The sequence below is a fragment of the Sorex araneus genome, chromosome 4 (assembly GCF_027595985.1).
Source record: "Sorex araneus isolate mSorAra2 chromosome 4, mSorAra2.pri, whole genome shotgun sequence".
Lineage (NCBI taxonomy): Eukaryota > Metazoa > Chordata > Mammalia > Eulipotyphla > Soricidae > Sorex > Sorex araneus.
In genome coordinates this window covers 192,986,675-193,122,409 of record NC_073305.1, presented here as the reverse complement: position 1 = coordinate 193,122,409, position 135,735 = coordinate 192,986,675, and the positions used below count along the sequence as shown (strand labels likewise).

Here is a 135,735-nt window from a genome sequence, read left to right as displayed (position 1 = left end):
CTCTGAGCCTGCATTCAGCATTTCCCACAAGAAGCCCAGGAAACATGGGGCTCCTTCTTCCTTATAGGGGTCAGGGTCACAGACGTGGGCTCCACAGGCACTTCCCAATGGGCCTCCTCCACTCATTTTTCTGCACTGCCCTACTGAAGCGATCATTTATTTGGCGTATAAACAGGTTCCAGGAAAGGGGGCTAGTCAGGACAAAGAGGAGAGGCCTGGGGTTCTGTGGGTCCAGAGGGGAACTCCGTGTACGGGCTACGTTATGATCCTTCCCTTGTTTAGGCATGACATGTACCTCCTCCGCTGGGTGCTCCCCAAGGATCCTGCACATGCCTGCGACACTGACAACTGAGTCACCATAATACGAGGGGAGGGAACGAGGGCAGGGGGTGGTGGATCCCAAACAAGTCTTGGGTGGAATGTGACCCCCAGATTCTTGTCCACCTGGAACCTTGGAATGCAGTCTTTGGAAGGTTGGGCACGCAGCATTTGCAGGGCTGCGGTCACAGTGACAAAAACTGGGTCCCTGGCCTGCACAAAGGCAAATGCACACACGATGTGTGGGTGCCAACCCCACACATGCGCACTCTCTCTCCCTCCCTTCCACTCTTGTTTTATTTCTGGCCACATCTAGTGATACTCAGGGTCACAACAGGCAGTGCTCAGGAGTTACTCCTGGCTCTACACTCAGGAACTATTCCTGGCAGTGCTCTGGAGATCCAGCATATAGGATGCTGGGAATTGAATCCCTGGTCAGCCACATGCAGGGCAAACACCCTAACCTTGGACTATCCCTCCACCAGCTCCGCCTCCCTCTCTCTATCCCTCCCTTCCTTCCTTCTTCCTGTTTTTGGACCACGCCCAGAAGTGCTCAGGGCTTTTTGAGGCCACTCAATCTCAGTGATTTTTTTTTTTTAACTTTTATCTTTGTTTTGGTGAAGCAAGGTATTAAAATTTATTTAGAAAGCTATGGCGGGGGTGGGGGGGACAGAGAGGGAGAAGTACAACACAGGCTTCTCCAGAGTGGAAATGGGCAAGCAAAGAAACATTGAAACAAGCCAGCGAGACCTTGTTCAAGAGTTTGAAGAGCTGGCGGGTGGGTGCAGTGTGGGGACTGGAACCAGGATTTTCAGGTACTTCCTGAACGCCGCTGACAAGCCGGACCGAGAGGTTCCAAGTGAGGACGGGTCCACATCCACCCAACAAATAGTTCTTGGATGCCTTGAGGTGCCAGGCACTCTTAGGTATGGCGGATCCTATATGTGCCGCGCAAATTATGGAGGGGGTCGGATATGCACAGAGCCATGGCAACAGGGGTGGGCTAAAGTTAGGGCGCGCGCGGGAGCTGCCTGCCCCGCGCTCTGTAGGACTGGGCGGGCTCTTCACGGCTTGGAACGCCGCGGGCGGCCGGGGATGCAAAGGCCCGGAGGCAGGCAGCAGGCGCCCCCAGGCGGTCGGACGGCCCGGAAGGCCGGTTCCGAGCGCAGAGGAGCGGCCGAGTTCGAGGGACCCAGGTGCTGGCGCCACACCCAACATGGCGGCCGCGGGGCACGTCTAGGGACGAGCGGAAGTGCGTATCGCGAGCGCCGGAAGTGGCTACAAACCCCGCCCCCTTTGGGTCTCTGGAGCCGCGGACACGCCGGCTTTGAGCATCCCCAGCCGGCCAGTTGGGAGGCCCCGGGGCTGCGGCTCCGGAGGCCGCGGCTCGCGCCGCCCTCGACATGACGAGCATCGGAGAGGTAGGTCGGCTGCTATGGGTGTCCTCTGCCCCGCGCGGCCCGCCTCCGGCCCGGCCTCGCCCCTCCCGCCCCCGCCGCCGCCCCCGCCCCGCGCTGTTCCCCCGCGCCCCTGGGCGCTCCACAGCCCCTGGGCTCCTCGGCCCAGCGCCCTCCAGCCCCGCCGCGCCCCTTCTGTTCCCCAGCTGGTCTCCGGTCGATCGGTTCAGCCCTGTTTTCTCTGTTCTGGTTGTGTGATTTGGGGCAGCACTGGGGGGCTGTGACTTAACCCTGTTGTGCTACCTCCCCCGCGACCAGGCGCTCGGGTGGGTTAAGCCCGACGGGGCTGCGCGCGTTTCCTCCGTGGGTGCCTTTGTTTGCCCCTGCCCTCCGGGTCCCTCAACTCCTGGGGTTTTCCTGTGGACCTCGGTGGGGGGCCTGGCCTTATGCATTTCAGTGACTGTCTCCTCCAGGTGCAGCCCAGGGTGTGGGACGGGGCCACGAAGCACCTGTTCAGTGTTTACGCTCTGTGGCCGTGGTGTGCGCTCGGGGTGATGGGAGCCTGGTGTTCAGGGGTTTTGGGCCCCTCTGTGCCCTGAGGCACTTTGTTCAACTGGCCAATGAGGCCTCTTGTTTCTTTGTGGGCCCCTCAGAATAAAAAGGAGAGGGGCGCTTCCACCCAGCCCGTGGCGATCAAGACCCCTTATAGAAAGTCTCTCGCTCTTTGGGTTTTGGGTCCCACCCAGTAGTGCTCAGGAACCCACAGCTGGTACCAGGGATCACACCCCGGTCAGCTGCGTGCAAAGAAAATGCCTTGTCCTTGGTACCGTCTCTCCAACCCCCTGTCTCTCTTTTTGACATTTTGGCCCCCGCGGTGCTTGGAGGTTGCAGAACTGTCTCTTAGGGTGTTGGGGAGACTGGGAATCAGAACTGGGATGCTGGTGTGGTGTGCGCCGGTTGCTGAGTCAGTTCCCTCCTCAACTGACAGTTTCTCTTGTTGAATTTCTTTGGTGTTTTGGGCCCCACCCAGCAGTGCTCAGGGAACCACAGAGGGGCAGGGATCTAACCGGTTTGGGGTTTGAGTTGAGCTTGCTGCATGCGAGATGAGCGCCTTCATCCCTGCACTCCTACCCACCAGCCCTGCAGAAATTAAATACATTCCTGGACCTGGGAGATAACTCGGGAGTCACTGAGACTCTGAGCACTGCCAGATGCTGTGGCACTGTCACACTGTCACATCAGGCCCACTGCTGGAGGCAGTCCCTGTTTAAAGATTAAATTGGGCGGTGACTAGGCCCCCACCTGGTGAACTTCCGGATATTCCTGGCACTGCTCAGTGGTACTGGGGATTTGAACAGAAGAGACTGTATGGTGGATGATCCACTCGCCTTCCTTGAAGGCAGCAAAATCGGGTTCAGTCCCTTGCATCCTATATGGCCTTCCCTAGCACCGCCAGGAGTGATCCCTGAGAAGAGGAGCCGGGGGTAAGCCCTGAGCAGCGCCAGGTGTGGTCCCAGACCAAATCAAGAAAGGCAATGGCTGGCCGTGTGGAGAGGAGGCCCCGCAGTGAGGTGGACGGGCTCCGTCCAGCCACACGGAGCAGGAAGGCTGGCCCTGAGAGCCACAGGTTTTCCCAGGCCGGGCTTGAAGGATGCGATCGCCTCTTGCCTGGAGCCTGTGGCTGAGGAAGGGATGGCCTTTCCCAGCCAGAGGCTCCTCCTACTCGGGAGGGTGTCAAGCCGCGGCTCTGGAGGGCTCGAGGGAGGGTGGTGGGCCTTCTCATTGGCGAGAGCAAGACTCTGGGGCAGAGCCTCTCCGCCCCTTTTGTTTGTGGTGCACCTGGTGGTGCTCAGCAGCTCCTCCAGCCACCTGAGGCCCCTTATCCCGGACCATGGCGCAGGGGGTGGGCCCGGTGCCCAGGGTCCTCTCGCGGGTCCTGGGCAATGTGGCGGCCCCCTTTCAGGATGGCGGCGTGGGGGGCGGTGCCCACCTGCTGGGCTTCTCGGATGAAATCCTGCTGCACATCCTGCGGCATGTGCCCAGCACGGACTTGGTGCTGAGCGTGCGGCACGTGTGCCGGCGGCTGGCAGCGCTGAGCCTGGACAAGAGCCTCACGCACACGGTGCTGCTGCAGAAGGACTACGAGGTGAGCCGGGAGGTAGGGTCGCAGCTGGGTGGGCATCCCTGGGCACAGCTTGCAGAGCCTTGCTCCGCAGCTGACACTACCCTCCCCCCCCGCAGGCTGGCACAACCTCTGCCCCATGGGCCAGCTCCTGGCGTACCCCTGCTGCCTCCAGGGGCGGTCCTCGGGGACTTTTGAACTTGGGGGGCACTCCTGAGTATTGGTCTGGGGCCAGGTTGGGTGGGGACTCTCGGGGGCGGGCACATGTGGCTTGGGGTCTGCGCTCAGCGTCTCCTGCCTGCCCACAGGCCAGCGAGGACAAGGTGAAGCGGCTGGTGAAGGCTATCGGCCATGAGATCCAGCAGCTCGACCTGGCCGGCTGCTACTGGCTGTCGGGCGCCACGGTGGAGCACGTGGCCCGCTGCCACAGCCTGGTGAAGGTGAACCTGGCCGGCTGCCACCTCACCTCCCTGCGCCTGTCCAAGGTGCTGTCGGCGCTGCAGCACCTGCGCTCGCTGGCCATCGACGTGAACCCCGGCTTCGATGCCAGCCAGCTGAGCAGTGAGTGCAAGGCCACCCTGAGCCGCGTGCGGGAGCTGAAGCAGACGCTGTACACGCCCTCGTACGGCGTGGTGCCGTGCTGCACCAGCCTCGAGAAGCTGCTGCTCTACTTCGAGATCCTGGACCGCACGCGCGAGGGCGCCGCGCTGTCAGGCCAGCTGCTGGTGGGCCAGAGCAACGTGCCGCACTACCAGAGCCTGCGCGTCTTCTACGCCCGCCTGGCGCCTGGCTACATCAACCAGGAGGTGCTGCGCCTGTACCTGGCCGTGCTCAGTGACCGCACGCCCGAGAACCTGCGCGCCTTCCTCATCTCCGTGCCTGGCAGCTTCGCTGAGAGCGGCGCCACCAAGAACCTGCTGGACTCCATGGCCCGCAACGTGGCGCTGGACGCCCTGCAGCTGCCGCGCTCCTGGCTCAACGGCTCGGCGCTGCTGCAGCACCTGCGCTTCAACAAGCCCTTCTACTTCAGCTTCAGCCGCTGCGCGCTGTCGGGCGGCCACCTGCTGCAGCGCCTGCTGCACGGCGGCCGCGACCTGCGCAGCCTAGCCAGCCTCAACCTCAGCGGCTGCGCGCACTGCCTCTCCCCCGACGCCCTGCCCCGCAAGGCGGAGGACGACATCGACAGCAGCATCCTGGAGGCGCTGGTGGCCGCCTGCTGCCAGCTGCGCCACCTCAACCTCTCGGCCGCCCACCACCACAGCGCCGAGGGCCCGGGCCGGCACCTGTGCCAGCTGCTGGCCCGGCTCCGCCACCTGCGTTCGCTGTCGCTGCCCGTCTGTGCCGTGGCTGACTCGGCACCACGGGCTGACCGCGCCCCCGCCCAGCCCGCCATGCACGCTGCTCCCCGTGGCTTCGGCAAGAAGGTGCGGCTCGGCGTGCCCTCCTACCCCGGCCCCTTCGCCGGCCAGGCCGGCCCGCAGCCCGCCTCTGTGTTCTGGTCGCTGCTGAGGAGCGTCCCCTTCCTGCAGCGCCTGGAGCTCATCGGCTCCAACTTCTCCTCTGCCATGCCGCGCAACGAGCCCGCCATCCGCAACTCCCTGCCGCCCTGCAGCCGCGCCCAGAGCGTTGGCGACGCCGAGGTGGCTGCCATCGGCCAGCTGGCCTTCCTCCGCCACCTGACGCTGGCGCAGCTGCCCAGTGTCCTCACGGGCTCCGGGCTGGTGAGCATCGGCCTGCAGTGCCAGCAGCTGCAGTCCCTGTCTCTGGCCAACCTGGGCATGATGGGCAAGGTTGTGTACATGGCCGCCCTCTCTGACATGCTGCGGCACTGCACGCGCCTGCGCGACCTCAGGTGAGGGCAGGGGGCGCGGGGGTGGGGGCTGGGCGCGGGGCGGAAGCGTGGGTGCTGTTTGTGCTCCCTGCGGCAGAGCCAGTGGCGACCTTGGCTCTGAACCTCCGCTCACCTCCAGCCTCACCCTGAGACCAGTCGGAGTTAGTTGGGGCTCACCCATGAATGCATGCTAGACCCGGCGTGTGGGGCCCGGCCTGGGTCTTCAGCAGACCCGGCGGTGGCCAAGGCACCTGGCTGCCTCATCACGGGCGTCCTTGCGAAGGGCAAGCTCACGTTTTGGGGTTAGAGCCTCTCTTGGTGCGTGCAGGGGTGGCTACCCGGCTTGGACCATGGAGGCACTGCTGGCCGCGAGAGCCCTGGGCCCCGCATGTGCCTGTCCCTGCTCAGCCCCATCAGTCCCCATGACTGGCCCTGCCAGCTCAGGCCTTTCGGATCCACCCGCCTCTCTCTGCGGCTTGTGGCCCTGCTGTGGCTCGCCCCAGCCCTGTGGCCCCAGGGGTCCTGTTGGGGGCCTGTGCGTGGCTGAGCCCAGTCCCCGCAGAAGCTGTGAGACTGTGCTACCCGCATCCCAGAACCTTCCAGAGCTGCTTCCCAGCATGGCAAGGCCTCTGGGACCATGCGGGGGCGGCAGGAGCCCCAGGTGCACTGAGGCCACGCACTGTTTCCCGGCCCCAAGGAGGAGATTGGGGGGCACTCACTGATGGTCCCAGTAGGTCCAGTGACCTCGCCTCCCGCCTCTGCTTGCCTGTGGGGCAGTGGGGGCTCAGCAGGCGCCTCTCCCAGCGGGCCCTCCGCCCTGCCTGGCCCCCGCCCCCGTCCCGGGCTCAGCCCCTTCCTGGCCGAAGCCTTTGGGATCTTCGTCTGCTCTAGGGGGTGCCCATTGCAGCGCCTCACCCGTCCTGCAGGAGCTGGGTGTTCTCAGGCTTCTCGAGGCCTCTGCACGCTCCAGCCCTCACCCACCCCCCCAGCTCCCCAGCCGGGGGCCTTGTGGGCATGGGCTGGCCAGTGCGAGTGGGGCCATCAGCGTGGGGTGTCAGCAGGTCACTGCAGGGGCTCTGTCGTGTTTAACCTGGCCCAAGCACGGTCTTCCTGATCTGCCTGATCCCCAGCAGGGGGTGACAGGCCCCGGGGAAGCGGGGCCGTGGGCAGGGCAGGGGCTGATCCACGTCTCAGGGGAGGAGTCTGTGGACACTGCAGGGTCTAGGACTAGGGCACTGAGCTGGGTAGCGGTGGCACTGGTGCCAACCCAGTGGCTGTGTGCCAGGCAAGCAAGCAGGGCTGCGTCTGCTGGTTCTGAGAACCTGGCCGCTCTGCCAGAGGCCCCTCTGCGCGGCGGCTGCAGTCCGTGCTGGGACGGCACATTCGGAACAGAGACAGGGGCTCCGCGCAGCCAGCTGGCCGCCTTCCCTGGCCACCTGCCTCCCTCCCCCGCCTGCCTGAGCCCCTGCACCCGGGACGAGCACCTGAGACCGCCCGGCCGCCTGCCTGCAGGATTCCCTGCTGGGTGAGCGCTCCCTGGTGGCAGGCCAGGGACCCGCCACCCAGCGTCCCCCACAGAGCACCTCAGTGGCCTGAGGGTGAGGGGTGCTCAGAAACAGCCCCTTGGGGCCCCCCCAGTGCAGCCGCAGCTGCCCCGCATTTTCTTGAGATTCAGTCAGGATGAGATTCCGCCCCGCTCTGGCCTGTGCCCGCGAATGTGCCCCGTCTCAGACCCTTTGCTCTTTCTGTCTGGACCTCAGAGCCCCCCCAAAGGGTCTGGAGGCTTCCTGTCCGCTAACCCTGCCACGGACCTGTCTCCCCCCTCCCCTGGGGCTGGACGCTTTGCATGGACCTGCCCACGCCCTGTCCGGAGGCCTGGCCTGGCCCCAGCACCCGGAAGCACCCGTCAGCCTCAGGCCCCCTCACCCCTCTCCTGTCCTCAGGTCTCTCCTTCAGGGCACTCAGCATGGCCACGGGTGGGACCCGGGGGCAGGACTGATGCACAGTCCGTGTCTGTGGAACCCTGATCTGCGCACAGGCCCATCTCACCCCACCCCTGCCCTGTCGCCCGCTCTGCAGGCTGGAGCAGCCCTACTTCAGTGCCAACGCACAGTTCTTCCAGGCGCTGAGCCAGTGCTCGGCGCTGCAGCGGCTGTGCCTGGTGTCCCGCAGCGGCACGATGCAGCCCGAGGCCGTGCTGGCCTTCATGGCCCGCTGTCTGCGCGTCGTGGTGTGTCACATGTTCACTGGGGAGTCCCTTGCCACCTGCAAGAGCCTGCAGCAGTCACTCCTCCGGAGGTGAGTGGGGGGAGGGGGGAGGGGGGAGGCCCTGGGCAGGCCTGGTAGGTGCCGCTGCTGACCGTGGCTGCCCCTGGCGGGGACCGAGCTCAGCGGGTGGGACACAGGGCTGGAACACGCAGCCCCACACTGGCTGCCCTCAGGCTCCGAGCCCCGTGCTCTTCCTGGGCCGTGGCTTGATGTGTTTGCACTGTCTCCCGGGATCCAGCCCGGATGGCTGTGCAAGGCCAGTGCCCTCCCCACCATACTTTCTCTCTGGCCGCCGTGAGTGATTGTGTATTTTGAAAAGTGCCCCGCGCCCCCATAAAGTCACCCCACGCCCTTGGAGCTGCCCTTGGAGTTTCAGCTCCGTAAGCCCGAGGATCTGCTGTTCTAGGCTGTGGCTCAGCTGCCCGGAACCTTCTTTCCCATGTCTCTGGCTAGGCCACTTGGTGCCACCTGCCCCAACCCCTGCTGTTGTGTTACTGGTGGCCCCTCGCCATCATTGAGCACTTCCCTCCTGCGCCGTCTGCATCAGCCCTGGTCACTCAGTAGGGTCTGGGGTCCCCTGACTTCGGTGGGTGCCCTGGTTCTTTCTTCATCGCGGGGGCAGGGGGAACAGCTACTTCTCCCTCTCACCAGAGCCTGTCCATCCATGCGGCCCCCAGCCTAGGCCTGCTGGGACTGGGGTGGGGCGGGGCGGGGAGCGAAGGAGGCGCATGCACCCTGGTTATCCTAGACCCTCCGTGTGTGGACAAAGAAGCCTCCTGGTTTCCGTGGAGCCTGGCCGCGAGAGCACCCGGGCCCTGGCTTGAGTAGCCCAGTGCGATGTATGTGCAGTTCCCAAACTAAATACTGTAAATGAAATTCGAAACCGGTTTTCCACCCCGCCGCCCTGAGGGCGAGGCCTGGAGCCCTGTGTCCAGTGGCGGGGTGCTAGTGTCCGGTGTGCGGGCCAGTGAGTCTTCTGAGTGGCAGCCACGGACGTCGGGGGGCGGTGCAGGGCGGGGGCGGTGCCTGGGAACACCCCGCCCCCGCGGCCTCGCCTGGCTCAACAGCGCCCTCTGCTGCGCGAGCGCGGGGCCGCAGGCGGTGCCCTGTGGGGCTGCAGAGGCTTTTCCCCGCGGGCTTTCCTGCCTGGCTTGCAGCTTGCCGTCCTGCTGTAGTGGGGGCCCCACCCCCAGATTCCCGGCTCCGCTGCTGGCTCCACTGAACCAGCTGTGTGTGCCCAGGCTCTGCGTGCCCGCCACCTGCTTCCAGGTAAGTAGCCATGACTGCCACCACTGCAAGGAGCCCAGAGCGATAGGGGAGAGACCCAGGCGTAGGGAGAGAGAGAGAGAGTGAGTGAGTGTGTGTGTGTGGGTATATGTGTACATGCATCTGTGTATGTGCGTCCGTGCATTCCCTGCAGTGGGTGTCCGGTGTGTGTGTGTGCGCTCATGTGCACATGTGTGCATTTATTTGCATCTGTACGTGTGTGCCTGTGCATTCCTTGCAGTGGATGTCTGGTGTGTGTTTGCGTGTGCCCGCGTAGGTATGTGTGTGAATGCATTTGTATCTGTGCGTGTGTGTCTGTATTCTCTGCAGTGGAATCTGTGTATACGTGTGTTTATTTGTATACGTGTGTGTGCCTTTGTATATATGACTCTTTGTGTGTGCTCGCCCCCCAGGCCAGCACTGAAGGCCCTTTTCTTTCTTTCCTTTTTGTTTTTAATTGAATTAAGCTTTCATGTTTGAGTTTCGATCATACAGTGATCGAACACCTATCCCTCCACCAGTGCACATTTTCCACCACCAATGTCCCCAGTTATACGTCCCCTTTCCAACCCGTCCCTGCCTCCATGGCAGACAATTCCCCCATACTTTCTCTCAACTTTTGGTAATTATGGTTTGCAATGTAGATACTGAGAGGCTATCACGTTTCATCCTTTATCTACTTTCAGCATACGTCTCCCATCCCGATCGATCCCTCCAACCGTCATTGACGTAGTGATCTCTTCTCTATTCCAGCTGTGAAGGCCCTTTTCTTTAGGGGGCCTCACAAGTGGTGTTTGGGGGTGTAGGCCCCTGCCAGCATTCCTCAGCCGAGCAGGCTGGCAGTTTCATGTTAGAACTGGAAGAATGGCAGTGCGTTCTTTGGGCACATCACTTGGGCTGTACCCTAAGGTACTCATCAGCCTTCAGGGCAGTGCTCAAACTATGGTCCGTCTGTCCAAGCATGTGCCCTGGCAGCGAAGGATTTTTTTTTTTACTTGTTGGGTCATACCCGGCGATGCACGGGAGTTACTCCTGGCTCTGTGCTCAGCAGTTACCCCGGCGGTGCTCAGGGGACCATATAAGGATGCTGGGAATCGAACTGGGTTCGGCCGCATGCAAGACAAACAACGCCCTACCCGCTCTGCTACTGCTTCAGCCCCAAGGGAGATATTCTTGACTTAGACTCAGGCCTAGAAACCCCACAGTGGAAACCTCCCCTGGGGACCCTGCGCCTGAAGGCCGCGTGCCTGGAAGCACATCTGCAGGGCAGCCAGGCCGGCTCTGGGAGGGAGCTGTGCAAGTGCATTGTCAGGGCCCTTCAGCACCTGCCTGAGCCCCCACAGTGAGCAGCACAGGGCTGTGTGTTCAGATCCAGCTTTCTTACGTCACCTCCACCTAGGAGCCTTCCGGGCTGTGGGTCAGAAGCAGTAGCTCTGGCTGGACGGGCACCTTGGCCCTGGGAGGCATCTGTTGATGCCTGGTGGGTCTCTCGGCTGTTTGTCTGCGGGCGCTCCAGCAGGTGGCGCCATGGCTCAGGGCATCTCAGCTGTGGTGTCCGCCTCCCTCCAGGGCCCCCCTCCCCCCAGCCCTGCTGCTCTCCTGGGTTCCTCTGATGGGGGCTCCCCTCTCTGGTAGAAGTGCCACACTTTCAAGGTTGCCGGTTTTGGTCTGCCAGATGACCAGGGGTGGGCGTTGGTGGCCCTTTTTGTGCCCTGGCGCTCTCATGCCAGGTGTGGGGTTGCACAGCCCTTGCCCTGCCCCAGCCGCACCTGCAGTTACTCTCGGGGCTCCTGCCCCTGGAGCCTGTGGGGTGCAGGAGCTGCGGGTGGTCCTGGCATCTGCCTGAGGGCTGGCTCGGGGTGGGGTCTGGCAGCCCTTCCGGTGGCGCTGGCGAGACATGGCTGAGTGGACACACTGGAGTGAGGCTGCCCTGCCTTGTGATGTCCCTCCCAGCACCACGCCCTGTGGCCGGGTCCCCCTTCTTTGTGCCCGCAGGGGGCGCCGGCCAAGCTCACAGGTCTCTGCTTCAGTTTCCAGGCCGAGCGACCCGCGCTGAACGTGGTCATCTTCCCGCTGCTGCACGAGGGGCTGGCGGATGCCATCCGGGACGTCCCCATGATGCACCTGGACGAGATCACCTTGTTTAAGAGCCGAGTGGCCGAGGAACCACCCAACCTGTGGTGGTGACGTCTGCGGTGCCCAGAGCCGCCCGAGGGGCCACAGTACAGCTGGAGAAGGACACTGTCCCCCACCCTCCTGCCTTCACCCGTGTCCCCCTATGCGGGGCTCCCGACACCTCTCCCAGTGTCCACTCACGCCACTGGGCCTCATCCAATTGTGGGGACCCCTGACCCACCTCCCTCAGGCCCCCAGCTCTCCTGGGCGCTGAGATGAGCTGGACGGGTGGGTCTCAGTGCCTGCGGGGCCTGGGCCGACTCATGTCCCCCGCCCTTACTGCCCAGCGTCCTGCTCTGGGGTGATGGTGCGTGAGGGACACCCCTGCAGGGCCAGCTCCGGGCCCCCAGCCCCTGCGGTGAGCTGTGACCTTCTGGCTGCTCACTGGCCTTGGGCTCTCGTGCCCATCGGTGTTACCCTGTCACCAGCTATGCTGTGCCAAGGCTGGCCGAGGGGTTCTGGGTGGCGCAGGGGGGGGGGGACCCCAGGCCCAGGCCACAGCCCCTTGGGAGCTGTGTGTGTATCTGCCTCGGACGTCATGAACTATTAAATGCACACGAGGGATCTTTGGGGCCAGGGCTGCGCATGAGCGACTGTCGCCGTCCGCTCAGGGGCCGCCTGAGCGCCTGCCCACCATGGGGGCCGAGCCTCGGGCCCTCCGGGGTGACCACCGTCCTTTCCGTGTGGCATGTTTGCTCCAGGAGACCCATGGCCCCTGGGGAAGCGTTTCGGCCACTTCAGCCCTCCGAGAGGCAAAGGTGTCCCCAGGCGCTTCACCCCTCCAGGGGCCTCTGCTCAGGCCGCCCTGCCAGGACGAGCCCCCCGTGGAGCAGGGCACGGAGGAGCAGGCCCCCTTGCCTCGGTGTCTCAGATGGTGCCAGAGACCCAGACGGGGCTGCTCCGGTGGGCCTGGCAGCCTGTCCAGGAGCAGCAGCTGTGGCTAGGCCGGGCCCTCCCCTGCGGACACCGGCAGCAGCAGGAGCTCCCGGGTGGTGGTGGGGGGTGAGGGCCGCGTGCCCAGTCCTGCTCCTCCTCACCACAGTGGTGTTTCCGCCAAGCCGTGCCGACACTGCAGGGGACCCGCACAGGGACCACCCCAGTCCCATCAGCCACGTTCAGCTGTTGTTGCACTGTGACTATGTGCGGCCCGCAGAGAGGGGCCTGGTCAGCCAGAGAGAGAGAGAGAGAGAGAGAGAGAGAGAGAGAGAGAGAGTGTGTGTGTGTGTGTGTGTGTGTGTGTGTGTGTACAGGCACACTGCATGGTGCTCTGTGTGTGAGTCCCTCAGAGTGCTCTGTGTGTGTGTTTCTGTGTGTGTGTATAGGCACACCGCATGGTACTGTGTGAGTGCTGCATGGTGCTCTGTGTGTGTGTGTGTGTGTGTGTGTGTGTGTGTGTGTCCTGCATGGTGCTGTGTGTGTATACGTGTGTGCCGCATGGTGCTCTGTGTTTGTGTGTGTGTGTGTGCGCATGGCTGGGTGCTGGCACTCATGTTTGTGCACATGTTCCCCTGTGTGGGAGGTGGGGCAGGACGAGGGTGAACACTCCCTTATTTCAGGGCTACAGAAATGCCCAAGGGCTGGAGTGCACAGCCCAGTCTGATCCCCAGAGTCACAGGGTCCCCAGCCCCTCAGGTGGAGGGGGACCGGGAAGGGAGCCCCGGGCCTGCCCTGGGCCAGTAGGTGCTCCTTTCCTAGCTGGCGTGGCCTGGCTTTTCCCAAAGCCTTGTGGTCTCCAGGAAGGCCTGGTTGCAGCCAGGGAGACTGGGTCCTCCTCGCCCAGAACCCGCTCGGGGCTCAGCCGCCCTCCTGAGACCCCCACCCAGAGCAGGACCATGCCACAGCTCAGGGCAGGACATGTCAGTGCCCAGAGTGGCCTGTCAGGCACCGCCTGGGCCTCTCGATAACACATTTAAGACGAGTGGGCTGGAGGGTCAGTGCCGCTGGGAGGTGTTGGCTCGCCCACGGCTGACCAGGGTTTGACCCCCAGCGCCACAGCCAGGCTGAGCACCACCGGGCCCCACGGAGTGAAACACATTTGCTGAAGGTGGCAGAGGCCGCCCTTCCGCGCCTCTGCTCAGTGCTCAGCCTGCGGGGTGCTGTCCCAGCTCCCTTGCACTTGGCCACTGGACTCGGTCTGAGCTGCTCGCGTTTTCATTGAGGGGACAGCACAGGGAGGGTCTTGCCTTGCATGCAGCCCCCCATCTCTGGCCCCCAGGATCCCGTCATGTCCCCTCCCGGCCGCAGCGGCCCGGGCTCTGCTGCTCCGGCGCGGCCCCATTGGCTGCCCTGGTGTGCAGAGCTGCTGCCTCTCCCCCGACCCCACACCCCGCCCCTGAGTCCCGAGGACCTCACCCCACTTCCTGCCGACTGTGCACCCCTACTCCCCGAGGGACACGGGGTTTGTGTGACCAGGATGCAGCTGCCCGAGTGCTGGCCCCAGCTCCATTCCTGCATCCCTGTTCACTCTTGCCTTGGGGCTCCACGGGCTGGGGCGCCACTGTGGACCTCACCGCCTGCTCTCTGCTCCTGGTGGCTGCACCCGACGCGACAAGCACTGGGCTCAAGTCACCAAAGAGGCCTTTGGGGGGACCCATGGGACAAGCCCCCCCCCCATCAATGGCAGCATCACAGCCAGGGGAGAACCTACTTAGCCCCCAGGGGCACCCCACAAACTGAGGGTCATGTGTTTCTCAGCGGAGTCTGTGATGTGGGGGTCACTCATTCTCAATGGCAGCATGCAGACACCCCACTCCACTCCGCAACAAGCTGCCACCAGGAGGGGGTGTTTTTTTCTGAAGGAGCAGAAAGGAGGCAAGGTGTCCAGAAGCTGCAGTCCAGGGGGTCTTCCTGAAGGAGGTAGTAGGCAGCACTACTTGGAGCTTGAGCTACGGCTGGCTGGGCGATGAGGCGAGAACCTGGTTGCAGTGCACTGCCGCCGTCCCGGCGGGGTGCTGTGGGCAGAAGGAGCAAAGGCAGCTTCCTTGGCGCCCTGGTTCCTGAGCCACGCCCCGCTGTACTCCCGGTGGTGCTGGGTCCTGGACGCGTGGGGGCGCTCTCTCCCTTAGGCCCCTCTTCCAGGCTCTTGGGGGCTCATCTGCCCAGCCTATGCTTCCATATCAGGGCCATCCCCGGTGGAGCTGGGGGGCAGCAGTGCCAGGGCCCCCAGTGTGCCCAGTCCTGGGCCCCTTTGGCCCTCAGACTGTGTCCTTGAACAGGCCCCCCAACACCTGCGCCCGGAATGATGTTCCTCACGGCTGTGCTTACGACCTGGCAACACAGGTGAGGTGGGGGGGTGGGGGGGGCCTGTCCAAGCCTGCAGAGCCACAGCCTTCCTGTCCCCCAGACGTTGGGCTGACGCTTGTCTAGCTTGAGAAAGGTCCCCAGGAGGGTCAAGCAGGAGCCCTTCCATGTGGCCCACCCGGGTTTGACCCCGGCACCCCGTGTGGCACCCCTGCACCTCCAGGATTGATGCCTGAGCACAGAGCCAGGAGTAGCACTGAGCATGGCTGGACGTGGCCCCAAAACCAAGAAAAGAAAAAGTAATGTCTCAGGAAGCCGCGGCGGCTGGGGGCCCTGGAGCCTGGAGCCCGTGGGGCCGCTCAGCACCCTGCTGCTCCCCGCCAGCCCCAGCCAGATCCTGGAGGGCCCCAGCTTTCAGTTGGCGGTTTCGGGTTTTGTTTTTACTTTTCGGAAGTGAAATAAGCAACAGCCTCTCTGGCTGCAGAGATAAGCTCAGCTGTGCTGCCAGCGACCGCTGTGGGAGAATGTAACCCACAGAGCTGGGCTCGGGTCCGTGATGCCCCCAGTGGGCCCTGCCCCTGCCATTGGGCAGTCCTGCCCCGGCTCTGATGCCCGCTTTGGTCCACCCCCATGCTCCCTTCCCTGCTTTTGTTTTGTTTGGGGCTGCACCTGGGCTCCCCCATGGCTCGGCACTCGGGGATCACTCCTGGCTGTGCTTTGGGACCATGGGAGACGCCGGGCATCAGACCTGGCTCGACTGCAGACAAGGCGCGCACCCTCCCTGCTGTACTCCCGCTCCAGCCCCCTCTCCTGCTCTTCATGCCACTTGGAAACAGTTCTGTCTGGCTCGTGAGGTTCACCTCGTAACTGCTCTGGGTCTCTGGGGGATTCACCCCCACCCCCAGTGTTAGAGAAATTTGGTAGCAAATGAGAGAAAACTCAGAACAGCCACACAGTGAAGGAAACTTCTTGTAATGCAGTTTCAGCATCAGGTCGAGCTTGATCCAGCAGCCTGTGATACCTGTCAGGGTTCTGGCGTGGCTTCTGCTCAGCAGGACTGTGGCTGACTCCTGCCCTTGTGGCCGGAGTCAGGGAACGGTCCCGTGTGAGAGAACCAAGCAGGACCCAACCTAGCCACAGCGCTGGTCTCCCCCAATGGCCGGGGGCAGATGGGTGTGAAGGGCACAGAGTCACTGCTGTATGTAAGGGCCTGCAGGGCACAGGTCTCACCTGAGCTGAGCAGGTGCCACCACCTGAGGGGCAGGCTTCTCTTTCACTGACACAGAACTGGGAGAGCCACGGAGACACAGATGCAGAGACATAGGGAGAGAGACAGAGACACAGGGAGAAACACGCAGAGACACGGGGAGAGACAGACATAGACACGAGGAGAGACAGATGCAGAGACATAGGGAGAGAGACAGAGACATGCAGAGGCATGGGGAGAGAGACACAGGGAGAGACAGATGCAGAGCTCGAGACAATACAGAGCCTGATACAGAGAAATGAGGTGCCGGGAATCAGAGCGGGGTGGAGAGCACCGCCTGGCACGTGACTCTCCAAACTACTGCGGGAGTGACCCCTGAGCACAGCCAGGAGGAAGCCCTGAGTACTTCTGGGTGTGGCCCAGACACCCCCAGACAGCGCTGGGGGGAGCTGAGCATATGAGGGCACAGGGTTTGCATGCCTAAGGCCCAGGTTTGATCCCTGGCACCACCTGGTCTGAGCACTGCAGGGAGCACACCCTGAGCACTGAGCCAGGAGTAGTCTTTGAGCATTGCTGGGTGTGTCCCCCGAATACAGGCTTAAAACAGCCAAAACAAACAAAAGAATGAAGCCAAGAGAGATGACTAGCAGATGAGCAGGTAGAAGAGAAGATATTTGGGGGGAGTCAGGGCCACACCTAGCCAGACCCAGGGACCGCTCCTGGCAGCGAGAAGCTGGTGTGCCACACGCTGGACAGGCGCCCCTCCCCCGCAAGGACTTCGTGGTGTGGCCTGACCAGATTCCACCAAGCTCCTGACACCGACTCCCCAAGGAGTGCTCTGGGCTAGACTGGTCTGGACTGGTCTGGGTCTAGTTTGGGCTGGTCTGGACTACTCTGAGCTGGTCTTGGTCAGTCTGGGGCTAGTCTGGACAGGTCTGAGCTGGTCTGGACTGGCCTGCAGCTGTTCTGGGCAGACCTGGAGCCGGGCCGGAGGCAGGAAGCTGAGAGGCAGACCCAGCTGCTCCCACGGGGCTGCCCTGAGGGCCCCTCGAGTTTTGGGGCCCTGGAGCAGGGCCTGGGGCGGGGATGCCCACACTGGGCCTGCCATCCAGCTGCATTCTCCCAGCGCCCCTTGGGTACCGGGAGGGTGTAGTGCAGGGGGATGACCGCCCCTTCCCTGAAGCACCCCCAGGGCTCCTGTAGATGGGGTGGGGAGTGGGGGATGGCTGAGGCCCTGGAGGTGAGGAGGCGGCTCAGACCTGCTCCCACTTGGGGGCTCGAGCCTGTGCCCTTCCCACCCACAGCTGGATGGGACCCTCGTCTGTCACAATCCCATTGGGGCAGGCGGGTTACTCTGCATGGGATGTACCCCCAGAAACCTGGGACAGCTGGTCAGGGGCCTGGTGGCTGGCCCAGTGAGGAGAGGATGGCGGGGAAGCTGTTCCCCACTTTGCTTGTCTCTGACTCAGCACCCCTACCCTATGACCTCTGGGGTCAGGGAGGTCGCCATGGGATTGGGGTAGAGGGTCAGCAGCATGTGAAATCTGGGGGTCCCTGCCAGCACCCACCCAGTCCAGAGGGAACTTCAGTCTGCCCTTCACGGACCCCCCTACCGCCAGGACACACGGCATCCCAATGAGGCCAGAGCCCCTGGCCAGTGGCCTGGGGGCCTGGGGTCTGTTCCTGCGGCTTCTGGGGTATGTGCACAGGCTGTGGCATCCCTTCATGTCCTCAAACATCCAATTCATGCATGCGTGTGTGTGAGCTCATGTGTGTACATGGGTAACTACACACGTGTGCTGTGTCTGAACCCACACATGAAGTGAGCATGTGCTGTGCATGCACACTTATGTTCATGGGTATGGTTAATATGTGTACACAAATGGTGTGCATACGTGTCCATGTTGTAGGTGCAAGGGCACACCCACAGGTGGTGGTCTGGACATGTACATATAGACATGTGTCCATGTGTGGCTGCGTGCACACGTGTGTAGGTGCGCATGCATGAACACACACCACTGAATCAGACCTCTGCTCCAAAGCCCTAACTCCCTTCCTTCTCCAAAGACCCGGTTTCCAAATCGGGCGACCTTTCATTCCGAGGCCCTGTGGCACCTGTGTTTGGGGAACACCACAACCCCACGTGAACCAGCTGCGGGTGGCCTGGTGACCAAGTAGCTGAGAAGACAGACCAGATAGTTTTTGTCTTGTTTTTGTTTTGTTTTGGGGCCACACCCAGCAGTGCTCAGGGCTCAGACAGGCGCTTTATGGGAGCAGAAAAAAAAAAGTGTGGGACAGTATAAGTAACATTTGCTTGATTATATTCCTGATCTTGTTTCCGATTGGCCCATGCACTTTGCCCTTCCAGGCCCTTTGTCGTGGCGAGCCACCCCCACACTCTGCAGTGGGGCCATGCTTGGTACATGTGTGGGATCCAGTCTCACACCCATAGCCTTTAGGTGCATAGGCGCTCAGGGCCGACTCCTGCTCTGCGCCGGGGATCTCTCCCGGCAGTGCTCAGGCCACTGTGTGTGGTGCTAGGGTGGAACGCAGGCAGGCTGTGTGCAGGATGGCGCCTTCCCCGCCGTGCTGGGTAATCTTCCTTATTCCGTGTCACAGATGGGAACAGTGAGGCAGGGGGGAGCAGTGAAGTAGGACCCTGGCCTGTGCCCCCTCCACCTCTGCCACCCCAGGCTGAGACCCAGGGTGGGACTTGGGAATTGAGGCTGGAACGCTGGAAGGCGCCAGAGGCCTCAGCAGGCAGCAGGAAAGGAGGAGGAGGACGAGGGAAAAGGGGAGGAGGAGCAGAGGGGACACACGTGTCCCCACTCCAGCTCCTCCATGTGTTCCCGTCCTCAGCATTCTGGGACTCTCCCCGCGCTCCCCTCCCGGCCACGGATGCTGGGGCCCAGGCTGAAAGCGACCCAGCCGGGAACCTGCATTCTGAGCTGCAGAATTGGGGGCGTGAATGAACCCACTCCAGTCACTCTCTGTGCGCCAGGGACAGTGCAGGGACACAGAGCAGGCCCTGGGCTTCGTTCTGAGCTCTGTTCTGGGCAGCGGGGGATTCAGGGGCAGGCGGGCACCTCGAGAGCTTCCTGTGGGCCATGAGGGCTGGGACCGAATCTGGGCTCCTGTGTGGGAAGCCGGTGTTAGAACTGGCCAGAAACAGTTCCCGAATGGGCCTTTTTTGTCTTTATTATTAATATTTTTTGGTTTGGCGCATGTTTGCCAGTGCTTGGTGGTGGGCGTTGAACCTGGGCCTCTTGCCTGCTTAGTGTTTACTTTGCTCCTTTTTTGTATTTGTTTTGGGTCACACCTGACAGTGCTCAGGGCTTACTCCTGATTCTGCTCAGGGATCACGCCTGGTGGGGTGCCAGTACTGTGATGGCGACCATCTGGGGCACCGATGCTGGCTGCCAGTGCCCTCCCCGCTGTCCGGCCGCCCCGGCCCCTGCGCTCTGCTCCTTGAACTCTCTGTAGTCATCTCTTATGTGTTTATTTTGTTTGTTTTTGTTTTGGGGCCACTCCCACCGTGCTCAGGGCTGACTCCTGGCGGGCCCAGAGGAGGTGGGTGCTGGGGCTGAGCTAGTCAGCTGTGTGCTAGGTACGCGCCCTCCTTGCTGTGATATTGCTCCGGTTCCCAGTCATTCACCAATTTTTGTTTTTGTTTTTGGGTACAACTGGCTGTGCACGGGGCTCACTCCTGGCTCTGTGTTCAGGGATGACTCCTGGCAGTGCTCAGAGAATCATCTCAGATGCTGGGGATCAAACCCAGGGCAGGGCACACCCTGCCTGCCATACTATCACTCTGGCCCCTTAGTTTAATTTTCCATTGTGAGGGTGGTATTTAAACCACACCCAGCAGTGCTTAGGGACTATTCCTGGCTCTGGAAACTGCTTCTGACGGAGGAGTGAGCCCCTGAGGTGCTCGGGGTGCCATATGTGGTGCTGGGGCTGAACTGGGGTCCGCTGCCTGCAAGGCCTCGAGCTCTCTCTCCCAGCTGCCCAACAACTGCATTTAATGTGCCGGGACCGTCTCCACAGATGGAAAATGGCCAATAAGAACGTGAGAAGAGGCTTACGTCACGAGTCAGGGGGCAGCTGCTCTGCCAACCTCTGAAAGCCAGAGCCTCCCTACAGTCTGGAGGGCCCCCTGGAGAGCGAGAAGCAGAGGATGAGTGAGAGCAGGCCAGGTCCCGGCGGGCAGCTGAGTGAACCAGCGGCCCCTGACCAACAGCCTTCCTCTAGCTTGAACCCCTGCCCACAGGCACAAGGCTCAGAGTTGGATCCTGATGTTGCATGGGTCCCTGTAAATAATGCAGCGACAGGCTGGGAGACAGGACAGTGGGCAAGGTGCTTGTCATGCCCCGGCTGACAGGAAATCCTCATGAGAGCCTCATTCAATCCTCTTGAGGCCTCCAGGAATGATCCCTGAGCACAGAGCCGGGAGTAAGCCCTTAGCAATGCCCCATGTACCCCTCTCCCCGCCCCCCCCCAAATACATAGTGATCTCTTACAGAGATGGATGATCTGTGAAATCTCAGCGATGTGTCAGCTGCCCTGAAACTCCCTCAGATGCAGTGTCCAGGGAACATGTTACAGATCATGGGGCCGCCCTGGCCGTGCAGGGGGCGCAATGCAGTGCCCGGCACCAAACCAGCAAGGAGAATCTACTTTTTTTTTTTTGGCTTTTTGGGTCACACCCAGCGATGCTCAGGGGTTACTCCTGGCTCTGCACTGAGAAATTACTCCTGGCGGTGCTGGGGGACCACATGGGATGCTGGGAATTGAACCCGGGTTGGCTGTGTGCAAGGCAAACATCCAGCCCCTAGAGAACCTACTTCTGTGTAGTAGCCCCGACCGGGCCTGTGTGACGGGTGTCTGCTTCTCCTGGCCTGGCCCAGCAGAGCCCTGCAGTGTCCTCACCAGCCTGGATGTGTCCCTTAGGCTCTGGTCCTGTGTCTGGCTTAGTGGGTGCCCTAAGTTTGGAGTATTTTATTTGGGTTCACATGGTGCTCAGGGCTTAACCCTGATTCTGCCTTGGTTTGTTTTTGGGCCACATCTGGCAGTGCTCAGAGGTTACTCCTGGTTCTGTGCTCAGGAATCACTCCCGGCGGTGCTCAGGGGACCATATGGGGTGCTGTGGATCAAACTCGGGTCAGCAGCATGCAAGGTAAATGTCATCGCCACTGTACTGTCGCTCCAGCCCCTGACCCTTGTTCCTGGAGGTGTCTGGGGGATCCTGTGATACTGGGGATCAAACCCAGGTCGGCCTCACACAAGCCCAGGGCTGTCCCCCTAAGCACTCCCTCCTGGCCCTGGGTTGGAGCATTTGTCTGTCAGAGAAAAGGCAAGTGACTGGGCTGGAAAATGTCTGCACCCAGATAGAGGGCTGGGGGCTGCTGGGTCTGAGACAGTGGGGGATGCAGGCGGGCCTCTGCTGATGGCCCAGAAATGGTGCATGTCCAGGCCTGCCCCACGCAGGGGACCCGAAAGCTTGACACTGGAAATGACAGATCCTGTTTTCTGTTCACATCACTCTGCAGGGCCTAGACCAGAACATGGGGACCTTGGGGCCACTCAGCCCACCACAAGGTCTGAGGGTCTGAGGGCCAACAGAGGTAGCCCCTCAGATCTGAAGAGGTCACGGAAGCAGGCTTCTCTGACAGGGGCAGCTCTGAAAGGCTCTTCAGAGACTCCCTGTGGCCAAAAACAGTTTGCTGGTGTGTGTGTGTGTGTGTGTGTACATGAGCAGGGGCCAAAAACAGTTTGCTGGTTCGGGTGTGTGTATGTGTGTGTGTGTGTGTGTGTGTGTGTGTGTGTGTGTACGGGTGCGCGTGCGCAGGGGGTGCTCCTGTTCATCTCTAGAAGACAGATGAAGACACGGAGAGAAAACGTGGGAGGGGGTGCAGGCAGGGGGGCTGTCAGGATTGATCTTCGCAGGCTTGTTTTTGAGTTTCTGCTGACTCTGGAAAGGGATTGATGAGCAAGAGGGCGGTGCGGCAGTGTGGAGAGGGGCCTTTCAGAGCTGCAGCCAGGGGGAATGTTTTTATTTTCTGCTTGAAAGAAAATGCCAAAGTGGGATAAAAAAAAGAGAGAGGGAGGGAAGGAGAGAGAGAGCGAGCATGTGAGTGGGAGAGAGAGAGAGAGAGAGAAAAGGAGGGAGGGAGGGAGTCTGTGTGTGTGTGGTGAGAATGTGTGAGGGGGACAGGATGTGTGTAAGGGGAGAGAGTGTGGGAGGGGTAGAGGAGTGTGAGGAAAAGTGAATGAGAGTGAGGGAGTGTGTATTTGTGAGTGTGTGAAGTGAGTGTGTAGGAGGGAGAACATGTGTGGGAATGTATGAAGGGACCGTGAATATGAGAGAATGCTTGTATATATGTATGATAGTGTATGTGAAAGTGTGAATGTGAGTGCATGTATCTGAGCATGTGAGTGCATGTGTTTATGTATGTGAGTGCATGTGTGTGAATGTATGTACATGAGCATGTGTGAGGGCATGTGTGAGTGTATCTATGTGTGTGAGAGCATGTGTGAGTGCATGTGTGTATGTGTGTGTGAGAGCAATTGTGTGTATATGGGCATGTGAGTGTATGTATATGAGTGTGAGAGCATGTGTGTGAGAGCAGGTAAGTGTATGTACTTGAGCGTGTGCTCCTCTCTGAGCAGTGGGGACCATAGAAGGCTGGGGCAGGGCTTGCAGACTGCCCAGGCTGTGTGATCTTCGGGGTCACTGAGGAGAAAGAGCCCCTACAGGAACCCTGGGGACTGCAGGGGGCAGAACCTGAATGAAGGACAGGAGAGACTGGACAGCCACTGTGGTTGTTTTTTTTTTTTGCTTCTTGGGTCACACCCAGCGGCGCTCAGGGGTTCCTCCTGGCTCTGCACTCAGGAATTACTCCTTCTGGGGGATTATAGGATGCCAGGGGTTGAACCCAGGTCGCCCTCACCCCTGTGCTCCAGCCCGGACAGCCACTTGTCACTTTCTGGGGAAAGGGCCGTGGGGTTCTGGTTCCGATGCCTGGAATGCCGCCGCACAGGATGGGGGAAGCCTGACCTCTCCCCGCCCCACGGGGAGCGGCCGCGCGGACTCCCATTGGCCTCTGACCTGTCACCTCCACCGGGCCGGAGAGGGGAGCCACTCGGAGGCAGGAAGCCCTGGGGTCCCGCCGGCGTTTATCTTAGCTAGTCCTGCTGGGCCGGCCGGGTGCCCCTCGCGGCGCCTGCCCACCTGGGAGCCCATTCCACATTCCTGCCCCGGGCAGGGCGCGGCGGCCGCCGGGAGCCGGTTTGCAGCACCAGGAATGCGGGGCTGCCGGGAGGGAACGGGGCGGCTCCGGGCGGGGGGCTGGGCCCGGGTCAGGGCCGGGGGGCCCGGCGGGCGCAGGAATCTGCCGGGCGGCCGAGCAGGCACAGTCCTGTCCGCAGTCCTGTCGGGAGGGGAGATCCCGGGCGGGCGGCCCCCGCGGCCCCACCCCCCCACACGTGCCGCCAAGCCCTCCATTAGTCACCCCGCTCCCACATACATAAATCCCATTAGTCACACCCGCACAGACTCGCTCCAACACACCCTGGCACTCCCAGACAAAGGAGGCGGCCCGGAGAGGCTGTGTTTGCTCCTGCAGCGCCGGGCACCGCGGCCCGGCCTCCCCGGGAGCCCCCCGGCGGGTCCTGCCCACTCCCGGCCGTGACAGATGCCCACAAATGCCCTTGGCCAGCCCGCTCTGGCCTCTCTCCCCAGGGGGCGCGGCTGGCATCGCCCCTCCCGCGCCGACCGTCCCCCGCGTCCCCAAGGTCAGCCGCGCGCCTCTGCGGGCCGCCCGGAGCGGAGAGTCGCTATCGCTTTTAGGTTCCAGGCGAAGGGGGACAAACCTCTCATACATACACATAAACACACACACACACACACACACACACACACACACACACACACAGAGTGGACTTTCACCTTGGGCAGCGGCCGCAGGCTCCGCAGCGGGCACCGCGGGAATGTGGCCGGGCAGTCCCGGCCAGCCCGGGCCCCTCCATGTGCTTCTAGAAATTCCAGCTGGGAGCCCGGGGCGGGCGGGTGTCCGAGTCAGCGGGTTTCTCAGCTTGGGCTGCGGGCCACCGCGCTGCCCTGCAGCCTCCTGCACGCCCCGTTCCTTCCCCGCGCCCAGACCTTTCGTGGTGAAGGATCCGAGGCCGCGGGACCGGCGCCGCGGTCCCTCCAGCTCCACTGCCCGGGCCAACGTCCCGCCCTTCTGGCAAACTAGTATTGCCGGGGCCATTTCGCCTCACTGGGGCAGGCGCGCCCTCCCTGGATGTGTGCGCACTCCGCCCCCGCTGCTCGGGAGAAGGGCCGTCCCCGCGGCAGCCTTCCCGGGCTGGAGTCCGAGGCCAGACGGGGCAGCGCGCGGCGGAAAGCCCGGAGCGCCCGGAGCGCGGCGCGGGGACCGGGCAGCCCCCGGGTGCCTCCCGCCTCGGCCGGGCGCCCGCAAACACCCAAGTGGCCGCGAGATGCCCGCGCCGCGCCGCCGCCGCTCCCGCTTCCTGCGCCCGCAGAGCCCGGGTCGGCGGCTGGCGGGGAAGTCGGGGAGGGGTGCGGGCTGGGCTTCTGCAGCATCACCCCTGCGTTCCCGGTAGCACGGGAGGCGGGCGCGAGCGCGCGGCTGGATACCCCGCCCGGCCCCAGGACGCCTTTCGGGTCCCTGAGCCCCCCAACCCCCCCTCCCGACGGGCGCCCTTGGGGAAGCTGGGCCGGGGTGGGTGTCAAAGACCTCGGGATCGGGCAAGGCGCGGGGGTTGGGGTGAAGGGGGCACCCCCTGGGCGAGGCTGTTCTCTCTGGCGAACCGGAGAGCTTCTGGCTTGGGTCTCCACGCAGACTCGGCTTCCAGCGGCCCAGGACCGAGGGGTGGCCGAAACTTCCTGGCGGGCAGGACAGGGCCCTGCGTACCCGGGCGAGTCTCACTGCTCTTCCAACCGAACCGTGGAGTGCAGACCCAAGCGGGCCGGAGGAGCCGCGATCCACCGGGGCGGTCAGGCGCTCCGGCCGGCTCTGCCGCTATGTCCAGACCGTCCGGGCAGGAACCTGCAGGGGCCGCCGGCCGCGCGCGGCTTTCGGTCCTGGCGCTCCGGGTTTTTGCGGCACCCGGGCTGTGGGCAGCTCTCCGCAGACCCGGCTCCTGGGGGTGACACCTCGTGAATGTCCCGGTCCTGCTTACCGGAAGGGTGGAACGGGACGCGGGGCCCGCGGGCAGAGCGGTCTGGACCCGCGGAGGTGGCTCGGGTGTGGGTGCAGGGGACGCTTTTCTTTTTGGAGGGGGAGGGGAGGGAGGAGGCTCCAGGCCCGCCGCAGCACCAGGGTTCCCGGAGGGAGGCCCGGCCCCGAACAGGGCAGGGTTGACCGAGGCTGAGAGCTGCGCCCGCCAGACAAAGGCGCGGCCCGGGGAGCCGGGCTCAAGGTTGGCCTGTCCTTTCCTGGGGAGACAAAGGGCAGTCTTGTCCTTCTGGCCGCTTCTGGGCAGCTGGAGCCGGCGGCCCGGGAACACAAAAGTCTCGGCGACCGCGGAGCCCTGGGAACTGGGGCTGGGGGCGGGGGGTCCTCGAAGCCTCTGTCCAGCCGGCCCCAAGCACACACACCGCATCTACACCGCCCGCCGCGGGTCCAGCCGGACTTGGCGGTGGGGGAGGGGACGGCAGCTGACCGAACTCGGGCGGCGGGGAACACGGCAGGGCCTCCAGGCCTGCGTTCTGCGTTTTAATGTGACCCCCCCCAAGGGGAAGGGCGTCTCCCCCGCACCCCAGGCCGGGCGCCGCGGCCGAGGCGCGCGGGGTGTCCGGGCCGCTGCTGGTCCCCCGCCCCAAGATGGCTCCCGACCGCGTTTGCGCAGCGCCTGGGGGCCCCGGGGCGCGGGCACTGACCGCCCACCCTCGGCGGGCAGCCGGCGGGTACGGGGCACTGACCGCCCACCCTCGGCACTGGCCCCGCGGTCCTGCTCGCCCACCCGCGGCCGGAACCCCATGGAGCCGCCACTGCGAAGCCGAAGCCGGCTCCCGCGGGGTGGAGGGGGAAGGGGGAAGGTGCGGAGAGGTCGGCACCGGGGGTCTGGGGTCCACAAAGGCTCCGTGGGGGGGCTGGCGGGGAGGGGCCACCCCACCCCAACTGCGGTCCTAATGAAATGCAGGCCGGGTTCGCTCTGCCGAGGGGGCGCGCACTTGGAAAATGCAAACGCCATTGGCAAACCCAGGGCAAACAGGCAGAATTTTTATTAGCAACTAAATGATTTATGGCACACATACCCCGCCGTCACAATTACGGCGTCCTGGAGCATCCAAGGGTGAAAACATTAAACATTTATAAAAATAGCCACCCCCCCAGCCTTTTGTACTCCCACCCCAAATGTCTCAGGATACATACTTTCCCTTTTTCTTGAGCTATATTAAAATAAAAACATTCCAGATGCAAGGCGGGCGTGAGGGAGGGGGCACCGGGGCCTGGGCTCCCAGGAGCAGAGGGGAGCACAGAGCACTGGGGATCCGAGCGTGGGAGGGTTTACTAGGACCCCACAAAGCTTCTGGAGCAGGCTCAACGGCGCAGGGCGCCCACCCGGCTGCACCCCCACGCGCGGCCCCTTCCGCGGCTCGCCTCCCAGCAGCCCCGCCTGCACTGTTCTGCAGCCCCCCTCCCCAGGGCGCACGCACACAATACCTCCTTTCTCTAACCCCCCTCTCCTCTCTCCGTTTGGGTCCAGGCGGTTCCGCCGCCCCGGCCGCCGCCGAGCCCCGCGCGCCCCGCTCCAAGCGCGCCGCGGCCGCTCTTGGCCCGGGGCTCGGGCTATTTTCGTGCCAGTTCCCGGGTCCCCTCCCCCGCGAAGCGCTAGCTTCCCCGAGCGGGCAGCCTGGAAACCGGCGCGGCCCTGCGAAGGGAAACTTGAAACTGCCCTCAAGAAGCTGAACTTTTTTCCCCTCCTCAAATTCATGCCGGAATTAAGTCAGACACCCCCAGATCACACTCGAAACCCCCTCCCCACCAATTTTGGTGATTGGTGGATGTGCAGGAAACAGGGCAAATGAACGCTTAAAAACGTCCCTCGCTGTAAAAGTCGCCTTAAAACTGCTTTAAAAAATCTTGTTTTTGTTTTTGGCAAAAGGAATCAGGCGAAAGAAAACGTTGCGTCCGCAGTGGCGGGCGAAAGTGCGGGTTTCTCTAGTGTTAATTAAAATCCAATCACCGTGGCTGCTCTCCGAGGCCGGATCCGCAAGGATTTCTGCCTCTCCAGGCTTCCTTTTGGAGGGTACGTAATGCTCAGCCCAGCACGGGTCCCCGCGGGGCGGCGGGGAGAGGGGGCGCCCCCACCTCCTTCCGACCGCGTCGGCGCGTCCTCGCGCCCCGAGCCGCGGAGCTCGCCGCGGGCAGCTCCCGGCGACTCAACCCAGAAAGGATTTTGCTGAAAGAGCAAAAATAAAAAGTACAAAGTCTGGGGGATTGAGGCTGCCCTCCCCCCACCAGGCCGCCGCGGCCAGCCAAGCACTTTTTGGGTTTGGCTGCCGCTTCCTCTGAGCTCAACAGATTTTTTTTTTCCCGGTCTCGCCCTCCCTGGAGGGGGCGCGGCGGATGGAAGGCGAGAGCGGCCCCCAGCCAAGAGGTTTTTAATATTACACTTTAATAGGTTTCAGAAGGCCCCGTGGAGAAATGCTAATAGGCTGAAATGTCAGAATCGAGAGGGAGTCAGTTCGCGCTCAGCCGATCTAATCCTTTTTTCTGCTCTGATTTTTTTAGGGGGAGGGGAGGGGCGCGCCCACGCAGAGCCAAGCCTCGGGGAGGGCGGGGCGCGCGGAGCCGGTCCGGTCGCCGGGCCCGGGCGGGGGGCCGGTCCGCGTTTCTATAGGAACCCCCTTTCAGAAGATTAGACTCACCGCTGCCCGCCGCCGCGGCCTCTCCAAAATATTAATCAGTGACCATCTGACACCGCGTTTCTGGGAGGGACCCGCAGGCCGGGGCTAGGAAAACGGCCTTCGCGCCTGCCCATCCCACCCCACCTCGCTCCTGGGGGAGAGGAATGAATCGCGGCTTTGTTTTAAGGTGGGGGGGAGGGTAAAAGCAGCTCTTGTCTGTTTTGGCGTCTCCGCTGCGCGTTCTCCTTGGCGCGCCCCGGGGGAGGTGGGGGACAGGGGCCGGGCGCGGGGTGTAGGTCGGTGGGCCCCCACGTCCTTCCCGGGTCCCTCGGCTCGTCACCTCCTCCTGCGAGCAGGAAGCTGACAGGAGGCCCATTAAACCGCGCCTAGCAAAGCCCTGGATTGCGGCGACAACCATCTTCCTCTATTTTGATCACTCAGCCCAGACGCTGGGGGAGGGGGAGGAAAAGGGGGGAGGAGGAGAAGAGGAGGAGGAGGAGGAGGAGGAAAGGCGGGAGCAGGGAGGGGGGGTAGGAGCTGGTGGAGGGGGAGGGCTGCCTAGAAACGGCTCGGAAAAATTCTCACCACCAGTTTTGATCATTCAGCCCCGCCGAGGGGAGCCTGGAAACTGCTGGAGCTCCTCGGGCCGTAATTGGTTTTATAGGAATGGCCGAGCGCCAAGGTGTTTACATGCGCGTGATGGACAGCGCGCGCGGCCAATGGTTGGCGGCGGGGGGCCGGCCCGGGGGGAGGCGGGCTCGGGGGAACAATGCGTGTTTCTTCACCGCCGAGCGCTCCCCTCCCCCCGCCGCCCGGCCCCCCTTCCCCACCCCCCCGCTGGCTTTTTTTTTTTTTTTTAGATCCAGCGAGAGGAACTTGAAAGGGGGGTTGTGTAATGTACCTTTTCCAATCCCGGGCTGTATATGGAGATTTGGGATTCTTTAAACCGGCGCTACCTGGATTTTATTAAAAAGCGGGGCGCCCGGCGGGAGGAAAGCTGGCTTTCCCGGGGGCTGCGGGAGCCCGGCCGCGGGAGGGCGGAGGAGTTGGCGCGCCGCGCGCTCGTCCCGGGGAGCGGTTTTCTACCAAAAAAAGGAAAGGCGGGCAAAAAGTGTGAGCTGGCCGCGGGTGGCGAGCGGGAGCAGCGGCCGCGGCATGGCGCGTTGCACGGGCGTCTAGGCGCGCCGGGAGCCCGGGCACCCGCCCGAGTCGTCGTCGCCGGAGCCCGGAGCCGCCGCGCCAGGTACGCCGCGGGCCCGCTCGCCCTGGGCGCGCCACGGTCCCCAAACTTCTCCGGCCTCCGCGCCGGCCCGCCTCCCCCTCGGGGTGCAGCCGGGGGTCCCCGCGGTTCTCCGGCGGCCCTGCGCGCGCTCGGGGAGCGGGGCCGGCGAGACGGGGGTCGTCCTGGGCGGGGTGGGACGGCGCCCCCGGTCCTCACCGGAGCCCGCAGCCCCGCTCCACCCTCCCCAGCCCGGCCCGGGGCCGTCGGTTCCCCTCTTGGTTCCCGGCGGGCGGCAGGGGACCCAGGGACGCCGAGACGTTTTCGATTATAGGCTGTTTTTAATTAAAAGCCGGAATTCAGCCATTTTAACTGCACTTCAGAGGGGGAGCAAAGTGGGGAGAAGGCGGCCGAGCCTGCAGATGGCCGAGGCCGCTGCTTCTCCCGGCGAGCGCGGCCGTGCGGGGGTTTTCACCCCGACCTCCTCCAGCCGGGGCGCCGGGCAGGCTCCGAAGCCCCGGCTTTTACGGGAAAGCGGCACGAAGGGCTGTTTTTTAAAAAATCACGGGAAGCTCCTCGCCGCCTTAGACATGTCTCTTCGGATGTGGCGATCTTAGATTTTTTTTCGTTCCAAAGTAAACGCGGATCTGGTAACCGGAGCGAGGGCGGGCGGGCGGGCGGGCTGGGGTGGCTGGAACCAGACCTGGGTCGGAGAAGCACCCTCGGCAGAGTTGGGGAAGGGACCCCGCAGAAGGAGCGGGGTCTCGGGGAGCTCGGAAGGCCTGCAGCTCGGGGGGCTGCACGCGGGGAGAAGGGCGCGCACTGCCGGCCAGACGCGCCGGGGCCTCCCCGCCGCAGGAATCCGAGCTGCAGCGGGCAGTGGACGGCGAGGGAAGGGGCTGGCTCCGAGACCCCTTCCCGCCCCCGCGGGGATGGCAAACGACAAATCTTTTAAACAAACAGCTTTAAACTGGAACTGCAGGGGGATTTACATCCGAGGCTGGGGGAGGCGCCCCTCCGTCGGCCGGCGCTGTGAAGGTCTCCTTTGTAGGTTATTTTGGGGGTGGGGGGGAATGTCGGGTAGAAGCAGACCCTTGAGCCCTTCGCTTCCCCTCTGACGCCCCCACCCCACCCCCACCTCCTCTGCGCCAGGCCACGTCCCCGGGCCGCAGGATTCGCAGGTCTGGGCTTTGGAAAATGAAACCAAAGCTTGTTTTGAAGGATTCTTTCCAGTCCTCAGGCGAGAATGCCACGTCTGGGGCCTCACGCCCCGGCTCGGCTAGGGGCCGGGGCGAGCGGGGCCGCGGGAGGGGGCGGCGAGGCTCCTTAAAAAGACTCCCCCGGCCCGGCGCCCTCTCCCCCACCCCACGGCGCATTCCGCGGCGCGGGGCGCGCTCTGGAGCCCCGGCTCGGAGCCGGCGGCGGGGGCCTCGGGAGGTTAAATATTAAACTTGGAGGATCAGATAGTGACATAGCGTTTAAGCAGACATTTCGAACCGCTCGTGGAAAGGTTTCAGCCCGGAGCATGTGACGCCCAGGAATAAAACACTCGGGAGGTTTGTATTGACGCCGTCCGGGCGCTGCCCGGGCCCTGCCCGGGACTCGGGAGGACCCGAGCGCCGCTGGGCCGCGCCGGACTCGGTCGGCCCGACGGGGAAGCCCCGAAGGCCTTTTATTTTTTTGCTCCCTCTCCCCACCCACTTTAGAAAAGAAAGCAGGAGGATTTTTCCTCTCCTATGGAAGCGGGGCCCGGGTTCTGCAGCCCGGGAGCGCGAACGCCCTTTCTGAAACTTGTTTCTTTTCTGTTTTTTTTTGTTTTTGTCCTGTCCCCCTCCCCTTTCCCCCTCTCTGTTGCTCCCGCGGCCGCCTCCGGTCCCCGCCAAGACGCCGGGTGCGCCGCCTCCTGTCGCCGCTCCGCCTGGCCGCCCGGAGGGGCCCCGCCGCCGTCCTCCCGCGCGCTCCGCGCCCCGCGCCCCGGCCGGCCGCCGCCATGCCCGCCGCGCCCGCGCCGCCCGAGGACTCCGGGACGCCGCCGAGGCCGCACGTTTAGGTCGCCCTGAGCGAGGCCGGCGGGCCGGGAGGGGGGCTGGCCGCGGCACTCCGGCGGAGGATGGATGGCCGAGACTTCGGGCCCCCGCGGTCCGTGCACGGCCCCCCGCCGCCGCTGCTGTCCGGCCTGGCCATGGACAGCCACCGCGTGGGCGCGGCCGCGGCCGGACGCCTGCCCGCCTCTGGCTTGCCGGGCCCGCTGCCGCCCGGGAAGTACATGGCCGGCCTCAACCTCCACCCGCACCCGGGTAAGTGCCGGGCGCGCGGCCCGCCCTCCGCGTACCCGGGATCCTGGGGAGGGACGCCGGGTGGAAACGCGCGCGTCTCCCGGGGCCGCGGGCGGGGAGCGCAGTCGGCTCGCCGGGCCGCAGCCCGCGTCCTCCGGGTCCTCCGGCTTCCCAGAGCTCCCGCGTCTGCAGAAACCCAGGCGGCCGGGGGTGTTCACGCCCGGACCCATCCCCGCGGCTGCAGCGCGGGTGCGCTTGTCAAAGTCTGGGCGTGGAAAGCAGGGGCTGCTACCCCCAGGCGCTCCCAGAGCGTCCTGGAGTGGGAAGCCTTGATCATTGCCCTTGGCTGCATGAGCGGCCCGGAGCACCCATCTGCCCTCTGTCGGGTCGCCGGCCAGCCCTCGAGCAGGATGCACACGGGAGCCCCCTTTCAGAGGGAGAGAGCTGCGGTCCCAGGACCCCGTCCCTGACCTTGGTTCAGGGAAACCCTCGTGTTGGGCGGTGCAGACCTGGGCTGAAGCTTTGCACCCGCCGGAGGGGAAACTTGAGGCTTGCAGAGGGAGGCGGTGCACGTTGTGGGACTGCTGGCTGTCTCCAGCCCGGGCAGGACCCCCCCCACACTCCCCACATTCACAAAATTTCCAGCACCAGGTCGATGGCCAGGCTGGAGGATCCCTGGCCAGCCACTACCCAGGCGGACTCAGCAGCCCAGGAAGTTCTGATCTCCCTACGCTCTGCTCGGGCTCCACTGGCCGCTGCCCACCTTGGTCAGGAGGGAAGCCCCAGGCCTGCTGGGAGAGCCGGTTTGTCCCCTCCTGGGCTTCCAGACTACTGCCTGGCCTGCCTCACTGGAACTTTGGGAAAAGCCACCTTTGCTGCCGAGCGTGGCAGAGTGGTGTTGAACGTTTGTGTCTCTTGTGAAGCACCCTGTGACCCCCTCCCCAGTGTCCTTGAGGTCTTGGTGAGGAGAAGCACCCCCTTACAAGTAGCCACCTGGATTCAGCCTCCCCGATTCTGCGTGTCCTTCCAGCCTGCTTTGATTTTTCTCCTGGAACTTTTCAGGAACGAGTCCCTACTCTAGGGACAAAGGGCCTTTGTGAGGTGCAGGGCTGGGCGGGGTACACCCCCCAAGCACGGAGATCCCCTGCAGCCTGGGCACCCCACACTCCAGCCACTGCATCTCCAAGGAGTGGGAGCAGGGCTTTTTTAAACTCTCGTCCTGGGGGGGCACAGTGTGGATGGCGGGGGCGGCCCAGGGCTAAGGAAGGGCCTCAGGGCCCATCCCCTTTCTGTTCCCCAAGAGTTCTTACATTTGTTGTTGAGCGTATGAGATCACTCAGTTGGGCCTGGAGCGTCCCTGTCAGAGGCAGGGAGAAGGCGCAACTGGTGTGGCCGTGGTGCCAGCCCTGCACCCGGCGAGCCCGCCTGCCTGCCCAGCGCCTTCGGGAGGGGGAGGCTGGCTGAGAGGCCAGGCCAGGGGATCCGATCCGGCTGGCAGGACGAGGAAGTGCAGTGGGAGGCGGCCCGGGGGCCTGTCTGGGCACCTCCTGTGCAGAGCGGCTGGACTTGTGCATGCTCAGCGGCTGAGGTCATGGAGGAAACGGGACGGGAGCGCGGCCAGGCCAGGGTCGGCCGCGGAGGAGGACGCGCAGGCCAGAGCTGCCTCTCCGGCCCAGCTCTCTGGGAGGGAAGAGGGTGCAGGCCCCCGCAGGGACCCCCAGACCTGGGCGTGCTTATCCCATCTCCCCGGGAGTCGGCGTGCCCGTGGGGTGCTGCTGGCTCTGGCTCTGCTGTTTGGGGTTACAGATTCCTCAGCCCAGAGCCCTGCCCTGCTCTCCTTGTGGGGGTGCAGGTGCTAAATTCTCCCTGCCCCTCCTTTTCCTGGCTGTCAGTTCCTGAGCTTTGGCCAGCGTGCTCTGCCCCCTCTTTATTTGTTTATTTTTGTTCTGGAAAGGACCTGAGAAGTTGAACTGTTTGCCTGAGGTCACACAGTTCGGGAGAGACACCCCCCCACCCCCCCACGGGGCTCCCGGGTCTGGGAGGGGAGTGCATGGCTGGGGACAGGGCCCCTGCAAGGGTTATCTGTGGGGGGCTCCGGGGCTTGTCCAGTGGGAGGCCAGTACTGCTTTCCTTTCCCATCGCCCTGGGGGCTGCTTGGGCCAGGCACTAGTGAGTGACCAGCATCCTGCCCCCTTCTCGGGCTGGGCTCCTGTGCCACTGCCCTCATGTGCCGGTTAGAGCCATCGGGTTGATTTTGTGCCCCCAGGTCTGTTCTCTGGGGGCTTGCTTCTGGGGCTGCATACTGCGGGTGGGGGACACTGGACAGTAGCCCCTGGATGGCCTGCCCCGTGGCTTTATCTCTGGAATTCAGCCTCAGTCGGCTGGATTGATTTAAAAAGATTAATCGGGGCCGGGTGGGGTTGGCGGAGTGCTGCGGGGCTCGGGAGAAGGGGGATTCCCCGAGCGCGCAGCGGGCTGCGGGTGAGCTGGCATCGGGCCCCAGAGCCTCCATGCTTGGGCTCTCGGCCCTGGCCTCTTGCTTCTCTCTCCTCCCGTGTCGTGATCTCGTGCTTCTTCAGCCAGTGAATTCCAGCCTGCCCTGCCGACTAGGCACCCCTCTGGCCCCGAGGACCCAGCAGTGGCTGCACAGACAGAGATCTCTGCTCTCCTGGAGCGCTCTCGTCCTAGTGTGGGAACACACCCTGCGGCCAGGAGGGCCCTTGCCTGGAGAACTGCAGGCTGGGCGGGGAGGAAAGTGTGGAGGGGTGTGCGGGAGCCCAGCCGGGTTGTGAGCCCGTGGAAGGGAGGGGCCGGGAGGGCGAGGACTGTCCCTGAAGGCCAGTAATGAGGTCTTGGAATTTAAGACCTTGAGTGGCGAGGACACTGTGGAGGGATTCAGATGCAGGGGGGTGGGGGTGGGGGACTCGGACTGAAGGACATTGTGCAGAACTGGCCTGAACTCGCGGAGAAAAAAAAATGCTTCTGGTCTGCAAGACAGAGGAAAGCCAAGAATCGTTCCTGATTCAGAGAGCCCAGAGAAACGGGCACCGTGGCAGGCCACGTGTGGCCCTGGAGTGGGTGTGGGCTCAGGGAAGAAGTGGTTCTGAAGGGCTCGTGGGGTCCAGAACATTGCCCACCGCTGCTGGCGTACGTGGCCGATGAGGTGTCCGGTCAATACCAGGTTTCCTGCCACCACTGCCGAGAACTGCACGGTGGTTACGTAAGAGTCTGGCTTTGTGTTTGGAAGGCGGGTCCTGGAAGTGCCTAGGCCAGGGGAGGCAGAGGCCACCACGCAGCCTCTCCGGGAATGAATGGCCCCCTGGCTCGGGAGAGAGTAGACAGCACCTGTGATTCACAAGTACGCTCGCAGGCTCCTTGCAGAAATGACAGAGCATTGCTTAGGGGTGCTCTGCAGTGCCCGGAGCTGGACGGGCCAGACAGTCACTTGGACTGTTGCAGACTTTGGTTTGACTGGGGAATGATTCCAGAACCTGCGTTTACAACCATTTGTCTGGGGGGCTTTCGAGACAGAATAGTGAGGGCGCTTGCCCTGCACGCAGCCACCCTGGGTTTGATCCCTGGCCCTTGTGTGGTTCCCAAAAATAGCCAGGACTGATTCCTGAGCACTGCTGAGTGTCGCCCCCAAACATACAGGGACCAAAAATAAAACCATGGGTCTAGGCAGGTGGGAGATGCCCTGGTTGACAAGGGGCTGGGCCAGGGAGGAGGCTGTGGGCCTGAGGCTGGGAGGGGGTTGTCTGGTTGGCTCCAGGGCACAGTGGAGGGCCAGGGGTGGGGCCAGCAGTTGGGGTTGTGTGGAGGGACAGACTGGGAAGCAGGCAGCGATGGGGCATTCTTGATTTAAAGGTGGACTGCCCTGGGGCTGGAGCGATAGTACAGTGGGGAGGGCGTTTGCCTTGCACGTGGCTGACCCGGGTTCGATTCCCAGCATCCCATAGGGTCCCCTGAGCACCGCCAGGGGTGATTCCTGAGTGCAGAGCCAGGAGCCTGTGCATTGCTGGGTGTGATCCAAAAAGCAAAAAAATAAACAGTAAAACCCAAAACACTAAGGTGGTCTGCCCAGGTTCCCTTGGCTGCTGGCCCAGCCCAGCCCCCTGTGACATCACTACAGGTCCTGCACATGTGAGGGACATCTCCACGACATCCCATTCTCTGTGCCCAGCTTCAGTGGGGACAGGTCTTGGGTCACCCAGGACCTACTGGGGTTGGGGTTGTGGCCAGGGCACCTGTGGAGCCTGGCCCTCCAGAGCACATCTCTGGCTCAGACTCATGGGACCACAAGCTTCTCATACTGGGCTGGAGCAATAGCACAGTGGGTAAGGCATTTGCCTTGCACATGGCTGACCCGAGTTCGATTCCCAGCATCCCATATGGTCCCCCGAGCACCGCCAGGAGTAATTCCTGAGTGCATGAGCCAGGAGTAACCCCTGTGCATTGACGGGTGTGACCCAAAAACCAAAAACAAAAAAAAAAAGCTTCTCATACTAACGGTTCTGCCTCAGCCAGCAGAAAGCCAAGTGTGGCGTGGCTGCTACAGCCTCTGCAGGCAGCAGCTGGGCTCCCTGCTTCAGATCTTGAGCCTCTGCTTACTGGGCTTGAGTGGAATCTCAAGGCCTTGGTGTTTCCATCTGTGAAATGGGACTGTTGCATCCTTTCTCGGTACCGGATTGGTGGGTGGGTGAAGCCTGAGCTCTGAGCGGGCTGCCGGGCTCCGTGTGGCCTGCACAGGCCCAGCCCTGTACTAGAGTATGAGTGATTCGTGCAATTACAAGGATCATTAGCGGTGAGTCAGGATCCCTCACTGTGGGCTGGATCTCTCCCAGGGGACCGGGGAGAAGGTCCAAAGGCCAGCTAGGCCGGCTTTGCACAGGGGAGTCCTAGGTTCTACCTGCAGTGTCCCATGGGCTCCTGAGCACCAAGGGTCAGGACTCCAGGCTGCTCGCCAGGACAGCCCCCAGCAATGCTGGCTGTGGCCCCAAGCCAGAAGCAGAGTGCGCTCTTCCCGCGCCGCTGCGGACTAGTGCCAGAATTCCGACAGGGACCCCTGTTGAGGGTTTGTTTGTGTTTTTCCGGTTATGGGGGCCACACCCAGCAGTGCTCAGGGCTTACTCCTGGCTTTGCAGTCAGGAATCCCTCCTGGTGGGCCCAGAGGACCATATGGGTGCCGGGGACTGGCTACGCGCAAGGCAAGTGCCACCCGCCGTCTGGTTGCTCTGCCCTGATGCTGAGGATCGTCCAGGTCTTGTCTTCCTGTGTCACGTGCAGCCGATGAACTGCGAGCCGCTCTCATCGCGTGTTAATTGATTTTTAATGATATGGACTTGCCCCGTCATCTGCTGGCCTGCTTGGTACCCCTGGAACTCCCACCCCTCGCCCCCCCTTTTGCTGGTGCTTCGACTTGTTTTTCCTGTTTCCAAGCCTTCCATCATCCACGGGCCTGCGCACAGCTGCCTGCTCTCTGCTCACTCCTTTCCTGTTGGCAGGGAGCACTGGTTGCCGATTCCTGGCTGCCCTGGAATATTCCACTCTTCAAGGGGGCAACATGGAGTGTTCTCTGGGCGTGGGTGTTTGGGGATATGCGCTGTTTGTGAGCATCCGGACAGATCCGATTCTGTAGTGCCCAGGAGGGAAGGTTTCTCGTGGGGCAGAGGGTGGGGAGCTCGGTGTGCCTGTGCGTGTTTGTGTGCGTGTGTGCTGCGGCTTCAGTGGGAATAACTTCTGTGTTCTCTCCCGCATTCCAGGAGCTCCACGTCTTTGCTGACACTTGATACCGTCTATTTATTTGGTTTCTCTTTATTCGAGAACATACATGGAGATATTTCGCTGTGTGCTTTTAAAAATCTTTTTACTGATTGTGTGTGTGTGTGTGCGCGCGCTCCATACCTAGTAATGCTCTGGGCTTACTCCTGACTCTGCTCAGGAATCATTCCTGTTGGGACCCGGGGACTATATGCGGAGTTGGGGACTGAATTGTGCCTTATTCTCATTTTTTTTTTCTTTTTGGGTCACACCCGGTGATGCACAGGGGTTACTTCTGGCTTTGCACTCAGAAATTACCCCTGGCAGTGCTCGGGGGACCATATGGGATACTGGGAATCGAACCCGGGACGGCTGCATGCAAGGCAAATGCCCTACCCGCTGTGCTATCGCTCCAGCCCGGCCTAATTCTATGAGCTCTCTCTGGACCCTTGTATGAGCCTTTCCTTTGCTCCCCGACACCTTTTCTTTCTTTCTTTCCTTTTTTTTTTTTTTAAATGTTTTTGGTTTGGGGCCATACCAGGTGGTGATGCTCACTCAGGGCTTTCTCCTGGCGGAGCCCAGGGGGTCATATGGGATGCGGGGGATTGAGCTGCACGCAAGGCAAAACGCCCTGCCCTCCCTCTGTACTCCCGCTCTGTACTCTTGCTCTGGCCCCTCTTTAGTTTTTTGAAGCCATACCCCGTGGGCTCAGCACTCACTCCTGTCAGGGCTCAGGCTGTGTGTGGCGCAGGGGATAGAACCCCGTCGCCCAGATGCACAGCAAGTGCCCTCCCCTTGTGCTATCACTGGCCCCTGAAAGCTGTTTCTCTGCAGGGCTTGGTTTGGCCACACCAGGGAGTGCCGGAGGCAGTTTCCTGGCGCCTGGCCCTGGGCTGGCCCTGCAGGGCTGTGCCTGGGGCTGTGCAGGTCTGCTGTCTGCCCCCGGTCCTGTTCCGTCTACCGGCTCCCTGCCCCCTGGCTGCCCTTGTTTTGATATCCACTTTTAACTTGTTTGCCTGTTTCCTTGGCCTTTTCTCAACCCCTTTCTGTGTCATGCCCTGTGCCAGCCAGCCAGTGACTGCTTTTGAAATTCTGTTGTTTTTTTTTTGTTTGTTTGTTTTGGGGCCACACCTGGCAGTGCTCAGGACTGGGTCCGGGCTGTGTGCTCAGGGATGACTCCTGGCCGTGCTCAGGGGACCCTGTGGGATCAAACCCGGCGGGCCGCGTGCAAGGCAAGTGTCGTCCCTGTTGTCCCATCTCTCTGGCCCCGCTGGTGGTGTCTGTGGAAGTCAGGATTTTGTGGAGACAGTTTGGGTGAATTGTGATGGGAGTAGCAAGCCTGGGAAGGGCCATTTCCTTCTCTGGGTTTTCCCTCAGACGTTTGAGGGTGTGGTAGGGGGGTCAGCCGATTGGTCCCAGCGTGGCGCTGCTGTCTGTTCCGTGTTCTGATCGGTTTGCCAGACAGACGATTGGGTTTAAACCGGTTTATTATCACGGCTTTGTACGTATTATTTACATCTGATCCACAAGGCATAATAAAATTTATTTCTCTTATTTCCTGGAGTTGCTGATTGCTTTTTTCCCTCCCTGTTGGCTGGGATTTGTCCAACTCTGACTCCCACCTCCCAGGTGGTTTTTCTTTCAGGTCGGTTTCCTTGGTAAACGCACTGACTCTTAGAGCTCTCTTTCTTGGATTTCGTTTGTTCTGGGGAGGCTGGAGGAGGGGCTGCGGATTGGGGGTGGGGCTGGCTGGGTGGGTGGGGCGGGGGATGGTGCAGGTTCCGGTTGGTTTGAAGCGTGCTTGCCTGCCCTTTGACCCACCGCGAAGTCCTTCTGGACCGCGTGTGCGGCGCTCAGGGTTACTTGTGGCTCTGTGTTCGGGAATCACTGAACCCAGGTTGGCACATGCAAGAAAGCGGGTTACTAATCCGCCGCCCTATCTCTCTGGCCCGCTCCCTGGAATTCTTTTTTTTTATCTTCTTGTTTCAGCCCGGTCTACTCCCTTGGAGCCGCATCCCAGGCCTCTGTGCTCTTTCTTTTCTTTTCTTTTTTTTTTAACTGCTTTTCGTCCTTGTTTTGCTGAAGCATATCCTGAGGTAGCATTCCATGAAGGATACAGAGAAGGCGCATTCTTCTGAGGCCTGGCGTGCCTGAAACGCCTTTTCTCGCCCTTACACATGATGGGCGTTCAGGGAATGATTTCCCCACTGTGTTGAAGGAATTGCATCATCAGCCCTGTGACTTTTGAGGCTAGAGATGCTATTTTGATTCTGACTTTTGTATGTGCTCTGCCCCGCCCCTCCCCATTCCCACAGCTAATGAGTCTTTCAGAGTCACAGAATAATGAGTAGCTGGGGTTCTGGAAATCTGTTTATTTGTTTTTTGGCCACTCCCACAGTGGTGCTCAGGGCTTACTCCTGGCTCTGTGCTCAGGGGTCCCACCTGGGGGGGCTCGAGAGTCTTTGTAGTTCTGGGGGCCACCTCCAGTTTGCCCTCCCTGCCGTGCCTCTTCCATCCTGAGCTCTGGAGTTCTTGCACGTGCTTAAGGTGGCTGAGACGTGTTGCCCAACCTGTCCTTGCTTCAGTTTTTTTCTTTTGTAACATGAGTAATCATGCCCCCTCTTTAGGTTTAAAGAGGACAGAATGAATTTGTGTACGTACGTATATGGAACATTGTTTGAATAACTAAGTCTCCTGGGGTGTTTTCTTTTGGCCACACCTGGTGGTGCTCAGGGCTGACTCCTAGCTCTGTGCTCAGGGATCACTCCTGGCCCATTCGAGACCATCTGGGGTGCCTGGGATGGAACCCAGGTCAGCTTCAGGCAAGGCGAATGTCCTCCCTGCTGTGCTCTCACCCCGCCTCCCCAGCGATGCTCAGGGCTTGTCCTGGCTCTGGGCTTAGGGATCATTCTTGGTGGGCTCGGGGAACCATACGGGGTGCCTGGGAATGAGTCCACATTTGCCGCTTGCGAGGCAGGCGCCCTCCCTGCTGTCCTGTCACTCCGGCTTCCCTGTTTATTTTTGGGGCCACACCCCGTGTTTCCCAGGGCTTCCTGACTCAGTACTCGGGAGTCATTCCTGGCAGGCTGTATGAGATGCCTGGGATCGAACGTGGTTGGCAGCGTGCTAGGCCAGCATCCTGCCCCCTGCAGTCTCTCTCCAGCCCCCTCTATTTTTGGTCTTGTTTTCGGTGCCCCAGCACCGCTCCTGACTGCCTGGGGACCCCCTGCGAGTCTCCTAACACAGGCCCCCTGCATGCCCTCTTGGCCCAGCCCGTTGAGTACTTGTCCCTGCAGCCCCTCACCTACATAATGTAATTTTTTTGCAGGGTACACCCTTCGTTCTCAGGGCTTACTCCTGACTTTGCACTTAGGGATCACTCCTGACAAACTTGGGGCGCCCTATGGGTTCTGGGGATCAAACCCCAGGTCTGTCACGTGCAAGACAAGTGCCCTCCCTGCTGTCTCCCTGCTGTCCCGTTGAATTTCCCTGTTTTGCCCGCCTTCATTCATTTACTTGGGGGTTGTCCACCTGCCAGGCAGAGTTCTGGGGACGCTCCCCAGAGCGGAGCCTGGGCTTCTTGCCTGCGGAGCACTGCGGCCTGCAGCCCCGGAGCACTCTCTGGCTCTGGTTGGTTTTCTGTCTGAACCTCACCCAGTGGACTCAGGACCACTCCCAGCAGAGCTCGGGGGACCCTGCATGCGAAGCTCCAGCCCTCTGTGCCCCCACTGCACTCCCTCGTTGAACTTTTGTTTCTGTTCCGGGGCCTCTCCTCGTGGTGTTCAGGGCTGACTCCTGGCTCTGCTCTCAGGGGCCCTCTGTGGTGCCCAGGATTGAACCTGGGTCTGCGCGTGCAAGGCCAGCACCCTCTCTGTCCTGTCGCGCCTGGTTTTGATTTTTAAATTCTACTTTTGAGGAGCTGGGTTTGCTGTCGGTCCTGAGGGTGGGACTCGGGTTCATGTACACCAAGGCACCTGCTCTGCCGCTTGAGTGATGGCCCTGGCCCCTCTTCTCCTTTGGGTGATTCTGTACTTGTTTCATGCCTGTTCGCATGTATACCCGCCTTTATCTGTATGTTCTTGCCATATCTCGGCCGTGGTTAGTGCTGGTGATCTCTTGGTGTTAGGCTGAAGCTGAGGGTTCTCAGTGCCGGTGGGGGGGGTTCAGGTGGGAGCTGGGGGGCGTTGTAGCCTATGATGGATGAATGTTTCCAGATCTCTCCCAGCCTCTGCCTGGAGCCTCTCGCTTCCAGCTGGCAGCCCTGCCGTGACCCCCAGGGTTCTGGGTCCCTAGTGAGCAGAGGTCTGCCCCCCCATCTCTGCACCCCAGCCGTCTCAGGGACAAACTGCACTTTAGGTGGTGTACTTGTCGTCCTGGCTGAGGTATCGGCACCCGCAGGCCCACACCTGTCTGCGTGGCTGTCTGCAGGGGGGGAGGGCACGCCCCTCTCCCTGCAGGCCATTGCTGTCACTTCCTTCTTCACGCCTTTGTCCCCACCTCTGGCCTGCTTTCCTGGGAAGACTCCACCCCTTCCTTCCTTTCTGGGGCCATCCCAGTCTGGAGAGGGACCCACCCCTGCTGATGGAGTCTTCAGGAGCCTGGGGCCAGGCCTGCCTCAGGATTTGCATCTCTTTGGTTGGGCCTTGACCCCCTGGGAGCCCCCTGGGGGCTGGGCTGGGCTGGAGTTCTGGTTTGGGGTGGGGGCAGACTGGGAGGAACTGGGAGGGAATGGCCGAGATTCCAGCACTTGACCCTCGGGAGCCTTGTGGGGCAGGCGCAGGGTGGGGGGCTCAGGCTGAGTACTGTGCTGACTGGGGGCAGGGGGTATGCAGACTTGGGGCGCTGCTGGGACTTCTTTGGGCCAGCCCCTATGCCGGGCAGGTCCCTCCCCTCCTGGCATCCTGGCAGGGGCATCTGGCTGGTGTCCATGGCTCATCTTGGATTCCTGCGACCGTTGGCCCTCGGCGGCCCAGTTGCCAGGTCCTTGGGTGCCCTAGAGGGTGACAGGGTCACACAGTCCCTGAACCAGGCAGGGTAAGCCGCCCTCCCCTCCAGTGCAGGATGAGCCTCTGGTTTGGGAGAGGAAACTGGCTCAGAGAAGTTGGGTGCCTTCCCCAAGGCTGCACAGCGGTGGGCAGCTCTCGGAGCCCAGGGGCCAGGGGCTGGGGAGATCAGCGTCTGGACGGGGGATTTCCTCTGCTTCCTCCGTGACTCGGTGTGACCTGGCCTCTGGTGGCAGTTTGGCTGGTTGCGCACGTGTTTACTGACAGCCCCTGGACTTTATTTCTAAGATTCTGTCCCGGGCTGCTGTAGAAGGCCTGGGTCCGGTTCCTGACACCTGGTCACTCTGCGTCATCTGGAATGATCCCCCAGACCTGAGCGGGAAGTAGCCCGAAGCATGGCCAGGTGTGACCGCCCCCAGACCAAGGCAGGACCCTGCTCTCCTGCCCAAAAAGGGTCTTTTATTCTTGGTTTCGGTGGGACCCGGTGGTCGGCCCCGTCTCCGTGGAGTGAGCCTGGGTTCTGTTCCCAGCACTGAAGAACAGAAGCACTTTCTGTTTATTGTCGGGGGCCACGCGCAGGAGTACTCTGGGGCCACTCCTGGTGGTGCTGGTTGCCAGAGGGCTCCGTTCTGGCGCCCAGCACTGGGCCAAGGCCCAGTGGTCACAGCTGGGAGTAGCCCGAGTACTGCTGGGTATGGCGGGGAGGAAAAAAACACAGACCGGCCCCCCCATGGTATCTGTTTTGGGGTTTTAGATCTACAGAGTTGAGTGCAGGGCCTGGAGTGATATTCGATCCCTGGCATTCCTTATGGGCCCCTGATCCCCACCAAGGAATCCGGGAACCCCTGAGCCTTGCTGGGGGTGGCTCCAAAACAACAAAGGATTGAGAGCAGACCTACCTGTGTTGTGGCCCCTGTGCATAGACTAGCACTCCGGCCGCTGGAGCCCCGTCTGCTCGGGGACCCTGGACAAGGGCCTTGTGACTCGCGTGGGGTGAGCTGGGGTGACTGCTCCTGCATCCCAGCCTTTTATTAAAAAAAAATTGGGGGGTTCTTAGTGATGTTCAGGGGTCCTGGGGCCCTTTCCTGTGATGGTCCTGAGCCAGCGAGGTCACTTGGGGCCCAGGCCTGCTGTGACTTGTCACCGTGAGGCCTAGTGAAGCCATCCAGGGTTCTGTGTCCAGCGACCCCTGTCCCAGCCCGGCCCCATCCCCCAGCTTGTCTGAATTGGCTCCACTGTGGCCAGACTCGGGGCTCAGTCCCTGTCCCTCATGCCGACTGCCCCTAGGTGGAACCGGAACCCAAGTTCCCAGTTCAGAGCTGGGAAACCCCAGGGCGGGTACTCGGCCAGCAGTCCCTGTGACTGACTCGTGCTGCCCGGGACCAGGTCTGCAGTTTGAGTGCGCTTTCAGGGGCTGAACACGCAGACATACGGACTTGGGTGCAGACTGACAGGCTACCATGCCCACACATGCACATTCATGTGTGCACCCAGACACATGAGGCACATGCGTGTTTGCAGGCATGGCATGCCCACCCATGCACAGGTGTGCACATGCACACAGGAACACGTGAGCACACATGGGGTAGAGCTGTGCTGTTCAGCTCACGCGCGGCCTTGAGCCCAGAGTTCACCCACACCCCTATGCTCTCCACTCGGCCCCCAGATAGCACTGTGCCGGCGGGTGGCAGGTGATCATGGTACTCCTGGTGGTCCAGGGTCTGCTGTGTGCAAGGAAGTCACAGGGCCCAGAAGATCAACCACCTGCAGCTCCTGGTGGGAACCACGTTTAAGGTGTGTCCACTGAAGGTAGCTGGTGTGGCACTTGTGTTTGGGGGTCACACCCTGCAGTGCTCAGGGCTGAGTCCCGGCTGGCAGACCACAGAGGGCTCCCAGGGACTGAACTGTGCAACACCAGCACTTTTACCCTTGTAGTGTCTCTCAGGCCCTTGATTCACCTTTTGTAAAACAAAATTTCAAATAAAAGAGGAAGTGCCCTGGGGGGCCAGACAGATAGTGCAGTGGGTAGGGCACTTGATTTGCAAGCAAGTTTCATCTCCTGCACCTCCTACAGCCAGTCACCTGGTTTGGTGGGGTCTCAGGGCCAGGAATAAACTCCGAGCACCACCAGGTGCAACCGTCCAGAACAAAACCCTAAGGAAACAAAATGAATAAATCTAGTGGAGGTCCCTGCAGAGCGGGCTTGTTTGGGGTCTGGCCAAGCCTGCTGCAGATTTCGGCAGGGGTGGGGTGGGGCGTCTGTTCTGTGTGCTGGGGCCCCACAGGCCGGTGGGGAGGCTGGGGGGCGGGAGCCGTTTGTGGGGTTCTGTCCCCGGGGGAGGGGCCAGGAAGAGCAGGGCCTTGGAAACCCTTTTGCAACCTCGCCAGCCGCTGCTTCCGGTGGCGCCTTCAGCCAACGACGGGAGGAAGCAGGGCCTGCCTGGTGGGTCCCCGCGCTGGGGTCCAGTTAGGGGCAGTGCTGGTGGGCGGCCGGGGCCTGCAGGGCTTGTCCATCTGCTGCTGCAGCTCTGCGGGGGCGCCGAGGGGAGGCGTGGCCCTCCGGGTCTAGGATGTGGTGGTGACCCCGCCCCCCGCGGTGAGTGCGTGGCAGGGGCCGCGGGGTAGCTGAGCTCCCTTGGCCAGCAGACAGTGCCAGGCTCCTCCTGAGCTGACCCTTTCCCGCCGACACCCCTGCAGTGTCCTGAGCCGCCACTAGTGCCGGGCGGGGAGGGGTGTGTGTGTGTGTGTGTGTGTGTGTTTCCCATGTGCCAAGTGGACACTCACAGCCCCCTCGGGTGCTGGGCTCTGCAGAGAGTGTGCGGGAAGCCGTGCCACCGCTGGGGCTGTGCTCCCTGGGCTGAATCCCCCCTCAGCTTCCCTGGCTGCAGAGTGGGGGACAGCCCACCGGGGCGGGGTGGTCTCAACCCGTGCACTCGGGCTCCGGGGCGGGGCGGGCGGCGTGGCCTGACAGCGCCCCTTCTCTCTGCAGGCGAGGCCTTCTTGGGCAGCTTTGTGGCCAGCGGGATGGGGCCCTCGGCCTCCCCCCACGGGAGCCCCGTGTCCCTGCCCTCTGACCTCTCCTTCCGCTCCCCCACCCCCAGCAACCTGCCCATGGTTCAGCTATGGGCCGCACACGCCCATGAAGGTAAGGAGCGCGGCCGGCCGCTGGGGGTGGGAGGACCGGTCCCCACCCTGCCCTCACCCTGGGCACCCACCTGGCCGGCTGTGCCCGGTCCGCTGACCCCGCCCACCCGGCGCTCCTGCCAGGCCCCGCCCACCGGGCAGTCCCAACAGACCCCGCCCACCAGCCACCTCTGCCAGCCCCACCCACAGGGATTTCCCCCACTAGCCACGCCCACCGGACAACCTTATTGGGCCACGCCCACAAAGGCTACGCCCACCGGCGCCCCACCCATCCCCTCCCTGGGGCTTCTTTGTCAGGCCCACCTCCCCCCCAACCTTACAGGGCTGAATCTGTATGTGGGATCTGTGAGCAGCCAGTGAGCTCTTACTTGAGGAGGTCTGGGGGGCGGGCTTCCCTCCCCTTCCCCATCCCTCCCCCTTCTAACCCCCCTCCCCTGCTCCCTGGTGCCTGTTGCTGTCTGGAGAGGCCTGGGACCCTGGTGCTCACTGTCCCAGGCCAGGGAGATTTGGGTCTTGGGAATGTGCCTTGGGCTTTCCTCGGTGTCTCCCCCACTTCCTGCTCCATTGCCATGCCTGGTCATGTGACCCCCTACTGCGGGGTGGGTGTCAGGGTGCTCACCCCTTCTGCTTACAGCCCCTGCTGGGGTCAGAGGGTTGGGCTGGAATCCCGTGTGGGGGCCCAGCTGCTGCGGAACCCCCACTGGGCCTGTGTCCATGTCCTGGCCCCAAGGTTTTCTGTTGTGGTTCATGTGTTCTGCGAGCCCCGATTCCTGGTTTCTGGGAGGGGGTTGTGGGAGGCTGGAAGACTCTGAGGGACAAACTCTCCTCCCTGGAGACCCCGCAGCACTGTGTGGGGGCAGGGAGCGACCTGCCTGGTGTCACCCAGCAAGGCAGAGCTTCTGTCCCCATCACCCGGGACTCCTCCGCTGGGTGGGGTGGCAGAGACAGCTCAGCTCAGTGGTGGGCTGCTTTGCGGGTTTGAGCCCTAGTACCACCTGCACCCACCCCAGCACTACTGGGTATGGCCCTGGGGTCCCCACACGGGGCAGGGGTGGAGGGGTGCAGCTCTGCATCCTTAGGCCAAGGATACCGCAAATGGGCCTGAGCCCCCAAGCATTGCCTGGGAGACCCTACTCCCCAAATCATGTTTCAGGTGTTATTTTATTTACTATTTTCTGGGCCACACTCAGCTGGTTACTCCTGGCTCTGGCTCAGGGGTCACTCCTGGTGGTCATTGGGGTGCTGGGGATTGAACCCAGGTCAGCTGTGTAAGGTAGATGCCTTACCTGCTATAATAATGCTCTTACACTTAAAATTTTAAAAAAAAAATGTCCTGGCAATACCTGGCATTGTTCAGAGCTTTTTCCTGGCTCTGGTCTCAGGGATCACTCCTGGCAGCATGGCAGACACTTCCTGGGGTTCAGACGGTCAGCCCCAGATAGGGCGGGCACCTGGCCCCCGGGCCCCTCTGGGCCCCGAGTTTGCTTTGGTGTTGGCTGTGTGCACTGGAGCCAGCCCTGTGCTCGGGTCACTCCTGCGGGACCATGAGGTGCCAGGGATCGAAGTTGGGCCTCTTGCAAGCACAGCCTGGGCCCACTGGGCGTCTCTGGCCCTTTGTCTTTAAACGCTTACTTAAGTACACGGTCCCATTGCGGAGACGCTGGAGAGAGGGAAGGAGTAGAATCAGGAATCGGGGGATGTGGCGACTCGGACATTTAAATGAGAATCCAGGAGAGTGGACGCTGGACCCCGGGCCCTGGTCCTCACCCTCCCTTCGCACTACTGCAGAGGGGCCCGAGGGCCTGAGCCCAGGGGTCTTCCTGGGATGGAGGGTGGGTCTGGCGGGGCAGGAGGGGCCCAGCCCGCCTTCCCTCTTTTTCCTTCCAGGCTTTGCCCACCTGCCCAGCGGGCTGTATCCGTCCTACCTCCATCTGAACCACCTGGAGCCCCCCGGCAGCGGGAGCCCCCTCCTCAGCCAGCTGGGCCAGCCCAGCATTTTCGATACCCAGAAAGGTGAGGTGCGGTGGTGGGCCACTGTGCCGAGGCCCCCTTGCCACCATCAGAATTCTAGGCGGCACCCAGCTATTACCCAAGTGCTCGGCCCCCCTCCTGCCAGACTCAGACCCTGTGGAACATTCTAGCATGTTCCCCTGACCTTATGGGTGCCCCTGGGGTAGCTCTCAGGACCCCCTTGTCTTTTCGCAGATCTTTGGAAGGTCAGGGGTGGCTGAGTCGGATGTGAACCCTGTTCCAGGAGGGCCCCCCACTCCCCGACGTACTGTGGGGTGCAGGGCAGTGGTGGCCGGACTCACCGCTGCATTTTCTTCCCTGCAGACGGCTTCTACCTGCCCACCCCCGGGGCTCCCAGCGCCCTGCACACCCTGGGACCCTCGCGGCCCCCCGGCGGCCACTCGTCAGCGGGTTCGGCCAAGAGCTCGTCGTCGCGGGAGCGCTCCAGCCGCGGGGTGGAGGCGCCCCCGCTCTTCAGCAAAAAGGAGGCCCGCGCGCGCGAGGACGCGCCCCGAGGGGTAGTGGACCTGACCCAGGAGGCCCGCGGGCCCCCGCGCCTCGCCGAGCGCCTGTCTCCCGGCCTGGCCGAGCCGGGGCTGCGGGAGGCCAAGGGCAAAGCGACCCCAGGCGGCCCGGGCGCCAAGGAGGCGGCCCGGCGCGCAGACCCGCTGCCGCACGGCGCCCGGCCCTGCCCGTCCCCGCTGCCCCCGCCGCTGCCACCCGGCCCGGGCAAGGGGCCGCCCGGGGCCTTCACGGCACCGCCGCCGCCCGCCAGCGTCTACACCATCTTCCCCACAGCCGGGGCGCGCGAGCCGGGCCGGGAGCACCGCGTGGTGGCGCCCACCTTCGTCCCCTCGGTGGAGGCCTTCGACGAGCGCCCGGGGCCCATCCAGATCGCCGCACGGGCCCGGGAGCGCGAGGCTGGCCGGCCCGGCGTCCTGCAGGCGGCGCCCGGGTCCCCGAGGCCCCCCGACGCGGCCCCCGAGAAGAGCTCAGTGATCCGGTCGCTCAAGCGGCCGCCACCCGCGGAGGCCCCGCCGGCCCGGACCGCGCGCGCCTCCCCCGACCCCCGCGCCTACCTCCCGACCAAGGACCTGCTCAAACCCGAAGCCGAGCCGCGGGCATGCGAGCGTGTCCTCCGCGGCCCGTCCGCCACCTCCCAGCAGCCCGCCAAGCTCTTCAGCCTGGAGCCCGCGCGGCCGCCCGGCGGCCCCGAGCACAAGTGGAAGCCCTTCGAGCTGGGCAACTTCGCCACCACGCAGATGGCCGTGCTGGCCGCGCAGCACCACCATGCCAGCCGCGCCGACGACGAGGCTGCAGCCAAGAAGGCCTATCTGGACCCGGGGGGCGCACTGCCCCGCGCGGCCGCCACCACCTGCGTGCGCCCGGGCGCCCCCGACCTGCACAGCGAAGCCTCGGCCATGCAGAGCCTCATCAAGTACAGCGGCAGCTTCGCCCGTGAGGCCGCCGCCGTGCGCCCCGGGGGCTGCGGCAAGAAGAGCCCGTTCGGGGGACTGGGCACCATGAAGCCCGAGCCCGCGCCCACGGCTGGCGCCGCTCGCTCCCAGGCCCGCCTCCCGCACCCTGGCACCCCGGCCAGCGGCGGAGGCCGGCAGCTGAAGAGGGACCCTGAGAGGCCCGAGAGCACCAAAGCCTTTGGGCGGGACGGCCCCGGGGCCCAGGGCGAGGCCGAGGTGCGGCACCCGCCCGTGGGCATCGCAGTGGCCGTGGCGCGGCAGAGAGACAGCGGCCGCCTGGCACCAGCACCCGCTGACCAGGAGCGCACCCTGCCCCTGAGCAGCGTCAAAGGTGGGTCTGGGTCCCCGCCCCCTCTCTTCCTTCTCTTTTTTTCTTGCTTTTGGGGGCTGAAGCGATAGCACAGCGGGTAGGGCATTTGTCAACCCGGGTTCAATTCCTCCGCCCCTCTCGGAGAGCCTGGCAAGCTACCGAGAGTATCCCGCCCGCACGGCAGAGCCTGGCAAGCTTCCCGTGGCATATTCGATACATCAAAAACAGTAACAAGTCTCACAATGGAGACGTTACTGGTGCCCACTCGAGCAAATCAGCGAGCAACGGGAGGACAGTGCTACAGTGCTTGGGTCACACCTGGCAATGCTCAGGGGTTACCCCTGGCTCTGCACTCAGGGATCACTGCTGGCGGTGCTTGGAGGACCCTATAGGATGTCAGGGTTCGAACCCAGGTTCAAGAGTTGAAGGCAAACGGTGCAAAGCAAGCGCCCTACCTGCTGTGTTACCGCTCCGGCCCCTTTTTCCTTCTTTGGTTTTTGGATCACACCCCGTGATGCCAGGAGCCGGGGCGCAGGGATTGAACCCACATCAGGCATGTGCAAGGCAGGCGCTCTCCCTGCTGTGCTGCCTCTTTGCCCCCCGCCCGTATTTTCTCTCCCTGGTGGGGTGCAGAGGTGATTGCTTTGTCCCTTTCCACCTTCCGTGGGCAGGTTCAGGGCTGTGCCGAGGTGGGCGTGGCAGCAGCTGGGGCCCTGGCCGGGTGCCTCTTCGCAGCGTAGGTTCCTGCAGGAGAGCTCCTGCTGTGCCCAGCAGTGCTCCTGGACACTCCCAGCCGGGCCCTCGGCCAGGGGTCACCCGTGACGGTTCGGAGGCCGTGAGGTGGGGTCCCTTCCGCTGTGGCAGTGTCTGTTTTGTTGCTTAGCGGTTTGGGCCACATCTGGTGGTGCTTGGGGATGACTTCTGAGTCCGTAGGGGACTGTGTGGGTGGCCGGGCGGAGGCTGGACAGTTGCATGCAGAGCCAGGTCCTGCCGCTGTTCTCTCTCGCCCCCGGGGTGTTCCACACCTTCCCTGGGGCCTCTTCCCCCTGTGGACATTTCTGGGTTTTTTGACCACACCCAGCAGTGCTTGGGGCTCTGCGCTCAGAAATTACCCCTGGCCGGGCTCAGGGGTCCTCTGGGTGCTGTGTGCTCTGGCCCTGGGTGTTGCTGTTTTCTTTGCTTGGGGGCTACACCCTGCAGGGCTTGGGGTGTGGTGTGCTGCTGAGGTAGAAGCCGGGCTCCGTGTGCCCCTCTGCGCCATCCCCCATGTGCCCTTTCTTTCTTTCTTTTTTTTTTTTTTCTGGATCACACCTGGCTATGCACAGGGGTTACTCCTGGCTCTGCACTCGGAATCACTCTTGGTGGTGCTCAGGGGACCATGTGGGATGCTGGGAATCGAACCCGGGTCAGCCGCGTGCAAGGCAAATGCCCTCCCCGCTGTGCTATCGCTCCAGCCCCCCGCCCCCCTCCCCGATGTGTGCCCGTCTGCGCTGTCCCAGAACCTTGACTCCCTTCTCCTGGGTTTGGGTGGAGACTACAGTGCTGAGTGTTGCTGGAGCATTGTTTGCGGAACACACCTGGCGATGCTCGGGTTACTCCTGGCTCTGTGCTCAGGGATCACTCCTGGCGATGCTCAGGGTGCCATGTGGGGTGCCTGGGATGGATCCCTGCAAGGCCAGTGCCCTCCCCACTGTCCTGTTGCCCCGGCCCCTATTTGGGGCGTTTGGTGGAAGTCTGGACTTGTTCCCACGAGGTCAAACCCGCTCTGCCACCTGTGTAACCCCCCAGTCTCTTCCCCCACTTCCTGTCCCTGCAGAGCCCCCACTCCCATGTCATGTCCCTGGAGCCAGAGCTCTTCTCAGAGCCCCCCAGCCCCAGTCAGAGCACCCCATTGTGAGTGAACACCTGGGCCACCTGCCTTCACTCCCAGGCTTGTTGGTGGCCTTGGGGTCACGTCCCACGTCCATCATTCCCTGTAACCTGGCTGCTGGCTCAGCCCAGGGCCTGTCCAGGACCCTCAGGGCACCTCCCCGTGGCCCCGGTGCTCAGGGCTTACGGGACCCCTGGATTCCGTGCAAGCCGCGGTCCGGGAAAGGATACCCTGTGTGTCTGTGACCAGCCCAAGGTCTGCAGTGGCCACCAGGGGCGGGCAAGCTCTACCCCGGCACCGTCTCTCCCACATGCTCCTGAGCTGGTGCCCCATTGGGGGCACACGGTTTCAGGCACTCGCCCTGCCGTGACGAGCACTTCCCTAGGGGCACTCAGAGTGGGAGCATGTGGGAGAGTGGGGGAGGGTGTCGGAGGGAGGAGGAAGAGGGAGTCAGGGCGGTGGAAGAGGGTCAGAGGTAGGAGGGAGGGGTTGAGGAGGGGGTTGGGGAGGGGGTCTGAGGGAGGAGGGAAACTGGACTCGCCCTCAGACTCCCAGACACGGGGTCTTCCCGCCCAGGGCAGCGCTGCCTGTTCCTGACCTGGGTCCCCTGGTTTGCGTGTCTGTGCGGCCAGTGTGCGGGTGGCTTCCTGTTGTGCCGAGCCCCCTTCCAGCACTGTCTGTCGGGGGAGCGTGAAGATCAGCGGCGCTTGGGGTCGTTGGGTCGTGGTTGATGCCGTGAGAGGGCGTGTCAGGGAGTGGGATGGTGATGGACAGGAGAGCTTCCTGGAGGTGGTGGCACGTGAGCCACACTCGGATGGGAAGTGTATGGCCAGGGAGCAGAGGCTGGGCAGCTGGGCTGGAGGGGACGGAGGCACAGGGAGTGGGCGCAGCAGGAGGCCAGGGCCTGGGCTTCAGGAGATCCCGGATGGTGGGGCGCCCACAGGCCCCTGCTGTGCTCCTGACCATTTTGGGCATGGCCCTTGGAGCCTCCTCCCAGTTCTCCCTCGGGCGGGGTCCGAGTCCAGCTGTTCTCTAGGGGCCTGCCTGGGGTGGTCCGGGCCACTCCCTGGGAACCGACGGCCTTTCCGGACTCGAAAACAGTCCCCTCCACCCCTGCGACAGCCCGGTGGGCCTCACCCCTTTGCTCTGCAGGGCACGGCCGCGCTGACGGGGACTGTGGGGACGAGCGGGCCCGGCTCCGGGAGGACCGGCTGCTGGCACGGCTGGACCGGGACCAGGAGAAGCTGCTGAGGTCAGTGCTGGGAGGGGCGGTGACCTTTGACCTCTGGGGTTCTGGGGGCGACCCTCTCCTCTCCATGATCCGGGGTCCCTGGAGGGTCCTGACGTGTTTGTCCCCTTTGCAGAGAAAGCAAGGAGTTGGCCGACCTGGGCCGCCTGCACCCCAACGGCTGTGCTGCCAACGGCCTGAACCCCAACCTCATGGTGACGGGGGGCCCTGCGCTGGCCGGCTCGGGGCGCTGGTCGGCCGACCCCGCCGCCCACCTGGCCGCGCACTCCTGGCTGCCGCGCTCCAGCAGCGCGTCCATGTGGCTGGCGGGTCACCCGTACGGTGCGTCTGGGGCCTCTGTCTGCTGGGGGTGCCCCTGCTGCCCCCCGAGGTGGAGTCTGGGCCCATGGGCGGCACAAGGGCCCAGCCCTGACGCGGCCTCGTCTCCCCTAGGCTTGGGGTCCCCTGCCCTGCACCAGGGCATGGCGCCTGCCTTCCCCCCGAGTTTGGGGGGCTCCTTGTCGTCCGCCTACCAGTTCGTCAGGGATCCCCAGTCGGGCCAGCTGGTGGTCATCCCCGGCGACCACCTGCCTCACCTGGGTGAGCGGGGCAGGGCCGGGGAAGCGGCGGGCGGGGGCGGGGGCTCAGCCGGCCGGTGGGCTCACTCACGCCTGGCTCTGCCCGCAGCGGAGCTGATGGAGCGGGCCGCGCCCCCTCTCTGGCCGGCCCTGTACCCGCCGGGCCGCAGCCCCCTGCACCACGCCCAGCAGCTGCAGCTCTTCTCCCAGCAGCACTTCCTGCGCCAGCAGGAGCTCCTGTACCTGCAGCAGCAGGCGGCCCAGGCCCTGGAGCTGCAGCGGAGCGCCCAGCTGGTGGTGAGCTGGGTCTCAGTGGGGGGCTGGTGGTCACAGGGGCTTTCTGGAGGCGGTGAAACTGGGGGGTGGTGCGAGCCAGGGTGAGGGGCGGCTGGAGGCCCGGAGAGGCAGGGGACAGAGTCAGCGAAGTGGCCTGTGGCCTCGGGCCGCGGGATCAGGACGCGCTGATGGGCTGCGAGGGGCCCTGGGTTTGCTGTTTGCCGAGTCCTGCCGGGCTGGGACAGACCCCGGACCCGCACAGCGTCCTGAGACAGGAGAGGAGAGTCGCAGACTGACGCGAGCGCCCCTCGGGCCCTCATGGGTGTCGGGCCATGTCCTGCACCCGGCATCAGCTGCTCGGAATCCTGGGTGCGAGCCTGTGTCCTGCCATCATCCTTGGGGTCCCCTCTGGGAAGGGGAGCAGCCGCCGGCCCTGCTACACCCTGAGGTGACTGCAGGAAGGGGCCGCCTCGAGTGCGCCCCCCACGCACCTGCCGGCTCAGACCCCCTCGGAGCCCAGGCTTGGCTCTATCCCGCTCCTTTACGTCGTTGCCCCGAAGGCAGCGAGGGCGGGGGAGGCGGAGGGAAGGCAGGCGGCGGGCTCAGCAGCTAGCGCCGGGAGGGGCCCCCATGACAAAGCAGCAGCAAAGGGGGTCTCAGGTTGGAGGGCGGGTGGCATGCTGGAGCCCCTCCCCCCATGCCAGTCCCCTGGGCTAGAATGAGCCCCCAGCGGGTTCCTGGCACCTGGCCCCACGCCCTTCCGGGCTTGGAATGCCGCACTTGGTAGCGCTTGTTACACGGGGGACGCCGTGGAACGTCTGTCTCAGCTGCAAGGCTGGTGGCCTTCACCACCGTCCCCTCCCCCGAGCAGGCCCAGGGGACCCCGCAGACGGTGCCGCTGACCCGGCCCGTGGCCCTTTCCCCAGCAGGAGCGGCTGAAGGTGCAGGAGCAGCGGGTGGAGATGGAGGAGAAGGCCAGCAGGCGTGGCCTGGACGCTGCAGGCAAGGCGGCTCTGGCCGCTTCTGGCCCTGGACTGCTGCCCCGGAAACCCACTGGCCTGTCCGCGAGCACGGCCGGCTCCTATGGCAAGGCCGGAAGCCCACCGCCCTCTCCCCGAGGGTCCCCGGTGACTGCCCTGAAGGCCAAGGTCATCCAGAAGCTGGAGGATGTGTCCAAGCCACCCGCCTACACCTATCCCGCCTCGCCCGGAGCCCATCCCGCCTCACCGCCCCCTGCCTCACCGCCCCCCGCACCCAGCATCGCCCGCAAGGAGGAGGCTCCAGAAAACGTGGTGGAGAAGAAGGACCTGGAAGTGGACAAGGAGACCCCCAGCCCCTTCCAGGCCTTGTTCTCGGGTGAGAGACTTGAGCACATACCCATCCGTCCGTCCGTCCATCATTCGAGGGGTAGCTGTGGGGCGCCTTGGGGTCAGGAGTCCATGCCAGGCCGGGACGTGCCTCAGTGGTGGAATCAGGGGAGTGTGTTCAGGGTTGGAGCATGCTGTAAGATTTCACACCGGAGGCTGGAGCGATAGCATAGCAGGGAGGGCGTTTGCCTTGCACGCAGCCGACCTGGGTTCGATTCCTGGCATTCCGTATGTTCCCCGAGCACCCCCAGGAGTAATTCCTGAGTGCAGAGCCAGGAGTGAAAAAGATTTCACACTGGGGAACTGCAGTTAGTGTAGCCTGGAGGCCGCCTGCCTCGCTCGCGTCCAGCTGGGGCTTGGTTCCCAGCACCCCTGAACGCTGCCGGGCGTGGCACCAGAACACAGACATGTTCTCACGCCGGACTTGGTGCTGGCCAGGCCCCAGCCCTGCTGTGCGCACACGTGCTGCTCCCGTGTTGGGCTCCGGTTGCTGCGTGGTCATGGGCCAGGGCTGCCCCTCGCGGGACAGGCTCCAGGCGCCCTCCAGCCGGGCTGGGCCTGGCTGGCTCTGGCCCAGCTCCCCGGCCCTGGTGGGGCCTGGGGGCGCTTTGGGCCGTGTCTAGGCCAGACGTCCCACTGACCTCTGCCCTCCGTGTCCCGCAGAGATCCCACCCGGGTACCCGTTTCCTGCCCTGCCTCCGCACTACGGGCGGCCCTACCCGTTCCTGCTGCAGCCCACCGCAGCCGCCGACGCCGACGGCCGTGCCCCCGACGTGCCGTTGCCCGCTGACGGGCCCGAGCGCCTGGCCCTGTCTCCCGAGGACAAGCCCCTACATGTGTCCCCCTGCTCGCTTCCCGAACGGCTGCGCGAGGACCCGCGGGAGGAGCCGCTGGCCGAGCGGGAGGTGAAGGCAGAGGTGGAGGATGTGGACGAGGGGCCGGCAGAGCTGCCCCCGCTGGCCTCCCCACTGCCCCCCAACAAAACCCTGGCAACCCCGAGCCCTGTGGGCAGCTGCGGAGTCGGCCTCTTGGACACCCAGGCCCTGAGTGTGGGTCCGGGGGCCACGGAGACTTCTGGGGCCCCTGACTTTGCTGATGGGCCGGACGCTCAGGCCGATTCCCCAGACCGGACCGAGTCCTGCACGGCCGCCCCAGACTTGGGGGCACGGCTGACACCCGAGACCCTGGTGGAAGCTAAGGAGGAGCCTGTGGAGGTGCCCGTGGACGTGCCCATGGCAGTGACCTTGGTGGAGGCGGTACCTGAGGAGGGGCTGGCCCCGATGGCCCCCTGTGAGCCCCAGCCCAGCCTGGAGGCAGCGGACAGCGTCGTGCCGGCCGGGGACTCCGAGTGCCTGAGCCTGGAGGCCCGTGAGGCCACCCCACCGCCGGGGGCCAGCAGCTGCACCTACTTCCTGGAGGAGGTGCCCTCCGAGCCCTTCCTGCCCGGCCTGGAAGACCCTCTGGCTGGCATGAATGCGCTGGCGGCAGCCGCAGAGTTGCCCCAGGCCAGGCCTCTGCCGTCCGCAGGCCCCGGAGCCCAGAGCCCGGAGAGGCCAGAGACGCAGAGCCCGGCCCTGGAGCAGAGTGTCCTGCAGGGCATCACGCTGCTGAGCGAGATCGCGGGGCTGGAGCTGGAGCGCAGGAGCCAGGACGCGGGAGGTGAGGCCCAGGCGGCGGGGCTGGGGCTGAGCACGCTCGGCATCTTCGCTGTGGGGCAGACGCCCCTCCGGTGGGCTTGTACACGGTGGCCTGTTCCGTATTCGGGTCTTTGGGGCCCGAAACGCTGAAGTGGCTTAGGGCCAGGCGCGGGGACAGGGATCAGCGTGGTGGCCGCGAGAGAAGGGCTTCAGGGCCCGCTGGGTCTGAGTGGCAGTGCTCGTGGTGCCGCCCGCTCCTTTCTCTCCACCAGCCCCATCATTTCCTGCTCCCAGCCAGGCTCCCTCTTACCCCCTGCTGTGCCCTGCCCCCCTTGATGGAGGGTGTGGGGGGCGTGTCCCTTGCAAGGAGGGGTGGTGGAGAATTCTGAGCTGGACGCTCAAGGCGAGTGCTCTGAGGGCAGGATGGAGAAGGGCGTGGGGCGGGTTCACTCTGCAGCCCACCTCGCGCTGAGGAGACGGTGTTGGCACTGCATATGCGTGAAGTGGCCTACACACATGCACACAGACGCTTGCACACAGCTCCCTCCGCACACACAGCCATGTACACATGCAGTCTACACATGCACACGTACACGCTACACATGTGTGCCAGCCATAGATGCACATACATGCATACTCCCATGTACATACACTTACACACATATGCATCCTCTGTGCAGCGCTTACAGAATGACGTACAGATAGTGCTGGGGCTGCCATGGCTCCACACAGGGGTCCTCTGTGCCCTCCTGTGACAATAGGAGGTACTTCTGGGTGCCCGGAAGGGGAGGGCCAAGGTCGTGGGCAGAGCCCCAGGAGAGTCAGCTCCCGAGGGGCATTTGGAGGTGTGGGAGCAGCGGGACGAGGGCAGGGGCGTCAGACCAGGAGGCATCTGTGGGGTGGCAGTGCCCAGAGCTGAGGAGCAGATGGGCTCTGGGGCCACGGGACGTCCCATCCGGTCCCTGGGTCCCTGCATGTCCCCTGCTCTTGGCAGGGGCAAACGCTGACTCGGATGGCCAGTGTGAGTGGGGGGTGGGGTGGCCCCTAGTGCCACAGCTGGATCTGCGAGGGGAGGCGCTGCGGCCCTGGCTGCACTGCAGGTGCCTCTCCTGGCCCCGGCCCCGGGGTGCCAGTGCTGGCCCCTCGCTGGTGGCACCCACAGCTGGGCACCTGCTGGCCGGGGTCTGCCCTGCGGGCTCTGAGGTGAAATGGAGCAGGGTCTGTCCCTGAGGCCTCACGCTGGGGTCTGCGCGCTCGGCTCCAACTTGGTGGAAGGTTATGACTCCTTCATTGACTCAGATGAGCCACATTCTGAGGTGGTGACGGGTGGGGCGGTGTGTCACCTGACAGCCTGGTGTACCCATCTGCCTTCCCAGAACCTGGGGGCCCAGGGCAGCCCTAGGCCAGTGGCCTCCGTGTCCCTGGAGCCCGGGCCGGCTTGTGGGGGGCGCTGCTGCCACCTAGTGGGCAGAGCCGGCAGCGCGGGCAGCAGTGCCGCTGGCTGGAGGCGGGCCTGAGTCCGTATGTGGAGCAATGGCTGGAGTTTCTCTCAGCATCCGACGACCCAGCAGAAGTGGCGATGAGCTAGAAACTGGAAATGCCGTAGGCTGGGCAGTGAGGGAGTTGGGGGCTGCTGGCCCTGGAAGATGGTGCCCCAGCTGCCTGACTGCCCCTTCCAGAAAGTGGCTGTGGCCCCTAGAAATGGGCCTGGAACAAACGTGAGCGTCCCCTGCTGCTTTGGGCTGGCGTCGCCACGTTGGTAGCTGGCCTTAGCAGTGACTCCCGCTCCTGCAGTGTCTCATCATGGGGCACGTGTGTTATCTGTGTAGACACGTTTCTGGAACCATCTACAGCCCTCCCCTCCACCCCCACTAGGCGTGTCTGGGGGGTTGGAAAAGGTGTTCATTTCCCCGCCCCACTTTCTGCGTTCTTTGGGTGACTTGCCAGACCCCTGGGCCGGACATGGGCTCGCAGAGCCCGGGGAGCGGACACAGCAGCGGGGGTGCCGCTCACCTCCCCGCCGTGTGCAGGTGCCGAGTGCAGCCCCGCCGTGCGGCCGTCCCTCGAGAGCCTGCTGGCGGCCAGCAGCCACATGCTGAAGGAGGTGCTGGACAGCCCCTTCGGGGACCCGCTCAAAAACCTTCGGCTCCCACGGGAGCTGAACCCCAACAAGAAGTACAGCTGGATGCAGAAGAAGGAGGAGCAGGTGGGGCCGGGTGCTGCGTGGGGCGGGGCCGGGGTCCATGGATGGCCAGCGGCCTCCAGCTTCTGCCACAACCCCCCAGCCCTCATGTGTCCCAGCGGGAGGGGCCCAGGACTGTGACCCTTGCTGCCCTTCCCCAGGGTGGCCTACAGGAAGTGGCGGGCAGGGGCTGTGTAGCCCCAGGGAGGGGGGCTCAGGCCGGAATCGCCCTCAGATGTTCGCCATGAAGCCATCCCTGGAGCACATGGACGCCATGGAGCTGGACTTCCGCATGCGGCTGGCCGAGGTGCAGCGACAGTACAAGGAGAAGCAGCGGGAGCTGGTGCGGCTGCAGCGACGCCATGACTGCGAGTGAGTGGCGGGCGGAGGGCCTGGGGACACGCGTCCCGGTGACCTCAGCGTCCCAGCTCAGTGTGTAGAGGGGCCGGCATGCCTCTCCCTCCCACACCTCCTCCCCTGGGCCCTCCCCGTCTGAGTGCCTGTGTCCCTCCTGGGCCACAGACAGGGTAGTAGTGCCACATGTGGCTCTTTAGTCTTGGGACTCGGGCCCGACAGTGTGAGGCAGCTCCGGCAGGGCTTTGGGGGGCGGAGTGGGGGGCTGCAGAGGCTGTCACAGATTCTGTGTGGGGTAGTTGCCCCACAGCTCCGTTTGCATGGAGGCTGCCACGTTGGCTGTTGCAGGCGCCCCCTGGTGGCCCGCAGCCTGCGAGGCACGTAGCACTGCTGAAGTGATGCTTGGGTGGGCCGGGCCAGACATAGCTGGGACCGTGAGTGGGCGGTTCCGGGCGTCCCTGTGAGGGCTCAGCCCAGCCCCTGGGGCCTCCGTCCTCAGCTGGACCTTTGCCCCCTCCCATCCTGGGCATGTCCTTCGCCCTCTCTCCTTGTTCCCGGGCACCTGCTCCTCCCCTCCTGCAGAGGCAGCCCCAGATTCAGTCACTGTCAGGGGTGACCCTGAGCACAGGGCACAGGAACTAGCCCCTCGTCCTGGGCGCCGCTGCTTGTGGCTGCAGTGTGTGTGCAGCACTCGCGGGGACTGTGTCGGGGTGGCAGAGGGTTCGACCTGGCATCTCCTTGCACACCACCAAACATCCTGTCAGAACTCCAGGCCGGTGTCGCCAGACCCGGGTTCCCTGGCCCGCCGCCACACCATCCCTGCTTCCATGCCCAGCTAGCTCTAGGGGTGCTGGCTGGGGTGCAGATGGGCACATCTTGTTCCAGGCCGAGCAGCAAGGCCCTGTTGATGTCCGATGACTCGGAGCTGGGAGGAGGGATGCGGAAGAGACACAAGGGGCCCGACGAGGAGCACGGGGGCCTCGCTGGGACGGGCAAAGCCAGGGGCCGCAGCCAGCCCTGGGATGAGCACGGAGCCTCGTCGGACTCCCTGAGTCAGGTCAGTGTGTGCGGCCGCTCCCGGGCCCTCCCCGGAGGTCAGAGATCGGGGCAGAGAGCCTGCAGACCCCACCCTGCTCGGGCCCTGACCCTCTTCCAAGCCGAGCCATCTGCACATCCTCATGAAATCACGCAAGTTGCTGTTGTTGAATGGATAATTGTCTAATGAGCTTCCCCATGCTGGGGTTTTGGGAACAAAGGGCTCGATGCCATCGTGAGCTGCTCGGGCGTGGGGGAGAGCCGACTCCTGGATTTTTCTTCTTCAGAGCACTGAAATCAGCTGCTTAAGGCCCTTGGCCCTAAAATCTAGCCTGCCCTGGCGGCCAGCCATAAGGCCAGGCTGTGCAGGCCAGAGTCCACGTGAGCTGGGAGGGACGAGGCAGCAGGCCCTGACCCCTACACACGCGCACGCTTCACGGCCTCCCCTCCTGAGGCCACTCGTGCTGGGGTCCAAGGATCCACACAGAGGCGATGTGCCAAGGGGCTGCTTGCCCACACGCACCAAGGCCCCACTGGGAGTATCCCTGAGCGTGGCCGGGAGTGAGCCCTGAGAACAGTGGCATGTGAGCCAGAAACAAAACCAAAAAATGTACCGATGAGGGGCCGGAGAGACAGCACAGGGGTTAAGTCACTTGCCTGGCAGGTGGGTGATCCAGGTTTGATCCTTGGCACCTCACAGTGTTCCCCAGTTCTTGAGTTCTTGCCAGAAGTGAGCCCTGAGCACATCCTGGTGTGACACCTGCCCACTGGGCGTCCAAGGCGCACTCCAGACCGCCCCCGACCAGTCACAGCCAGGGCATCCTCATGCCAGGGCGTCCCCGCTGGGGTCTGGGTATCTTGCCTGGCGCCTCATTCCACCTTCATGCAGCACTGCCTTCTACTTTGGGCGGGGGGGGGGCACTGATGGCCGCAGCCCCACCACCTCTCTTTCACCTTGAGAAGCCCCGAGGGGCTCTTGTGAAGAGGCCAGGGACATCCTCTTCACCTGCCACCCCGTCTTCTCTCTGCAGCTGAAGATCAAGAAGAAGAAGATGGCCAGCGACCAGGAGCAGCTGGCCAGCAAGCTGGACAGGGCCCTGTCCCTCACCAAGCAGGACAAGCTCAAGTCGCCCTTCAAGTTCAGCGAGGCCCCGGCGGGGAAGGCCAAGGCGGGCGGGGGCTGCGGCCGTTACCTGGCGCCCTATGACGGCCTCTTGGTCAAGGACCGGAAGGCATTGGCCAAGGGCCTCGGCCTGTCCCTCAAAGCCTCGCGAGAAGGTAAACACAAAAGGGCTGCCAAAGTCCGGAAGATGGAGGCGGGCTTCAAGGCCAGAGGCCCGCCCAAGCCGGCCCACTCCCCGTTCGCCTCGGAAGTGAGCAGCTTCTACAGTAAGTGGCGCCAATGCTGCACTAGCCCGCGTGCGCGCGGGGTCCTCATCCTCGCCGGAAATGAGGGGGGGCTGGAGGCGGGAATGCCTGTGGACTCGGTGCTGGGGACAGGAGCTATGTTGGTGGCCGTTGGTGGTTGGTAGGAGCGTGTGATTGGCGGGCGCCCATGATTGGCTGGCTGAGGCTCACTCTGCACGTGTTCGCCTTCCGCTTTGTGGCCAGAAATTAATCGGGCTTGTGCTGTCGAGTGGGCGACTGTTGGACTAGAGTCAGAGACGGTGCGGCGTCACTGCTCAGAGGGGCATCTTGTCGCGGTTGCCTTATTGTGGTTGTCAGATGGAGTGTTCGGGGTGCCAGCGCGCGGGGTGCCCCCTCCTGACACGCCGTGCCAGCACGGGAACCTTGTTTATCCTCCCAGGCGGGCGGTGCCCCTTTGTGACCTTTGGAGGCAGATCCCGGAGAGTATCAAGCGACCGGGGCCGCTGAGGACTTGCCCGGCTGGTGGCTCTCGGCTCCAGAAAAAGTGGCTGATGGCAGGCGGCAGAGCCCAGCCCCTGCCGTGAGGGCCGGGTTCCATTGCCGCCAGCAGGTGCAGTTTCTCACGGAGGGGTTGGAGGGGCTGGAGCCAGGCCCACTGCCGTGAGCGAACGTGCATCCTGCTTCTGAGCTGTCGGTGGCTCTGGTGGTGCTGGGCGGGAGGTCGTGCCAGACAGGAAGTCTGCCGGCTGGAGGTCCTGCGGGCTTCCAGGAGGGTTTGTGGGCAGTTCTCAGCTGTGGAAGCAAGCAGCTCCTTCTTGCCTCTCTGCAAGGCCAACTTGGTCTGGCAGAATTGCTCTGCCCCCACCCCAGGCTGTAGCCCCTCCCCCACGCCTGGGGTTGCAGGGTAGGACATAAACCCTGGACTTCCCACCCACTTGTTTTGTCTTTTTGGATGTGGGGGAGGCCATCACAGTGGTACCTGGAGGCTATTCGCAGGTCTGTGCTGCGTGGGGCCGGGGCTTCCTGCGTACGAAGCACAGAGACCCCAAGGGGGCAGCACCTTCGGTTGTTCGGGGGATGTAGCTGGGCAGGTACTGAAGGAGGCCTCCACTTGCAGGTGGGCTGAAGTGAGGCCAGGAGCATCTCAGTCCTGGTAGGGTGAGGTGGGTGGCCCCAGGCTGCTCCCCTGCTGAGCCGTGTCCCTGCCCCGTGTCACCAGGAGGTGTGTGCTGGCTGAGTCAGGGAGCTCCGGGCTGTGGGGCTGTGGGTTCTCAGGGGAGGCCAAGTTAACCTTCCACAGCCTGGGGTGTGGGCCTTGGGAACTGGGGGCGGAGCTTCCGGGGAAACCAGGCCTGGTGGGACTCTCCTGGTGTCCCGGACCCCAGGCCGTCCAGGTCCTGCAGCGGGGGTTTGGTTGGGTGGAAGAAGTAACTGTTTGAGGGAGCAGCCGAAGAGCACTCCTCGAGGGGCCTGGCTGGGGACCCTCCCAGTCAGGCTAGACCGGGGCCGGGGCAGCTGCCCTGAGAACCTGTCGGCTCAGCAGTTCTTGAGGGATCCGTGCTTGACTGGCAGGTCTGTGCTGGCGGGGTCTGCAGCACCGGGTGACTATCCGTGTGTTCGGGGTGCGTGGGGCTGGCGGCCTGTGCCGGCCCGTCCTGGGGATTTCCGCAGCCCCGAGTGAAGCACAGTGAGAGAAGGACGCGCCCAGCCCTGCCGCTTAACCTGTGAAACCTGCTTTGACCACAGATACGGACTCGGAGGAAGAGGACCAGTTCCTGAAGGACGAGTGGTCCCCGCAGGGCCCCTCCAGCTCCAGGCTTACGCCCTCCCTTCTGTGTGGCATGGTGGCCAAGAACAGCAAGCCAGCCGGCGGCCCCAAGCTGGCCAAGCGGGGCCTGGCGGCCACGCGGACCCTAGACCCGAAGCCGGCGGCCGGCAGGAAGCAGCCGTTCTGCTTGCTGCTGCGAGAGGTCGAGGCCCCGTCCCCCTTCAGTGACCCTTCGGAGGACTCCTCTGACCAAGGTTACTAGCTCCACACACAAAATAGCTTCCGTGTTTGCTAGCGAGCGAGTGAGTGAGAGCGAGAGCGCGGAGAGGATGTGCGGGCCGAGGCGCCTAGGCTGCCTCCCCGCCGCGTCTGGGGTGTCGCCCCGTGTCCCGACAGCACCGCCAGCCGGCTCCCCTGGAGCTTTCCACGGACTGTTTTTTTAGTGCTCACTTCCTCCACTCTGCCCCGCCCCGCCGGCCTGCGCCAGGCTGTGTGGCCGGCCGGGCCGGCGGTGGCCTCGAGGGACAGCTTGTACATGGGATCCTGTCGTGTGGGCGTGTGACTTGATGTTTGTACGCGATTTTGGTACTACCGAGCTTTATTAAATATATCGAGTTCATTTTTAACTAAACCCGTGTGGCTCGTCTCTCTTGCTGTGCCCTGCTCCCCTCACTCTCCCCCCCTTCCCGCCTCCCGCCCCGGCCAGCCGGGGAGAAGGACCAGCTGCGCTTCTCTCTGACTCGCACCCCTGGTCGCTCTGGGCATACTCCAGGCTCCGAGTCAGCCGCTCCCCAGCCTCGTCCCGTCCCCCCGCTCTGAGCTCACCCGCCCCACGCCTCTGCCCGGCCCTCCTCTGATCTGACAGCCCTGAAGGCAGTGCAGGGTCCCCGCGTGTCGAGTGGGTGTTGGCTTCACTGCCAAGCGGAATGAGAAGGCAGAGCACTGGCGCTTCGGGGAGGCCACGGGCCGGCTGCCCTCACCCTGCTCAGAGGGGGCCCCTGGGGGCTTCGTGGCCCTGACTTACCCCCCAGCGCCAGAACTCGGCTTCTGCCGCTCGAGGTGTTGGAGCAGCCGGGGGCCCCGGACAGGCTCCCTCTGACCCCAGCGCCTGGGCAGCCGGCCGCGCTCGGCCCGCCAGTGCTCTGCCTTCCGCCCCCTCACCCCTCCTGACAAGCTCCCCGTGGGGTGACCAGAGATGACCCACTCCGGCCCCAGTGTCCACTGAGCAAATGCCCTCGCCAGCCACTCGTCCGAAGCTGCCTGAGCCGGACCTGCAGGCTGTCTGTCCGGGTTGCCCTCTGCCAGGCCCCTCCCCTGGAAGTCAGGGTCCCCGCTGCCAAATTTGGGGGCTCACATGCCCCAGCTCAGCCCCTCACAGAAGTCTCCAGGCGGCTTAGCCAGGGGCTGTCTGCCCAGAGCGGCCACAGGGAGCCGGCGGCCATGCTCCCGCTAAGGGGCCGGGTGTGGGGGACGGGGTGACTGGCGCGCAGGCCTGCTTAGGTCTTAGGGGCCGGGACCTCGCTGGGGTGTGGCTTCGGCGTGCCTGCGCTCCCCTCCTGGCGCTTGCCCTCCCTGCACCCGACCCGACCCATGATGCTTTGAATGTCTGTTTTGGTCTCTTGCATTTGCTCTCACGCTGCACTCTGGACGCAAAGCGAAGGCTGGGAGTAGGCAGACGGCACAGCCGGCCTCTGGGCTGGGGCGGGCCTGGCCCGCTGCGCGTAGGTAGGCGAACCTTCCTCTGTCTCCCCGCCCTCCCCTCGGCCCCGACCCCCCGCGCGGGCTCACCAGCTCAACCAGACCAAGCCCACCCGCCCACCTAGGCACTGAGCCAAGAGGTTTTTGTTTCAGATTTTCACCAAAACCAAAATGTTTTTTCTTCCCCCCCCACCCCGGCTCCTTGCCTGGGGCTTTTGCTCCCCTCACCGTGGCAAGTTGTTTTGTGTTTTCATTATTTTTTGTTTTTTGGCTTGGGGGCCACACCCGGCGGTGCTCAGGGGTCACTCTTGGCTCTGCACTCAGGAATTACTCCTGGCGGTGCTTGGGGACCCTGTGGGATGCCGGGGATTGAACCTGGGTCGGCTGCGTGCCAGGCAAACGCTTTCCCTGCTGTACTATCGCTCCGACCCGCCCCCCGTCCCCCACAAGTTCTTTGGCCCAGAGAAGCTTTCCTGGGCCTGAGACCCACCTCTGCCCCCCGCCAACCCCACCCCGAGGGCAGCAGGGGGCCTTGGGGACGCGCACAGCAGAACACACTCTTCTGTGGCTTCTGCTTTCCCAGTACCCCCTTGGCTGGGACCGGCTGCTCCTGGCTTTCCAGGATGTGAGCCTTCCAGAAACCAGGGGCAGCTCAGAGTTTTGGGGTCCACCGTGGAGCTGCCTGGCGAGGCTCTCCCATCACACCCCCCAGTCCCCCGCCCGCCCCTGCTCAGATTGGCCCACCCCGGAGAAGCCTGACGGGGGCCCAGGCACTGCCTCAGTCTACCTACACTTAAGCCTGCTTTGCCGCTGGGGCCGCCGGGCGAGACGCCCCGTGCTGCCCGCTCGCCAGTGCTCGCCCGCGCGCTGCCTGCCGCCCGCTGCCTCTCCATCCCGCTTCATCCATCGCTCTGGGGCTCCGGGAGCACCCACCCTGCCCCTCTGGGACCCCTAAGCCCTTCCCACTCCCTTCCCCAAGCCTTCCCTCCCCTGAGCCAAACGGATCTGCCCCTTGCTGGCTCCCTGGGGCTTGGGGCATGGCAGGAGAATGTGGACTTGACCTGACCCCTGACCTTCCCGAGCCCCCCACAGTACCCTCATGTGCCCTCCCCTGCCCTCAAGCCAGTCCTGGCCGCCCAGACTGCGGGCAGGGCTGTGGCGGGGAGCGGACCATGTCGCTTGGACAGTCAGGAACCAGCCTGGACCCTAGATAGTGTGTCAGGCAGAGGGCAGATGGGGGTCCTGGGAGCTCAAGGCCCTTCTCAGCTGGAGGGAGCATGTCATCTGGGGTCCTGCAGACACCTCCACCCAGGTTGACCTCTCACCTGGCCGGTTCCCTCTTGCTTTGGGGGGCCCCAGGGCTGAGCATCGGCTCCCCAGGCTCTGCAGAGGTGGTCCCTGTGGTTGGGCCGGGGCTGGGAGGGTCACACGAAGGGAAACCAGGTCCCGAGCACTCTGGGGAGTCAGCTTTGGGCCCCCAGGGCTCCTCAGAGCTTCAGCGTGGGGCACCCCCAAGAAAGATCAAACTCCTCCTTCTCCTGCCACCCGCTCTAAGTCTCCAGCTGGCAGAATCGTCCCCAGGAGCCCGGCCTGAGCCTGGGACACCCCCTCCCTACCCGCTCCCCCCACCCCTGCCTTCATGTTGTATGTTGGGGCGTGTGTGCGTGAGCCGTGGCGAGAGCTGTCTCCTGTCCTGTCGCGTGTCTGTCCCCAGCGCAGGTGCATGTCTGTTTCCCTTCCCAGAAGCCCATTCTGACCCCCAAAGTGGCCGCCCGTCCGCTTGGGCTCGGATGGATGGGCCTGTGGGCCCGGGGCTGGCAGGGGAGCTGCCGCTGCCCCAGCCGGTGAGGAGCGAGGAGCTGGGCCCCCCGGCTGGCGGGGGGTGGCGGGGGGCCAGGCCTGGGCCCTGACTTGCTCCCTGTTTCCCGCCAGATGAGAGCGACGAGGACGCGCTGGACGAGGACGAGGTGGCCCATGGCTGTCGGCTGGGCGCCCGGGAGCCGGCCCTGTCACCAGGCCTGGACGAGAGCGGGCTGGGGCTGCTGGCTCGCTTCGCGGTCAGCGCCCTGCCCAGCCCCCCTGGGGCCCCCCCGCTGTCCGTGGTGCAGCTGGAGGCCAAGCAGAAGGCCCGCAAGAAGGAGGAGCGCCAGAGTCTGATGGGTGAGTGGCGGGGCCGGGCCGGGCCGGGCGGTCCGCAGGTGGGTCCTTCCCAGCACCCCCAGCCTCAGGCGTTACTGCAGCTCCCAGACCAATCCCCGGAGGAACAGGTCACCCGAGCGCGCAGAGGTGTGGAGGGCGCACATCCAGGGGCAACCCCATCTCTTGCTCTGGCCCCACCCCCTGGCCTGGATCTGCCGTTCTGGCAGAGGCCACCCTGCCCAGTGGGGACTGTGGACCTCGGCTGGCCTTAGCAGGGGACCGGGCTCTCTCCCGGCCGCTCCACACATCGGTGGCGGTGCTACGCTGAACTCCTGCCTCCTGCCCCTTCCGGCTGGACTCATGTCCCCTCAGGCAGGCTGGGCCCAGGTGCTCACTCACCCAGCTCCCGGCAGCACCTACCTGTCCCAGCCCCAGGGAGCACCTGGTGTTCTAGAACCTTCTGGCTTTTGACCTTGCCCTAGACATTCCTTTGCTCCATAGGGCTAAGTGACCAGATGGGGGTTCTTTTTCCTGGCCCTGAACAAGGCGGCCTTTTTCCTGGTCCTCGACGGGGTGGCCTTCTTCTTGCCCGAGGCTTCCTTTCTTAGCTTTTTCTGGGTTTTGTATTTGGGGGTCTGCACTCAGCCATCACTCCTGGCAGGGCTCAGGGGACCCTGTGGTGCTGGGACCCACCTCCAGGTCACCTGCTGCTCATCTGCTTGTCTCCACCCCCCTTCTTTCCGTTTCCTCACCGGGGTCCTCCAGATCCTGACCCCTGCGTGGGTGTATGCGCAGCACTCAGGGTGAGGCCCTTGGTGCTGTCCCCGAGGTACTTGCAGGGCCCTTCTGCGTCCTTGACTGGCGCTTGTCAGCTGGCTCTGCTCTTGGCTGCTGCCTTCCTTCCGGCAGACTTCCTTCTCCTTATCACTTTTTATTTTTACTTGTTCTTGGATCACACCTGGCTGTGCTCAGGATCACTCCTGGCTGTGTTTGGGGGACCCTGTGGGATGCTGGGGATTGAACACAGGGTCGGCCAGGTGCAAGGCAAGGGAGTACCTGCTGTCCCATCTCTGATGGCCACACTTCCTGTTTCTTAGTTTTTGATTTGGTTTTTTTTTTTTTTTTTTTTTCGTTTTTTTGGGTCACACCCAGCGATCGATGCACAGGGGTCACTCCTGGCTCTGCACTCAGGAATTACTCCTGGCGGTGCTCAGGGAACCATATGGGATGCTGGGAATCAAACCTGGGTCGGCCATGTGCAAGGCAAATTCCCTACCCGCTGTGCTGTCACTCCAGCCCCTATACTTCTGTTTCTTAAGGTGCAGACTTGGGGGCCTCGTTTTCTTTCCAGACAGTAACACTTTAGTTGCACCTCACGTGCTTGGGACATGACTCAGGCAGACACTTGTCACACAAGCTGCCCAGGGTTGATTCCTGGTACCCACATGGTCTCCCTGAGCACCCCCTGGAGTAGAGCAGCGCCCCCAAGTTAAAGGCCACCCTAAGATCTGTGTTTCCATGTGTAACAGGCCGTGTAGCGTAGCAGCTGCTAAGGTTGGGCTGAGACGCTGTCTCTGGGCGTGATTTCTGTGGGGACAGTCGCAGTGGGAGCGGTGTGTCACCTGGTGGAGCCCAGGGCTGACTTCTGGCTCTGTGCTCGGGGATCACTCCCGGTGTCTCAGGGGAAACGTATGGCTACCCGGGATTGAACCTGGTTGGCCACGTGCAAGGCCAGTGCCCTGCTTGCCGCGTCCCTCCAGCTCGGCTGTTCCCTGTGGAGTCGGCCCCGTATCGTCCCGCAGCCAGTCAGTCTACTGCAGTCGCGCCCTCCTGGGTCTGGCTTCCTGGCTTGTACGGTGATTAGTATCCAGTTCCTCTTTTCTCAGTAAACTGTTACTCAGAGTCATTTTAGCTTCTCAAGAAAGTGGGAGGCCAAGCCAGGGAATTCCCAGATGCGCCCCCTCCGCCCCTGCCCTGATGCACACCCCCCACCCCGGAGGACATTTGCTAGCCCGGGTGAGGTCACCGGCACCCAGGCTTGTGTGACAGACACTGCCTTCTGTGGACCTGGGTGCCGGGGTGCTTTTTGTTTGTTTGGGGCCACACCCAGTGATGCTCGAGGGTTACTCCCAGCTCTGCACTCAGGAATCACTCCTGGAGGTGGTCGGGGGACCATACGGGATGCCGGGGATCGAACTCAGGTCAGCCGCATGCAAGGCAGACGCCCTCCCCGCTGTACTATTGCTCAGGCCCCTCAGAAATTACTCCTGGTCGTGCTGGGGGACCATGTGGGATGCCAGGGACCGAACCGAGTTGGCTGTGTTGGCAAGCAAGCGCCCTTCTCTGGTCCTGAAACAATAAAGTTGTTTATTTACTGAGCGAGGCTTGAGACTTACCCAGGAGGACGGGATGGGGGAGAGAGGAAGTACACGTTCGGGAGAGAACACGGCCGTCTCCAGAGTGAAGATGGGCGAGTGGGCAGCATTCGAGGGGGGACACGGGCTTGGAGAGCGGAACCTCAGGGTCCCGTTTGCTGCCTCAGCCTCCCTGCTGCTCCTCTCGCCTCTTCCTGCCCCCGCAGCCATGGGGAGCCGAGCCCAGGAGTGCTCCGGCTGTGCTCACTCATGGACGGGCCTTCCAGGTCCGGTCGGGGCTCAGCGCTCGTTTCCTTTAGTGCTGGACAGTGACACCAGCTCACCTTGAGTGCTGCCGGGAACCGCTGCCCAGGAAGTGAGTGGCTGTTCATCCCAGGAGACTTTTTTTTTTTTTTTTGCTTTATGGGTCACACTCGGCAATGCACAGGGGTTACTCCTGGCTCTGCACTCAGGAATCAACCCTGGCAGTGCTCAGAGGACCATATGGGATGCTGGGAATCGAACCCGGGTTGACCACGTGCAAGGCAAACGCCCTACCCGCTGTACTAGCTCCAGCCCCGAGACTGTTCTTTCGTTTAGTTTATTGATGATGTTTTCACCTGGCAGTGCTCAGGGGCCACATGGAGATTGGCCTCGTGCAAGGTCAATGCCCTCCCCACTGTTACTATCACTCCAGCTCTCAGTTTAGTTTATTTAGTTTTAATTTTTTGGGGGGTGCCTCCCAGGCAGTCCTCAGGACCCCTTCTCCACAATTCTTGGCCAGCCAGCCTGCACTTTGTGCAAGGGCCCTGTGTGCAGGGGGTGACCCAGGACAGGCTGTCGGGTGGTTCTTAGAGTCTCAGGTCCCAGCTGGTGACCAGGTGGTGACAGGAACCGAACTGAGTTCAGCCATGTGCAAGGTGGGGTCGGAGAACCTGTGACCAATCCGGGTTCAACCCGCAGCATTGCAGAGTCCCTGAGCCCTGCCAGGCACGGCCCCTCAGCACAGAGGGTGTGGTCCGAAAAACAACCAAGGACATATGCTTAACTTCTGTGCTCTTTGTGGGTTTGCTTGCTGTTCTTTTGGAAGCTAGTGACTTTGGGCCATGCCTGGTGGCGCTCAGGGTTGCAGTCTTGGCCTTCGCCCTGTGTGTCGCTCTGGCTCTCAGCTCATGAGAAACCAGCCGATAGGCTGCAGCGTGGCTGGGCCCTGTGCCCTCGGTGCCCGTTCCCCGGCCTGCGGGTCTCGGGACTCGGGGCTGTGAGCGTGAGCTCGGCTCCGCGTGTTCCTCCAGCCCCTCACTTCTTGACAGTCTCATGGAGCAAGACGGCTCCCGTTGTTCCTTATTTCTGGTTTTGGTTTGGGGCTACTCCTGTCAGGGCTCAGGAACCTGAGTGGTGCCGGGAGTTGAAGCAGAGCTTCTTACGTGCATAGCGCGCAGTGAACCATTTCCCCAGCCCTGGGTGAATTCTTTTCCTGAGAATTGCAAGGCAAGCGCACTGTCCACTGTGCCATCCGGCCCCAGAAATGCGTATAGCTCTGCGTGTTGCTCGGCCTCCGCAGCGTCTGCACTCGGGTCTCTCGGAGTCTGTGGCACACGTGTGTTTGCACACAGGACCATGTGACCTGCAAACAGAGCATCCCTCCTGCCTCCCCACGCGTGCATCCTTCCTTTTTCTCGATTAGTGCGTCTGGCTCAGATTCCCAGGCGCGTGTAGAGAGGAGGAGAGTGAGTAGATGGCTTTGTCTTCTGGTGGCCGTGGAAGATGTTCTTTCCCCGTGAACAAAGGGTGGCTGGCTGTCAGTCACGTGGCCGTGGGGTGGCGTCCCCCGCCTTCCCGAGTCCCGGCTCACCCCTGCCCGTGTGTCTGGGTTGTGCTCACATCTGTGCATTTATTATTGTGATGTCCCAAATGAGTTGATTGCTGTATCTTTCCCCTCCATTTTTTTTTTGGAGGGGAATCTCACCCTGCAGTGCTCAGGGCTGACTCCTGGCTCTGCACACAGGAATCACTCCTGGCAGGGCCCAGGGGACCATATGGGCTGCTGGGGATGGAACCTGGGTCAGCCATGTGCAAGGCCAGCGCCTCCCTTCGGTCCTGTCCCTCCAGCCCCACACTCTGCCCTTTGTAAACTTCTTTTAGTTGTTTTTTTTTTTTTGAAGCCACACCCAGCAGTGCTCAGGGTTACTCTTGGCTCTGCTCGCAGGAATGACTCCCGGTGGTGCTCAGGGAGCCACGTGAAACACTCTCCCTGCTGTGCTGTCACTCCAGCCTCTTAAACACTTGCAACTTTTTGTGGGGCTGGAATGACAGCAGAGCGGGGAGGGTGTTTGCTTTGCACGCGGCCGACCCGGGTTCGATTCTCAGCATCCCATATGGTTCCCCCGACACCGCCAGGAGAAATTCCTGAGTGCAGAGCCAGGACTAACCCCTGTGCGTCACCGGGTGTGACCCAAAAGCAAAAACAACTTTTTTTGACCTTAAAACCTATCTTGGGGCTGGAGCAGTAGCACAGCGGGTAGGGCATTAGCCTTGCACGCGGCCGACCTGGGTTCGATTCCCAGCATCCCATATGGTCCCCTGAGCACCGCCAGGAGTCATTCCTGAGTGCATGAGCCAGGAGTGACCCCCTGAGCATTGCTGGGTGTGACCCAAAAAGCCAAAAAACAAAACAAACAGACAAAACCCTATCTTGATGATGTGGTAAATCTCATATTGGGGGTGCCTCTCACGCAGCAGTGCTCAGGGCTTCTCCCAGCCTTTGGTGCCGGGGGCCTGGTGCTCGGCACTAAGTCAGGCCTGTGTGCACAGCCTGTGCTCAGCCAGTGAACATCAACCAGCCCCCTTTTACTTACCTTCACGGGGGCCATGCTGGGGCGTAGTGGGCACTATGGGTCATTGCTCGGCCCAGCAGTGTTGGGGGCTCCCAGTGCTCCCAGCACTGCTTGGTCCATGTGGTGCAGGGGATGGATCTTGGGGCCTCACGTGTGCTTGGCATGTGCTCAGGGCAGGCTCTGCCATTTGTCCCCCACAGCCTCTGTCCTGCTTCCCAAGAAGCCTCTCCCCCTCTGATCCCTCAGGAATCGAACCCGGGTCGGCTGCTCTGCTCCTTAACCAGAGTCCTCCCATCCTGTATTCCACCCAGAGTGCTCTCTCCCTGAGTCTTCTGCCCTGAGTCCTCCCGCCCTGAGTGCTCCTGCCCTTAGTGCTCCTGCTCTGTCCCACCCTGTGACCCCCAGTCAGTCTCTGGGTCTTTGATTTTGGGGCTCATTTGTGGTCCCTCTGTTCTTGCTGTCTTATTTCAGGGGAGGGAGGGTGGGGGCGCCTGCTTCCTGTTGGTGGCGCTCAGGGACCCTCTGCCTTGGAGCCCCTGGTGCCCATCCCCTCTTGCCGCCCCTCCTGGCCTCTCCCTACAGGCCAGGAGGTTCTCTAGCGGGGCAGGGGGGGGTCTCCTTCCCTCCCACCACCAAGAAAGGCTCTGCTGCTCCCGCGGGTCATTGGACTTCCCAGAGACCCTCCTGTTCTCCCCAGCTTCCAGCGTCCTGGGGTCAGCCCGGCATCTCGGCTGTGTGGGACTCTGCCCCGGGTTCTACTCGGACAGGGTGGACAAACCCCCGAGGGCCACAGTGTGAGGGGAGGGCCTAGCCTGCACTGAGGGGCACGGCGGGGTCCCTGCCCCTTGGACAGATGCCCCGGGCTCTGGTGAGAGACCCCACCCGCTCTGGGACTCGGAGGGGCTTTTCCGATGCTCCTGCCCACGGCTCCGCCCTGCCCAGCGTCCACCCAGTGGGCGCTCCTGGGCTCGGCCTGCCTGGCCTGGCCTGTGCTCAGGCTCCTGGAACAAGGGAAGAGCCCCCCCCCCCCAGGGGAGGAATGGACAGCAGGGTCCGGGGCCCAGGCCCACTGCCCTCTCTGCTCGCCACAGGCACGGAGCTGGAGGTCACGGATTCGGAGGGCGAGGTCAAGGTCAAGATCCGGAAAGGCCTGATGCGGCCCAAGAAGGGGGCGGGGGAGCCGGGCCCCTCGCTGCCCCCGCCGGGGACCCGCAGCACCGGCCCCACCAGCCCAGACAAGACAAAGCTGGCGGAGCGGGGGCGCAAGGCCCGCAAGCAGCGGGGGCCCAAGGAGCCGGGCTTCGAGGCGGGGCCCGAGGCCAGCGACGACGACCTGTGGGCACGCAGGCGCAGTGAGCGTATCTTCCTGCACGACGCCTCGGCCCCGCCCCCCGCCCCCCGCAGCACCGCGCCCCCTGCCACCAAGGCCAGTCGCTGCGGCAAGGGCGGCCCCTTGAGCCCACGCAAGGACGCCGGCCACGCCCGGGACAGGAAGGACCCCAGGAAGGTAAGGGGGGTGCCAGGAAGCTGAGGGCTGGGGGGACCCCACTGCCTGCCGGGCCTTTCGCCGGGCCGTGTCAGAATGACCTTCTAGAACATGGGCGGGGGGTACCCAGGCCAGTGGCAACCCTGGTCTAGGCTGGTGGAGGCTGGCGCTGACCCTGAGGGCGGTTCTGGGCGGTGGTTCCGGCCCAGGTGCCCACTCTGTCCCTGATGACCACTCAGTCAGCACTGCAGAGCCCGTTAGACCCCAGGGCAGTGACAGGGCTTCACAGAGGATTGTTGGCTGCAGGTCCCAGATCCTGGAAAGAAAGTTCTAGAATAAGCTGAGACACACATTGGTCAGAGCAGGCGCCCAGGTCGACCTCCAACCCCTGGCACCACCTGGCTCCCAGCGTGGGGGTGACCCCAAGACAGTGAACCGGGAGTAACCCTGAGCACCACCTGCCTCCCGGGCTGACTCCGTCTCTGTGCTCGGGTCTCTCCGGGCTGACCCCGTCTCTGTGCTCGGGTCTCTCCGGGCTGACCCCGGCTCTGCTCAGGCCTCCCTGCCTGACTTAAGCTCTCTGCTCATGGCGCTCTCCTCACGGGTCTTGGGGTCCCATCTGGTCCCGGGGATCAAACCCGGTGGGCTGCCTGGGAGCAGCTGCCTCCTGGGCCCTGCACTTATCTCTCTGTGAGGCTGGTTCCTCCCCACACATTTTCCAAGCACAAGTTAGGCCCCTCCGCAGCCTTACCGCCTCCCGGCCTGGGTCTGCTCCCCACTCCCCATGCCAGTGCCCCTTCCTGGGGCGAGGGAGCGGGGCGTCCTCCAACCCTGGGGCGCCCCTGGCCTGGCCCTGGCCCAGGTGGCATCAAGCATGCACCTGTAGTGAAGCTGCACGTGGCCCCTGGTTGCCGGGACTGTCCACCCTGTCGGAGGGCTGAGACCTTGACCCCCCAGGAATGTCCAGGACTGCGCCCCGGCAGGCTCTGCCGACCATCTGGGCCACTGCGGCAGAACCAAGGGCTTTACCCCCGGGTGCCGCTCCAGGGCGGGCGGGGCGTCTGCGGGTGGGACTTCGGGTGAATTCCACTGCGTGCCCTCCCAGGCTTGTATGTCGGTGGAAAGTTCTGGAAGGACGCACCACGCACTCCCAAGGGCTCTTGTTGCCTCTGTGGGTGAGGGGAACCTGGCGCTTGCACCCCTCAGCCTCCTGCACTTACGACACAGTCCGTCAGCGAAAACCAAGATGCCCCAAAAGGGGCGGGCGGGAGGCGTGGGGGTGCCCGCCCCTGACGGCCCTGCTCTGTCGCTCCCCCCGCAGAAGAAGAAGGGGAAGGAGGCAGCCTCCGGGGCCGGGCTGGCACCTCGAGTTCCTGCGCTGCCCGCTGAGGCCCGGGCCCCCAGCTCCGGCTCCCCTGCCTCCGCCTCCGCCAAGCGGACCAGAGCCAGGGCCAAGGGGAAGGAGGCGAAGAAGGAGGTGAGGATGGGGGCAGGGTGGCCAGCAAGGCTGGGCCCTCTGAGCCCACAGGCGCCACCCTGTGGGTGGGGTGTCAGGGTCCTGACGCGGCCCCCCTCTGGCCCAGGCCCGGGGGAAGGGCGGCGCGGTGAGCAGGCTGATGGAGAGCATGGCGGCCGAGGAGGACTTCGAGCCCAACCAGGACTCCAGCTTCTCTGAGGACGAGCACCTGCCCCGAGCCGGTGCCGTGGAGCGGCCGCTCACACCAGGTAGGGGTGCGGGGGCGGCGGCGGGGAGGGCATGGACAGGTGAGGGGGTCACAGGGGGGTATGGTGGGGGGTTCTGCGGGGAGGGGGGCGGCGGGGAGGGGCGGCGCGGGCTCACTGTCCCGCCCGCAGCGCCGCGCTCGTGCATCATCGACAAGGACGAGCTGCAGGACGGGCTGCGCGTGCTCATCCCGCTGGACGACAAGCTGCTGTACGCCGGCCACGTGCAGACCGTGCACTCGCCCGACATGTGAGTGCAGGGCCCCTCGGGCTGGGGTGGGGGGTGCGGGCAGGACCTGACCCCCCTGCGCCCCCAGATACCGCGTGGTGGTGGAGGGCGAGCGCGGGAACCGGCCCCACATCTACTGTCTGGAGCAGCTGCTGCAGGAGGCGGTGAGGGGGCGCGGGCCGGGAGGGGGGGTGGGGGGCGCACCCACCCGGTTCCTGGCACGACTCCACGTCCCCTCCTGCCCCCAGATCATCGATGTGCGCCCGGCCTCCACCCGCTTCCTGCCGCAGGGGACCCGGATCGCCGCCTACTGGAGCCAGCAGTACCGCTGCCTCTACCCGGGCACCGTGGTGCGGGGTGAGCCCGCCCGCGACCCCACATCCCTGCTGCTCTGTGGGTCTGTGTGGGTGGGGGCAGCCCAGGGCCATGCATGTCCTGTGCTCTGATTTGGGGTGTGTGTGTGAACGCTTCAAGGCGCATTCCCTGCAGTCCTGTGTGTGTGCATGTGTGTCCATGGGTTGTGAGGCTCGTTCTCTGCAGTCGTGTGTATGTGCTTATGTGTGCGCATACGTGGATTTTGAGGCCTGTCCATGCAGTCTTAGTGTGTGCGTGTGTGTGCATGTGTGTGCACTTCTGTTGTGGATTTTGAGGCTTCTCCCTGCAGTCCTGGAGCCCTCTGGGGTCTCATGTTCCTAGAGCACCACAGTCTGGTGGCCTGTCTGTCCTTCCTCCTTCTTCCTTCCTCCCTCCTTCCCTCCCTTCGACACTCCCTCTTTCCTTTCCTCCCTTCCCTTTCTTCCCCCTCCCTCCTTCCCTCCCTCTGGGTAGTCTTCTAACTTTGTCTTCAAACTTCTGTTTTGAAATCTCTCCTGTTATTGAAAAGATCTTGGGACCCAAGGGACAATCAAAGCCTTACCTTTACCTGCAGCTGACCCAGGTTCAATCCCCCAAACCCCATATGGCCCCCCGAGGACTGCCAGGAGTGATCCCCGAGCACAGACAGAGCCAGGGGGAACCTCAGTACTGCTGGGTGTGCCCCTCCCCCCCCAAAAAAAAACACGAACAATTCTTAGTGTTTTTCTTCTTTGGGAGCCTGTCACCGAGGTCACCGGGCAGTGGGGGGAGCCTACAGCCCGAGGTCAGACCAGGGTTCACTGTGCCAGGCTCTCTGGGCCCCTCCTCTGTCCTGATGGACTCACTCCCCAAAGTTCTTGGGAAATCTCGATTTTCCCTGCCGCCTCCTCCTCCTGGGTACTGTTACCCTCTCCTGTGCTGAGTGCCCCTGCTCCCCCATCTCATTACTCCTTGTCCTCTGGACACCCCGTCCATCCCTCTCTGGGGACAGAACAGGCACTGCCGTCCCCAGGAGTGAGCCCCGTGTGCTCTGCTGCACCCCCACACACACCCCGAGTCACGACCACTCGTGTCCTCTGCCCCCCAGGACTGCTGGACCTCGAGGACGATGGGGACCTGATCACAGTGGAGTTTGACGACGGGGACACGGGGCGGATCCCCCTGTCCCACATCCGCCTCCTGCCCCCCGACTACAAGATCCAGTGTGAGTGTGGTCCTTGGGGCGCAGGCTGAGTGTGGGTGCCGCCGTGGGTCCAGGCTCCAGCCCACGGGGTGTGTGGGACGTGGCCTCTGCAGGGTGGGAGCCTCATCCAGCCAAGCTGGGGGCACTAGAAAGTTCCCGGCTGCTGGGGAGCCAGGCCCCCAACTCTGTGCCGAGCAGGCCCCTGGACATGTGTGCAGCCCAGCGCCTGGCAGCCCAGGTCCGCCCAGGAGAACAGACTCGCCTCCCACAGCCTGACCGAGCTGCTGTGTCCTACCCGCAGGTGCCGAGCCGTCCCCTGCCCTCTTGGTGCCCAGTGCCAAGCGCCGTAGCCGCAAAACCAGCAAAGACACCGCTGGGGACAACAAGGACGGCGCCGCGCCAGCTTCAGACGAGCCGGGTGCCAAGGCGCGGGGCCGCGGGCGGAGGCCCAGTGCCAAAGCCAAGGGTGGTATGTAGGGGCCAGGCCTTGCGGGGGGGCGGGGCTGGGCAGGGCGGACTCTGCCCGGAAGGCCGCAGCTGCTCTCTCGCCGCTTCCAGACAGAGCCGCCATCCTGGAGGAGGCAGGAGCCACGGCCGAGGCCCCGAGCACCCCGGCAGCACCAGAGCCGGTCAGTGGCGCCGCTGCCAATGCCAAGAAGAGCCCCCCAGAAACTGTGGACAAACGGGCCAGAGCCCCCAAGGCCCGCCCGGCGCCCCCTCAGCCCTGCCCCGCGCCACCCGCCTTCGCCAGCAGCCCAGCGCCCGAGCCCTTCCGGGAGCTGCCGGCCCCTGCGGCCGCCCTGGCCCCAGCCCCCCTCGCACCCTCGCCCGGGGCCATGCCCGCCTCCCGCCCCAAGTCCAAGAAGGCCCGAGCACCCGAGGAGCCCGCGGGCAAGGGAGCGCGGAGGCCGGGGGAGGCCGCCGAGCCGCTGGTCAAGCTGGACCATGAAGGGGTGACGTCCCCCAAAAGCAAGAAGGCCAAGGAGGCCCTGCTGCTCCGGGACGAGCCGCGCGGCCTGCTGGCGCTGGGCGGCTTCCTGCCCGCCGCGGGCCCCGGCGAGGCCCTGGCCGCCGACGGAGACGCAGCACAGGAGCCCGGGCCCGGCCTCGCCTTCGAGGACCCAGGGGCTGCCAAGAGCCCTGACAAAGGCCAGGCGGGGCGCGACGGGGCCGAGGAGTCAGAGAGCAGCGACAGCTCTGAGACCGAGGGCGAGGACGGCCAGGCCTGCGCCTCCTCCTCCTCCTCCTCCTCCTCCTCCTCCTCTTCCTCCTCCTCCTCCTCTTCCTCCTCCTCCTCCTCCTCTTCCTCCTCCTCGTCCTCGTCCTCCTCCTCCTCCTCTTCCTCTTCCTCCTCTTCATCGTCCTCGTCGTCGTCCTCGTCGTCGTCGTCCTCCTCCTCCTCCTCCACCACTGACGACTCTTCCTGCAGTTCCGATGACGAGGCCGCGCCTGCGGCCGTAGCTGGTCCCTCGGCGCCTCCAGCGCTGCCCAGCAAAGCTCCGAAGCCCACCGGGAAGGTGCGGCCGGCAGCCCCTGCCGCCCCCGCGCAGCCCGCCCAGCCCCTGCCGCCCAAGGCCCCCGCGGGCGGCGGAGCCAAGAGCCGCCCCAAGAAGCGGGAGGGCGTCCACCTGCCCACCACCAAGGAGCTGGCCAAGAGGCAGCGCCTGCCGTCCGTGGAGAACCGGCCCAAGATTGCCGCCTTCCTGCCTGCCCGGCAGCTCTGGAAGTGGTTCGGCAAACCCACCCAGGTAGGCTGTGCCGGCTCTGCACACACACACGTGTCACGTGTGTTGGCACACACGCCTGTGCACATGTGCTTGTGAGGTTCCCGTGGGCGACGGGCCAGCCCGGCTCACCTGGCCCTCCCGCGGCCCTCAGCAGGACAGGCTGGACCCCGGCCCTGCTCCAGCCCAGGGTTCCCTGGGGTTGCCGCGCCTCCACCCCGACTCTGCACGCCCAGGGCTGCGGTGAAGACCTGGAGCTTTGGGCCCCTGTGTGTGCGGGGGCCGCCCTGGAGGGAGGCAGGCCAGGCACCGACCGCGTGTGCCCTGTGCCCGCAGCGCCGCGGCATGAAGGGCAAAGCGCGCAAGCTGTTCTACAAGGCGATCGTGCGGGGCAAGGAGATGATCCGCATCGGGGACTGCGCCGTCTTCCTGTCGGCCGGCCGCCCCAACCTGCCCTACATCGGCCGCATCCAGAGCATGTGGGAGTCCTGGGGCAGCAACATGGTGGTGCGCGTCAAGTGGTTCTACCACCCCGAGGAGACCAGCCCGGGCAAGCGGCTGCACGAGGGCCAGGTGCGGGCGGGGCGGGCGCTGTGAGGGGGCTGGCAGGGGCCGGGGGCCCAGCCTGGGCCTCACCCGCCTTCCTTCCCGCACGGCAGTGGGACCAGAAGTCAGGCCGCAGCCTCCCAGCAGCTCTGCGGGCCTCTAGCCAGAGGAAGGACTTCATGGAGGTACCCAAGTGTTGGGGGCGGCCCCCCGCCCACCCTGCTTGCACCCATCACTTCCTCTATGCTGTCCCTCAGGATTGCAGGACGGCCCCGTCCATGCCCGCTCTAACTCCCATCTGTGCCCGCTCTAACCCCCCTGCCCCCGCTATCTCCCCTGACCCACCCCCTTCCCCTGTGCCCACAGTGCGCTGACCCATCCCCTGTGACTGCAGCGACCCTCACCCGCCCCTTGTGCCCACCTGCCCTGTGCCCCATGCCCGCAGCGGCTCTGACCCATCCCCATGCCGCAGCTGCCTTGACCCGCCCCTGTGCCCACAGCGCGCCCTGTACCAGTCTTCACACGTGGACGAGAATGACGTGCAGACGGTGTCGCACAAGTGCCTGGTCGTGGGGCTGGAGCAGTACGAGCAGCTGCTGAGGACCAAGAAGCACCAGGACAGCGAGGGCCTGTACTACCTCGCGGGCACCTACGAGCCCACCACGGGCATGATCTTCTCCACCGACGGGGTGCCCGTGCTGTGCTGAGCTTGGCCTGCAGGCCCCGCGGGGGCGTGTGCATGAAGGTCGTGATGCCCTGCGGGGCGCAGCCCTGTGTGTGCCTGGATGCATGCCCCGTGCACGCGCTGTGGCCCCAGACCATGAGGCGCCGGGCTGCCTCCAGCACCTGGAAAGCACTTGGGCGAGGCGGGTAGGGGCCCCGGCGGGGGGCCCCTCATCTCCAGCCGCAGCAGCCAGGCCAGGCTGGCCCTGAGTGCCCGCACCTAGTGCCAGCCTCAGGGTAGCCAGACGCGGGGGCCCCCGGGGGTCAGGCAGGCCTGGCCTCGGCCTTGACCGTCACACTACAGACAACCAATGGTGCTGAAACCCTTGGGCCGCCCAGGGGCGCGTCTGCCTGTACAGTTTTCTCCGCCCCGCCCGCCCTGTATCATATGCCTCTAAATGGAGTCGACTTTTTAATTATATATATAAAGATAAATATATATAAATATATATAAATATAAACTTTTTAAAACTGTGAAAAAATAGATATGAAATTATAAAAAAAAAGCGAACAGTCTGACGTGCAGAATATTATTTTTATTTCCTGTTAGATTGTGAGTGACTAGTGTCCGCTTCTCACCCTGCCCGCCTGCCTGCCTCACCCCATCCCGTGTGGCCCCCCGAGGGAGGAGCCGGGCACCAGGGCCCCCCCCCCAGCGCCCCCACCCGGAGAGCATCCTTGGGGCCGAAGCCCTCGTCCAGACAATCTTAAGGGAAGGAAAAGCCAGACTTTGGTTTTGTTTTGGGGGGAAGAATGGTGGTTTCCTTTTTGGTTTCTTGTTTGTTTGTTTTTTAATTCTGTTTGTTGGCGAATTCTGTGTGATCATTTTCATAAAAAAGAAAAAGAAAAAAAAAGCCAAGAAAAAGTTATCATTGGAAAAGGATTGTTGTCTGAGCTGGTCATTTCTGGGGTGATGGGGAGGGGGAAGCCCCGCGTCCCTGCTTCTGTGGGTGCCCTTGAAGGGAGACGCTGCCGCAGGGACCAGCTGACCTGAGGGTTGGGGTCAGGCCACTCAGTGCTGGGGACCCCTGAGAAAGTCCAGGAGGGACATGTCCTGTTCCCCACTAGTGGACATTCCACTGAGGCTGGGCTGGGGGCGGAGCTTTTTGGCAGCTCCCCATGGTGAAGAGACGGGGCGGGGACTCCGGACCCCCGGCCAGCCTGCCACTGTTCACCCTCCTCGAGGGCCCCCTGCAGCCCAGCTTGCTCCCTGGGACACCCCCACCCCACCCTACACACACAGACACTCAGCAGCATGGAAAGGTGTGGCCTGCGACTTTAATGGCCTGGGCAGGACAGAGAGGTGCCACCCCCAGCCCTCTGTGCCGCTTCAGCTTGGGGGGGGATCCTGCTTAGCCCCCTCCTGAGCCCCATGTGGATAGGGTGAGAAGTCACCAAGGGTGCACAGGGTCCCGAGCAGATGAGGATGGCAGCTGACCACTGACCATTGGCCTGGCTGGAGCAGGGCCGTGAGGTGTATGGGGGGCTGCACGCGGCTCAGACTGGCAGGAATTGGGGAAAGGTCCCACCTCCTGCAGGCCTCTGGGTGGCTGGGGTCCCCCCACACTGCAGCACGGGCGGGCCGCAGTGGGGCTCAGAGGCCAACAAGGACAGAGGTGTTGGAAGTGGTGGGGAAGGAGCAGTCGCTGGGGGCGTCCCGGGTGAGGCTGTAGGTGAAGTAGGCCACGGCTGAGCCCAGCGTGAGCCCCGTCATGTACGACACAGTCATGGTGTTCCCTGCGGACACGACGGCCTTGGTCCAGGGGCCCCGCCACCGGCCCCGCTCCCCGCACCTCCGGAGCCAGCCGTGGCCCCCACCGTGAGCCGGCCCGGCTCTCCTCCCCCCACTCTCCCTCCTCCCCGCTCTTCTCCCTCCTCCCTCACTCTCCTCCCTATTTTTCATTCTCCCTCCTCCCCGCTTTCCTCCAGTTCTCCCCATTCTGAGTCCACATTCCTCCTCCTAGCGCCTCTTCCCCACCCTCCCTCCTGGTTGTGGGAGCACCTAAGGGCTTTTCCCATCACTGTAGCTCCTGCCTACACACACACACACACACACACACACACACACACACACACACACACACACACACACACACACACTGGGCCTTACGTCCCCACATAAGGGCTCACCCTCTGTCCATGGAAGCCTTGACCCTTCTAGTGCCACCTGGCCAGCTCCCTCTGCTTCTGCCAGGTCTTTGCTCAAAAGCCACCTCCTCCATGAGGTCTACTCAGATGGCTACTGGCCTTGTGAAATAACAAGGACATTTCTAGTCCCTTTTCCCTGATTGCTGTCACTCACCACCCTCAGACTCAATGGATGGTCATCCTGGAGGTGCCAGCCATCCTATGGTATCAGTGGATGGCCGAGTGCCCCCCAGACATCCAGAGCTGGCTAACGGAAGGGGGTCTCACCTGCCAGCTCCCGCTGCTTGGGGCTCACTTTGCCGGCGGCCAGGATCATAGGCACACTGCCAAAGTAGCCATTACTGATGCCCATGAGCAGCGAGAAGACACAGGGCCAGGCCGGGTGGCGGAGGGCGGGTGTGCCACTGGGGTACACGCAGAGGATGAAGAGGGGGATGAAGACCACGCGCAGGCAGGAGCAGGCCAACAGGTGGGTGCCTCGCCAGTCCACGGGCAGGGCCGCCAGGATCTGCGGGCAGCAGGCATGTGGCCACTGCCCGGCTGCCCCCAGACACCCCAGTTCCACCCATCTGCCCTGGGCTCTCCTCTGGGCCCAGGCCTGTCGGGGGACCATCCGTGGCCTCCCCTCCTGCTACCTAGGGGGAAGAGGGGGGGGCTGTGGGCAGGTGGGGGCGTGGCGGGGCCAGGCACTGAGGGGCATGGTCGCCTGCTGGGGCAGGTCCCGGGGAGGGGCCGGCCGAGGTCATGCGGGCGTGGGCAGGGCCAGGAGGGGCCGAGGGACATGATTATGTGGGCACGGGCGGGGCCGGGAGAGGCAGAGGGGTGTGATTATATGGGCATGGGAGGGGCCAAGGGGCGTGGTTGTGCAGGCATAAGCGGGGTCTGGAGGGGCTGAGGGGCGTGCTCATGCAGGCATGGGCGGGACCGGGAGGGCTGATAGGCATAGTCGTGAGGGAATGGGCGGGGCCTGGAGGGGCCGAGGGGCGTGATTATGTGGGCATGGGCGGGACCGGAAGAGGCTGAGGGGCGTGACCTTGCGGGTATGGGCGGTGCCTGGAGGGCCGAGGGGCGTGATTATATGGGCATGGGAGGGGCCAAGGGGCGTGATCATGTGGGCATGGGTGGGCCGGGAGGGGCCGAGGGGTGTGATTATGTGGGCATGGGCGGGGCCGGGAGAGACCGAGGGGCGTGGTCATGTTGGCATGGGCGGGGAAGGGCCGGGGGCGTGGTCCTCATGCGGAGGACGGGCGGGGCGGGGCCCACCTTGCCCACGAAGTCCGAGAGGTTGAACACGGCCATGATGAGGATGGGCAGCCACTCGCCCAAGACGCAGTGTCGGATCTCGGATTCGAGACCCGGGAACAGGCACAGCGTGATGAAGTAGGTCACGGCGATGGACAGCATGTCGGCCCAGATGACGCGCGCCACGGCGTAGCGGTGCAGCAGCAGGGCTGTGGGGAGAGTGGTCAGGGACGGCCCACGGCCCCGGCGGCCGCCCCCCGCCCGCCCGCGCGCGCGTGCCCGGCCCCGCACCTCTGCAGGACGGCCAGCTCCGCCGCGCCCGGGGCCGGCGCACGTCAAAGCGCGTGTAGGCGCCCGCTCCGCCGCGGGGCAGCTCGTGGACTGGGCTGTCCTTCGGGGACCCGCCGCCGGCCAGGGCTGCGCCTTGGTGCTCCTGGGAGAAGCGCGCGGGGGGACGGGTTGGGGAGCGGCACCCCCGCGACATCCCCTGGCGACCCGCCCCATCCCGCGGGGGCCGGGGCCCCGCCTGCCGCGCGGCCCGCGGCCGCCAGAGGGCGCGGCTCACCAGGAAGCGCACTTCGCCCGCCGCCACGTCGTGGTGCGCGCGGTAGCCGGGCGGGGCGGCGCGCGGGCGCGGGCGCGCCGTGTGGGAGCGCACGAAGCGGCTGCGGCGCACCAGCAGGTGCAGCAGGAAGCACAGCAGCTCCAGCGCCGCCGACAGCAGGAAGAAGATGAGCGTCCCCGCGCGCTCGTCGGGCAGCAGCAGCTTCGTGAGGATGCGGCTCAGCGACACCATGACGCCCGCCGTGCCTGCGGGGCGGGACGGACGGACGGGACGGGAGGCCGCGCGGCGCCCCGGCCACCCACGGGGACGGCCCGGCCTGAGCGGGGGCGCCGCGCGGAGGGGCTGGCGGGCGGCTCGTGCGCCGAGACGTGGGCGCTCCCGGATGGGCGCCGCGCTGTCGGGGTGGGGGCAGGCGTCCGCCGGGGGCGACCCCAGAGTGAGAAGTGGCCCGCAAGCATCACCGGAAATCACCCCAAAACGGCACCGCGGCTCCCCGCCGCCTCACAGCCCACGGTGGGGGAGCGGGCGGCGGGCCCCAAAGCGCCAGGCGGGGTCAGAGAGGGGTGCGGGAGGGGGGGAGCGTCTCCCGGGGACACCAGCCACGTGGGGAAGGGGTGGGGGGCGGCGGGGGGGGCCACAGAGGTGGGCGCGGCCCCCGGATACTCACTCTCCCCCGTCATCACCCCCTGCGTGTACCTCTTGGGCAGCATGCCGGTGTAGCCATAGAAGCTGGACTGCTGCACTGCGGGGACAGGCCTGTGAGCGCCCGCTGCCAGCCACAGCTTCCCCCTCCCCCCCCCCCCACCCCCCCCCCACCCCCCCCCGCTGCCGCCTCACAGCCTCTGGCCCTGCCAGGCAGGCGGCGGGCAACGGGGCAACGCGGGGCGCACGGGCCGGAGCTGCCCGTCCTGATCGCAGTCACACACAGGCCTTGACCGGCGCCCCCGCCCCCCAAACCCACATCCCTGCCCCCAGGAGGACAACCCCAGGCCAAAGGGGGGTCCTCTGTGCGCCTGCAGAGGAGCCCTCGGCTCAGAAGCAGTCACCTCTAGGACACGTCAACACGGAGACGTGGGTGAAAGTGTGTGTGTGTGTGTGTATGTGTGTGTGTGAGAGAGAGAGAATGTGTATGAGAAAATGTGAGCACGTGTATGAGTGTGAGAAAATGTGTGCGTATGAACATGTGTGGGGAAGTGTGTGAGTGTGTGAGAATGTAAGAAAAGTTGTGGGGCCAGAGCGGTAGTACAAGAGGTAGGGTGCTTCCCATATGGTCCCCAAGCACCACCAGGAGTGATTCCTGAGCTCAGAGCCAGGTGTGGCCCAAAAACAAAAGAAATAAAAGTTGAGTGTGTGTGAGAAAATGTGTTGCTGTAAGAGAGAAAGAGTGAGAAAATGTGTTAATGTTTGAAAATGTGAGAAAATGTGATTCTGTGAGAGAACTGTGTGAAAAAATGTGTGTGAGAATGTATGTGAGAGCATTTGTGAGTGTGAGAAAATCTGTGAGAATATGTGAGAAAATGTGTGCATATATGTGAGAATGAGTGAGACTATGTGAGGAAATGTGTGTCACAGAATGTGTGTGTGCATGTGTCAGTATGTATGTATGAGATTGAATCTATGTGGATTTATGTGACTGTTAGTATGAGTCTGTGAGCATGTGGATATTTTGAGAGTGTGAATGTGTATGAGTGTTAGTGTAACTGTGAATGTGTGTTAGTGGGTCTGTAAGTGTGTGTGTGAGTGTGTAAGTCTGATCATGGGAGGGTGTGCCTGCATGGATGTCTACAAGTGTGTGCATGTGGAGACAAGGACATGTGTTTGTGAGTGTATGTGTATGTGCACAGTGGTGTGTGTACATGTACAAATAGTAGCACGTGTGTGGGTATATGTGCACAGTGGAACATGTGGGGGGTGCACAGACAGTGGCAAGTATGTGGGTGGGTGTGTGCACGGACAGTGGCATGTATGTGTGTACATGTGTGCATGAAGACAGCGGCACATGAGTATGGGTATGTTCATGCAGCTGTTGTGTCTTTGGAGGCAGAAGTACACACATGTAGATATGACATGCAGATGTGGTCTGGTGTTGAGCGGCTCTGCCCACCCATACTAGCTCTACCTGTGCAGCCAAAGGCCACGGTGCCCACCGCGGCCAGGTTGATGGCGTAGGCCTGGTCCCGAGAGAAGAGCTGCAACCACACGTCACAGATGCTGATGAAGAGGAGGGGTCCCAGGGCAAGGAGGTAGCCTGGGCAGGGAATCAACAAGATGGAACAAGTGTGAGGGATGGGGAGCTCGTATCCTCTCTCCCCTAAGTACTAGAGCACTGTCAAGGTCTGAGGGACACCTGGAAGGCTTCCTGGAGGAAGCACCCTTTGATTTTGTTTTTGTTTTGTTTGCTTTTTGGGTCACATCTGGCGATGCACAGGGGTTACTCCTGGCTCTGCACTCAGGAATCACCCCTGGCGGTGCTCAGAGGACCATATGGGATGCTGGGAATCAAACCCGGGTTGGCCGTGTGCAAGGCAAATGCCCTACCCTCTGTGCTATCGCTCCAGCCCCAGGAAGCACCCTTTGAATGGCACCGAAAAGCCAGATGCAGCCATGAAAGCACAGGAAAATGGAGCACAGTGGGTCAAGGGGAGATCCCATCCTTGGGGCAATGTGCTACAGCCCCTGGAACTGGGGCCATTCTGGAAGGTGCACCCAGGTCAGCGACGGGCAGCAAGTGCCCAGGGCTGGGAGGAGGCAGACATACCCGCAGTGATCCGCGTGTGCGGGCTCAGCCGCTCCACCAGCGCGTTGTTGAACAGCACGGCCACCAGCGCCACCAGGATGTAGGTCAGGCTCATGTCAAACACGATGGAGGTCCCTGTGGGCACGGAGTTGGGGGGCAGAACTCAAGGGAGTCCCTGCCTGCCACCCCAAGGAGCTGCGAGCGTGGCACCCACCTGGGTACTTGTGGTGCAGGTAGTCCACATCTGTGATGAAGCTGTTATAGGGCAGCAGGAAGCCCGCGCCGGCCAGCAGCATGGCGAAGTAGATGGCATGGTAGCGGTCTCCGGGCACGGGTGCGTCTGCCACGGACCCGCAGGCACCAGGTCACTGGCCGTCGCCACCTCACAGGCCATGGCCACTGCCCAGGGTGACCATCCACGCAGCCATGACCACTGCCCCAGGGTCACCCTCCGTGCAGGCACGGCACTGCCCCAGGATGACCATCCGTGCAGGCCACGGTAGTCCACCAGCACACAGGTTGTAGCATTCCCCCAGGCCATGGTCTTCACGTCAGGTAACTGTCCACGCCTGGCCACAGCCACCATACTAGGGTCCACACTGGAAGGGCCACCATCCACATGTGCCACGGTCACTGCACCAGGGCAGGTGTAGTCTGGTTTTATCCACACATCTGTCCAACTTGGCATGGGTGTGCCATCGTTCATGTACGGCCAAAGCCACTGCCCCAGGGGCACTGTCCACACAGACTCCCACTAGGGTCGCCACCCACACTTGGCCACCACTCTTGGCCACACCCCAAGGGCTGCCCGTCATCCACATGACCACACCACAGCCACGGTCCCCACAGTCATCAATTTCTTGACCACCAGGTAAACAACCGTCCCCCCCATGACCCCTCGGGCATCACCCTATCCCAGGATGGCTTCATCCCCACAGGGGATGACAAACAGCGGGACAGTCGCAGGCTGAGCGGGGGCAGCTGGCTCTGGGGAGGAGGCCAGAGGGCACTGCCATCCGGGGCACTGATGTGGTCAGGGGCCCAACATGGCCTGGGGACCCTTACTGACCCACTCACTGGTCTTTGCCTCCCTTCCACGACTCAGGGTTCTGAGGCCCAAAGGCAGGTGCGAGATGGCACTCAGCCTCGGGGGCTCCTCGGGGCGGGGACGAGGAGCAGGTCACCAGTGTGGGTCAGGGTGACCCACGCACACCGGGAGCCCCGGCCGCCCCAAGCACTTCTGGGGCCTGTCGGAGGCTGAGCAGTGGCAGCCTGGACCCAGCAGCTCAGCTGGTCCAGAGCTGTTGTGAAGGCTGGAACCCCAGCGGATGGACATGCTGGGGTGCTCTGAGGATGAGGGGTGTGGGGACCGAAGTAGATGGCATGCTAGCGGTCTACTGAGAGCTGCCACTCAGGTGGCGGCCCCAGGAGAAGCGCCGTGCTATGAATATGGGGGTGCAGAGTCAACCAGACACTTGTGCTGATTCCTTCTGGCCCCCTCCCAAGCAGCGACCTGAACGTGGGTCTGTGGGATGGGCTATCTCCAGGCTTAAGATGCCAAAAGAGAAAGTGATGCCAGAACTTTGCCTCCTCTGGAGCCAGGTGCGGCAGGATCCCGGGAGCCTGGGGGTCACCAGTGCCAAGGGGCAAACATCGTTAGTGTTTGCCAGAAGTGTGGGGGAAGGAGCCGGGTGATTGGGGTAGACTGTGAAGGTCACTTTCTGGGTCCATTTGGCAGTTTGGAAACACCCTACATGTGTCCAAACAGATGTAGGGACTACAGGAAAGAGATTTTGTGGGGCTAAATCCTTCCTTAGCTGACTCTTAAGTTAATCTAAAGGAAATCGTCCCAAGTGGGCCTGACTCAATCAGGTGAGAGCTAGTTGGCTCATCCCAGCTCGCAAAGATCTCGAAGAGCTTCCACCCATGGCTTCCAGCCCACAGTTTCCTTTCTGATTCGAGTCCTTGCGGCCCCTCGGGTTTTGCCAGCTGCCACACCAGACAGCTAATCTGTAGTAAACCCAGGAGTGCGAGGGCGTTTCCCACCCGGCCGAACCCCCCCCCACTGACTGACTCACGGTCTCACCCCTGCCAGCACTACACTCAGCTGTCACCTGCGCAGCCACAGCAGCCGCCACCCCCCTCCAGGTTACTGCCGCCAGCCTCTATGGCCACATGGGGCCTGGGGGAGTTGAGGCCTGGGGGCTGGCCCAAGCAGATTCAGGGGTAGGCCCAGAATAGGGGAGACCCCAACCCCCGAAATATGACAGAGGGCAGAAAACACACTGGCGTGACCACAGTGCAAGGAACCCTGAGCCATCTCCGGGGACTCAGTGACACCGCTGAGGCTGACAGCGCCCCTGCTCCTGTTTGGACAAAGGAGTCAAGGCACAGAGACCAGGGACCTGAGTGGGGCCCCAGAGTCGCTGAGCTGGGGAGGGGCCAGTCCTAAACCCGCACAGCACAGACCCACAAGCGCCCACACTTGCAGCTGACTTCCGCTTCCATCAGGGTGGGACGCAAGAGGAGACCGGAGACTGCGGCTCAGGGCAGTTACAGCCCGTGCCCAAAGCCACACGGCACTGAACACAGTCTCAATCTCGATCAGCACTCGCGGGTGCACTCCATCACCCCTGAGGTGGTACCAGCCTGCCCAGGGGCCCCAAAACAGCGCAAGACCCGAGGTTTCCGGAGCGAGGTCGGCAGTCGTGGGGCCTCAGCGACTGCCCTGAAACACGGCCCAGGGACATCACTGGGCTTGGGCGTCCAAGCAGGGACACCTAGGGGCCCGTTTGCTGCCTGGAGATCAAACACCCGACACTGGTGTTTGCTGCCTCCCCACCCCAGAGCCCTCGGGGGTCCCAAGTCCACGACAGCCCCCCCTCTCCTACCAGGGTCAGAGTCGGAGAAAAGTGGGGCATCTCTGCCTTCTGCCCTCGCGTCGGGCTGGTCGCTATCGATGCTGAAGCTGGTTACCGCGCTGCCTTCAGGGGTGCCCGCCATGCTGGGCTCCTTGAGGCGCTGACTCCCTGCAGAGCCCATGACACTCCAAGCTGCAGAGAAAGGGAGGTGGCAGTTGAGGGGCAGCAAGAGGAGACCCCCCGCACTGCACACTACCCACCAGAGTGGGGGCACCTGGTCCAAGACTAATGAATGCAGTCAGGACCTGACGGAGGGCTGCCTGGGAGAGGCGGCAGTGGGCATGGAGGAAGAAGCCAGAACCAGTGAGCAGCCAGAAGCCCAGGGGTCAGTGTCAGTGCCATGGACGGGGAGTCCCGCACCCCACTTCTCTCTGAGAAGCTGACAATGGCCACTCTGTTTTGATTTTGGTTGACACTGGGTGGTGCTTAGGGCTTATTCCTGGCTCTGCTCAGGGATCACTCCTGGGTCTGTGTCAGGGATGATTTGAGGTGCTGGGAATCAAACCCGGGTTGTAAGTGCCCTCCCAGCTGCATGTTCTCTCCGGCCTCATGTCTGCTCCTGACATGGGGAAAAGGGTGACAGGAGTCCCCACCTCCCTCTCAGCTCTGGGCAACCTGGAGCCAAACCCAGTCTGAGGGAGTGTGGGGACCAGGGCGACAGCACAGCTGGGAGGGCGTTTGCCTTGCATGTGGCTGACCCAGGTTCGAGCCCTGGCATCCCATATGGTCCTCTGAGCACTGCAAGGAGTGATTCCTGAGCACAGAGCCAGGAGTAACCCCTGAGCACCACCGGGTGTGGCCCCAAACAAAACAAAACAACAAAAAACAAGCAAACCCAAGGGCGAGTGGGATATGAGGCTGAGCCTCAGTTTCTCTGCCTCATTCCTAAGCCCTAAACTGTGGTGGAGAGCGAGAAGCAAGAGAGACTGCACCGCTCTGAGGGGCTAACAGCCTCCCGGCCACTCGGATCAATTTGCCCTCCAAATGCCCTTTTTCTCCACCTGGTAGCCAACGCAGCTCATGGAGAGGTGGACTCCAGGGCCGGGTCCCGCAGCCGGCTTGGATGTGCCACCCCTGTCCGGGGGTCCCTGTGTGCCAGAGCCACCCTGAGGCCCACCCCCCGGCCGCCCCCTGCCTGCCCTGCCCAACTCGCCGTGTGCCCTCTGTGCCCTGCCCCGCCTGTGCCTCCTCGAGCTCTATAACTTCTCCGTTCCTTCCGTTTGTTTTGGGGGGCCCCGGGGACCCCCAGCGCACCTGCCCAGCACAGCACAGAGTCGGGAGCAGGATCAGCTGCATCCAGCTGTTTGGGGGAGCCAGAGGCCCTGCCTGGGGGGTGGTGGCCGAAGACGGTGGGGGTGACTCCTGCACCAGCGGGGCACCAGGCTAGGATCAGATCAGGGCTGGGCACACCTGGCCCCTCACTCTCTCCTCAGCCTCAAGGGCCCAGGCGCCCCTGCAGCGCCCCCTGCTCTGGTGGCCACCGGCCAGGATTGAAGCTGTGGCCTGGCCAGAGAGGGCGGCTGGAGACCAGGGCTCAGGCTGGCCATGTCCCCGTGGGGCCCACTGTGTCCCCACATTGGCCGCTGTCGCAGCATCAACCACTGATCTCATTGGTCACTGTCCCCACACTGGCCACTGGCCCTGCGCTGGCCACATAGCTGCTCCCAGAAGGCCTCTGACCAATGCCAAGGATCAGTCCCTTCTGGACCCTCCCCCAGTGGGACCCCACGTACTCAAATCCAGATGGCGACCCCGGACCCCCACCTCCCAGGCCCTTCGCTGCCTTCAGAGCCCTGGGCTGGGATCTGGGCCTCAGTTTCCCCCACATGATGTGGTGAAGGGCCTGAGAACAGACAGCCCGGTGCGGTGGGGGCTTGTGGTCACCACCTATTTCTGTGACCCCCTAGACTGGGGAGGGCCGGGTATGGGCCCACTGCGTAGAAAGTTCGATAGAGGCACAGAGAAGCCAGTAACCAGGGCTGGGAACCGCCGCTTCTGCAACTGGGTCTGGGTCTGTGCGTTACCCAGACGGTGACACCCCACAGCCTCCACCCGCCCTCCCCGCCCAGTGCCCTCCATGGCCTTGGTGCCCTTGGGTGGCGGTCAGAACCCCCGCCCCGCGGCCCCCCAGTGCCACACCTGGGGTCCCCGCCCCCACCGCCCCTGCACCCCGCGCGCAGCAACAAACTTGGCCCCAGCCCGGGCGGCGGCAGAGGGGGTCCCCGCCGCGCCCCGCAACTGTCGGCGCTGACCTGGGGACACCCTGCCCGGGACAGGAGGCCGAGTGGGGGGCTAGGGGCCGGCCAGCGCGCCGCAGACAAAGGCTCCGACAGGTCCCCGCGCCCGCGCCGCGCCCAGCGCCCCGCACCCTCCGCCCCGCGCCCCGCGCCCCCCAATCCGCACCCTGCACCGCCCCGCGCCCCGCGCCCCGCACCCACCACCCCGTCCGGCACCCCGCGCCCCCTGCCCCGCGCCCCCCACACCGCAGCCCGCGCCCCGCGCCCCGCGCCGCACCCGGAGTCTGCGCCGCCGCCGCCTCCTCCGTGGGTCCCGCGGCCGCCGCCCCAGTCAAGCGAGTCCGGGGGCAAAGCGGCTGCAGCGAGCACAGCCCTGGGGGGGCCCTGCCAGGCGCGCTCCGCCTCCTTTCCAGCCTCCCGCCCCGCCCCACCCCTTCCTCCCTCCCCCTCTCCCTCCCCTCCCCCTCTCCCTCCCCTCCCCCTCTCTCCCTTCCCCTCCCCTCCCACCCTCCCCTCCCCTTCCCCTTTCTCTCTTCTCCTCCTCTACCTCCCCCTCTCTCCCTTCCCCTCCCAGTGACCTCCCGAGGCCCACCACCACCTTCTTTCAGAAAATGACCCAGCGTGAGTGGGGGAGGCAGTTCTTAGGGGGGATGCCAGGATGTCCCCACAGCCCTGCCAACCAGCGTCCAGTGCCCTGCCCGGGTTCAGGTTTCCCCAGGCTCTTCCCATCTGCGAGTCTCGGGGTTCCGGCCCCCCAGCACCAATTCCCTGGGCCCCCAGGAGGGTGGGCATGAACGGGAGGTGCCAAATGTTTGTTGGGGGGATGGGAGAACCCCCTCATCCACCTTCCCTGCTCTGGTGCCTCCCAAAGCCAGGGCTGTGTGACGGGGTCCCCAGTCAGTCAGCAGGCTGCTGTGTGTAAAGGGGCCAGTCTCAGTGTGGGGGGTACGCTGGGGTGGGGGGGCTAGGGGGACAACCCTGGCAATAAACAGAGCAGCTGGGCTGGAGACACAGGCTTCAGGAGTCCCCTTGGGCCCCAGGACATCGACCAGTGGGGAGGGCGTTTGCCTTGCACACGGCTGACTGGGATTCAATCCCTGGCCCCCATATGGTCCCCTGGCCACCGCCAGGAATGATCCCCAAGCACAGAGCCAGGAGTAACCCCTGAGCACCACTAGGTGTAGCCCAAAAACCAAAAGAAAAGAAAAAGTTCTCCCTTCCATGTGGTTGACCACAGTCTAATGTCCACACGGTCCCCTGAGCAGCACCATGTGTGAAAAATATTAGAGAAATATTACTAATAAGCAATAATGCTACTAATAAACCGGAAGTAATTTCCAGAGGCGATGGGTCAGACTCCCACGCTCAGTGGAGTGGAATATGGGTGGCATGAGAAGGTCTGTGACACCAACAGGCAATGGGGTGAACCATGAAGGACATTCTGCACACCAAATTGGAAACTGGGGGCAGAGGGTCCTGCAAAGGAGCGGGCAAGAACCCGGGGGTGCAGATGTTCTCAGTCCCACTCTGCGCCCCGAGAGTTGCAGGGAACCCCACTCCCTGCGGCCAGGGCTCAGGGTTCCTCTGCAGAAGCCCCAGTTGCCCCTCCCCCGCCGCTCCCTCCCCCAGACCCGGCTCCACCCAACCCTTAGTGCTCATTTTTATTTTTCTTTTTGGGTCACACCTGGCGATGCACAGAGGTCACTCCTGGCTCTGCACTCAGGAATTACCCCTGGCGGTGCTCAGATCAGGCAAAATGTAGGCACGTTGGAAAAGTGCTAATGAGCACTAAGGGGGCTGGAGCGATAGCACAGCGGGTAGGGTGTTTTTGCCTTGCACATGGCTGACCTGGGTTCGATTCCCAGCATCCCATATGGTCCCCTGTGCACCGCCAGGAGGAATTATCCTGAGTGCAGAGCCAGGAGTAACCCCTGTGCATCGCCGGGTGTGACCCAAAAAACAAAAAACAAAACAAAACAAAAAAGAATTGGGGAAGAGATGGGCCCAGCAGTGCCCCCAGGCCTGGCCCCGCCCGTGCTGGGGAGCTGTTCAGGGCCAGCTGCTTCCTGCAAGTGGAAACCTAATTTATTTCCAACTTATTAACTTAAAAGCCCATTAGATGCCTGAGCACTGGCTGAGCAGGGAGCCAGGCCCGACGGGGGCGGGGACACCGCATGGATGTGTCCAGGCTGAGGGACACCAGTTCTTGGACGCCCCCATGGCCCAGCCTGCAGCTTCCCCTCTGATCAGACAGGATCTGTGAGCCCCTTGTAATTATTGGATCTTTCTGTTTTGGGGCTACACAGAGCAGTGCTCAGGGGCTACTCCTGTCTGCACTCAGGGTCACTCCTGGGGGTGCTTGGGGGAATGTATGGGGTACCAGGGCTCCGATTGGCCGCAAGTGCCGCAAGTGCCGCAAGTGCCGCTGCACTATTGTTCTGGCCTCAATTTATTGTTTTGTGTTTTTGAGTTTTGTTTCGTTTCGGGGCCACACCCTGCAGTGCTCAGGGCTGACTCCCGGCTCTGGCTTAGTGTCACTCCTGGTGGGCTCAGGGACTCTGTGGGTGCCTCTCCCACCTGGGGTCCCCTTTCAGATACGAGTGCCCTGAGGGGGGGAGCCAGTGGGTCTGCTGGGGATGGTGACCTCGTGACCCCAACCTCGACACCCCTCCCAGTTCCCAGCCCCTTCCCTGCAGCCCCTCAAAGCTAGCAGAGCAGAGGGGAGGGGCCCTGCGGAGACTGACCAACAACTCAGCCCCTCCAGGCCTGCGGGGCGGGGGGGAGGGGTGGGCAGACCTGTGGTATGGACATCCACAGCAGGGGATGGGCAGCGTAGACGTGTGTGGTGTGGATGAGCGGTGTGGGTGGGCAGGCAGTGTGGACAGGCAGTGTGGACAGGTAGGCAGGAGGTATGGAGGGTGGGGCCTTGTCTGGTGCGTGCCAGATCGGACCTGTCATGGTGGTGGGTGACACAGGCCCGTGCTGTGGAGGCAGACGGGTGGGGTGAGCTGCAAGGCGCTGACAGGATGGCATCTGGGACACCTGTGTGGTGGCCCTGGGAGCCCTCATGTGGACCTGTGTCCCTGCATTCCCCCCCCCAGGCAGTCGTGCCTGACGCAGGTGTCCCTGAGCCCCCACTTCAGAGGTGCAGCCCCCCTTCAGGCACCCTCTCCCTGCCTCCGTGGCAGACAATATTCCCCGTACTCTCTACTTTTGGGCATCATGGCCTGCAACACAGACACCGAGAGGTCATCGTGTTTGGCCCATGATCTACTTTCGGCCTGCGCCCCTTTTGGACCTGCCCAACCCCACCTCCGCGGCCTTAGCCGAGCCTTTGTACTCTGTGTTTACAGGAGGGGGCGTGGGAGCCAAGCAGCCGTCGCCAGGGAAATGTTTGGCTTCTGCTGCAGCCATCTGCTGAGCCCGAGAAAACACAGGAGCTGCCGCCCAGCGGTAAGCCCAGCCCCCTGCAGTGCCCTGGACACTGCGTGCCCTGGCCCGCCTCCTCCCCCACCAGTGACTGGGTCTTTGGGGCAGAGGATCACCCCAAGATCAGGGCGTCCAGAACTTGAGTTACCCAGGAGCTGTTCCCAGATATGTTGCCAGTAGCTTCAAGGACTCTGGGGGCTGGAGCGACAGTGCAGGGGGTAGGGCCGACACAAGTCAGTCCCTGTCATCCCACAGGTGGCCTGAGAAGTGACAGAGGGGGACTCAGGCTGCCGCTGGCCACTTACTCGAGCTTGAGTGAAGCCCCTAGTGGCCATGCCAGGACCATCTCCCTGACCCCTCCTGAGCCCTATTTAAGATGAACAGAGACAGAGCGAGACAGTGACCAACACGGACAGAGGTGGCAATGCTCATGATGGCTCTCGTACTTTATTTTAAAATTTTTCTTTCTGGTCTCCTGGCTTCATCTTGAATTCTGCTGTGTGCTGGGGACCACCCGCCCCACCCCACTCCCGAGTGCTCAGGGTTGCTCTGGGCTGAAGATCAAAGCAGGCCCACCCCCTGCAAACCTCCTCTCCTGGCTTGGCGCCTGGGGTGGGGCTTGAAGCTTAGGCGGGGCTCGCTCCCCTACCCCACCGCTGACAGGGGTGGAGATGAGAGAGGTGATGAAGGGCGAGAGAGGGACCCGCCTTGAGGTCCCAGGGCCCCTAGGGCTGAGTGTCCCTCCCATAGCCCCCCCCACAACTTTTCCTTTGCATCCTGCATCCTGAGGCCCCACCCCCGCCCCAAATCTGGCTGAACTGAGCTCAGGAACCGGTCCCATGGGGCCGTAGTGTCCCTTCCATTCATGACAGGTAATCTGTCAGCCAAGCTGGAGGCTGGGAGCTGGTCAACACAACAGCAAACCCGTTGGTTCCGTCCTGGCATGGCCAGGGGGCGCTTCTGAAAGTAGAGCTGGGAGTAGCCCCTGAGCATTGCCAAGGGTGACCCTCAAAACCCTGAAACAGAACACAGTAAATCTCAGGGGGAGAAATGGAAAAAGGCTGGACCACAGTCAGCGGTAGGACACCTGCCTCGTACGTGAGAACTAAATACCCATTAGTTATAAATAAATACCCATTGTCCTGCTCCCAGGCAGGCCTGCAGGTGCATGCAGGCCCTTCCCCTGCCATTCCAGAATATTTCGAGAGGCTTCCATGGCCAGTAGCCACAGGCCACTGGGTTTTGGGGCCACAGCAGGCTCTCTGGGGATGCCAGGCTTCGGAAGCCACATGGCTCTCGGAACTACGGCCTCGGCCTTCCCCTCTGCAGGGATTCGGTGAGCATCCTGAGGCCTTGGCTCTCCCTTCCCAGAGCTGGGCTGGAGCAGTTCCTGGCAGCTCTGAGAGCTGATGAGACACTTGCAGGAAATTCTGTGAAGAATTAATTTTAAACACAGCCCTGAGACACAATCAAGGAGACTCCAAAGGAAAGACTCCAGAGGGAGTGTTGAGTTCCCCGTGCCCTTGAGGGACACACACGGACACATGCGTGTAAAATGTGCACACACATGCACACACATGTGGGATCCATGCATGTACGTACACACATTCTTTCCTTTCTGATTGATGCAGGATGTCCTGGTGGGTCTTGGAATTGGGGGTGAGGGGTGCATGCTCTCCCTAGACTGGCTGTGGATAGTGGGTTTGTGGTGGCACCAGCATTGTTCCTGTCACCAAAAAACTGTCTTGTGTGGGCTCCCGCCCAGAAAGGGGCCCCCCACACCTATCCTGACCCTTTTGTGGATCAGGACCCGGCCAGTGGGTTTGCTTTGGGTCAGTCACGTTCAGCACCAATGGCCCCCAGTGTGGATACTAGCCCACTCTGGTCTGTGTGGTCCCTCAGGGCGCCCCGCTGGGTGCATGAGCCTCTCCACACGTCTTCCAGAGGAGTGTTGGCCCAAGGCTCATGCTCCTTCTGCCTACCATGTCCACTGGGCTGCTGACAGGTCCCCAGAAGGCCCCCGCCATTTCCTCAGGGGCCACCATATGTCCTTCCCCCACAGCTCAAACAGATGCAGTTCCCACAGCTCATTGTGGCCACCCCTGGCTGAGACATCCAGGGGGCAAACAAAGAGGGGACACAAGCAGCAGAGGGGCCAGAAAATGGGCAAGTTTCCATCCCCCAGCCAGGCTGAGGTGGCAAACCTGGGTTCCAGAGCCACACCCTCCCCAGCTCACACGCAAACCCCAGGAAAGAGTCCCCTCACTCCATCCCTCAAGCCCTGAGAGTTCCTGCCAGGGTGGGACTGGGCACCGGTCGGGCACCCAACACATCTCCTTCCTAATGACCTCGTGGCCGAGCAGCCCAGCTGAGCGGGGCAGGGATGGTCCAGCCTGGGGCTCTCCCGGCATCGCACCCGCCCGCCCGCTGCTGCTCCGACTGGGCTTGTCAAAGAGATGCAGAACAGAACCATTTCCCAGAGGCCAGCGGCCTTCAGCTTTTTATATTTTCCAATTTTTGGGCCACACCTGGCAGTGTCCAGGGATCACTCCTGGCAGTACTTGGGGAACCATATGGGGTGCCAGAGACTTAACCCAGGTCAACTGTGTGCAAGGTCCTAACCTCCCCCCTATTATCTTGGCCCCCTGTTCTGAGGTTTGAAAAATGACAAAAGAACTCAGCTGTCTGGTTCAGCTCCTGTGGGGACCACAGGGTGTCGGACGCCCTTCCCAGAGGTTCTGTCCCCACTCCCTGTCCTTGGCCACCTCCTGCTTAGCCATAGCCTCCCTTCACTGGCCTCTGTTCAGCACAAAGGGGGTTCACAGCCAAGAAACCACTTGCAGAGAACAGAGGTCCCCAGTGGTGGCGGCCCGGACCAGACACGCTCAGCCCTGCCTCCTGCTCCGCTGAGCTGCGGGGTGGCCAGGGAGGGGGCGGGCGGCCTGGGACTGCGGAGGCAGTAGAGCAGCTCTTCCAGTCTGCTGCAGTCAGTGTTCACTCCAGGGGGCCCTGAGTGCCCACCACACGCACTCTGGGGCACTGGGGGAGAGGGGTACTCTGTGGGAGGGGACACACACGGTGCGCCCCAGCTGGCCTTCCCAGAAAAGGCAGAGACACGCGCACGGGCCGTCCCCAGGCCCGCTCAGGCCACGGCTGCCAGAACCCCAGGCCGGCAGGAGAGGGAGGTGCTGAGCTCGAGACCCCAATCTCTCAGACTCCCTCTGCAGGGAGCGTCACCAGGAGCACCAGAGCTCCCAGCCTGGACTTCACACTTTCTTGAAACCGGCCACCCACCTTGAGGGGCAAACAGTACTGTTCTGCGGGGAGCTCAGAGTCCACTCCCAGCGGTACTTGGGGACAGAACTTGCACCACAGTCGGTGAGCAAGTGCGCTTGTTCCCTCAGCGGTTTCCAGGCCAGGAAGGGGCCCTTTCAGGCCCACGGAGGGCAAGGTCGGAAACAAGGTCCAGGCTACTTGGAAGAAATCCCAGGAAAATCCAATTAGGAAAGAATTTAATTAACAAAATAAAAGAGGGGAAAGGTCCAGGAGGGGCTCCAGGGAGGCCGCCTCTGGCCTGTGAGCCCTGCCCCCTCCTCAGCTCCTCTGGGCTTGGCTGGCCTGGCCCGACCCAGCCCTCGCGGTAGGGAAGGCGCGCGGCGCCCTCTGCTGGCTTGGCACATTAATGCATGCAAAGCGAGGAGGTTCTGAGGGCTTCGCCAAACAGGTAATTTTGGCAAAAAGAGAAAAAAAAAAGAGCTAAATTCGTGAGCAGGATTCAAAGCCACTGAAAACAATGTATTTCTCATCAGTACGGAATCAAACTACAGCTACAGTCTTGTCCTCGGGCCCCGCCGGCTCCCGCGCAGATCAGTCGGTGCGGAGAATCATGGGTGGGTGCTCACTGTCCTCCTCCAGGCGCAGGGTGCCCGCCTCCTCCTCCAGGCAGGCCCCACCCACGGCACCCAGCTCCTCTGTGTAGGCTGTGGAGACAAGGAGCCCGTCCATCACCAGGTGGGTGGCCACCAGAGGACCCGCGGGTGCCTTGAGGCTGGCTGGGAGCGGAGGGCAGAGGCCTCGAAGCTTCAGGCAGCACAAGATGGACTGTTTCAGCCCCACAGGGGCCTCCCAGGGATGGGCCACCCACAGGGCCCGGGGGCTCCGGTGAGCGCAAGGGTCAGGTCCCCCACCGCACAGTGCTCCTGTCCAAAAGCCCATCACAAGAGTGAGCAGGAGGACAGGGGCGCCATGGGAGTTCACGCCGACTTAGGGGGGAAGGTGGCCCAGTGGGCGTCCTGACCTGCCGGTGCCCCCTCCGGGCGGGGTCGGCACTGAGGGTCACGAATGAGCCGAGAGGCGACAAGCCGGGGGCCCTCCCTGTGCACAGAGAGCGGCCCGGGCAGGTGGCAGCTTTTCTTCAAAGATGATGCAGTGATTCAGACTCGACAGGCCCTGCCCCGACAGAGCCCTCCCGCCGGCCGGCCAACAGCAACAGGCACCCAGCGCGGCCGCCCTTACCGGGTCTGGTCGGGGACGCAGGCCCCTGAGTACCTTTGGCCGCAGCGGGGCTGTAGGGCTGGGCCACCAAGGGGCAGTCCTGAGTGGCCGAGTCCAGGATCTCGTGGGTCGTCTCCATGCTGCCGTCCAACCTGGGGGAGGGGACAGTCACGTGGGCCGTCCCCGCAGGCAGGCTCTGCAGATAGCCCAGGGTCCACACTGCTGCCTGGCAGGGGCACCTTTCTCTTTCTTTCTTTTTGGATTACACCTGGCAATGCACAGAGGCTACCTACTGGCTTTACACTCAGGAATTACTCCTGGAGGTGCACAGGGGACTATATGGGATGCTGGGAATCGAATTTGGGTCGGCCATGTGCAAGGCAAACACACTACCCGCTGTGCTATTGCTCCAGCCCCCACAGGGGCACCTTTCTTCATTATGTGTCTGTGGGGGGGGTCTCAGCTGAGTTCAGAGGGCTTATGGGTTCCACAGCGGTGGCTCACCGAGGACATAGTGCTCTTCAGGCCTGGCAGCACCAGGACCGTGTGTGTGTAGGGAACCAGGCTCAGCCCAAGTCCTTAACCACTGGACTACCTCTCGGGCCCCAGAACTCATGTCAGGGATATGCGGCCTGGCTTGGGACCCGGCAGCCCAGCAATGCCAGGGGCTGACCAGGCTGAGCTCTGCTCTGCAGAGCACATCCCAGTCTGTTTTCTGGGGGAGGAAGGGGAGCTGCTCAGGGCTCCCTCCAGGCTCAGTGGACACCATGAGGTACTACGTGCGAGGCAAATACCTTCCCACCGTCCTTTTGGGCTCTCCCTTCGTCCTTAAGCTGGGAGGGCGCAGCGCAGAGTGCACTATAGGAAATTGCATCGCCCAGAACACCGGAGTATTTTAATTTTTTTTTTTGCTTTTTGAGTCACACCCGGCGATTTATAGGGGTTACTCCTGGCTCTGCACTCAGGAATTACTCCTGGCGGTGCTCAGGGGACCATATGGGATGCTGGGATTCAAACCCGGGTCGGCTGTGTGCAAGGCAAATGCCCTACCCGCTGTGCTATCACTCCAGCCCCACACCAGAGTATTTTAAACACGCAAAGAGGCAACGCCAGAAGATGCAATGTTCCTGAAACGATGCCTGTAGCACCAGCTGCACCAGGGCTGCGGCAGCCCATGCTGGACGCTCCCAGAAGGGGCTGGGGATCCCACCTGGGCTGGAGCAAAGGGACTCTCCCGCATCCCCATGCACTCCCCTTGTCACCTGTGCCCGAGTTGCAGGGCCCACTCACTTGTGCTGCTTCATCAGGGTGCATTCACCACCCTCCTGGGGGTCCAGGTTGTACATGTACAAGTAGCCGTCAGAGGCTCCCACCAGTAACCGGGGAATCTTCTGGATTCTGTTAGGAACAGAGCACAGTCAAGTTCCATCACAGCACCCAGGGTAGACCCAGCCCCAAAACAGCCCCTTTACTCCAGGGTGACATGTGGTCAATACATGGTCCACTGCATATGTCAGCTCAGGAGACCGGACACTAGCCAAGTCTCGGCCACAGATCACCGCCAAGGATGGTGGGAGTGTGTGAGGGGCAACCTGAAGCCGGGGAAGGGGGTAGGCTCATCCTGAGGAGGCCTCTCAGACTCATAGCCCGGCACTAAATCTGGAATAAGATGAGGCTGTGTGGGGCTGGGCCAGGCCAGTAGGGAGGGGCAGACTCACGTGGCCAGTGAGCAGATGTTCTTGTGGCCGCAGAAAGGCAGGCGGACGGTAGCAAAGGCGCGGCCCTGGGTGAACATCTCGGTGACCTGGGCGGGCAGGTAGCTGGTGGAGGCCATGAGCACCTTCCCGAAGTAGCCGGTCCAGGTGCTGGGCTCCTCCTGAGGCCTGGGGGGACTGATGGCATCAGGTGTGGTACCCAGAGGGATACTCCCTGCCTTCAGGAAACAGGGTGCAGCCCGAGGGGGCCCCAAGGCTCTGGATGGAGCCCATGCTGTGGTCAGGGTGGATGGGCTGGCAGGTCTTGCTCCTGCGCCGCTGTGCGCAGGGTCCCAGGTCATCTGAGAGAACCCTTTTGCTTTGATGTTAAGGAGAGCCCGCCATGCCCTAGCAACCCCCGACGCCCACTAGACAGGTAGGTAGGCAAGGCTGACTCTGGGGATGCTCTCCCGAGACTCGCTGACACTTACTTCTCCTTCACAGTCTCAAGCTTGAAGATGTGCACAGTCTCCGTGTTACTGGATGCTGAGAGGAACACACCGTCCATGCTGAAGGCCAGTGAGCAGATGCTCACGCACCTGGGGGGGGGGGGATATGACATTTCACCCAGAGACCCTGGGGCACACCTGGGCACAGCACATGCCAGATGGCCCCTGTGGGTAGGCTCTGCTGCGCCCTGTGTGGTGCTTCCCTTGTTACCCTGAGACCCCAGCCTGACTTCCAGGTTGGGGCTCCCTGGGAGGAGGTGGGAGGGGGGTGGCAGCCAGGCTTTGCCTAGGCCTCAGGAAAACTGGCTGAGTGTGGGCAGCCCAGGGACCCCATGTGCGTGGCAGAGATGGCCTCCAGGCAAGAGGGGAGACCAGGGTGAGCGGGTGGGCACAGGGCATGGGCCATCGCCTCCTGGGTGGTCGAACAGGCTAGAGGGAGAGAAGGGTTCTGGGGCAACACGGCACTGGGGGCTGAGCAGGTGAGTCTGGACAGGTGTGGGGACGCCCCACCACTAGCCCCTGGGCTCCCTCTCCATGAGTGCTGGGTTGACACAGCAGGGCAGGAAGACACGGAGCAGAGTGACAGAGAACATTCCGGGGAGATGAGGTGGCAGGAAAGGGCTGGTGCCTGGAGCACGTCCAGTAGACAGGCCCAGGAGCACGCGCATATCTGAGCTGGACGGAGGGAAGACACCCTAGAGCCACACCGGTCCCAGTATCACTGAGGGAGGGGGCAGAGCCCAGCGTGGACAGGGCCGCAGTGACCACACTCAGTGGGAGGACCTGGGCTGTGGTCCTGGCCGTGTGCTCTGGGTCCACTGTGGGGTGCGGTGAAGGGGGAAGGGCTGGGGGTGAGGGGCCTCCTGTGTCTGCCTCATGGCCATATCTATCTTCCGCCACCCAGAGCCCCTATGGGCCATGGTGACAAGCACATGCTGGGTCACTGGCAGCAAGACCTCGACAGAAGTCAGAGCCGTCTCGGAGATGGCACGCTTTACCTCTTGACTCCTCTCCGGAATTCAAAGAGTTTCTGTCCCTCTGGAATGGAAAACACCCGGATCACAGTCCCCTGTGACAAGGCAGAGAGGAAAAGAGGGTTTCAGCCAAATGACGAAGCACCTGACAGATATGCGTGGCACTGGTAGCAGGCAGTGTGACAGGGCGCTGCACACACCAGGTCTGAGCCAGGACCCCTACGAGGAGACGAAACTGCCCATCTCCCTTGGTACCGGGAGCCTGTCTGGGGGCCGGAGCAGGGCCGAGAAAGCAGACACACAAGAGGGTTCTGCTGGCGTGTGGGTGCTGCGTTGGCAGCTGCTTCTGGGAGTCCGCAGGCCGCGAGGGGCCCAGCTCTGAGCAGAGCTTGGAAGTCCGCACGAAGGGCCGTGCCCAAGCGCTGCCCTGAGACGGCATCTCCTGCCCAGAGCAAGACGCCCCAGCCCAGACAGCACCACGGGCATGCAGACTGCGGGCGAAGCGGAACACAACAGGACTGCAGCCCGAGCTCAGGCAGGTCAGTCAGCCGGCAGCCAGGGACCAGCAGCCCCGCAGCAGGAGACACGGCCCTTCTCACAACTGTTGTGCGGGGACAACACTGCAGCTGAGTGGAGGTGCAGTTTGGACTCTGAGAGGTGGGGCAACACCATGCAGTCACACAGGTAACCTGCTGTTTCTCAGAGCTTCCTACAGGGCACTGGGAGGCGGCCGAGGCTACCCCTGTAAGCAAGGTTGGGGCTTGGCGGGGACAGGGCTCAATGGGGACGGGAACAGGGCTCAGATAAATGGGGCTCAGCAAGGATGGGGCTTGGCGGGGACATGGCTTGGCAGGGATGGGGCTCAGCGGGGACGGGGCTCGGCACTCTTGCTCAACTTTCTTGCTGCAGAATGTTCCTGAATACTAGGCACAGTGTGAATGAACCTCTCAAAACGGCGAAATGGCGACACTGACCTGCTGTGCCATGTCACAGACCCCACGCACAGGAGGACGGGAAAGCAGGGAGAAGCCCTGCTCCCTCCCACAGGCCGTGGTGAACCTACCTTCTCAGAGGCGGTGGCGAGCTTGGACCCGCTCGCGTCAAAGGCCAGCGCTGCCAGTGGACTATCGTGTGCTGGAATCATGTTGGCGGCTCTCTGTAGAGGGCGAGGATAGATTGTGTGCTGGACAGGGACACCTTGTGCCCCCAGAAAGGTCGCTCAGAGCATCACAGCCACCATCTACCCTGCATCAGTCCCAGTGGGAGGAAATGAGGAGCTGGGGGAAGGGCCGACCCGAGGACTCACCAGGTTGATAGTGTCGAAGACCTGCACCTCCCCGATGGTGGCGCTGCCCGGGTAGGCCAGATAGCAGTTGTCGTTGCTGATGGAAAGTGCACATAGGCCTGTGGGGACAGGTGGGCCCTCAGCACCGGCCCCCGCTCTAGCTCAGCACATCTACACACTACGGGAGGGACCTGCCCTCCCGCCGCCACCTCGGGAGTGGAGACCAGAGCCCCCTCTGCCTGCTCACAGGGCAGCGCTGTGGGACGTGGGAGCAGAACGGGGGCTCACCCGCAGGGTTCGGGGGCGTCTCCCTGATGGTGTGCAGCACCTTCATGTCCCGGATATTGTGGATGTACAGAGACTCTTCCAGGCACACAATCAGCCTCTGGGAGGGGACAAGCGCCAGGCAGGAAGCGGTGACCATACAGAAACCCGGCCCCTGGGGCAGCTGGCTGGGAGCAGATGCTTCCTGAGCACCTCCTGCTGAGACCTGAGGGAACCGAGCCTTCTAGAAGGCGAGTGTGGTTCCCAGGGGCTCTATGTCCGCTTTACTCTCAGTCCCTCAGGGGTGCCTGAGTCAGTCAGGCAGAGCGAGGGCAGTGTGGCTGGCACAGCACAAGGGGCCACTCTCCCTGGTCTGCTGGGGTCAGTCATCCCCTGGTCAAAGCCCAGAGGCACCTGGCCAGCATCTCGAGCAGGCCCCTGGGCAGGACCATCCATGGTGGCCTTGCCTGGTTTCATATGTGTGTTTTAAGTTAAAAACATGCCATGCCAACAGCCAGAGTTACAGCACAGAGGGCAGGACCCTTGTTTCACACGAGACTTCTGGGTTGAGTCTCTAGGCCCCACCAGGAGCGATCCGTGAGCAGAGCCAGAAGGAAGCCCTGAGCACTTCCAGGTGTGGCCTAAAACCAAAAAATTGAAAGAAAAAAAAAAGGGCATGGCGACAGTATGCCTCTTCATTCCCATTTCAACCATGTTTTCTGAGAAACAGGATGATTTCCAGCTCCAGGCCCTCCAGGCCAGGGGGTACTGTTGCTGGGTCTCAGGCCCGCAGCTCTGCAGGTCTCCCAGCAGGGAGGCTCAGCTGCAGGACAGGACACAGGCAGGTGTGTAGGAGCCCAGGCCTGATAAATGTGTGTGGCCACCCTCATGCCCCATGTGGGGTGCCCAGGCCCTCCTGGGCATCTGGGGCAAGGTTCAGACAATGTGGGGAACGCCTCATCTTCAAGACGGCTCAGTGGAAGCAGTCTGGAAAGGGGAGAGTGGCTAGAGGGTGCCAGAGGGAGCCCGCACAGAAGAGAAGGGCAGGGCAGGGCAGAAGTGGCCCAGGACGAGGGCATTCAGCTGTCCAGTGGAGATCAGCCCACTCTGGGGAGCAATGTCGGGAGCCGGGCCTCACCTGGCGGTTGAGCTTCACAGCTAGGATGGTGTTGGAATAACTGTAGTTGCATATCTCCGTGCCCTTCTTGAAGTGGCAAACTTTGAGCTTCCTGGGGGCCTTGAGGCTGACGATGGCCACGAGGCTGCTGGAGAACAGCCTTTCCACGATGCACACATCCTCAGTGTCAGCTGCAAGCAAGACAGATGCATGGGCATGGAGCCGGGCCGCTGCATACATGCAGCCCTCGGGGTCCCCGGGCAGCTGGACGCACAGGGCGAGTTCTCCAAGTAAACCAGTTCGGAGGACTCCCTGCTACAAAGGCCCCTGCCCTCTCCCCAGCCGCAGCGGTGCCCTAGAGGTCAGCCCAGAGCCCAGGTCTCAGAAGTCTGGGTTACTACTGCGTCTCCAGCACCTTACACAGAACAGAGTGGACACAGGCCCACGCGCAGACTCTCACTCGCCCCACTCTCTACTCTCCACGTCCCCACGCAGGGATTGGGGAACAAGCCTGCGAGCCCGCCTCCTCAAGGCAGGTCAGATCTGCCCCACTCCAGCGGTCCTGCCTTCTGCGTGGGGTGGGGAGCCAGGCGTAGGGCGGGGTGCACCCACAGAAACCTGTCTGTGCCCGCTAAGTGATCCCGGTGAAGAGATCCGTGATGAACAACGTTCTTTCCAAACACAGTGAGGAGAATCTCGTAATCCACATTCTATATTTGGTATCCTGCCTAGTTACTACACTTCATTTTTATTATTATTTAAAATTTTAGGGGCCAGATGGGTGTTTGAACATTGTATAACTGAGACTTTAACCTGAAAGCTTTGTAACTTTCCACATGGTGAATCAATAAAAGAATTTTAAAAAAAAATTAAAAAAAAATTTTAGGGGCCACACCTGGTGATACTCTATGTTCTATACTCAGAAATTATCCTAGTGATGCTCAGGGGACCATATGGGATGCTGGGATCGAGCCCAGGACAGCTGTGTGCAAGGCAAGCACCTTCCCTGCTGTATTATTGCGTTAGCCCCTCTACACTTTATTTTTAATTTTAATTTTTTTTTGTTTTTGGGTCATACCTTGCGATGCACAGAGGTTACTCCTGGCTCTACACTCAGGAATTACTTCTGGCAGTGCTCAGGGGACCATATGGGATGCTGGGAATTGGACCCAGGTTGGCTGCGTGCAAGGCAAACGCCCTACCCGCTGTGCTATGCTCCAACCCCTACACTATTTTTTTTTTTGGGGGGGTCACACCTGGCGATGCACAGGGGTTACTCCTGGCTCTTCACTCAGGAATTACCCCTGGCGGTGCTCAGGGGACCATATGGGATGCTAGGATTAGAACCTGGGTTGGCCTCGTGCAAGGCGAACGCCCTCCCCGCTATCGCTCCAGCCCCCCCTACACTATTTTTAATCCCTGAAATTATAGAGAAGGATGGAGGCATTTTATCCATGGGGACAGGCACAGGGTGACAAATGGGTTATGCGGAGGCCAAGTCAGTGGCCATCATGTGGGTGTGGGCCCTGCATGTGCGGAGCTCATGTCCCAGTCTCTTATATGTGAGCCACAGTACGAGTGTGCGGAGCCAGGTTAACCCGGTACCATGTGGTCCTGAGCATCGCTGGAAGACAAAACAAAGCAGCAGACACCCTACGGGATAGAAATCCGCAGCCCACTGCAGACAGCTGACAAGCAGGCCTCTACAGCCCACAGCAGACACCCCACAGCACAGGCATCTACAGCCCACAGCAGACAACCCACAGCACAGGCATCTATAGCCCACAGCAGACACCCCACAGCACAGGCATCTACAGCCCACAGTAGACACCTGACAGACAGGCATCTACAGCCCACAGCAGACAGCTGACAGCACAGGCATCTACAGCTCACAGAAAAAAATGCGTGTTCAGTTTAAAACATCATGGATGAAAAAGCCAAGAGAAAAGCAGGCAAAGGAAAACACTGCCAGAAGAAAAAGAGGATCTAAGGATCTAGGAAAGACAGGCGCACAGATGCTATGATAATCTCAGATCTGTGATACTGAAATTCTGGGAACACCCACAGTATTAGGAAAGAGAAATCCTAAATTGGTACATTGATTTAAAAAAGAAACGAGGGGCAGTTTGGGTCACATCTGGCAGTCACATCTGACTCTAAACTCAGGAAATCACTGCTGGCAGGCTTGGGGGACCACATGGGGTACCAAGCGAGCTGTGTGCAAGGTAAGCACGCAACCCACTGTACTATCTCCCAGCCCCCTCTAAAATGTTTCTCCGTTTACTATCTTCCTGACCCTCAGAATTTATCTTATAGCTGGTCCCACCGAGAACAAAATAAAAATGGTCACCTAGTAGACCCTCATCAGATGCCACCTGCTACCCAGCTACGAGAGCCATGTGTGAATCATGCAAACTTCCACAAACGAGACACACAACATCTCCACTCACAGCCCTACTGGCACGAGAATCTCCCTGCACTGAACCCTGAGTATATAAGTAAACACAATGACTGTTTTATAAATAAATTGTTTACTGGTAACACCATCAACAAATTCATTTTAAAACCGCCCCATGTTTGAGAGGCTGGGGTCACATGTCCAGGGAGAGCTGCCCCAGGCCCAGCTATCTGCAGTGCCCAGGGCTGAGGCGGGGGAAGGAAGAGTGACTGCTTGTGTGCTTTGGGGTTCTGAGGGGTGATAAGACTGGGAATGAGATTAGGGTAAGCTCCAGGGCTGAATGTGCTGATGCCCATGGCACCTGAGAGGTGTGGGGCGGACAAGCTACAGCGCTGGCTGAGACGTGGCTCAGCAGAGGGTAGAGAGCAGCCGAGGCCAGGTGGGCTGGGTTTGGAACTGTATGGGGGCTTGCAGTGGCCGCTCTGGGTTCACCAAAGGACCTTCAGATTTCTGGGCCATCCCAAGAACGGATTTCAAGCCCCCCCTATTTTTATGCACTACTGTTGGGGGTTTAGATCAACTTTTTTTTTTCTTTTCTTTGATTGTGGGCCACATTTGGTGGGGGTTCAGAGCTAATCCCTGGCTCTGCATCCAGGAATCACCCCTAGTGGTGCTCGGGGGAACCTATGGGGTTCCAGGTATCGAGCCCAAGTCTGCCACATGCAAGGCAGCACCCTCCTCGCTGTGCTATGGCTGTGGTTCCTATTTCTACTGGGCTCTTTCACAAATTCTGTGACATTATTTCATGACTCCTCACCTCCCAGGGGGCTTCTAAACACAAGCACAAACACAGCCTACCCGGAGAGCAGCCGGTTCCCACCTGTGGATAATCGGGCCCTCCCACAAGTGACGGCACTGACTCAAGTGCATTACGCGAAGCATCATGGCCCCTGTGCATATTGCATCTGCCAGTGTCCGACAACCAGTCACAGGGGCCAGTGCTGGGCTGGAACAGGAGGGGAAGGGGTCTGGATACGAGCCCCAGGACCTCAGGCCTCACTTGGAGAGCTCAGTACGGGGGTCTCGGCCACTCTGTGCCAAACTCTTCCCGTGGATGCGTGTCTGAAATTCGTTGTCTGAACTCTGTCAATCAGACAGAGAAGACACTGCTGGCCTTCTGACTGCTAGTCCAGGCTGCAAGGCAACACCTCCACGTAGGAGTCCGAGCACCGCACACAGATGTGTCTGCAGGAAGAGAGGCACTCCCAGGTGGCAGTGGGCAAAGCCTGTCTCTGCCCATCACTGCCCACCTCTCAGAAACGCCCTCCCCAGCTCCCCAGGACACAGACTGCAAGCGTCCTGGCTGTGGGGCACCAAACATGAGTTTTGGGATCCACATAGGTCCAACCACATGTGCTGAGCTTAGGAGCAGCTGTGGCACTCTACGTGGGGGAAGTGTGATAAGGCATCTCTGCCTGGCTCAAGACCTGAACAAGCAAACATACAGTGAAGGGTCTGAGGAACTGGACATTTCCATCTAACCTTCCATGCACGTTTATAAATGATAAAACTATACTCTGTGCCCTGCTGCTCAGGTGGGCTCTGCTGCATCTACTAACACAGGAAGAAGGGGCAGGAAGACCCCATGGGCTCAGTGCGGTGGGCACAAAGCATCTGGGTTCTCATGATTCCTTCTGGTTTAAGAGTTAAACAACAACAACAAAAAACAAACAAGAAAACCACCCAACAAAAAAAACTTGATCTCAAAGACACCAGTCACAGATTTCTTGGCTTGAATAAAGAAAACTAAGGAGCTGTCAATCTTGTTTTTCCTAAGACAAACAGGCTTGTTCTTTATGCAACAGACCGAGAGCGAAAGATCTAATTTTCTGCCTGACGAGGGTCTGAGTCAATGATGAGGTTGGACAGGGCACTGGTCAGATAATCTTTGCTCTGAACCACTGGAAAGCAATCTTGCTTCAGAGCTGCCCAGTCAGACACACTTTTATCTATTCAATAAAGGCCGTGGAAGAGGAAGCAAGCTCTGGGGGCCACAAGATTTACTAGCTTCAGTTTATAAGCCATCAACCCTCCAGAAGCTCCTTATGCATTTCATTATGTTTTCAATAGGGCCACACTGGCAGTGCTGGGCAGCACAGCAGGGTGGGGGGGACAGAGCTCAGGGTCCCTCACAGGCAAGGCGAATGCTCGGCCACTTGGGCATTCCATCATCTGTTCTGGTTTTGGGGTCACACCCAGTGGTGCTCAGGACTCACTCCTGGCTCTGGGATTTGGAACCATTCCTGGCAGTGCTTGGGGTGCCACAGGTGCCAGAGATGGAACCGGATTCCCCCACTGTGCTCTCTCTTAGCCTTCATCGACCACTTTGAAGGGCCGGAAGTTCAGTAACCAGAACCACCGATACTAGCATCCAGGGGAGCCACTCTTGAAGATGCCATCAAGACAACCCGTTTTCTTCTCACAGGAACCCGTGGAAGACGAGGCAGCAGGTGCAGGGGAGAGTCCCTGTGCCCATCTCAGCAGGGCCTGAGAGGCAGCGCACAGCACATGGTCCTTGCAGATCTGCAAGGTGCGGCTCCAACTAGACTCATCCAACTAGAGCAAGGCTGGGTTTGGGGGCTTGGGGTGTCGCACACCTTCCTAATCACTGGTCTCCAAACAGGATGATCCTGGCAGCAATTCAAAGTATGATTCCGGGACTGTGTCTGCAGACCCACGACCAGCGTCTGTCATCCAAAGAGGTCGTGATGGGTCCCCCTGCCCGTGCAGAACACTCCTGAGGGCCACTGGAAACGAGACTGGTCTGGGGAATTTCAGGAACACACCCCACCCTGCTTTGTTCACCACCCAGGTCTCACCTTCCAGCAGGGACCAGTTAAGAGCCCAGAGGCTGTGGGGAGCCAGGAGCAAGCCTGAGGACACTGAAGGCAGGCAAGGGAGGCAAGCATGCACCCCGGGGAACAAACCCGGCCTGTCTGACTGCCACTGTGTCCCCGCCTAACCTCTGACATGGCTCATCCACCTCCCTCCGCTCAAACGCCGGTGCCGAAGGGCAACAGAGCCAAGCAGCCACTGCACGCAGGGTAACGGCCGACCCTCGGGAAGAGACACAGCACTAGGAAAGCCCATCCCCCCAAATATGCTCATGGTGACAATGGAGAGAATGGGCTCAAAGCCTCCCCAGACCCATGTCCCCAGGTGACTGATCACAGAAGCACGCTGGGAACATGAGCTGCTTGTTCTCTCAACAAGACTTCCAGGCCAAGGGGGACAGAGGCGACTCACAATCCAGCCTGGCATCCTCCAGAGTGGAATATGGACACATACACAGTGAAGGAGAAAATCCAGTTAGAAAATGAGCAGATCCACGAGGAGACTTCCGTGGAAAGATCAGACAGACACAGCACAGCCCAAGACATTCGTTCCTGAGGACAAGGACTTCTGGCCATAGAGGCTCACAGCAGTTTGGTGGAAAAGAGCTGTAACTGTGGCCCATCCAGATGTCCTTCCACAGATGGAATGGGTCACTCCCAGGAGGGCCTCGATGCAATAATAATAAGACAAACCTGAGACCAACAGTCAGCCCAACTGCATGCCCTAGTCCTCCCGTGTGGGGAGAAAGGCCTGTGTAGGCCCACCAGATGATTGCTCTTCTGCCATCTAGGTGCCACTTTGGAAATGACACAATCTTCATGCTGGAGAATACACTGGACACAGAGATCAGAGATGGGAGTGGGCAGAGGTTGGCTCGCTGCTGCCAGAAGGGACTGGCACCTGACTGGAGCTTCAGAACTCACAGGGCTTACGCCTGGCTGGCTGGAAGTGCGGCCCCGCTGCTATGCCAGCTGGCCCCCTAACAACTTCAGGGCCACAGCTCTCTCTGTTAGCCAAACAGAACCTACGGGAGGAGTCCACACTTCCAGCTCGTTATTGGTGGGGGAGGGTCTCCTTGTCCTGTCCTACACTAACAACTATGTCAGATCCCAAATATGAAACACAGACTAAGGCCAACATCACAGGCGTGCTCGAGAGTCAGGGCAGTGGGTGCTTCTGTGCCTTCTGGCAGGCGGCTCCCCATAGGCTGCTAGAATCCATGCTGCTGACGGGCAGGGCTCTTGTGCGTTCAGGGCACCTGCTGTGGCACCTCCAAGATCTAGGCCCACACCCACGACAATGAACCACTCTCAGAACACTGCACTTTTGGGAAAGCTCTTTGTGACTGAAACTCAGAGGTCAAATGACACTATCACAGGGGAGAAGTCATAGGATCCCACGGACTGGCTAACGGAAGGTCTGCAAGGAAGGAAAGCCCGCAGTTTCTGGGAGTGTGTCTGGGCGTGTGGGGAACTAGGTCCAAGGGTCCACTGACATCTCGTGGTCAGACTGAGGGAAGCCAGCACTGCTCAGGGTCTGGGGTGACAGCCAGGATACATTCCAAGGCAAGTATATAGTTGTCTATTTAAGAAGGGGGAAAAATAAAGCAAACACTTACTGCATTCATAGATCTGTTCCAGCTTATCCACAGAAGAAAGGGAGAAAAATTTATAACCGGACTTACTACCAACAGCTAGGGACCTGCAAAAAAGCCAAATTCAGAGTGAGAGCTGAGACGCGCAGACAGTGAACACGAACAAACTAGCTCCAGTTACCAGAGCGGTCACGTCTCCAACACTAGCAAATACCACTGGGGAAGTGGGCGAGTGGCCGAGGACAAGGAATGTGGCACCCCTCGGAATCTAGGAAAGGGTTGGGCAGTAAAATCCAGAACAGTGTTCGTTCTTCCTTTACTCCAGCAATGAATGAAAGCAATCAGCTCTGAACGAATGATCTCTGAACATCCAACCAGGGCTCTGCAGGTGACGTGATCTAGGGGACAGGTGAGCGCTCCAGAGGAAGTGAGCGTCCTGAACTTGGAAGCAAGACTCGGTCAGTTGGGGCGGGGTGCTGCCTGACTGTATCTGCCCAAGGCCTTGGACGGACGGAGCCTGACTCCTTGTGGCGACTCCAGAGTTGGCTCAGAACCTGGGCAGTGGGCCGAGAAGGAAGCAGCTAAGGCTCCAGACCAATGGTCTCCTGGGCCCAGTCCACACTCATCACCGAACTCTGATGCAGGAGGGACCCCAAAGCTCACCACGAGAGGACAGCAGGATAGGAGACGGGGGCAGTATCATCACGGGGCTCCACTTCAATACTGAGCGTCGGGGAGCTATAATGGAGGGTCCTGTCTGCAGAGTGTCGGGGGCTTGTACGGTGGGGTGTTGTCTGCAGTGTCAGGGTCTCAGACAGTGGGGTCCAGTCTGCAGAGTGTGAGGGGGGTTTGGACAGTGGGGTTGTCTATACCAAGTATCTGAGGGCTCGGACGGTGGGGTCCTGTCTACAGTGTTGGGGGCTCGGGCGGAGGGGTACTGTCTGCAGTGTCAGGGGCTCGGACGGTGAGGTTCTGTCGACAGTGTTGGGGGGCACGGGCACTGGGGTCCTGTCTGTACTGAGAGTCTGGGAGACCACAGAGCAAGCAGAGACAGGAGCAAAAGCAGGGCCTCGGTAAGAGGCATTCCATGAAGTAGGCTGGTACATAGGATGAAGAAGGGCAGTGTCTGTGACTGTGAGCTCAAACATGAGATCACTAAGTCTTTTTTTTTTTTTTTTTGCTTTTTGGGTCACACCCAGCGATGCTCAGGGGTTGATCCTGGCTTTGCACTCAGTAACTACTCCTGGCGGTGCTTGGGGGACCATATGGGATGCCGGGGATCGAACCCGGGTCGACCGCGTGCAAGGCAAACGCCCTACCCGCTGTGCTATCGCTCCGGCCCCGAGATCACTAAGTCTTTTTCCAAGCAGACAGGCTGAAGAAATATGTTCTGAGAACAGAGCTGCTCTGAGCACCATTAAATTTTTATTTTAGGGGTCAGAGCAATAGTAGATTGGGTAAGACACTTGTCTTGCATACGACAGACCCAATTCGATCCCTGGGAGCCCCATATCGTCCCCTGAGCCTTGCCAGGATTTAATTCCTGAGTGCAGACCCAGGAGTAAGTCCTGAGCAGGCTTGGAGTGCCGGAGATTAAAACCAGGTCAGCTGCAAGCAAGACAAGGGTCCTGTCCGCTATAATGTCTCTCTAACCTCTTATTTTTTTGGGGAGGGAGGGGGGCTTGGGGCCACAACCAGCAATACTCAGAAGTTACTCAGGAGTTATGGTGCTCAGGGGATCATATGGGATGATGGGGACTGAACTTGGGTCAGCCATATACAAGACAAGCGCCTTACTTGGTATACTATCTCTCCGGTCTCAAGCATATTAAATTTTTTTTTAAATTTTTGATACTAATGGGGTCACCTTAGAAGTATAAACAAAAACAAAACTCCTATTTTCGCAAAATCATTTCATACCACTAAATTAGTTCTATTAATGTAGTAATATATCACTTCTGAATATTCTGAAAAGTGGCCAAAAAATCGTCTTAAGAAACGCTAATATATGAAACAAAACTTCAACCACCCATGATCTTGGGAAACTGATGTTCAGGAGTTTTCCAGATAACTCAGGCTGGTACATTAAACACCAAACCCCGCCCCCCCCCCCACTATTTCAGATTGGAAAACAACAACAAACCAACCATCCTCCTCACTCTGGCCATTTTCCTGGGCTCGTCACTTATCAAAACCCCACATGGAGTGAGTGGCAGTGGGGGAGGGTTGGGCTGTGGGAGCTGCAGCGCCCACGGCTGTGACTTGTCCTCAGAGCCACCCAGCCACCAGGCACGGCCTCTCCCCACTCATTTCTTGGACTTGGAAACCATATCCCAAAACTTGTCACTATTTTGATTAGGAGATCTGAGAGGGCTTCTTCCAAAGGATGAAGCACAGTCCCTGTCTCAGGGACTGTGAGCGCTCAGCCTGAGTAGCACCAGCCTCATCCTGTGTTCCCAACCTGGACCCTGCGGACCAAGGATGTCCTCAGAGGCGGTCAGAGACTGACGTGGAAGAGCAAACACAGCAGTGCCTCTGTAGCACGTGGAGTTAAGGAGCACTACCAGACTGACAGTGCAAACGGGTCTAAGAAATGGAAACAAGAGATACAGCTCTCCAGACCACAGGAGCATGATTTAACGACGGGAGTGGGGGAGGTGGGGAAGGGCACTCTTGTTCTGTTTTGTGGCCACACCCAGTGGTGTGGAGGGGTTGGGTCACTCCTGAGGTACCCGGGGGACCTGCAAAGCCTCGGATTGAAACCTGGCCTCCCACATGCACACTCAGCTTTTTGAAGTCTCTGACCTGAGAAATTTTTAGAGGGATAAATACAAATAAGTTTAATATTTCCATGCTGAAAGCCAAAGGTTAGATTCACACTCCTCAGAGGCTCTGCTTCCAACACCCGTCCGAGATTCCTGGGATACAGCATCGCACGGACTAGGGAGCACAGAGGCACAGGGGAGTGAGAGCCCCCTTTAAGGGAATGACTCAGTCCATGTAGTTCATGTTGGAATTTTTTGTTTATTTGATTTGGGGCCACACCCGCTTGTGCTCAGGGCTCACTCCTGGTGGCGCTGGGAGAACAAACCCAAGTTGGCCATGCACCTGCTGTACCTTTTGCAAGGTAACACGGTGCGGCTTGTTCAAGGGAAAAGCCCGAAATCCCTAACAGAAGCAGGGTTGAATGCTCCTCCCCTGCCTTCTACTGGGCCTGGCAGCAAACCCAGCAACCTGGCTGTGCCCTCGGCAGGACACAGAAAGTGATGGAAGCAGCTTCCAGATTCATGTGACTGCATGTCCCTCCTCATTCTCCCACTCTACGGATTCACAACCTTTAAAGTACCTCCAGAACACTGATGACTGACATTTAAATTAGGAGTTTGGGATGAAGTCAAATTAAATACTCACGTTTGCGCCCATCTTTGATTGACTTTGTCACAAAATTTAAACTTGGACGTTCAATATCTAATAGAAAGTGAGTACAATGAAAACGAAAATATGAATTGACCAGGTTCAAATCCCGTCACCAAATATGGTCCCCCAAGCCCTGCCAGCAGTAATCTCTGAACACAAAGCCCTGAGCATGGCTGGATGTGGCCAAAAATCAGAAGAAAAATAAAGAAAGCAAGTATGTATCAGATCTTTCTTTCACATTTTCTTTCTCCTCCCTCTTTCCTCTTCTCCTTCTATACCAAAGCGCCACCTGACTACAGGGTTGGGTGGAATGGTCCCCACTACCGCTGCTGACAGGAAATAACCTGAACTGCTCTGCTCTGCCCTCTGCTCGTCTCCACCCTGAAGGCCTTTCAAACTCAGGAGGACCCAGAGTAGTCCCCTACACCAGACCCTCAGCTGATCTTCCCTGCAAGCCGGAGCCTGGGGAATGACCTCAGCCTCTTCAGGATTCCCTGGATCATGTTTTGTCTCATGGGTCACAGTTGAGTAGAATGACACTGACTGTCCCGCCTCCTCCACGCAGGCGAGAGCAGCTCCACTAGTGGGCCGACTCCACCTGGCTACTGCCCTTTCCACAGATGCACTCGGCACCCTGGGAACCCCACTTTCCTTCAGTGAACAAACAGAAAGTGTCCCTCACTGTACCGCACTGGGGCACCTGCCACCCCCTGCACCAGCCCGGCACCTCCACTTTGGGAAATGCTGAACAGTTAAGGTTGTAACCCTGTAATACCGTTCTCCCCAACCCCCGGGACAGAAGTGCAGGGATGTGGAGCCCTCCTCTGTCCATTCCCCAGGGCCCAAGGCCCCGACACCACTGGTCCTTCAAGCTCCCCTCTCTAGGCCAACCCTTCCAGAAACTGAGATTCGAACACGGGCTGCCCGAGTGTGGAGGGCACCTGCCACTCAGTAGTCTGTGCCATACCGCTCAAAGGCCCGCAGTCCACAGAGCAAACCTTCCTGGGGAGACTCTGCCATGCCGATGGGAGCCAGCACCAGCGAGCCAATAGCGAGATTAGTGGTTCCCAGACCTCTTCCACTGCTCCAGTTGAAAAGCACGCACAGAGAACAGATGGGCAAAAACACCTAAGGGTCAGGACGGTAAAAGCCCCACCACACTTCACGTTCCATCAAGAGCCAAGAGTCCATGCGGGCCCTGGTGCTGCCCAGATCTGCTCACTGGATGGCGGGAATGTGGACCCTCGCCCAGCTGATGCCTACTGAAAACCTGAGTCCCAAGTCCAGAGACAGGCAAGGGAAGAGCACTGACCATACGGCTGGGCTGCCCCCACCAGGCCCCTTCCAAGTGCAGACAGCCAACAGCTGCAAAGGTGCCACCCGACCGCAGGGGATCCTAGATGAGAGCACTTGACACAACCTCAACTTGAGCAAGTTCGACAGCTCAGAAATCTTCCCTGAACCAACTACCCCAGGACTCTCTGAGGAACGAGGTGCAAATGATTTCCAAGAAGTCAGACTGGGGCTTCCTGAGGCCAGGGTCGCCCTGTCCCGTGACGGGGACCCTGACGTGTGTGACACAGTGGCCGGAGTCAGCTTGCCCCTTCGCGGTGACAGGGATTCCAGGAGGCAATGCTCCAGAGAGCTTTTAACTGACCAGGGATGCGAGAGAGAAAAAGAGACCCACACCACAGGCCGGCAGCGCTGCTGTTTCCCACTGTCTCACCAAGCTGCCGCTTGAGGGTGGCACACAGCCGCCAAGAGCCCGTGTCCCCTGGGCCCGGCCAACAGGTTGTCCACAGGGCCTCAGGGGCGCTGTGCGCACCTGCACCCCCGGCCTGTGTCACGCTTCCCTGAGCACTGCGGCGTGATTCCTAGACACCCCGGGGCACCCTGCTGGGGCGGCCTCGCGCACTCTGACCGCTGCCCTGCGCCTGTTGGGCAACCACTGACCCCTCCTGAACCTGAGTTTCCTCATCGGGAGCCTGAGGGGAGGCCGTTCCCGGCAAGTCTCGGGCCGGGGCCCCCCAGCCGCCCCCCAGCCGCCGGCCTTCCCACTCCTCCCCGCTGACATCACTTCCTCTTCCTCTTCCTCACTTCCCAAGATGGCTCTGGGCGCTCCGGCCCTGCAGCCCACTCTCTCGGGCGGCCTCGGGGGCCCGGGGCACGCGGGGTCCCGGGCCCCGAGCAGGCCAGCGGGGGCCGCTCTCCCTCGGTGGGGGGGCACACTCGGAGCCCCCCGGACCCGGCACCCGCTCCCGGGACTCAGTTTCCCCTGGAGACTGGGCAGGCCTGGACCGGACCACGTCCGGCTCGCGGAGGGCGTCGGTGCGACCTGCCGGAGAGGACGGGGGCGCAGGGGGTGGGGTACGGGGGGGCGGCAGGACCCCCAGGCTCCGCGGGACTTCCGGAGGAGACTGCCCGGCCGACGGGGGCCGGAGCCCCCCAGGGCCACCCCGCCCGGCCCGAGGGTCCCCAGGACGGCGCCCCTCGCCCCGCACCCCGGGCCCCCCGCCCGGACCCCCGCCCGCGCCTTACGTGTTGTCCTGGTTGAAGTTGGCGAACAGCAGCTGGCCGGCGCCGGCCTCGCCGCTCTGGCTCGCCAGGTTCATGGTGGGCGCGCGGCGGCGGGCGAGCGGGCGGGCGGGTGGGCCCGGCCGGGGGCTCGCGCGCGGGGGGCGAGTCGGGAGCGCTCAGGGTCGGCGCCGGGCCCCGCTCGCCGCCTCAGAGGCCGCCTCTCGGTGCTCGGGAAGCAACCGCCGCCTCATCCCGGCCCCGCTCTTGTTTATGCGCCGGAGCCGGGGCGCCTTGCGCGCCTGCGCGGCCCCGCCCCCCGACGCACGGCCGCGCGCGCGCGCGCAGCCGCACCGCCGACGGCCCGCCCCTTCACCCCGGGCCCGGGCCGGGTTCCGGTCGCACATGCGCACGCGCGAGGCCTCGCCGTGGGCGCCGCTGGCGGCGCGGTGCGGAGTGCGCATGCGCCTGGGAAGAAGCGGGGAAGTCAGGTCCCGCCCCGCGGCCTTTCATTCATCTTCGCGGCGCGCCCGTATCCCCGTGCTGCAACCGTGTGCGTGTGAGGGGCCTCCTGTTCCCATTTTTCAGATCAGGAAATCGAGACTCAGGAACTGTTAACCTCTGTGCCGGGCGTGAGGTCCCTGCCCGGGAACCTCCTGCGTTCTATCTCCTCGCAGCCTCTTCCGTTCTTTTTCCTCACAACCTGCGTTCTTTCTCCTCGCAGCCTCCCGCGTTCTTTCTCCTCACAGCCTCCCGCGTTCTTTCTCCTCACGACCTCCCGCGCTCTTTCCCCTCACAACCTCTTGCGATGTTGCTCATGTTTGCCCGGGGCTCCTGCTGCCAAGGTGTGCGGTAATACTGAAGCAGCGGAACCTGAAGGGAACGTGAACTCCGTGTTCTAAAGAGGGCGCGGTGGGCACCGTGAGGCGGTGGCGCCAGAGGCAGTACGGCTGAAGGTGTTGGAGGGGAGGTTACGCTGGGTCTCCGTCAGACATGAAAAGGGAGAAACGGGTTGCTCTTCCTGCGGAAGGTGACCCAAGGTGGCCAAAGATTCCCATGGGGAATCTTTGAGGGAAGGACGTTTCTGTTTCCATGAAAAGTTGTTCCTTTGCCTCATTTCTCAAAATAACGGGAGAAATGAGAGGCCTGAAAGCGAAAAACAAACTGTTAAAACTTCTGAAAGAAAGCTCAGGAAGAATGTCTTCATAACATTAGGGTAAACTCAGTCTCCTGTAGAGGTACTGTAAAAAGTCCTAACCATAGGGCCCTACAGATAGTACAGTGGTTAAGGCGCATGTCTTGCATCTGACCAACATGGGTTCAATTGCCCGCACTCCATAGAGTCCCCTGAGCATGGCCAGGAGTGATCCCCGAGCACTGCAAGATGTAGCCGAGAAACTGAGAAAGAAGTGTTAACCACAAAGCAAAAAATAGGGTCTTATCCAAATTTAGAACATTTGTGCTTTGCTTCCAAAGAAGCCATTAAGAGAGGTTTAAAAAAAGGCAAGCTGGGGCTGGAGAGATAGTACAGCAGGGAGTGTTTGCCTTGTATGTGGCCAACCAGAGTTCAATCCTGAGTATCCCATACGGTCCCCTGAACACTGCCAGGAGTGATTCCTGAGTTCAGAGCCAAGAGTAAGCCCTGAGCATCACAGGATATGTATGAGAAACAATAAAAGGGCAAGCCTCAGAATGAAATATCTTTGTTATACTGTCATCCCGTTGCTCATCGATTTGTTCGAGCGGGCACCAGTAACGTCTCTCATTGAGAGACTTATTGTTACTGTTGTTGGCATATCCAATACGCACGGGTAGCTTGCCAGGCTCTGCTGTGTGGGCGAGATACTCTCGGTAGCTTGCCAGGCTCTCCGAGAGGGGTGGAGGAATCGAACTCGGGTCGGCCGTGTGAAAAGCGAACGCCCAACCACTGTGCTATCACTCCATCTTTGTTGGAGATACATAATATTTAATTTAATCTATTACCACTTTTTGCAGATCAAACTTGGGACCTCACACATGTAGTGCTGTACCCTCAGCCCTGACAATAACTTAAAACTTTTTTAGAATTAAAATTAAAAAAACCTTTTTTTTGCAGTATTTTTGACAAGACCGATTTTCAGAATATTTCAAGAACCATGACAAGGTCGGAGTGGTAGTACAGTGAATAAGGTTTTTGCCTTGCACACAGCAGACCCAGGTTCAGTCCCCAGCATCCCATATGGTCCCCTGAGAGCTCCCTGAGTGCAGAGCCAGGAGCAAGCCCTGAGCACCGTTGGGTGTGCCCCTAAATTAAAAAAAAAAAAAAAAAGAAAACACCTTTGGCACAGAGGATGTCAAATGGCTCTGAGTACCCGGAAAGACAGTTAAATAAGCAGCTGTATCCCCTGGGACTTAACTGACACCCCCCATCCCCCAGGAAGTACAGCCTGCTTTCCCTCAAAAATACCCTGATGTTCATAGACTGTTTGTAGCTGCCTTTGGCACCCAAAACATTAAGTTGGAACTAATCCATGCATTCTACAGTGGAGGGAGTAGTAAACTGCTTCAGCCACACAAAAGAATGCTGCCCAGCAAAGGGATGGACTCATACTTGATGTGGCCCACAAAGAGAATGTCAGTGAAATGACAGAAAGAACAAGGAATCTCCCAGCCCCCTGGGTGTGAGAGTGTATTGATAGGGAGTGCAGACCATAGTGGACGGACTGGTTACTTCCTGGGGAGACCGGATGGGGGTACAGAGGAGTCAGCAGGGCTATTCCATATCCTCATTCAGCTGTTGACTATCTGGGCATATGCCTTAGGTCATCACTAGACCTCCCTGTTGCCTATTGGCCACTGCTGACATCACTGCCCTTCGTCATTCACCAGTCTCCCATGAGCAGAGGGGGCCAGAGAGATAAGGTAGGGTGCTTACCCTGCTCGAAGCTGACCCAGGTATTTCTCCACTGGTTGTGACTCCCAAACCAAAAGGACTCTCCCCTCTTTCCCTGCCCCATCCCTTGCTTTGGTTTCAGTGTGCCATGGAGTACCTTCCAATACATCGATATTTTTCGACCAGGGGCCGTATGGCATTCCTATGTCCCATGCCCGCCCCCAGGATATTCCAAGGAGGCCACTGCTATAAATCATGTAAATGGGAGGGGGCTGCAGCATGAGATTAGGGGCCAACCAATAGGATGGAGGAGGGAACACAGGAAGGAAGTAGCCAGGAAGGGGCCACAGTGGGGGAAAAGGAGGAGAAACCCCACAATGTGCTATCTAAACCTCCCTCCAATCTGGAGAGTGGAACGTGGTGCCTGAGGAACAGGGCTCAGAACTGCCGACACCACTGGGAGGCCAGGCTGGATTTCCGCCAGTGACCTCTGAGTCACTGTGTCTCAGCTCACCTGGGGACAACATGAGCTGACATTCCTGGTGATGGCAACACCAGGAGCATGCTTTGAGGCTGCTGTCATGGCTCAAGGATTCCTGTGAGTGCCTGACCTAAGGCCAGGGCCAGAGACCAGTGCTTCCTCCTTGCAGCCACTGTCATAGTGCCTGGAGCATTCCTCAGTGCTATCCTTCCCTGCTGTACTGTGTGAGTAATCCTCCCACAGGCCGGTCCCCAAATAAACCTGGGCAGAGGGCTGAAAGCTCTGGGAAGTGACGGGCCTTCTGCAGCCTCTTGGCTCTGTCCTCGGAGTTCCCATCCTAGGAGCAGGCCATGAGGCCTGAATGAAGGGGAGGGACAAGTTCCCTGGGGGCCCGGTACCAAGCCAGACTTCCCCCAAAGCACAGAGAACTCTGACAAGACGTTCACAGCTCTGGGAATCTGGAAAGCATTTGCTCAAGCGAAGCGGCTAAATTCCTCGGGTATCACTGAGCTTTGTGGCCGTTGAAATCGCCCTTACCCCGTGCCACTCCGCAAATTGTATGATGGTCTTGCAAGCCAGCAACCCTGGAGTCAGGGTGCCTGGAACCCTCCCCTCCCCTGAGAGACCAGCAGCATCTAGAGGAGAAAACATATACGGGAGAACCCCCAAAGACCCATTCCTGAAGTCTGGTCTCTTTCACACCCATCTGTGTGTGTGGGTGTGCCTGAGGGATCCCCAGTATTTGTGTGGGTTGCTCTATCCTTGTTGGAAGGATGGTGCAACTGTCCAGTGCTACCACTGCCTGCCTACGGCCCATGGCCTTTTGGGGCTAATGAGACACTCTCACCACAACTTTGAAGGATTAATGGGGGAAGAAATGTCCATAGGAAGCTTTAAAAGGTCCCAGCATACAGGGTTTTGTTTTGGGGAGGGAACGGGGTGTTGGCCACACCTGGTAATGCTAGGAGGTACTCCTTGCTCTGCACTCAGAAATTCCTGATGGGGCTTAGAAAATCATATGGGATATGGGGATTGAACCCGAGTCAGTGGCAGCTAGCATGTGGACCAGAGAGATAGCACAGCAGATAGGATGCTCGTCTTGTACACAGCCGACCCAGTCCCTGGCATCCTATATGGTTCCCCAAGCCCTTCAGAAGTGGTTCCTGAGTGCTGAGCCAAGAGTAATCCCTGAGCACTGCTGGGGTGCCCAAAACAACAACCAAAAATGTTCCAGCACATTTTGAGGCTCTGAGCGGTGGTTTCCATTCCCTCATCCAGGACAGCTGCTGCTGCTCTTGAGGGCTAGATGTGAGTACAGGCCGAGCACATGGCCAAGGCAGAGCAGAGAAGGGCCTCAGTGCTCACTTCGGGCTGAGCTCAAGGCTCTGCACTTAAAAAATACAGCCCAAGTCTCATCTGGGGCAACCCAGAGTGGGGTTGGTGAGCCCCCTCCCACCCGCCCCATAGAGCCCCAGCAGCTGAAAACCTCCAGAACCCAATCACCAGCATGCTCATGGCCAATCTCCACAGGCTCGGGACAAGCCTCATCCATGAGAATGAATGAATCTGCTGAAAAACTCAGGTGTGTGTATTTTGTGACCAAAAATCTCCAGGTTCTCATGGAGTTGGGAATGGGTGGCCTCCCCTGATCTCCCTGTTCTTCCAGGAGCCTGGCAGTCGCACACATGACTCTGGCGCCATTTAAGCTCACTAAGGCCGTGATCCATTGACTCACAAATCTCGGAAGAGAACCACAAGCTGCAGAGGTACCTCCGGACCCCAAAGTCACCTCCAGGTGTATCACCCTATTTAAAATTTTAGAATTCCTGGAGCACAGGTGTTGCTGCATGACATCTCTTACTCTACTCTGCTGATGTCCCTAGAGTAGCACACCATATTCGATGGGGTGTAAGGTAGGAGGCAACCAATCTTATATATATATATAATATATATATGCATATATATATATATATATTAGCACACAGGGCTCAACCTTTAACAAAATGTTAGTAATCTCTTATATAAGGGCTTAGTGGCTCCGGGGCGAGATACAACAATCTTCATACACTTTCCTCTAAGGAAGGTTTTTTGGATCAGTTTTAGTGGACTATTCATAATAAGCAGTACAAAACACATTATTTAAGACCTACTTTGGGGGCAGGCTTGGGTGGTAGTGGTAAAATTCAAAATTATGGTGGTAGGAAAGTGTAATGGTGGTTGGATTGGTGTTGGAATATTGAATGTAATTAATTGTGAACTTTATAAAAATAAAATTAAATTTAAAAAATAAAAGAAATACAGCCCAAGAGCCCAAAGAAATAGGATAGGATAAGGTACTTGCCATGCACACAGCTGGGCCAGGCTCCATCGCAGGCACCAGATGGGTCTCCACAGCACCACCAGGAGTGACCCCTAAGCACAGAGCCAGAAGCAAGCCCTGAGCACCGCTGGGTGTGGCCCACAAACAAAACAAAACAAGTGCAGCCCAGCAAAGTCAGCCAGCGCCCACCAAGTGTCAGCTGAAAATATCCCCTTTCTTACACAAGAGCTCCTCAGCCAAGGCCAGGAAACTGCTTGGTCCAAGGCATTTTAAGAAAGCACAGTTCAGTTACTGACCAGTTGCCCAGATAAATGAATAAAAGTTTCAGGGCTGATGTGGAATGAAGAGAGTTTGCAGAAAGAGTCCAGAGTGCCCCAGCGGACAACATAACGTGAACCCCTGGAGCGGGAGGGATTGGATTTGCAGCATTACTACATTATACCATTTAAAATGCCCAGCACCCTACAATGAAACTTAGACACACACACACACACACACACACACACACACACACACACACACACAAAGAAGAGGAAAGTGTGACCTTCCAAATGGTGCCTGTAGGGGGACCCCCAGGAATCCCTATTCTTGGAAGACAAATACTTCAACAACATTCAAAGAGCTAGAGGACAGAAAAACCTAAGGAGTTCCAGGATGGACAGGATCACTGTAACCAGAGACAGAACAGCCATAGGAGAGAAGTACTCGCGAGAACCTACTGACCAGCTGCAGCAGGGACGCATGGAACCACAGTCAGGCTTCCCAGCAGCAGCTCAGGTAAACACAGATCCACGGAGGAGACTCAGCCTCAGGCAGGAGTAAAAAACAAACAAACAAGAGTGCAGAAAAGCAAATGAGTCCTCAGGGAACTCGGGACCTCAGGACAACACCCGCACACCCACATGAGAAGTGAGAAAAAGAGGGAAGGGAAAAAACAACCCCGCCAGACAAAGGGTAACCTACGGGTATGTATATTCCCATGGCTGTGCAACTGCCACTAGCATTTTATCACCTCTAGACACCATCACGAGAATCCACCCTCCATCCATTTCCACTCCACCCATCCTCCCTCCCTTCCTCCTTTCCTTCCTTCCTTCCTTCCTTCCTTCCTTCCTTCCTTCCTTCCTTACTTCCTTCCTTCCTTCCCCCTCTTTCTTTCTTTCTTTCTTTCTTTCTTTCTTTCTTTCTTTCTTTCTTTCTTTCTTTCTTTCTTTCTTTCTTTTCTTTCTTTCTCTTTCTTTTTCACCTTTCTTTTTCCTTCTTTCCATCCCTCCTTCCTCTGTTTCCTTCCTCCCTTCCTCCCTCCTTTCCTTTTTTTTTTTTTCCCTGGGGGTATGCCCACAGCCAGTGGTACTTGGGTTTTACTCCTGGCTTGATGCTCTGGAGGTCTCCTGCTGGGGCTGGGGATTAAACCCGGGTCCTCTCCAGCCCTTTGAGTTCTCTTCCCAGCCCTGATAAAGAACAGAATCAATTTAGGGCTGAAGAGATAGGACAATGGATAAGACTTGCACATGGCTGACCCATATTCAATCCCCAGCACCACATGGACTGACCCCTGAGCACAGAGCCAGGAATAAGTCTTGAGCAGGGCCTCAAACAGTTTGTTTTTAGGTGTGGCCCCAGAACAAACAAACAAACAACACAAATAACTACCGTTCTCCTCCATTAGCCCACATGTCCATACTCATGTCAACAAGGTCTTCGGCTGTAGCATCAAAATCAGTTTGAAAGTTTGAAAATGTGAGCTGGCTAACTCTTCTTTTTCCAGATAGCTTTAGCTATTCAGGATCTCTTTATTTCCATATGAAATTAAGAACCTTTCTGTCAATTTCTACAAAAAGCAAAAAGTAAAAATTCATTTTTCCCATTTCTTTTTTTTTGCCATAGTTGATTGTTCTTGAGACTTATTTCTGAACTGAGTTCAGAGATCTGAGTTCCTGACTCTGAGTTCAGGGCTCGTTTCTGGTGGTGATCTGGGGACTGTGTGGTGCCAGGGATCCACCCTGGGTAGGCCTTGTGCAAGGCAAACATTTTGCTTGCTGTGCTATCTCTCTGGTCCTGTGTTAGTAAGAATTTTAATAGTGGAAGCTGGAGCAATAGAACAGCAGGTACTATTTACCCTGCATGTGACCAATCTAGGTTCTATCCCTGGTATTCCATATGGTCCCCTGAGTACCACCAGGAATAATTCCTGAGTGCAGAGCCAGTAGTAACCCCTGAACATTGCTGGATGTGGCCAAAAACAAAAAAAAATGTAAATAGGAATTATATTAACTTTGTATATTGATTTTATCTATATTGACATCTTAGAATATTACATTTTATGATATATGAACACAGTTATCTTTCTATTTACTTAGGCCTTTTATGATTTCTTGCAACAGTACTACTTTTTGTTTGTTTTAGGGCTACACCCAACAGTATTCAGGGCTTACTCCTAACTCTGTGCTCAGGGAGGATCACTTCCAGTAGGTGGGTTTCTCCTTTTTTTGGGGGGAGTCACACCCGGCAATGCTCAGGGGTTACTCCTGGCTCTGCACTCAGGAATCACTCCTGGCAGTGCTCGGGGGACCATATGGGATGCTGGGAATCGAACCCGGGTCCGCCCGCGTGCAAGGCAAACGCCCTACCCTCTGTGCTATTGCTCCAGCCCCCCCTGTATTTTTAAAATAAGACGTCCTAAAGTGTTGAAGTCAGAGCAATAGTACATTGGGTAGGGCATTTGTCTTGCATATGGCCGACCCCAGGTTCAACCCGCAGAATCCCATATGGTCCCCTAAGCCTGCCGGTGGTGATCCCTGAGCTCAGAGCCGAGCATTGCCAGGTGTGCCAGGTGTGGCCTCAAAACCAAAACCAAACCAAAAAAATCTCCAGCACAAGTTTGATCAACAGAGGTTGAAGTGGAGGCTCAGCTCATCGGAACCCCGGTCTTAGCAGGAACAAAGTGAGTTCTAACAAGGAGCGGCTTCCCTGGGTCTTTGTGGGTCATCTTTACCTTGTTGACAAAATTCCTTTCTACTCCTGGATTGTTGTTTGTTTTGTTTTGTTTTGGGCCACACCCTACTGTGCTCAGGGCTTGCACATGGCTCAGTGCTCAGGGATCACCACATTGTGGGATGCTGGAAATGAAGCCCAGCTTGGCTACGAGCAGACAGGAGTCCTTCAGGCTGTGCTCTCTCTGCCTCGGTTCCTTGTGCAAGGCAAAGGCCCTACCCGCTGTACAAGTGCTCCGGCTTCAACATCTTAAGACGTCTTTTAAAAACACAGGGAAGGGGCTGGAGAGATAGCACAGCGGGTAGGGCGTTTGCCTTGCACGCGGCTGACCCGGGTTCAAATCCCAGCATCCCATATGGTCCCCTGAGCATGACCAGGGGTAATTCCTGAGTGCAGAGCCAGGAGTAACCCCTGTGCATCGCCAGGTGTGACCCAAAAAGCAAAAATAATAATAATAAAAAAAACACAGGGAAGTGAAACCAGAGACATAGGCCAGGAGCTACGGTGCTTACCTTGCAAGCAGCCAACCCCCATTTGGTCCCTGGCCGCACTTGTGGGCCTCGAGTGTTTTGTTCATCAGTGGGGGTCGGTTTTGCTAATCCCAAGTGTCCTGCGTGTACCAGTGAGCATGTGCGTGGCCTTTCATCGATTAGCAGAGTTCACTAAGTTCCTAAAGCAGAGTTCCTTACCTTGCTTTCCTGGGATAAAGTTCACTTAGTTCAGGACACTTAGCTGCCATAGTCATATGCACAGGGACGTGATATGGGCCTCCTGGAACAAATTTGCCAGCATTCCTGCATTTTCTGTTGTTGTTTTTTGTTGTTTGAGGGCCCCATTGGACTACTTCCAGCCTGGTGTTTGGTGGTCACTCCTGGCAGTGCTCAGAGAATCGGGTGGTGCCGGTGGATAGAGACCAGGCCCCTGCCTGCAGAGCCTGTACGGTTTCCTGGGCCTGCCTCACTTCTGTTTCTGGGAAGAGCCTGAGAACAGGAGTTCACTCCTCCAGTGTGGGGCACGTGTGGAGTTAGGACCAGTTCTTCCCTGGACAGGGAACACCATTGCTGGCGTGGCTCAGATGAAATCTCAGGGATCAAGACTCACCTCACCCAGCCGGCGAGTCCCCATCCTGTAATCTTCTGGGGCTCCTATTTTTGGGAGGGATTCCCCTTTTAGCTCAGAAGTGGATTCTTTCTCATTAGGGATATTTCCACCTATGACCCAGGCAGTGGACTCCACACCCCCAGCTGATCTTACACCTCCTGCTTCCATTCCAGCTCTGACAGCTGGCGAGAGTATTTGGGGAGCAATTCCCAGGCTCCATTTCATTGCATCCCCAGACTCTTTCGATACACCTCAGAAACCCCCCTTTCTGCTTTCACTTGGTCTCTGGGGCCAGAGAGATAGTATAGCCAACAGAGCTTTCGAGTGACCTATGTGGGTTGGATCCTGGCACCCCATATAGTCCCCCTGAATGCAGAGCAAGGAGCAAGCTGTGAGCATGCCCTGAGTCCCCCGAGTAAGCTCAAACCGCACTCCCCCAAAAAAAGTTTTAAAAAATTAATCCATTGTCTTGCCTTCGCAAAGGACTATTTCTGTGCGGAAGGGGCGGGGAGAAGTCTCCCTGATTGTCTCATCAAAGTCTTTTTCCTTTTAATTGTTTTGGTGTTTCAGATCACTGCTGAAAACTTCTATCACTAAAAGGCCTGCAGAAGTCTCGATGTGTGCTGGGGGTGGGGGCTGTCAAAGGGCACGTGTGTTTCCAATCCTGATAGGTCCTGGTGGAGCACTGAGCGGGGTGCTCACACACTTACCCGCGTGGATGCGACCGCCTCACCCGCGCAGCCTAGAAAGCCGCAGTTCCATTTCCGGCCACTAGGGGCCGTCAAGGCCCAACACATGGGCTGCAAGGACAGGCGTATCCAGTAAGCAGTAGTGAGGTCAGGGCGGGGTGGGGGAGGCTGAGATGTCAGAGGGGCCCAGGCCCGTGAGATGCGAGCTAAAGACCAGCGCCGAGGGGCTGGAGAGATAGCACAGCGGGTAGGGCGTTTGCCTTGCACGCGGCCGACCCGGGTTCAAATCCCAGCATCCCATATGGTCCCCTGAGAACTGAGTGCAGAGCCAGGAGTAACCCCTGTGCATCGCCAGGTGTGACCCAAAAAGCAAAAAAAAAAAAAAAAAAAAAAAGACCCGAGCCGAGTCCCTGGGTGATGCACAACGCCTTGAGGCTACGCCCCGCGGCTGCGACGGGCCCGGAGAGCGCCCCCTACTGGCCGACGCTGCCTAGTTCCTCCTGTTGGGAGTTGTTGAGTGGTTTTCACGTCTTTCCCCCAGTTTTATTTAAGTCTGGCGTACACTTGTGTGTTCGGACCGTGTGCGTGCGCCCCCGGAAACCGGCTCCACCTCCCACCGGCCCGCCCCGCCCCGCCACCGCAGCTGCGTTTTCTGCCTCGGGTGTGCGCGTCTCCAGGACGTCACGTGCCGAGTCGCACCGTGAGAACCTGGCCTCGGGCCGAATGACGCACACGAGGCCCGCCCAGTCGCTGCCTGTTTTGCAGTCAGTTCCTCCGGGTTGCTGAGCATCCCATTTGCCCCCCAAGAGTAGAGTGTGCTTGGGAGCTGGATCGATAGCACAGCGGGTGGGGTGTTTGCCTTGCACGCGGCCGACCCAGGTTCAAATCCCAGCATCCCATATGGTCCCCTGAGCACCGCCAGGGGTGATTCCTGAGTGCAGAGCCAGGAGTAACCCCTGTGCATCGCCGGGTATGACCCAAAAAGAAAAAAAAAAGAGTAGAGTGTGCTTGTGTGCGTTGTAGACGATCGTGTGGGTTCCAGTGATGAACGAAACCGGCATACTCAGGGGTTACTCCTGGCTCTGCAGTCAGGATTACTCCAGGTAGTGCTCAGGTGGGGATTGAACGCTGGTCTGCCCCTTCCCGCTGAACTATCAATCCGGCCCCTTGTTTTTCTGACCTGGCACCAGCTTGCTGAGTAAACGGTAGGGACGCTCTTGAAACTATGTAACAAGAATTGCAGGGACTATATAGTAGGTCTGGCTGTTACAGGCACGCAAGCCACCAGGTTCCCTCTCTTCCCCGCAGTGAGGGCTGCATCTGAACTCGTTAACAAGGTGCTGAACTGTTTTTTCAAGTGGTTGCATCGTTCATAAGTGAAAGGAGCAGAGTGGGGGGCAGACCAGCCCTCCTGCCCTGTGATGCACTGGGGTTACTCCTGGCTCATGCACTCAGGAATTACTCCTGGCGGTGCTCGAAGGACCATATGGGATGCTGGAAATCGAACCCAAGTCTGCCGTGTGCAAGGCAAACACCCTACCCACTGCGCTATCGCTCCAGTCCCAGCAGGAGAATTCTGTGGGTGCCAAGCCCCTCCTTCGCCCACCTGAGGAGGATTGTCCCCGATGACATTTGTTCTTCAGAGCATTCAATGTCCCCTGTGCCCACCATCCCTCATATGACACAGTGCTCCCCTGTCTGTGGTATCCCCCTCTCCCCTCCCTTTCCCTTTGTTGCTGTGGTCAGGGCAAGGGGCCAGCTGCAGCTGGCCAGGGAATGCAGGTTTTTGGACTGTGTTTGGGTATCAGGGGACCCTGGGCTTCCTGCCCGCAACACAAACATACACCCAGCGCATTGAACTGTCTCTCCTGCAAGAGGTTAAGGGGAGAATTTAGGAGGGGTGTGTGTGTCTGTGTATGTGTGTGTGTGTGTGTGTGTGTGTGTGTGTGTGTGTGTGTGTGTGTGTGTGTGTCTGTTCTCTGAACTTGTCCAGAGGCACAAAAAAACCAGAACTGTGAGGGAAAAATTAATAGGGTACGGCTGATTTTTCTTTTTTGTTTTGTTTTGGTGTCACGCCTGCAGTGCTCAGGGCTGACTCCTGGCTCTGTGACAGATTGACCACATACAAAACAAATGCCCTGTCCACTGTACTACCTCCCTGCTGCCCCCATGACTGATTTTTCTGGGTGCTAGGTGCCCTTTTCCTTGGCTGCATCTTCAAAGGGATGAAATATGGCCAAGAAGCTGGGCTAGGCCAAAGCCGAGGCATCGCTCCCACCACTGCCATCTCAGCCTCACGCCCTTCCCTCCCTCATCTCCTCCTCTGTGGGTGGTTTCTCACCCCATGTGGGCCCCCTGAGCACAGACACCGTGGCCTGGGCCTGGGCCCTCCCAGTCAGCACTCACGGCACAGTCACAACTCAATCCTGGAGCATCCGGAGCATCGGAGCTTCCATGCATGTTGGCCGCTCCCCACCTCTGAGCCTTCCGCAGCTGCCATTCCCCTGCCTGTTGCTGTGCCATGGTTCCATTGCCAGCTCCCAAATGCTGCCTCCCCCAGAATGCTCCACTGCCCCAGGCAAAGTCTTGCCTCCTGCCTGCCCCCCACCCTTACCATCCTCTCCGCTGAGCCCTGGCACTGCTGCCACCTCCTCCAGTCTCAGGCGTGGGCTGTGGTTGCACTTTCAGGAGATTGTGCACCCCACTTCCCAGCTGGACAGGATGTCCCTGCTGCCAGAGGGGCAGAAGGTCGCCAGGGTGCCACCTGCAGTGTGGCTGCTTTTTATTTCAGCTTTGTCTTGAGGTCACTGTCAGTTGGTGCTTAAGGATCACTCCTGGCAGCGTTCATGGACAGGTTGTGGTGCCAGGATTGAACCCAGGTTGAACCCAGGATTGAACACGTGAAGCAATTGCCTTCCCCGCTGTGCTAGCTCTTGGTGCCCCCCACTTAGCCCCTGCATTTTGTGGCCAAATTCTTTTTTTTTTTTTTTTGGATCACACCTGGCGATGCACAGGGGTTACTCCTGGCTCTGCACTCAGGAATTACCCCTGGTGGTGCTCAGGGGACTGTATGGGATTCTGGGAATCGAACCCGGGTCGGCCGCGTGCAAGGCAAACGCCCTACCCGCTGTGCTATTGCTCCAGCCCCTGTGGCCAAATTCTTAATTTCAGGTGCCTTCTGGAGGAGGCCCTGAACTGCCCGAGGCTGTAGGCTGTACCGCCGGACGAACAAGTCCAGACTTGTACTCTGAAGTGCAGACCAAGGGGCTCCCTGTCTCCGTGCCCCAGACCCCTCATCACTACCAATCTCTGCGGACCTGTCTATCCTGGACCTTCTCTGGCTGCCCTCCGGCCTCAGGCCCACCGTTCCACCTCTCCCCATACCCCCAAGGCTGGGTCCTCCTCGCCCTCCAGTCCCAGCGCTCGGCTCCAAATTGAGGGCTTTGTGGTAGGATCTAGTGGCCGATCCCCAAGTGTTCCAGCTCAACTCCCCCACGATAGACTTGTCCACTTCTGTGGTTTTTTTTTTTTTTGGTTTTTGGGTCACACCTGGCGATGCACAGGGGTTACTCCTGGCTCTGCACTCAGGAATGACTCCTGGCGGTGCTCAGGGGACCATATGGGATGCTGGGATTTGAACCCGGGTCGGCCGCGTGCAAGGCAAACGCCCTACCCGCTATGCTATCACTCCAGCCCCCCACTTGTCCACTTCTGGTTGCCTCTTAGTCTGAGTGGCCACTGTCCCATCTCCAGTCACAGAGACAGACCACATCCGGTCCCCAGAGCACTGCCAGGGATCATTCCCGAGCACAGAGCCAGGAATGGCCCCTGAGCCCCACTGGGGCTGGCTCAAAAGCCAAGACCAAAACCAGGTGCAGCTCTGGAGAACCCCAGCCCCTTGGGGTGGTCTGCACCATGCCTGAGCACTGCCATCCGACTAGCATCATGTGCTCAGACCTCACATTGAGTCTGTGAGGGGTCCCTAGTCACCCTGAGCACCATTTGGGGGATCCTCATGCCCCCCAAAAGTAAGATAGTATTAACATTGAAATATTTAATTTTTTAAAACATGATGTGCAGTGGCATCTTTCTTTGAAAAAGTCAGACTGGCCACCTGGATAGCTCAGTGCCGTGCTGCCCAGATATGCCCAGAGTGACCTAGTGTGCACATGCACACGTGCACACACGATCAGAAGAGCACACCCAGGCACTCACACAGTCACAAGAACACATACATGCACATGCACACACACAGTCAAAAGAGCACCCACATGCACATGGCACACACGGTCACAAGAACACACACAGGTGCATACACAGTCACAAGATCACACTCATGCACGTGCACACACATGGTCACAAGAGCACACACATGCACATGTGTGCACACGGTCATAAGAGCACATGCATGCACATGTACACACATGGTCACAAGAGCACACACATGCACACGGCACACACGGTCACAAGAGCATATGCAGGCATGCACACAGTCACAAGAGCACACACATGCACATGTGCACCCAATCATAAGAGCACATGCAGGTGCGCACAGTCACAAGAGCACACACATGCACATGGCACATCACAAGAGCACATGCATCCACATGCACACACATGGTCACAAGAGCACACACATGCACATGCTCACACAGTCACAAGAGCACATGCATGCATATGCACATATATGGTGAAAAGAGCACACACATGCACATGCTCACACACAGTCACAAGAGCACATGCATGCACATGCACACAGTCACAAAAGCACATGCACACACACAGTCACAAGAGCACACACAGGCACACACACCACTCAGGGACAGCTGCGTGCGCTTCCTTCCCGAGCTGCCCAAGGTCATTTTAAGTCCCTTTGAGTCCCAAAGTCTCCAACTGGACAGGAGGGAGAATTTCTATGGAGCTGAGAAGGAAAAGGCTCTGCGTTGTGCAGAAACCCAGGACATGGCGCTTGCTCCCCAAGAGGAAGACTGTACACAGACTGTACACAGCCAAAGCCCTCCTGCTGCTCAGGCTCCCTCTCAGTGCTCTGTGCTCTCCACTCTGGGCAGAGCCTGGTGTGTGGGCCACATGGGCCAGGTCCTCCATCTCCATGTCCAGACCACCATGGAGCACACCCACGCTGAGCATGGCCATCGCCCCTTCCCCCTCCCTCTGACACCCTGTCTCCCACCCTGGCCTGCCAGCCACCGTCTGTCTTGTTTTTACTGAGTGGGGCTCAAAGGACTGGCCTTTCCTGTCTGATTTGTCTCATTTGTCATAACGTCCCCAAACTGTTGGAGCAGCCATCGGGACTGCCTTTCTGTTTATTTTATACTTTGTTTTCGGGCCACATCTGGTGGTACTCAGGGATTATTCTTGGCTCTGTCTCAGGGATCACTCCTAGTAGTGCTCAGGGGACCAATGGAATATGGGATGCTGAGGATCAAATCCAGGTGGGCCGCGTACAAGGCAAGCGCCCTCCCCACTGTCCTACAGCTCTAGCCCCTCCTTCCTGTTTAGAGTGGAAATAGAGCCAAGTGCTCACTGCCTTTGGAACCGGAGCTCAGTCCCCGGCTCCTAACAATTCCCCAAGTTTTGCGGTGAATGACTCCCTCAAAAAATAAATCCAAACCCTATCTTGCCATATGGCTGTGCAGACTTTTTTTTTTTTTTTTTTTCTGCTAACTCCTGACTCTACGCTCAGGGATCACTCCTGGCAGGCTCAGGGGATGATATGGGTGAGGGGGATGGAGCCCAGGTCTGCCTCGTGCAAGGCAAACCCCCTCCCTGCTGTCTCATTCTCCAGCCCCCAGATTTTTTTTTTTTTTTTTTTTTTTTTTTTTTTTTTTTGCTTTTTGGGTCACACCCAGCAATGCACAGGGGTTACTCCTGGCTTTTCACTCAGGAATTACTCCTGGCGGTGCTTGGGAGACCATATGGGATGCCGGGGATCGAACCCAGGTCGACCGCGTGCAAGGCAAACGCCCTACCGGCTGTGCTATCGCTCCGGCCCCAACCCCCCGATATTTTTTATTTGTTTGTGGTTCTTTTGGAGACCACACCTGGCATTGCTCGCTCTGGGCTCACTGCCCAGGGGTGCCTGCTGGTGGGCCTGGGATGCCCGGGAGGGGAAAGAAGCCCGCCCCCCCACTCCCCCGAAGGCAAGGTCTGGCTCAGCACTTTGAAGCGTCTCCCTCTTTGGGCAAAGGAGGAGACATCTGCAGAGAGCCTTGGGTGCGGGTGAGGGTGGAGTATCGGCCTCGCCCACAGGAGGCTCAGTTCCATCCCTGGGCACCCCTCCCCCACACATCAGAGTGTACCCGGGTGGCACTGTCATCTGGGACCTCTGTGCCACCACCAGGGCCCTGTCATCAGCAACTCAGGAAGGGAAAAGAGACGTGAAAGCGTCAAAGTGGGAAAGGACCGAGGGGTGAAGAAGTACATTGGCGGCACTTCAGTGACTTGTAGGGTGGGGTCAGGGTGACAGGTCCCACTGCCCAGAGGTAGCAGCACCCCTGCCCTGTGGAATCGGAACCATCCTTTGGATGGTCCCCCAGGATCGGCGTACGTGTGAGTGTATACAAACTCGGATTGAGGCCCTGGGCTCACCCCTAAGGAGCCCTCACAGCCACCGTTGGTTCCCAGGGCCAGGGGAAAGGAGGGCCTGGGAGTGGGCTCGGCGGCCGCCCCGTCAGAGCTGTCCCTTCAGCACCAGCATCTCCCAGTGAGCCAGAGACCCACCTGCGAGAGGTGCAGGGCCGACGCCTTCCATTTGCCCCCTTCTCCCAGGGCAGGGAGCAGGGGGGCTGGTTCATCCTACTGTGTCCCTCCAAAGGCCAGCACAGTCCTCCACAGGGCTTTGTCCACACAGGACCCCTGCCTGGCTGCTTCATCGTCAGATCCACGAGCTTTGCCCAATTTGTGTCTCTGTCCGGACCGGATCTTTCGCCCTGCTTCTGACTTGATGGGGTGAAGGGGAACTCGAACCCAGGCAGCAGCCTCCCACCCCCTGCTGGGAGTTAGGGGCTGAGATGGCGGGGGCCAAAAGCACCCACTGCACCTGCGAAGCCCCGGCTCCACACCCAGGCCCTGAGCACTGCTGGGAACGACCCTCAGCAAGGAATCTTGGGTGCCCACAAGACAGACAAGATGTGGCCCCGGAGGGTGGAGAGAAGGGACAGGGTCTCAGCCCGACCCTGCTGTCAGGGTGCCCTGAGGCCCCCCGAGGGCAGCAGCCCCTCAGCACCTCACACCCCACCATCCCAAAAGGATCCATCCCGCTGG

The 135,735-nt window shown here is 61.1% G+C and overlaps 4 protein-coding genes across 11 annotated transcripts; 2 read left to right on the top strand and 2 right to left on the bottom strand.

Annotated features, from left to right (window-relative positions):
• Nucleotides 1-1,603: 1,603 nt before the first annotated feature.
• On the top strand, nt 1,604-11,949 carry FBXL18 (F-box and leucine rich repeat protein 18). Of its 2 annotated transcripts, XM_004617240.2 has the most exons (5): nt 1,604-1,739; nt 3,679-3,861; nt 4,146-5,689; nt 7,748-7,966; nt 11,233-11,949. In XM_004617240.2, the coding sequence occupies exons 1-5, from the start codon at nt 1,722-1,724 to the stop codon at nt 11,387-11,389; spliced, it is 2,121 nt and encodes a 706-aa protein (XP_004617297.2). In that variant the 5' UTR covers nt 1,604-1,721; the 3' UTR covers nt 11,390-11,949. The 2 variants fall into 2 exon arrangements, with proteins under 2 accessions (XP_004617297.2, XP_054992156.1); XM_055136181.1 differs by lacking the exon at nt 3,679-3,861 and having other exon boundaries at nt 1,620-1,739.
• A 16,635-nt stretch (nt 11,950-28,584) lies between these two features.
• On the top strand, nt 28,585-80,443 carry TNRC18 (trinucleotide repeat containing 18). 3 transcript variants are annotated; one of them, XM_055136447.1, is made up of 29 exons: nt 28,585-28,945; nt 30,806-31,218; nt 44,950-45,105; nt 46,992-47,117; nt 47,439-48,923; nt 51,925-52,024; nt 52,137-52,342; nt 52,454-52,600; nt 52,688-52,875; nt 53,784-54,210; nt 54,885-55,880; nt 57,889-58,064; nt 58,276-58,412; nt 59,280-59,451; nt 60,461-60,818; nt 62,544-62,819; nt 66,196-66,423; nt 72,685-73,100; nt 74,401-74,556; nt 74,663-74,804; nt 74,934-75,051; nt 75,119-75,194; nt 75,279-75,387; nt 76,472-76,588; nt 76,869-77,036; nt 77,126-78,315; nt 78,628-78,864; nt 78,951-79,022; nt 79,338-80,443. In XM_055136447.1, exons 2-29 carry the CDS (start codon nt 31,032-31,034, stop codon nt 79,542-79,544), a joined length of 8,373 nt encoding a protein of 2,790 aa, XP_054992422.1. In that variant the 5' UTR covers nt 28,585-28,945; nt 30,806-31,031; the 3' UTR covers nt 79,545-80,443. The 3 variants fall into 3 exon arrangements, with proteins under 3 accessions (XP_054992422.1, XP_054992421.1, XP_054992423.1); XM_055136446.1 differs by having other exon boundaries at nt 53,781-54,210; XM_055136448.1 differs by lacking the exon at nt 44,950-45,105 and having other exon boundaries at nt 53,781-54,210.
• Nucleotides 80,444-80,575: 132 nt separating this feature from the next.
• On the bottom strand, nt 80,576-91,822 carry SLC29A4 (solute carrier family 29 member 4). Its single transcript, XM_055136450.1, has 11 exons — nt 91,688-91,822; nt 89,144-89,305; nt 86,467-86,592; nt 86,274-86,387; nt 85,635-85,763; nt 84,183-84,257; nt 83,516-83,760; nt 83,242-83,383; nt 82,972-83,159; nt 81,976-82,216; nt 80,576-81,297 (listed from the first exon to the last, which is right to left on the bottom strand). Exons 2-11 carry the CDS (start codon nt 89,292-89,294, stop codon nt 81,155-81,157), a joined length of 1,554 nt encoding a protein of 517 aa, XP_054992425.1. The 5' UTR covers nt 89,295-89,305; nt 91,688-91,822; the 3' UTR covers nt 80,576-81,154.
• A 6,512-nt stretch (nt 91,823-98,334) lies between these two features.
• On the bottom strand, nt 98,335-118,310 carry WIPI2 (WD repeat domain, phosphoinositide interacting 2). Of its 5 annotated transcripts, XM_055135213.1 has the most exons (13): nt 118,019-118,310; nt 112,088-112,170; nt 105,198-105,367; nt 104,084-104,180; nt 103,817-103,914; nt 103,574-103,666; nt 102,535-102,605; nt 101,519-101,626; nt 101,052-101,225; nt 100,624-100,731; nt 99,355-99,485; nt 99,137-99,251; nt 98,335-98,819 (listed from the first exon to the last, which is right to left on the bottom strand). In XM_055135213.1, exons 1-12 carry the CDS (start codon nt 118,090-118,092, stop codon nt 99,175-99,177), a joined length of 1,284 nt encoding a protein of 427 aa, XP_054991188.1. In that variant the 5' UTR covers nt 118,093-118,310; the 3' UTR covers nt 98,335-98,819; nt 99,137-99,174. The 5 variants fall into 5 exon arrangements, with proteins under 5 accessions (XP_054991188.1, XP_054991185.1, XP_054991187.1 ...); XM_055135210.1 differs by lacking the exon at nt 99,137-99,251; XM_055135212.1 differs by lacking the exon at nt 99,137-99,251 and having other exon boundaries at nt 99,388-99,485.
• Between the last annotated feature and the right edge of the window lie 17,425 nt (nt 118,311-135,735).

What these genes read in the sequence shown, in the direction of transcription:
- FBXL18 (XM_004617240.2), top strand. An exon ending in ACGCGCCTGCGCGACCTCAG is followed by an intron (nt 5,690 to 7,747) that starts GTGAGGGCAGGG and finishes CCCGCTCTGCAG; the next exon opens with GCTGGAGCAGCCCTACTTCA. An exon ending in CAGCAGTCACTCCTCCGGAG is followed by an intron (nt 7,967 to 11,232) that starts GTGAGTGGGGGG and finishes TCTCTGCTTCAG; the next exon opens with TTTCCAGGCCGAGCGACCCG.
- TNRC18 (XM_055136446.1), top strand. Translation starts at nt 31,032, where the DNA reads ATGGATGGCCGAGACTTCGGGCCCCCGCGGTCCGTGCACGGCCCCCCG. An exon ending in CTTCCAGGCCTTGTTCTCGG is followed by an intron (nt 54,211 to 54,884) that starts GTGAGAGACTTG and finishes CGTGTCCCGCAG; the next exon opens with AGATCCCACCCGGGTACCCG. An exon ending in AGCGGCTGCACGAGGGCCAG is followed by an intron (nt 78,865 to 78,950) that starts GTGCGGGCGGGG and finishes CCCGCACGGCAG; the next exon opens with TGGGACCAGAAGTCAGGCCG.
- SLC29A4 (XM_055136450.1), bottom strand. Translation starts at nt 89,294, where the DNA reads ATGGGCTCTGCAGGGAGTCAGCGCCTCAAGGAGCCCAGCATGGCGGGC. An exon ending in GCACACGCGGATCACTGCGG is followed by an intron (nt 85,764 to 86,273) that starts GTATGTCTGCCT and finishes TTCCCTGCCCAG; the next exon opens with GCTACCTCCTTGCCCTGGGA. An exon ending in GAGCTGGCCGTCCTGCAGAG is followed by an intron (nt 83,160 to 83,241) that starts GTGCGGGGCCGG and finishes CTCTCCCCACAG; the next exon opens with CCCTGCTGCTGCACCGCTAC.
- WIPI2 (XM_055135210.1), bottom strand. Translation starts at nt 118,092, where the DNA reads ATGAACCTGGCGAGCCAGAGCGGCGAGGCCGGCGCCGGCCAGCTGCTG. An exon ending in CTGTGAAGCTCAACCGCCAG is followed by an intron (nt 104,181 to 105,197) that starts GTGAGGCCCGGC and finishes GTCCCCTCCCAG; the next exon opens with AGGCTGATTGTGTGCCTGGA. An exon ending in TGCGTCCCCGACCAGACCCG is followed by an intron (nt 98,820 to 99,354) that starts GTAAGGGCGGCC and finishes TTGTCTCCACAG; the next exon opens with CCTACACAGAGGAGCTGGGT.